The sequence below is a fragment of the Bos indicus genome, chromosome 17, assembly GCF_029378745.1.
Source record: "Bos indicus isolate NIAB-ARS_2022 breed Sahiwal x Tharparkar chromosome 17, NIAB-ARS_B.indTharparkar_mat_pri_1.0, whole genome shotgun sequence".
NCBI classification, from domain to species: domain Eukaryota; kingdom Metazoa; phylum Chordata; class Mammalia; order Artiodactyla; family Bovidae; genus Bos; species Bos indicus.
This window is the reverse complement of record NC_091776.1, coordinates 54,504,929-54,648,687: the sequence shown is the minus strand read 5'-3', so window position 1 is coordinate 54,648,687 and position 143,759 is coordinate 54,504,929. Positions and strand designations below refer to the sequence as shown.

At 43.5% G+C, this 143,759-nt stretch overlaps 3 protein-coding genes across 10 annotated transcripts; 2 read left to right on the top strand and 1 right to left on the bottom strand.

The window, feature by feature from the left end:
* Nucleotides 1-19,364: 19,364 nt before the first annotated feature.
* On the top strand, nt 19,365-38,418 carry PPP1CC (protein phosphatase 1 catalytic subunit gamma). The gene is made up of 8 exons (XM_019977457.2): nt 19,365-19,637; nt 29,820-29,951; nt 30,665-30,895; nt 34,493-34,597; nt 35,568-35,791; nt 36,000-36,134; nt 37,092-37,152; nt 38,027-38,418. Exons 1-8 carry the CDS (start codon nt 19,583-19,585, stop codon nt 38,095-38,097), a joined length of 1,014 nt encoding a protein of 337 aa, XP_019833016.1. The 5' UTR covers nt 19,365-19,582; the 3' UTR covers nt 38,098-38,418.
* Nucleotides 38,419-69,362: 30,944 nt separating this feature from the next.
* On the top strand, nt 69,363-102,555 carry HVCN1 (hydrogen voltage gated channel 1). Of its 4 annotated transcripts, none has more exons than XM_070769542.1 (8): nt 69,363-69,381; nt 70,206-70,288; nt 75,163-75,202; nt 89,751-90,032; nt 94,331-94,435; nt 97,992-98,223; nt 100,225-100,337; nt 100,689-102,555. In XM_070769542.1, exons 3-8 carry the CDS (start codon nt 75,182-75,184, stop codon nt 100,752-100,754), a joined length of 819 nt encoding a protein of 272 aa, XP_070625643.1. In that variant the 5' UTR covers nt 69,363-69,381; nt 70,206-70,288; nt 75,163-75,181; the 3' UTR covers nt 100,755-102,555. The 4 variants fall into 4 exon arrangements, with proteins under 4 accessions (XP_070625643.1, XP_019833015.1, XP_019833014.1 ...); XM_019977456.2 differs by lacking the exon at nt 69,363-69,381 and adding an exon at nt 69,561-69,652; XM_019977455.2 differs by lacking the exon at nt 69,363-69,381 and adding an exon at nt 69,712-69,858.
* On the bottom strand, nt 101,040-128,946 carry TCTN1 (tectonic family member 1). 5 transcript variants are annotated; one of them, XM_070769541.1, is made up of 17 exons: nt 128,665-128,803; nt 127,576-127,669; nt 124,790-124,910; nt 119,309-119,439; nt 118,080-118,225; nt 116,413-116,500; nt 114,473-114,582; nt 112,990-113,010; nt 108,701-108,844; nt 108,039-108,164; nt 107,557-107,642; nt 106,886-107,026; nt 105,712-105,750; nt 104,802-104,964; nt 102,600-102,725; nt 102,025-102,169; nt 101,040-101,131 (listed from the first exon to the last, which is right to left on the bottom strand). In XM_070769541.1, the coding sequence occupies exons 5-16, from the start codon at nt 118,161-118,163 to the stop codon at nt 102,026-102,028; spliced, it is 1,272 nt and encodes a 423-aa protein (XP_070625642.1). In that variant the 5' UTR covers nt 118,164-118,225; nt 119,309-119,439; nt 124,790-124,910; nt 127,576-127,669; nt 128,665-128,803; the 3' UTR covers nt 101,040-101,131; nt 102,025. The 5 variants fall into 5 exon arrangements, 4 of the variants coding, with proteins under 4 accessions (XP_070625642.1, XP_070625640.1, XP_070625641.1 ...); XM_070769539.1 differs by lacking the exon at nt 127,576-127,669 and having other exon boundaries at nt 128,665-128,942; XM_070769540.1 differs by lacking the exon at nt 127,576-127,669 and having other exon boundaries at nt 101,040-102,169; nt 128,665-128,942.
* Nucleotides 128,947-143,759: the final 14,813 nt, after the last annotated feature.

Genomic DNA, 143,759 nt, shown 5'->3' with positions numbered 1-143,759 from the left:
TTCACTGCTCTTACATTATATTGCACCAAAGTTCCTTTATCATTCTTCAGACTGTATAGTCACCATGACATTACCATTTACTGAACTCTTGCTTCTGTCAGAGAAATTTTCAGCCCTCTACATGAACATCTCCACCAAAGTAGGTGCCATCATTAACCCGATTTACAGAGAAAAAAATTGAGGTTAAAGAATGGTATTAGTGTGCTTATAAAAGAGACCCAACAGAGCTCCCTCACCCCTCCTGCCTTGTGAGGACACAGTGAGGAGACAGCTGTCTATGAAACAGGAAACAGTCTCTCAGCAGACACTCAATCTGTAGCACCTTAACCCTGGCCTTTCCAGCCTCCAAAACTGTGAGAACTACATGTTTGTGGTTTATAAGCCATCCAGTCTATGGCATGTTTGTCATAGCATCCCAAACAGACTGAGACATATGTGTCACTACCCATCAGAATATTCAAAGACAGAATTTAAAAGTAAAAAATAAAATTAAAAGTGCCAGGTGTTCCAAAGATTTTTCAAATGTCTTCACAATGCTTGCCATATCTTTTTAAAAATATTTATTTATTTATTTTGATTGCACTGGTCTTCGTTGCTGCGAGTGGGCTTTCCCTAGTTGCAAACGGCAGGGGCTACTCTTCACTGTGGGGCCCTGGGCTTCTTATTGTGGTAGCTTCTCTTACTGTGGAGCGTGGTCTCCAGGTGCTTCAGTGGTTGCGGTGTGCAGGCTCAGTAGGTGTAATGTGAGGGCTCAATAGTTGTGATGCATGAGCTTAGCTGTCCCGCGGCATGTGGAATCTTTCTAGACCGGGGATTGAACTCATGTCCCCTGCATTGGCAGGTGAATTCTTATCCACTGTGCCACCAGGGAAGTCCTATACTGTATCTTTATATCCTCTGTACTATTACACATTTAACATGTTTAATCAACTTGCAGTTTTAGTATTTAAAGTCTATTTTAAAAAGAAAATGTTCATAAATGGAAAACCAGTATCATTTGCCATAAATAGAAGATAACGATAAATATATATACTTAAATTCTAATGGGATCTTTTCACACTTAAAGGCTGGACTGAGGTCTAATTTCTCTTTATTAAAAAGAGATGACAGGGTTAGGACTATTAGAAATATCTGAGACTTTCTCCTTAAGATAATCATTGCTTCTAAATAAAATAGTAAATAATATTAAAATGTAAATAACTGCTCTAAACCAAGCGTTTTCAGACTGATCCATGGCCTGTCACATATTTTTGTAAATAAAGTTTTATTGGCACATGGCCACAACCATTCATTTATGTATCACTCCAGTACTCTTGCCTGGAAAATCCCATGGATGGAGGAGCCTGGTAGGCTGCAGTCCATGGGGTCGCTAAGAGTTGGACACGACTGAGCGACTTCCTTTCACTTTTCACTTTCATGCATTGGAGAAGGAAATGGCAACCCACTCCAGTGTTCTTGCCTGGAGAATCCCAGGGATGGCGGAGCCTGGTGGGCTGCCATCTATGGAGTCTCACAGAGTCAGACACAACTGAAGCGACTTAGCAGCAGCAGCAGCAGGATGCTTTCATGTTACTGTGGCAGAATTGAGTAATTGCAACAGAGATCATTTGGCCTATAGAGTCAAAAATATTTACTGTCTAGCCCTTTATGGAAAAAGTTTGCTGACCCCTGCTCTAAATCACATCACACTCGAATTCTTTGGTGTGGATTTTTATCACCTTTTAAGGGAAGCAACTCTTTGAAATAAAAAGCCCACAACAGTCTGAAAGGGCCAAATGCCATCCAGTCTGTGTTGAAGCAGGCTCTTTAGGTACAAAATCCTCCCAGCTTTCTAAAGGCAACAGCCAGAAACACCTTCGCTATTGAGAGAAGAGCTGTGGTCAGAGCCCCATGTTTCTCACTCTGAGCCAGAAGTGGCATCTTCCTACGGGTTTTGCTGAGTGATGGAATTATGTATGACTTTATCCTTTCCACATGTCTGTATTTTCTAAGTATTTGAAGCCGTATTAGTTTGCTTGGGCTTCCATAACAAAGTATGGTGGGTGAGACAACAGAAATTTATTTTCTCACGGTTCTGGAGGCCAGAAGTCCAAGATAAGATGTCAGTAGGGTTGGTTTCTTCTAAGATCTTGCTTCTTAGCCGTTATTGGCAGTCTTCTCCCTGTGTATTCTCCTAGTCTTCTCTCTGTGTGCGTCTGTGTCCAATTTTCTTTTTCTGAGGACTTGCCTCATGGTTCAGTGGCTATGACTCTGAGCTCCCAATTGCAGGGCGCCCAGGTTCAATCCCTGGGCAGGGAACTAGATTCCACATGCCACAACTGAAGATTCCTGCATGCTGCAACTAAGACTCGGCACAGCCAAATAAATAAATAAATAAATTTTTTAAATTGCCTTTTCTTATAAGGACCCTGGTCATAATAGATTAAGGCCTATCCCAATGACCTCATTTTACCTTAATTACCTCTTTAAGGACCCTATTTCCAAATACAGCCACACTGAGGTACTATGGGCTAGGACTTCAGCACATGGATTTTGGGAAACACGATTCAACCCATAGCACATATATTTGTTGTGTTATTTAAAAATGAGTAATAAATTGATAAATTTTTTAACAGGTAGACTAACAATCATGGCCAACAGTTTAGCCCGGGACTTTTAGTATATAAATAATGTATGTCCAAGCTCCAGGAGTTGGTGATGGATAGGGAAGCCTGGCGTGCTGCAGTCAGTGGGGTCGCAAAGAGTCGGACACAACTGAACAACTGAACTGAACCGAATATTTTAAAAATACAAACAGTGCAAAGGATGGCTTCTGCTGCTGCTGTTAAGTCACTTCAGTCGTGTCCGACTCTGTGTGACCCCATAGACGGCGGCAAGGGGATGTAGATACCTACTCCCACTCAATCTCACTCCCTGCTGTTGACAGTCTCTTGTATATCCTTCCAGAAACGTCTTCTATCTTCATGCTTCTTATTTGGCACAAACAGGATTATGTTTTATGTACTGCTCTGCAACTTGCATTTTCACACTGAATGATAAATAAACCATTGTCTTTTTTCAAAGCAGTGCATATGCCTTGCACTCCCAACCTCCATCTCAATGCCTGCTTCCAAAGAACTCAACTTGCAAACAAGTTACTTGGAAGCAAATCTCAGACAGCATGTCATTTCACCCATAAATATTTCAGTAACTACTACCAAAGATCAGGACTTTGTTTTTACTTTTAAACACAACCACAAACAAATAAAAATCAGAGTAAGAACAAAGCTGGAGGTTAGGGGAAGGAAGTTAATTATTCTTTTAATTTTTATTTCTCCTGATGATATTGTAACGCAAATTTGAAACTCTGGAAAACAGAATCAGTAAAGAGCCACTTGTTCCTTGGCTACATTCCTACCATCAAGACAAGCAAGATTTTTCAAGCCCTGAGAATTACTCTGCTGCTCTTCCTTCCTTGGTCTATAAAGCGATGAGGCCAGAGTGTTCTGACCTAGGGACTGCTTTCTTACCCTGCAGTGATAGACACTCTAGGGCCAGGAAGAGGCCTGCTCTGTCATGTGAGTTGCACAGAGACAACCACTGTTCCTCACTGTCCCCAGGTGCTGTCCGCTGGACCTCAGCTTATCTTGTGATGTGACGTAAATAGCAACTTTACAACACACTCCTCCTCAGAGTAGAGTGTTGTGTTAAGCACGTACCTGCATCATTTCATTGAATCCTGCCCTCAACTATTATCATCCCTATTTTGCATATATATTATTAATAGTGTTACCAAGTCCAAGCTTACACTGCTCTCCCCAGGACAGGCGAATACATCCAGATGAGTTGTTGGGGCAAAGAATAACAATTTTATTCAGAAAGCTAGCAGACCACAGAGATGGCGGACTAGTGGCCCAGAGAACCATCTTGCTAAGAGTTAGAATTCAGGCTTCTTTTATACTAAAATGGGAGGGGGCATGACTAGTTGCAAATTGATGCTGGAATCTTTTGTTCTTACAGCTGTACACTAGATCTGATCACAAAATTCCTATAAACCTCCAACCAGACAAATGTTATTCTCTGTTCTGCAACTTTTTATCTCTACTTGAATGGGAAACTTATATAGCTTTAAAGGTCAGAACCTTGAGAATGGGCTACATACTTCAGCCTGTAGGAAACATTCTTTTACAAAAGGTGCAGAGTCAGCATGACTAAGCACAAACCACAGAGCACAAAATTTAGAGCTAAAGGAATAGATTCAATATGGAGTCAGGTTTGTTCTCTGTTACAGTAGCTTTAATTTATGTCTATTTGACAAATTTTTACTGCGCATCTTGGACATGCCAGGCACTGGGTATATAGTGGCGAACCAAGCATAGACAAAGACATCATACGATGGCAGACAACTGAGAGTGGCGTGGAGAAAAATAGAACAGGGTTAAGGGGAGAAAGGGTGACGAAAGAGTTTGAGGCTGTTTTAGGTAGGTTGGTCAGGAAAGACCTCTGACAAGGTGATAGCTGAACAGAGACTTGAAAGGAGTGAGGGAGCAAATACCTGGGGTAAAGCATTCTAGCCAAGGAACAGTTTCAGGATGGGAACATGCTTGGGATGTTTGAGACATAGCAAGGAGGCCAGAGTGGTTGCCAGTGGCAAGGGGGAAGGTGAGACTAGAGGTGTGACGCAGGGCCTGGCAGCCGTGGTATGTCTCAGGCTTGTTCATATGAATTCCAAGAGCTGGCAAACCCTGTTTATCAGGGCTTTTTGTTTTTGCTTGTTTCAGAGCAGACACACCACTTTCCAGCGCCCTACTGTTTGTAGGCAACAGTCAGGGTTTCGATTTTATTCCAGGTTTAACAGGAAGCCATTAGAGGCTTCAGAACAGAGAGAGGCATGCTCATACTTCCGTTTCTAAGAGCTGGTTCACCTGCTGGGTGGAGAAGAGACAAGAGCAGAAATAGTTTTAAGTCTTTCAGGCCAGGGATGATGGTGGCTTGAACTTGAAAGGGTTGTATTTGGGATGCATTTGGATTTGCTGTAAATGAGGAACATGGAGTGTGAGCGAAAGAGGGACAGAAACAATGATGCACTGACTTGTATCGTGGCCTTTCTGTGCTCTGGTTATCCACAGCAGCTTAACAAAACACCCTGAAACTTGGTGACTTAAAACAACAGTGACTCCAATAAAAAGTTAAAAACAAGCAGAAAAACAATAACGATCCTTTACTTAGCTCACAAATCTGTGATTTGGGCAGAGCTCCATGGGAACAGCTCATCTCTGCTCAGGAGTGGAGAGAAGGGGCTGCTGGAAGAGAAGGGGGCTGGAAGGACTGCTTGATGCTGACTGATGGTGGATACTGGCTGTTAACTAGGATCTCACCTGGGGCAGCAGCCACAGCACCTACCTGGACCCTCAGCACGTGGCCTTAGCCTCCTCAGGCACAGTGGCAGGGTCCCAAGAGAAAGAGAGAGCCAGGAGTGCCATTCTACCGTTCCCCCCAGCTTTATCCAAATAGTACTGACCTGCACCACAGGCAAGTTTAAGGTGCACAATGCGAAGATGAGATGCATGTATATATCGTAAAATGATTACCACCATTAGGTGAACACCTCTATCCCCTCATGTAATTACTATTTTGTATGTGTATAGTGATGGCATTTAAGATCTACTATTTTGGGACTTCCCTGGTGGTCCAGTGGCTGGGACGCCACGCTCCCAAAGTGGAATGGGGTGGAGAGCCCCAGGCTCGATCCCTGGTCGGGGAACTGGATCCCACATGCCACAACTGAAGATCTTGCATGCTGCAACTAAGACCTGGAAGAGTCAAATAAATAAATAAAAATGGGGAAAAAATTTTTTTAAGATCTACTCTCCTAATAACTCATGTGTGATACAGTCTTGTGAATTAGTCACCATGCTATGCCTTAGATCTCCAGATATCATTTTTCTTATAGCTGGGAGTTTATAATCCTTGACCAATATCTCTCCATCTCTCCCACCTCCCTCCAGTCCCTAGCAACCATTCTGCTCTCTATCAGTTAGACTTTTGTAGATTTAGCATAAAAGTGAGAATATACAGGGTTTGTCTTTCTTTGTCTGACTTCAGGCCAGGAGAGAGTAGGATGGTATATATTACCTTTTGAGACCCAGCCTGGGAAGCCACATAGCATCACTTCTGCTATAGAGAGTCCCCCCAAACCCAAAGGGGAGGGAACCTAGATTTCATCTTTTAATAGGGGAGGGGTAGGGTTCTAGAAAAGTGAGTTGGACCAGAAATATTGTCATGGCCAACTTCAGAGAATACAACTCACTACCTTATGTTTCGGGTACCATGCTAAGCAGCCCACGTACATCATTTCATTCAATACTGCACCATCCTCACTTCACAAAACTGAGGCTTACCAATGTTACTTGCACCAGGCTACTCACCACTAAGGAGAAAGAGCTGGAGTCTGATTGCAGGTAACAGGGAAGCACTTGATGGAACAGACTTAGAAGTGGCAGAGAATAGCCTTTGGAGCTGAACCCAGAGAGCCGGCAACCGGCAGGGCAGAGCTGGCCACTCTGAGCCCACTCACAGCCCTTCTGTCCTTCCCAGGGTTAACCTTGCTTCCCAACTGGCTCTAAGGCCACAGCTCTACTGTAATGTCAGGGCTGTGAAGAGAAGATGAGATTTGAACACTCATGGGCAAATAAGACAATTTGCTGTGAATCGGGCCCTGGGAGCCTGATCTGGTTTGGTTCAGGAAGGCCTCTAAATCTGGATGGAGCTTCCCTGCTGGGCTGGGTAGGGGCCAGTGCGTGGGCAGATGGAAGGACTGGTGGAAGGCTCTTTCAGAAACCGTCAGTGTGTGTTTCAGAGCCTCAGCAAGGGAGCTGGAGGGCTGGGCGTTCCAGGCCATACAAATCTGAGATCCCAGAAGGCTTCCAAGCCAAGCCAGCAGCCTCTTTACCATAATCAATATTTCTGAGGAGAAAAGGCCAGCTCAGGGCAGAAACCAAGATGGGCCCTTGGGACCTCTGGTTTCTCTGCCCAGTAGCCCATCGTCACCTTCCACTGCAGGCAGCCTTCAGTGGTTTTCCAGAATGCTGCTGAGGAAGCAGGGACTTGGGGATGTGATACCAGAAAAACTGCCAGAATAACACAGTCAGGGCGGGGGGGAGAGGAATGTGTATGTGTGTGTGCACTGCATTTACTATTTTTTGTTTGTTTGTTTTGTGATTCCCTTTTTTTTAAATTAAAAGAGATAAATCTTTTTTTTTTTTTTTTTGGCCATGCTGCACAGCATGTGGGATCTTAGTTCCTTGACTAGGGATTGAACTCGTGCCCCTTGCATTGGAAGTATGAAATCTTAACCACTGGAACTCCAGGGAGTCTCTGTATATTTATTGTTTATTAAACCATCTCAGACATAATTATCAAAAATTTTCCAAAATCTTGAAACCACCCAAGTGCCTGCTAATAGGTGAATGGATAAACATATTGTTATCTATTCATACTGTGGATATTGCCCAGAAATAAAAAGGAATGGATTATCAACACACACAATATGTACCAGTCTTAAAAACATGATGTTGAGTGAACAAAACAAGACACATAAAGAACCTACTCTGTATGATCCTATTTATCTAAAACTCTAGAAACGATCACTGTAACCTATAATTGCAAACAGGAAATCAGTCATTGCCTGCAACTGGGGTTTAGGTGTGGAGGAAGATTAACTCCAAAAGGAGGAGGGACTTTTCTGGTGGTCCAATGGTTGAGACTCCACCTTCCAATGCAAGGGGCTCAAGATCCATCCCTGATCTGGAAACCAAGGTCCCACATGCCACAGTGTACCATCAAAATTTTTTGAAAAAAAAGGGGACGTCTTGGAGGAACTTTTGGGGGTGGTGGAAATGTTCTATATCTTATTGGGGAAAAGGCTACATGAGTATATATATTGATCAAAATTCATTAAACTGTAAACTTAAAATGGTTGTGTTTTATCATATACAAGGTGTACCTCAATGAAGCTGACTTTAAAGACTAATATAACAAACTCCCATATAACCACCTTCCAGTACAGGAAACAAAACATCGGAAAAAAAATTGCACCCCCTGTGTACCCCTCCCCAATCTCATCTTTTCTTTCTTCCTCCTCAATATGATGTGTTTCGTGAATGTCTTTATATTTTCACTACGTGGAAACATGTTTCTGAATGTTGTATGTTTCTTTCTCATGTGACTTTATACTTGTACTGCCTGGGGTATACTCCTAAACTGGTATATTTCAAAATCAATTTAAAGGGTCACAGCTAGCATTTCAATCCCATGGATGGAGGAGCCTGGTAGGCTGCAGTCCATGGGGTCGCTAAGAGTTGGACATGACTGAGCGACTTCACTTTCACTTTTCACTTTCATGCATTGGAGAAGGAAATGGCAACCCACTCCAGTGTTCTTGCCTGGAGAATCCCAGGGACGGGGGAGCCTGGTGGGCTGCTGTCTATGGGGTCGCACAGAGTTGGACATGACTGACACGACTTAGCAGCAGCAGCAGCAGCATTTCAATTGTAAGGATCAGTTCAGTTCAGTTCAGTCGCTCAGTCGTGTCCGACTCTGCGACCCCATGAATCACAGTACACCAGGCCTCCCTGTCCATCACCAACTCCCAGAGTTCACTCAAACTCATGTCCATCGAGTCGGTGATGCCATCCAGCCATCTTATCCTCTGTTGTCCCCTTCTCCTCCTGCCCCAAATCCCTCCCAGCATCAGGGTATTTTCCAATGAGTCAACTCTTCGCATGAGGTGGCCAAAGTATTGGAGTTTCAGCTTCAGCATCAGTCCTTCCAAAGAAATCCCAGGACTGATCTCCTTTAGAATGAACTGGTTGGATCTCCTTGCAGTCCAAGGGACTCTCAAGAGTCTTCTCCAACACCACAGTTCAAAAGCATCAATTCTTTGGCGCTCAGCTTTCTTCACAGTCCAACCCTCACATCCATACATGACCACTGGAAAAACCATAGCCTTGACTAGATGGACCTTTGTTGGCAAAGTAATGTCTCTGCTTTTCAATATGCTATCTAGGTTGGTCAAAACTTTCCTTCCAAAGAGTAAGTGTCTTTTAATTTCATGGCTCTAATCACCATTTGCAGTGATTTTGGAGCCCCCAAAAATAAAGTCTGACACTCTTTCCACTGATTCCCCATCTATTTGCCATGAAGTGATGGGACCAGATGCCATGATCTTAGTTTTCTGAATGTTGAGCTTTAAGCCAACTTTTTCACTCTCCTCTTTCACTTTCATCTAGAGGCTTTTGAGTTCCTCTTCACTTTCTGCCGTAAGGGTGGTGTCATCTGCATATCTGAGGTTATTGATATTTCTCCCAGCAATCTTGATTCCAGCTTGTGCTTCCTCCAGCCCAGCGTTTCTCATGATGTACTCTGCATATAAGTTAAATAAGCAGGGTGACAATATACAGCCTTGACGTACTCCTTATCCTATTTGGAACCAGTCTGTTGTTCCATGTCCAGTTCTAACTGTTGCTTCCTGACCTGCATATAGGTTTCTCAAGAGACAGGTCAGGTGGTCTGGTATTCCCATCTCTTTCAGAATTTTCCACAGTTTATTGTGATCCACACAGTCAAAGGCTTTGGCATAGTCAATAAAGCAGAAATAGATATTTTTCTGGAACTCTCTTGCTTTTTCGATGATCCAGCAGATGCTGGCAATTTGATCTCTGGTTCCTCTGCCTTTTCTAAAACCAGCTTAGACATCTGGAAGTTCACGGTTCACGTACTGCTAAAGCCTGGCTTGGAGAATTTTGAGCATTACTTTACTTGCATGTGAGATGGGTGCAATTGTGTGGTAGTTTGAGCATTTTTTGGCATTGCCTTTCTTTGGGATTGGAATGACAACTGACCTTTTCCAGTCCTGTGGCCACTGCTGAGTTTTCCAAATTTGCTGACCTATTGAGTGCAGCACTTTCACAGCATCATCTTTTGGGATTTGAAATAGCTCAACTGGAATTCTATCACCTCCACTAGATTTGTTCATAGTGATGCTTCCTAAGGCCCACTTGACTTCACATTCCAGGATGTCTGGCTCTAGGTGAGTGATCACACCATCATGATTATCTTGGTCGTGAAGATCTTTTTTGTACAGTTCTTCTGCATATTCTTGCCACCTCTTCTTAATATCTTTTGCTTCTGTTAGGTCCATACCATTTCTGTCCTTAATTGAGCCCATCTTCGCATGAAATGTTCCCTTGGTATCTCTAATTTTCTTGAAGAGACCTCTAGTCTTTCCCATTCTGTTGTTATAGGATAAGATTAAAAAATAATCAGAGCATATGACACTTAGTAAGATAAGTATGTCTTATGAAATTTTTGTAAAAGTTTTACATCTGTATATATGTGTACTGGGTTGAGACATAATGTATCTTTCCTACAGCACACAGAGAAGACAATGGCAACCCACTCCAGTACTCTTGGCAACCCACTCCAGTACTCTTGCCTGGAAAATCCCATGGATGGAGGAGCCTGGTAGGCTGCAGTCCATGCGGTCGGTACAAGTCGGACATGACTGAGCAACTTCACTTTCACTTTTCACTTTCATGCATTGGAGAAGGAAATGGCAACCCACTGCAGTGTTCTTGCCTGGAGCATCCCAGGGACGGCGGAGCCTGGTGGGCTGCCGTCTATGGGGTCGCACAGAGTCAGACACGACTTAAGTGACTTAGCAGCAGCAGCAGCTTACAGCACACTGTGACCTCCAAAAGTTTGAAAAACATTGTCCTAATATATAACATAATATTATATTTTTTGTCATTTTAACTTTTATGTAAATAGTATGGTAGAGTTCTAATTCTTCCCCAACTGGCATTTGTTTGCTTGACATTGGCTTCCAGATGTGTTCGTATTGATACATGTAGCTTAGGTTCCTTCATTTCCATCACTGCATAAACATGCCACAGGTTATTTTTCCGTTCTCCAATTACTGAATTTTTTTCTTTTGCCAAATGGAGCATTACCAAAAAATGCTGTCACTATCACCACCATTTCACTTTAAGAAGGACATTGTAATATAAATAAAATTGGAAAGTCCTACTCTCAGAGTCAAAGATGGTCTTTTTAATAGAATAAATCTGGCTTTATAAAAACGTGCTCGAGGGACTTCCCTAGTGATGCACTGGTCAGGATGTGGAGTTTCACTACTGAGGACCACAAGCCACACACAGCCAAAAAAAAAGCATTCGATTTGCCCCCTGGGGGGGTGCGTTTATTGTTATTTCCTTGTTGATTGTTAGTTTGTTCAGGAAATTGATAAAAACCCAATCACCTATACAAGCGCTGCTGGAGAGAGGGGGAGGAAGCAAGTAGAATGGAGAAAGGGTTCAGAGTCTCAACTCTAATGCTTTATTTCTTTTGTTACCTAAAAAAAAGTCCAAGTCATTCCTACTCTTGTTTCTCTTTTGAAACGAATCTTTTGCTTTTATTACTATAACACTGGGAGTCGCCTGGGAAGGGATAGGCAAGTGTGTTGCTTCAATTTTTTGAGGCCTTGTGAGATAAACAAGGCCATTAAAAAAAAAGTCTAAGTCAAATAGGCCAAATGTTAGCGTTTGTTAACTCTGGAGTGTGAACCAGATAATCTAAGCTTTGGTCTAAGCTTTCAATAGTTATTTAAAATGTTTCCATCATCAACAAATATCAGGAAATTTCCAGCAGAGTTAAGACAGCTAAAACACAGTTTGGTCTTCATCGCATAAAATCCAGAGCTGCCAGCTTGTCAATCCCTCTGTGATGTTGGTGAAGTCATTTAACTTTACTGAGTCTTGTGGCTCTCATCTGAAAAAAAAAAGGGGGGCCTTGGTCAACCCAAACGTCCATCAACGAATAAATGGATAAACGAAATGTGGTCTCTCCATACAATGGAGTTTAGTGCTGCTGCTGCTGCTGCTAAGTCGAGTATGATTCAGCCATAAAAAGAAATGAGGTACTGACACGTACTACAGTTTGATGAACATCAAAAACATGATGCTGAGTGAAAGAAGGCAGACAAAGAAGGTCTCGTGTATAATTCTATTTACATGAAATGTCCAGGATAGGCAAAGACAGAAAGATAGAGAACAGCTGGGTGGTGCCAGGAGCTTGGAGGAAGGAGGAACAGGGAGTGACTGCTAATAGGTACAGCGTTTCTTTTTGCAGTGATGAAAATGTTTTGGCCCTAGATAGGACTGTGATAGGTAACACAGTCCTAGGTAACACTGTGATTGTACTGAACACACCATGGAATTGTACACTGAAAAATGGTTAGTTTTATGTTATATGAGTTTCATTTCAATTCAAGAAAGCTTGTTCCTCCAAGAAGTATTGAAGATGAAATTTAAAAGGACACATGTGCAAAGCTCCTAGCACTGCGCCTCCATCATTGTTCAGAGCCATCTCTCCCGTGGTGGGTAAGGTGAGGCTGGGCTGATTAAGCTTGTATCACCTACTCAGTCAAGTTAGTGGCTTGCTCAAGGCCACACAATGAGTCATGTGTGGACTCTGCACTAGAACTTGACTTTTTCAACCTGTGAGTACTGAGCAAGTTGTCTCCATGCTGCTTCTCCTACTTTATACAAAAATGGCACTTTACTGTTTAGAAAATATTTTTCCCCATGTGGTTTTCTAACACCCCTGGCTTCAGAGGTTTAGTGTGGCAGAGTGCTTAAAGGGTATGGCCCCTGAGCTGGGCAAATCTGGGTTCAAAACCAGGTTCTGTCCATTCTTAGCTGTGTGTCTTTGGGCAGTCACCTCTCTGAATCTTGTTTTCCCCATCTATTTATGAAGAACACTGACTTACGCTCTGCATTAAGTGGCAATAAAGCTGGAAGATACATGGTTAAAGCAAGAGTTATGTCAATACCTAGCACATAGTAAACTCTGAATTGTTTAATTGCTAAGGTGTGTCCGACTCTTTTGGGGCCCCATGGACTGTAGCCCACCAGGCTCTTTTGTCCATGGAATTTCCCAGGAAAAAATACTAGAATAGGTTGTCAATTCCTTCACCAGGGGATCTTTTAGACCCAGGGATTGAAATTGTGTCTCCTGCATTAGCAGACGGATCCTTTACCGCTGAAATACCTAGGAAGCCCCAAACTCTATTAGTATTAGCAGCTGAGGGGCTACTCTGGAAAAGCATTTAACACATAGGATTAAAACTGATAGAAGGGGACTTCCCTGGTGGTCCCATGGTTAAGAATCTGCCTTGCAATACAGGGAACACAGGTTTGATTCCTCACTGGGGAACTAAGATCCCACATGCCGAGGAGCAATTAAGCCCACAAGCTACAACTAGGGAGTTCGTGTGCCACAGTGAAAGACCAGGAAAGAAATAACAAAGAACCCCACATGCCACAACTAAGACCCAACAAAGCCAAGTAACTAAATAAATATATATATATTTAAAACTGACAGAAGAGCAAAACAACTTCAAAGTCACTTTGCCACAGGCCCCAGATGCTGCAAAGCGGCGGTTCTCACCTAGGAGTGGGAGGGTGATGTTTGGCAGCGCCTGGAAACATTTTTGAATGTTACTGTTGGGGAGAGGGGGTGTGCTTCTGGCATCTGGTAGATAGAGGTCAGGTATGTCACTAAACATCCGAAATGCACAGGACAACCCCACAATAAAGAATGATTTGACCCGGAAGGTCAGCTATGTCCAGGCTGAGAGGCTCTACTCCAAAGTGACCTTCCTCTTACCAGACATAGTTCCAATCAACAGTGTCAGCCACCCTCCAAATACTGGGATAACTTGCTTCTTTCCCAATCCAGAGTGAGTCATTTTGTGAAGCTAAGGAACATTTAGCAAGGCGATAATCACCCTAATTTCTGTGTTGGGTAAGTCCAGATGGAAATATACTTGGAGCCTTCTCAGACACAGAAACATCCAACATCAACATGGACTCTATGAGGGCCAAGGATGGTTTGAAAGATTCATCTTAGTTTCCCTTTCTTTAAGGCTCTGAGAGCATCCCAAAGAATCTGCTCTCCTGATTCTGCATGAAGGGCCTGAAAAACAGAAATTGGCACACAGTAAGCCCTAAATAAATGTTAGTTATTATTATTATTATCATTATCATCATTGTCCTCATTATAACTATTATTTCCCCAGGTACAGGGGAAGGTACATTCCCATAACAGCCTTCTTTAAAAAAAAAAAAAAAAATTTATTTGGCTGCACCAGGACTTAGTTGCAGCACACAGGCCGGATCTTTAGTTGCGGCATGAGAATTCTCAGTTACAGTATGTGGGAACTAGTTCCCTGAACAGGGATTGAACCCAGGCCCCTGCATTGGGGGGCACAGAATCTTAGCCAATGAAACACAAGGGAAGTCCCTTACAACAATCTTCTGAGATTGGTGATATCATTCCCATTTTGTAGATGGGGAAACTGAGGCTCAGAGCAGTGAGTGATGCCACATTTTTCATCAGCCTTTTCCTTGATCTCAGAGCTTCTACTCCTATGTTGGGTAGGACACCAAAGGGATCTCTTAAAAATGAAATTAGACCTTATTTAGGAGAAGATGCTCTCTGGGTAATAATGTTACATGATATATTATGCTCTAACATTTCTTCATGATTTAAATATCTTGAAAAATTAAGAGCAAAGCCATGATATCAGAAACCAACACAACATTGTAAAGTAACTATACTCCAAAAAAATTTAATTTGAAAAAAAATGGGCAGTGGCCCAATTCCTGGAAATCTCCGCCCCTTCCCCAAAATAGTTGGAATAATCCTCCCACTCATTAGTCCATGAAATTGCCCAGCCCATAAAAACTAACCACACCATATTTGGGGGCCTTTTGCTCTCTGAGATGGCCCACACCCTGTACGTGAAGCATATTTCTCCCAAGTCTGTTCTTGCCATTTGAGATGGACCAAATTCTGTCTATGAAATGTGTACCTCTCTAAATAAATCCATTCCTTACCTTAAAAAAAAAAAAAAAGCCATGGTTTTGTAAGATGTTAGCATTAAAGGCAAACCAAGTGGAAAGGAATATGGAAAATCTTTGTACTATCTTTACAACTTCTTGGTAAATTTAGAATTATTTCAAAATTTAAAAAAACTAATCAGATCACGTTACTCCTTGACCCAAAACCTAGAGACCCCTCCTAACACTCTCCCTGTCACTCTGCACTCCAGCCACTCTGGTCTTCTTTCCATTCTTTCAACACTGGAAGATTGTTCCTGCCTCAGGGCCTTTGCACTTGCTGCTGAGAATACTCTTCCCCCATATGTAGTTCTTCCCATAACTTTCTCTTTCTTATCCTTTAAATTTTGACTCAAATCTCTAATCCTGAGTCCCTCTCCCATGTGATCACAGGACCATTTCTAATTCTCTCATAAAACTGGATTCTCTGAAATTATCTTCTACACTGGTTTCTCTGCTCCTCTCTGTCTCCTCCACTAAACTGGGACTTCCATGGGGACAGAGACTATGCTGCTTGGCTCACTGCTGCCTCTCCAGCTTCTCTCACAGAGTAAGGCCTCAGTAAACATTTTCCCCCTCCCCAAAAGTGGTGAAGAACTGCCTGCCAGTGCAGGAGACATAAGAGATGTGGGTTTGAGCCCTGGGTTGGGAAGATCCCTTGGAGGAGGGCATGGGAACCACTCCAGTATTCCTGCCTGGAGAATCCCATGGACAGAGGAGCCTGGAGGGCTACAGTCCATAGTCAGACACGACTGAAGTGATTGAACATGCATGCATGCGTGCAAAATAAACCGTGTCTGCTGGTAATACCATCAAAATAAAACTATGAATTTTGTCAAACGGCTTTCATGCATATTTTTTCCTATGGTTTCCTAATTTGTTCAAAATTTCCAGGATATCCAGGCAGGTCCAGATCTGCTGGCAAACTGCATCAACATTTCTTTGTATCACTTAACAATAATTCCAATGCTTAATAAATTGGGGGAAAGAATGAGGAAGAATTCACCCCCAACGTTCTAAAACAGAATCCTGAATTGTTGACCTAGTGTCAAATGTAGCTCATGGATATGCCTTGAAAATCTTACATAGTGTTTTAGACGAATTTGAGTTCAGGGCCAACTTTTAAAAATTGGAACATTTCACATCAAACTCCAGATGCCCAAGTTCTCCTGAAATCTCAGAGGACCTGGCCTCGATGGGCCCAAGTTTCCCACTGGGTCCCCAGGGTCCCCATGGACTAGAGCTGGGGTGTGTGGTCCTCAGTTTATCACAGTCCCTATCCACCCGGCTTGGGCTACCTAGGTGGTGCTCGTGGTAGAGAATCTACTTACTAATGCAGGAGATGCAAGAGATGCGGATTTGATTCCTGGGTCGGGAAGATGGATCAGGAAATGGCAACCCACTCCAGTATTCTTGCCTGGAAAATTCCATGGACAGAAGAGCCTGGCAGGCTACTGTCATGGGGCTGCAAAGTTGTGTCCTCAAGTCAGACACGACTGAGTGACTGAACACACACACATCCACATCCACCCAGCTTATTTCCTTCATGTTATCAGCCTAATCCCTTTGGGTACTAAGATTCCCCTCAAAGTCTAAAGTATCCTTAGGAATACTGTTAGTTTCGAATATTTTCACTATAGCCCCTCTCTTCAAGTCTTACATGGAAGTTTAATATCTAAAATAGATAATAGTGATTATAGTTCATTTTGATTGAGTGCTTACTGTGTGCTGCGGTTCTGCTTTGGTTGACTCAAGGGCTTGAGGACCCGAATTCTATCAGCTCTCCATCATTTTCAGCAGGCCCTTAGGAAACCTCTGTGGATCCAAGGAAGACAGTTCAAAAAGAACTTTTTTTTTTTTTTTTGGCCTTTCTGCATGGCATGCGGGAGCTTAGTTCTCCCATCACGGATAGAATCCGTGTCTCCTGCAGTGGATCCTCAAGAGTCTTAACCACTGGACCACCAGGGAAATCCCTTCAAAAGTATATTTTAATCCATGCTCCTCACTATAGGCAAACCACAGGAGGGAAGAGACACTCCACCAATTGGAACAGTAGCCTTTCTGGCCGTTGTTTGCTAGTCCCGAGTGTTGATAGTGGCAGGAAGAAAGCCAATAAGGGGATCTGTTCTTTCCTTCCAGAGTTATTTGCTGTTTTTTGGGAGCCCTTCAGGCCCGCTCTGTGAGCTCATGACACTCTCAGGCTCAGAACTAGCTAATTCTCTTAGACATGTTTCAGCAAATGTGGACTCTGGAGGGGAGTTGCCTGGCAGAGAATGGTGTGGAGACAGAGGCCCTCCCCATGTCCCAGTCCAGTCACAAGTTTTCCTCCAGCCCTGATGATGTCAGCAGATGTGAACACACCTGCTACTTTGTCTATGGAAATTTTACGGCACTCATCGTCCATAGAGACTCTTTTAGATCATTCCATTGAGTCCCACATTTATGTACCTAGTGTGTGCCAGTGTTGCACTAGGTCCTGGGGATTCGCAGTGGGAATTTATTAAATATGAACAAGGGCTTTGGTTTCTGACTGTGCCGCGTTCCAGCTCTAGCTCTGAAACTTACTAGCTGTGTGACTTTAAGCAAACAACCTCTCTGTGTCTCACTTCATCTGTAAAATGAGTGTGATAGGAATAGTACATAATTCCTAGGATTGCCTTGGTGATTCAAAGAGATAATTTTTGACACATACAAAGAAAAGGAGTGCAGTGCTTTGTTTTTCTCCTCTAGCATGCATCAGAAGATGATATTTTTTATTTGTGTTTTTGTTTTTGTCTGTCTGGCTTACTAGATGACTCTCCATGAGAAAAAAGCCTTGTCTTTCTTGTTCACCCCTTATTCTCCCTGGGGGAACAATGCCTGGCACAGAGGAGGTGCTCCATAAATGTTTGTCTGCTGAATGAATCGCTGTCTTTCTTATTCCTGCTTTAATTGCCATTCCGATGATGTGCCTTGGAGGAGCCCAGAGTCTCGTGGACTCCGGGGAGAGCCACCATGACCTTGACAGCCAGCTGTTCACAACGGTGCTGTGCATCAACTTCGAATGTCGCCAACTGGGCTCTGTGCCCTGGGCTGACAAACGACACTTGTTTGTCTTCTGGTGAACAGAGTTACAGCACGGGAGGGTAAGTTGGTGACTGAGGAAAGCTGAATGAGCAGCTGCGCCAAGCAGGGGTAACTCTGAACCTTAAAGCCTCCAAGCCAGCAGCAGGGAGGCCTCGGGTCTATGTGGAAGGAGCCTGGGCCCCACCACTTTTGGGCCCCCGGGGGATCACCGGTTTTGAGATTGGATGCCCGGGTGGCACAATGATCTCGATATTTCGTCTTGAGAGACAAAATTAATTTCTCTGGCGGGAGGGAACCGGCTTTGCAAACTGTAAAGCGCTGCAGGAAAAAAGCAGTTAAATGAAAAGGTCAGGATCCAAAAGAGCAGATGCGTTTGCTGAATGTAACTGCACTTTCAAACCCAGCTAAGACGATACGCAGCCCCCAGAGGTGGCACATTTTGGAGGAATCTCCTGGAGAGAGATTATTTGGGGAGACTGAGAAGCCAAGGGAAATTGACCAAAGTTTTCAGGGGTATCTACAGAACTGGGGACCCGACCGCAAAGCCAGCGGGTGCAAACTCGCTCTTCTCTTCCGGCCTCGAGCTCCGACGCGCGAAATCTGCGAATTCTCCTTTATCTGCTGCACACGCTCGCTCATCTTCGTTCTGGCCGGAATCAGGGTAAACCGTTCCGATGATTATATAACTTCGCGAGTTCAAGAAAGATAATCCAGAGAGAGATGATGAAATTTTTTTGAGGGTGGATTAAAAAGAATTTTTTCCCCAAATGTAAGTTACAGAGTGCACAAAAATGTGCATACAAATACCCATATTTCCACCACTAAGAAAGAATAACCTAACATTTTTATTTATCTGGGAGAGGACTTTTTAAATTAGCCATCAAATATATCTTTCCCTCCCCCGCTAAATTCTAGCAAATTTGAAGCCAAAGAGAGTCAACCTATTTCACTGTTCACCTCTACCACAGATTTCTCTTAAGGGGAAATTCCAGGACACCCAAATTCCCTCCGTGGGCTTTTCACATGGCCAGGTCTGCAAAACACTTAGCCGCAGTGAACAGTGTCCTGCGAAGCCCGCAACCCTCGAGTGCACAGCTGCATCTTCTCCCCCATCCCCAACTCCCGCGTTCAACTTTGCAACTCACGCTCCCGCCAGGGGGCCTATTTGCTCGGCCCGTTTGGCGGAAGGATTCCGCGCGCGATCGCATTTACCCTCAACGGTCTCCTCCCCATTCCCGCGTTCTGGCCCCGCCTCCTTCCCTCTCCCTGGCCCCGCCCCCTCCCGGGTGCCCTATGGCCCACAAAGAAGTCCCGGCCGGGCCGCTGCACTCCCCCGCGCGCATTCGTGCGCCGCCCGAGGCTGGCTAAGGAGTCGGCGGCCATTTTGTTCTTCTCGTGGTTCCAGTGGGGAGAGAAGGAGGAAGCAGGGAGCGGGGCGGTTGGGGGGAACCCACCGCGGCTTCTGCCACCGCCGCCACCACCATCTCTGTGCTCGTGGCGTGGGACAGGAGGTGTGAATCCCGGGCGCGAGCCGGCGGCGGCGCCGCTGCGGGAAGGTCGGCGGTGGGAAGGCGATGGCGGATATAGATAAACTCAACATCGACAGCATCATCCAACGGCTGCTGGAAGGTGAAGGGGGCGGCGGGCGGCTCCGGAGACTCGCGGGGGAGGGGGATTTGGGAGGCCTGTTGGGCTTGCTTCGCCGAGACGAGTGAGCCCCGCGAGTTCGCCCGCGGGCCGGGGACTGCCGCGGGATGGAGGTTGCCCGGGGTTCCGCACTTGGCCCAACCTGCGGACCCTCTTGCCTCCGCTCATTCATTGCTAGAGGGTGCAGCCTTTCTCCTGGCCGTAAAATTTGAAAACTCCGCTCCCCACCCCCACGTTTCCGGTACGTACCCCCGGCGCCCGGCACTCCGGACCAATCTTTGGAGAATATTGGGGGCCCCAGTCCAACCTACTGGACTGCTCGTTCCGAACTTCGTGGTTCTCAATATTTTGGAAAGCAATATGATGCGGATATGGATTTCACCAAGCTTGAGGGCTTCTTTCCTAGCCTGCTTATTTTTATTTTTTTGTGAGGCTTGGGGTCGAGGGCCCCGTTACTTGTTACTTGGTAACGAACGTTCATTCTCAGGGAGATGTTGGAACCCATATTCTCCTGCCCTCCCAGATATGCTTTTTAAGTTGTCTTTATCCCGGGGAAGTCTCCGCGCTCTTTTCTGAACGTGCCTCTGAATCGTGAAACGGCAGTGATGACAGTTTCGTTAGGATCTTTGCAGTGTGCCAAGCTCTGTTAAGCGCTTTGCGTTCACTGCATTTTGCTGTCTTTTAGTCGCATCCGACTTTCCGATCCTATGGACTTGAGCATGCCAGGCTTCCCTGTCCTTCACCATCTCCCGGAGCTTGCTTAAACTCATGTCCATTGAGTCGGTAATGCCATCCAACCGTCTTGTTCTCTGTCGTCCGCTTCTCCTGCTTTCAATCTTTCCCAGCATCAGGGTCTTTTCTAATGAATTGTCTCCAATACTTTGCATGCATCGCATAAATCATATTAGCCATCGCTTCTAAAGCGCTTACTGTGTGTAAGGCATTTTTTGGAGCTCTTTACATAGATTTCATGTAATACACGAGGTAGATGCCCTTTTTTTCCTGACTAAGACCCAGAAAAGTGTAGTCACTTAACCAGTTAGTGATAGTCAAGTTTCAAACCCAGGCAGCCAGGAACTCAACGTCATTCAAGTCACCCTGTGTGTGAAGGAAGGAGGTGTCCAGTGGTTGAGCAAAGGTTAAAATAAATCTTTAATTTTGACTGACCTAAAACTCCTGAGGTGTCCGGCGATTGATTTCTATTGATGTGGGAGAGGGATGAAGTTCGGATTTTAAGGAGAGACGCTGAAATAAAATCACCCACTACCCCCGAATTCTAGAGCACATCTATTAATAATAACATCTAATTCCGAACTTTGAAATAATTCAGATCCTTTTCTTGAGTGTTGGATAATGTAGATTTGGCTGAGTTTTAACTGCATTTTTGCTTTTATATTCTAAAATATTGTTGAACTGTAAATGCTCAGAGATGGAGTCTAGCGTAAACAGTTGGATAGCTCTGGTGTTAGAATTCGCAGATCTTTTAAGTCATGAGAATGAAACTTCATCTTAATCTGTGTGCAGATTTTTTCCTTTTATAGTGTCTCAAAAGAAAAACTCATTAAATGAGCCCCTGAAATGTCACTGCCATTTGTGGGTGAAAACCTTGTTTTTCATTCAGTATCTGGCATTTATTAGAAGAATCACACTTTTAATATTTGTTAATATAGATCTTTGGTTTATGTGAGACAGCAGTGGGTCAGAAACGGATTAAAACAATTTGCTATAAGAAAAGAACTTAAATTTTTCTCATTCAAAAATTGTAAATTCTGCATGTCTATGCAGGGACATGTGTGGCTTTATTTCTTTGAGAAAGCTGGAAAAAATGGAAGCTGTGGATTAGAAACAGAATTTTAAGATTAGTTAGGTCTTAATTGTGGGGTTGCCCATAACTTTTATATTCATATAACATCTTATTAATTTTAATCTTATTTTTTAAATTGTGCTAAGAAATTTGCGTTGATTAACCTGGATCATTTACAGTGAGATCAGTCATTTCTTAATAGTTTCTATACATGTTATGTTGCGCTGGAAAACCAGGTTTTTTTAACATTTCATTTTTTTTTCATTGAAATTAGTAAAGCAGTGCGTTTTCATTCCTCGGGAATAAACTAGCTGCTCAACATTCTTAATGTTGTTGTTTTTTTTTCTCATCAATGTTAGATTGTCAGAGAAACTATTGGAAATGATCTATTGAAGATATATATGTATATCTTTCCAGGGTAGAAGATGTTGATAAGTTGTGATTTTTTTTTTTTTTTAATGCCTCACAAAGTTTTTCCTCTAAAAATTTTCATTAAGATTTAAATATATCTGAAGATGGAGGGAATGTGAGTTTTATGACCTTTTTAGAAATTTTTTACATGTTCAGAATTGTCTCTTTTAAAGTGGAGCTATACAGCTAGTTGAGAAGTAGCTCAGTGATAGTACTAAAAAGACCATTCAAAGGTGAAGTCTTAGCTAACAAAACACCTTGCTTTAAGTTGTAGTCACTACAGCTTTGCAGTTATTTTCTACTCTAAACTTTTAGATTTTCTTTAAGGAGGCAACATTCTGCCACCCACCTGGGAAGGTCTGCCTTGCAGGTGATAAAACCTTGGGATTGTCACTCTTGTGTGTTATTCATGTTCACTTGCTTAAATGCACGGTAAAACTTTGGATTTAGAGAATAAATCAGCTGCTGATTTGTCTGATAGTCCTACTGTGTTGGAGAAAAGTGAGATTAGAGTGAGGTTAGTTTTGTAACTGATCTCCTGCAGAGAATGATTGATGGCTAGTAATTTTCTTGCAAAGCAGACAGTTGTAATTTCGCATCCTGCTTTGAGAGAAGCATCTCACCTCTGAAGATGGTGGTTGTCAAACTGCAGGACTGTGTCAGGCTCTGCACAATTGCTTGATTTGCATTAGTGATTTAAATGTGACTTCTGTCCTGGCCCTACGAATTTAATCCTCTAATTTGTAAAAATAGTCCCTGTGTTTAGTTTTTTGATGTGAAATGAAACATGTTCATATTGTAATGTTTAAAAAAGACAGTGGTCCCTGGTCCTGAAGATAATAAAGGACAAACATAATGGCACAAGAAAAAAATTCTTAATATATGCTGACCAAGGAAAACAAAAATAATCTTTCTTAATGAGTTTACACATCAGATCATTTTAACAATTAGACGCTTTTCTTGGGATTAATGATCATAGGGCATTTTGTTGATTAAGACAGTAATCATAAAGTTGTATGTTACTAGTACCCTTAACTTCCAAGAAGCCTGTATTATGAGGACCTCCCCTCCCCTCCCACATGTCAATTGTATGCTGCATTCTCTCCTACAAGTAAGAAGAGAAAGGTCTTAGAGCTATGATCTGCAGCTTGCACCAATCCTAAATTGCAGCTGGGGAAGGGTTACTCTGTGCCCACAGTGCCCCCTCGCCTGACAGTAGCAGGAGGAAGCAGTGAAATCTAACAGGATGGGGTGTGTCATTCTGTGGTGGTTGAGGGAATGTAAGCTGCGGGAGCAGGCAGGCTTTCCTCCTCCAAGCTGGGGGAATGGATGCCAGGCTGCACCATGCGTTAATAGCACATCCGCCGTAGAGGTTGGTGAGATTGTTCTGTATCTGTGAAGCTGCAGTCATGTGCCATTGCCATTCAGTCTGCCTGAGTAGGTGAGGGTTACTGATCTTGAAGCAGGGAGAGGATATACAGACTTGGTCATTTCACTCAATTTACTCTGAAGGGTGTTAGTGGACCTTGAAAACTGGAATGTGAAGGAGATAATATCCTGATACGAATCGCTGTGTAAATGAGGAAACTGGAAAGAACAATGTACAGAATTCTGTACATTTTTGTTTGTTGTTTAATTCAAGAACAATGTACAGAATTCTGGGGCAAATTTTTTGTTTTAGGATCAGACCACTGTATGCAAAGCATGTAAGAATAGATGATTTACTTAATGGTCTTGATGTTTTACCTGAAATCTCCAATTTCACCGCCCCCCCCCCCCCTGCAGCTTACTGGCATCCCTTATCTAGAGAAGATTGTCTGTTACCAATATTAAGGCTTACAAAAATGCCACTCAGCACAAATGTAGGGTCAGATGTCAAGTCTAATCAAGCGTAGGTGATAAGACTGTAGAGAGTTAAAGATTTTTCAATGAATTGTCTTCACTCTAGGTGTAGAAAACTCAAGGTTCTTCATTGAGAGCAGTAGACAGTGTTTTGCAGCTACATCCTGATTGTATATATGCCTTGAGAAAATTGATGTCACCTTTAAATGCCCAAAGTATCACACCAGCAGTTAGCAAAGTCGAGGTGGGGAAAGGGCGGCTTAGAAATTAAAATGGCTGAAAAGTGGATGTCTTCCTGCTGGTGACTTTGCACTGAAACTGAATGGTTCTTGATTAACTTTTTTGTGGCTTACAGTTTTTGTAGAAAAGACCTCAGTTGTTTGTGAGAAAGTTTTGATATTATAGAAACTCAGTGTTTTTTGTTTGTTTTGGTTTGAGGTTTTATTTTCCTAAATTTGTCAAATGTTGTGAGGTTATTGTCACTAAAATAAATATGATGTGGCATATTGTTAAGATTACCACCTTTTTAATAGGATTATCTTATTAGCAAAGTCTCTGTTGACATTTTTATACTGGTTGTGCCAATTTTAGGTTTTAAAACTTGATTATAATTGAGCTAAGGCTTTTTAGTGGGTATGCTATTCCTTTTCTATGACCTTCTTTCAACAATTAAGGGGCAAGAAGAATACATGCTTATCCCTCGTAAGTAACCCCAAAGTAGTCTTATTTCATAAGTAATCCCAAAGTAGTCTTAAGTTATTACAAGTTTTTATCAGTTTGTTTACTATAAAATTGCATGGGAGTTTTTATCATGTGCTCATGTGAGTGATTTGCCAGATAAATAAATGAAGATATAAGTTAGAACAGAACAGTCTTTGCTCGTAACAGCCCTAATGCAGTTTTCTGAATCTGCCATTTTAGCCAGATAAAAGCTTTTACTCAAAAGTTGCACATTTGGAAATGCCCTGGCCATCCACTGGTTAGGACTCCAAGCTGTCTCTGTCGAGGGCAATCTCTGGTCAGGGAACTAAGATCCTGCAGGCCTCAAAGTGCTGCAAAAAAAAAAAAAAAAGAGAAGTCACGTGCCTAAGACCTAAGTTGACCATTGTAATGGATCAGTCACTAATCTGTATATGTCCGCTCTGCCTGCTGATTTTATTTCTATACAGTACCTAGCACCTGGACTTGGTAGACACATTCTGCCTGGAAAATGAAATTCTCTTGGAATTTCATTTTGGAATATTTTGTATTTCATTGGCAATTGTTGAAATAACTTCATACATGCAGTTTGAACTACTACTTAGGAAGATACCATTAGGAGACAACCCATGAACTTCCAGCTTGGGTCGCTCTTGTTTACATCTCTCTCGTCATGCACAGCACAGTGAGGTTCAAGTAGGCAGTGCTGCTGCTGCTTGGTCACTGAGTCCTAGCTGACTGTTGTGACCCCATGGACTGGACTGCCAGGCTCCTCAGTCCATGGGATTTACCAGGCAAGGATACTGGAATGGGTTGCCATTTCCTTCTCCAGGGGATCGTCCCAATCCAGGGATCGAACCCAAGTCTCCTGTGTCTCCTGCTTGGCAGGTGTATTCTTTACCACTGAGCCACCTGGGCAGCCCTGAAATACATAGTGACTGATGTTTATTGAGCAGCACTGTACTGTTCGCATTTTTTCTTTGTAGCTAATAGTGATAAAATAGATATGCAAGCCTTTGTCTTTTTAATGGTGTTGAAGATGTCCCTAAGATAAACTTTTAGTTTTCAACTTTTATAGAGGGGGAGTTCTCGGTACAGAATGTATAATAATCTGCAGTTACCTAGTTTGTCTTATCTTCTAAATCCTGTACTAGAATGTAAACCTCCCAAGAAAAGGGACACAGTTCTTGTCTCTCCTGTTGCCAGAAGAGGATGCCCAGCATCTATCACTGGTTCTGGCAGGTAGTAAGTGCCCAGCAGCTATTTTGTTGAATATTTGTGTGAAGCATAGTAAAAATGAATGTTGATAGTCTTAACAAGTAGATTGCATCGTTTAATTTTTAATGCTTCCTGTTTGTAAGGATGCCTATGATTTTTTATACTCATCAAATTTTTCTTAAGCACCAATGACTGTATAGAGGTTTAGTAGTTTGTCCTATAAAATCTCTTTTGGTTTAGAAGTAGAATGAAAACAAATTCTTTCCTTTTTTTTTTTTTTTTTAACTTTTTCTTCTTTGTTATTGCTTATGAACTTATAAAATGGCAAAAACAGTTGTGTGCTGTTTACTTGCTTTCATTTGTTTTCTTACTAAGTTTCTAAGTTAATGCCATATATTTTAAACATATTTTCAAGATGAAGAACAAATTCTTAAATGGGAGAGTGATCTGATGGAAGCACCACTTCAGAGCTAGAGTCAGGGTGTGCTCCTTGCAGGCTCTATGACCTTGGACCAAGTCACTGAGCCTCTTCAGCCTGTAACACAGAGAAGTGACAGCACCTGACTTGTGGGATTGCTGTACTGAATGGCTCTGTGAATAAAGCCTCTTAGTGCAGCAGTACCCAGCACGTGGGAAGTGCTCCCTAGGTGTTAGCTACAGCTAGTACATGATTCTCCATGATGGACACTGAAAATAGTGAAGTAGACTTCTTATGCTGTCAGCTAATAGGCCATCTCTAAGAAATGCCTGCTGTGTTCACTCAGACTGCCAAAACCCATTTTGAAATCTTCATTTTCTGTTAGATAAAACTTTAAGAGTAATCCTAAATTTTCAAAACTAGAAAAATACTCTAGTAAAGCCTATAAGAATGATGCTGTTGCTTTGTCATTTGAAAACACAGACACGGTTTTTGTTCTTGTTTTTGGCTAATCAGTGTATAGTCTGGGGTGCATGCTAATTGTAATGCCACAAATGAACAGATTTTATTCAGACTTCATTCATGCAACAAATTTTGAGTACCTACCACATACTGGCTATGGGCATGTACACTGCAGGGCTAGTGTGTGGTCCTGAGGTTACATTCTACCAGGATGAATAGATGGAAGTGAACTGGCAGTTATAATACAGAGTGTGTGCTGGGCCGTGTTGGGAGAGCATTTCAGAAAGCATAAAGCCGGCTTGTTAAGGGGGGAGAAGATGGCTAAGGGGTTTTCCAGCGTGAGGTGATATCTAAGCAGTCTCGAAAGATGAGCAGGTATTTGCCAGTTGGTAGATGGTTTTGATGGAGTTTCTGTTTATATAGTTTTATTTATTGAGCTAATTGTTGGGAATTTAAGAAGCTTTGTGACTGTGTTTTTAATGAGCACTGTTCAGACATAAACTGAATCTTGATTTGTTCTGGAAAAACTGTATTTAATCCTCAGTCCACATCAGGAACACTTTTTAAATTGTTAGTGTTGCATGGAGCTCTGCCAGGTACTGTATGATGACCTAGAGGGGTAGGATGAAGATGGGAGGGTGGAAGGAGATAAGTGTATACCTGTTGCTGAGTCAAGGTATTATACAGCAGAAACTAGCACAACATTGTAAGGCAGTTAGCCAATTAAAAGTAAATTTTAAAAAATTGTTAGTATTGTTCTTTACTAATCTCTGTGCTCTGATCCTTCGGGGACAGTCATATTAAGAAAACTACAATTATCATGAACTGTGTCTAAAGGATGTAGTGGGAAGTCTCCAAACCAGTAAAATGTGTATTAGCAGCATTGATTTAATCTGATAGCATTCATATTAAAAGTATGGCTTGTGTTCCCTATAGGTATAAGTCTTCTAAAAGACTTAGAGTGGGCTGTCCCCTTACAAGTGTGGGCCTCGGCTGAAAAAGATTCCCTTTGAAACCAGAAGCGTTTAGGAGTCCCCTAGCCAAAAATAAAGTTTCCTGTTGGGCAGTATGCCCAACCTTCTGGCTGACTTGTGGTAAAATCACTGATGACTGGGGTTTTCTGGCCAGTAAAGCAATGATCCCACTGTCTTTTCACTGGGAGGGTTTCTTGAGTTCTCTCCTTATGTGTGTGTCTAGAAAGAAAAAATGACTTTGGTTCAGGAAAAAAGTTGGTTTTGTTTCACAAACAACTCAGTTGCTGTGGTATTGTGTATGTGTCTGTTAGTGTAGTCCCTCAAAAATTATTCTTACTGTGCTTTCCCTTGAGTTGATTCTTGTTTCTTAATATTTGATCAGCATGAGACTGGTGGTCTCTTAGTTCAGTTACATGTTTTGGAGTCCAAAGAGGTGATTTGCTTAAGACTATAAAACCAATACAGAAACCTGGCTTCTAGTTGCCAGTCCAATGCACTCAACGTTTTCTTTTTGCTGTACCCCCTAAGAGTTTGACTCTTTTCCCTTGTCATCCTTTCTTACGTATTGTCTTCCATTGAAAAAAATAACACCCTTCCATTTCTGCTCAGCTTGTTTCCTCAGAGAATTTCATTTCAGTGGCTATTCAGGCTGAAGGAGGGCTTCCCCTAAGAGTATTTTTCAAATTTGGGCACAGCCCTCTTTAATAGAAAAAAAAAAAATTCTCCGCAGATACCAGGGTTTTTTTAACTTGAAATTTTTATTACTCTGTAATGTTACTTAGATATTTACAGAACAAAGCTAGATAAAAACCAGTTAAACATATTGCTCTTGTTTAGCATTAGGCTAGATGATTTTGAATTTGAATATAAAGCCTTCAAAACTGATAAAGTTTAAATTAACATTGATTTAATCTGCTTATGACTTTATATTGGGTTTAATGGTAGAAAGATGTAGGCTTAGCTCTGTACTTAGTCTGGTTCTGTGTTTTTGCCTCAGTTCTAGTTCAGAGAATGCCTCCTTTCATGAATTCCTTGTACAAAACAAGTGTTAAGATTTTGATTGCAGTCTGATGGTAATCAGTCCCCATATTTAACCAGACCCTGGCACTTCATAAGGGGCTTCCCTGGTGCCTCCCTGGTGATTCAGATGGTAAAGAATCTACCTGCGATACAGGAGACACAGGTTTGATGCCTGGGTTGGGAAGATCCCCTGGAGAAGGGCATGGCAACCCACTCCAGTATTCTTGCCTGGAGAATCCCATGGATAGAGGAGTCTTGTGGGCTGCTGCAGTCCACGGGGTTGCTAAGAGTCAGACACGACTTAGAGACTGAACAGCAACAGCAGCCACTTCATAACTGTAAGATTAAGGTAAGTTTAGTAATGCAGTGCTACTTGTTATTTATTACCCTGGAAAAGGAAACGGCAACCCACTCAAGTATTCTTGCCTGGAAAATCCGTGGACAGAGGAAGGAGCCTGGCAGGCTGCAGTCCCTGGGCTCGCAAAAGGGTTGGGCACAACTTGACGACTAAACTACAGGCAGTGCAGTGCTGTTTGTTATATATTTAATAACTGTCTAATCTGTTGCAACTAGAGTCAAAACAATTTCATTTCTTACTGCTACCTACCTGCTGATAAATGAATTATTATAAGGCCAGAGGATATCTTATGCTTCACTTTGATAGTGAGTAGAACTCGAGTCTTCTGATGTGATGCATGCTGTGCCATGATCTCTTCCTCCTTTTTCTCAAGTTTTACCTGTTCCAGTTACTAGGAAACCTTTCTCACAGCATACGCTGACATCCTTTGCCATGTATAGACATGAGTGTATTCACAAATTCAGGCCTAGAAAGTTGCATAGCAAAATACCCACAACACGCATACATGGTGTTTTAATGAAAAACAGCACAGTAAATTTTTTTCATAAGATCTTGGACCATGGAGAGAGACCTTTGGTCCTCTGAAAAACACTGATTGGGAGGGAGAGATCCTGAGCATTTCCAATCTCATATTTTAAAACAAGGAATTGTTAGAACTGACTCAGTAACATGACAGTCTCTAAGACCTCCTGCTCTACAAATTCTAATTCATTTATAAGGCTGGAGAAGAGAAGATAACGGGAGGCAAAAAGAGCTGATCTGGTGAGTGGGCTGTAGGTGAACAAGGCCAATTGTTATTTTTATGTGTCCTGAAAATAAAGCCTAGTCAGAAAGTAGTTAAACCATGTTCTTGTCTCCTCTTTATTTAAAGCTTGTGCCTTTTCATATATGTTTAATTTTTATATGAAATCTTACTTTGACTTCACTTGACTAAATTGGGGTTTTTCTCCCCCTACAGTGAGAGGGTCCAAGCCTGGTAAGAATGTCCAGCTACAGGAGAATGAAATCAGAGGACTGTGCTTAAAGTCCCGAGAGATCTTTCTCAGTCAGCCTATCCTGCTAGAACTTGAAGCACCACTCAAGATATGTGGTAAGTTTTGGTGCACAGTTTCCTTTGGTTATGTGATTAATTGACTGAGTCAAGGGTATATATAGATGGTATATAGACGATATTATGTTAGCCAGTAGAATCATGTACTATTTATGAATAACCTAGAACTACATTATGTATTGTAGCTTTAGAATAAATACCTCTAATGGACCGAGTTTACTTAGATGTGCTTCAGATTTTCTTAAAATTATTTTGCTAAAGAAATACAAACATTGCAGAAGAAAGGAACGGAAACAGAGTGGAGAGCTAAGAAAAGGCCTGAACCTATATATAAGCTTAAAGCAAATACTCTTTGGCAGTATCTAGCAGGGAGATTGAAAGCCAGATGTATTGGTGGGTGTAGTGTGTGTGTGTGTGTGTGCCTTTGTCACATGGGGTCAGGGCTTGTTAAGAGTGCATCGCTTCTGCTGGCACGGTCCCTAGAGACTGAGCTGTTGGACATTTGATATTGATCAGCCAGCCTGAAAGGGAAACGGTCTTCCTTGGCAGGAAGGCCTGCCTAACCATTAATAATCCGTTCTGCAAAATAAATTATTAATTACTTGAGTTTTGTGTGTGATTGTGATATACACTTAAAATTTTCACTAAGCTCTGTTGGACTAAATAAATACTACACAACAGTGTAAATTAGTTATGTGGGTGGTTTGAACTATACGAATGAAGACACTGTGTAATAAAATTCTTGCTTCTAGGTGATATCCATGGGCAATACTATGATTTGCTTCGACTTTTTGAGTACGGTGGTTTCCCGCCAGAAAGCAATTACCTGTTTCTTGGGGACTATGTGGACAGGGGAAAACAATCACTGGAGACTATCTGCCTCTTGTTGGCTTACAAAATCAAATATCCCGAGAATTTTTTTCTTCTCAGAGGAAACCACGAATGTGCCAGCATCAATAGAATTTATGGATTTTATGATGAATGTAAGTACTTTCTACAGTAAGATTTACTTATATTGAGATATATGGTCGTAAACTGAACATGTTTCTGTTAGGATTTGTGAGAGTTTAGATGTAGTGTTGTCATTCTTCATGCTTACTATTTTGTTAACTAGTTTTTGTCCTGGCTGCTTTCTTGGGGTAAAAAACTTAACATTTGTTACAGTATGATAATGCCCTGGATTCTTGTATGATGTGATGATTAGATTAGGAAATAGTGATAACAGTGGTGATTTCTTTTAAGGTAATTGTTGTGAATAGTTGCAGATACTTTAATTTTTAGTACAACTCTGAGAACCTGTCCAAATAGATAGCTTTGTTTTTGATAACTTTATTGAGATAAAATTTCATCCATTTTAAGTGTACAGTTCAGTGAATTAAATTCATAGAATTACACAACCATCACACAGTCCTGTGTAAGCACTACGCTACTTTCTGTCTCTATAGGTTTGCCTTTTCTAGACGTTGCATATAAATGGAAACTTGGAATATACAAATAACTTTTGTAATTTGTAATGTAGTTCTTTTTCCTTTGGCACATCCAAACCCAAGAAAAACAGTACTCACTATCTGAAATTGTGTGCTGAAAGGAGAAAACAGGGCAGCAAGGGGACGCTAATTAAAAGTATTTGAATAATTTATATATTGTTTGACCCATTTTGAAGGTACACTTTGAATTGATAATTGACAGGAACAAGATTCCTAAAGCCTTGAAAATAATCAGTTTCAGTGGAGTTTTTATTGATGCTGCTGTTTAAGTAACTATAAATTAAAAACATTTTTTTTAATCCTTATCTGCATCTTCCTTTCGTATTGATCATTTCTGTGAGTGGGAGCGGTTAAGGAGTTGGAATTACTAGCACTTGCCAGTGTAATTATAACAAGTCTGGTTTTGTCTCTGTGGTCGTACCCTAGACTGTAATCATAACCTATAGTCTCTCAAGGTGTGTTACTCCATCTCGGTTTCACTTAGATGTGTTCATCTAGTTTATTTGTTGGAAGTACATTGCTAGAAAGGTTCCCTTCATAAACTTAGTCCTCGTACTCACAGCCTCTCCCTTGACTGTATGTATGTATGTAGTCCAAGACCCAGCTTGGACTACATAAGATAAGGTGGGAGAAAATGGACTATACTTCAGTAAAATTAAAAAAAGAATGAGGTGGGTGAAAAGGATATTTGATATTGACAGTGAGTCTTACCAGAGAGGGACTAGCAAGGCAGTCACTATTTAGGTAATGAAATGAGAGGCAGAGAATTTTGTAACATTGTGTTTTAGGAATTTGTTACAGGTACTACTATTTAGAGCATTTTCCTTTTTATATAGTGGTTAGCCAATATTTTGATGTTTTATTTGATAAAGTTCAAATTCACACAATCTCTTTGTTGTGATATACTTCCTAGTGTGTTAGCTACATCATTTTTGGTTTCTTTTTTATTAGAAGCCTTAATGATTTAGAAGGTTGGCATTGAATAGTATCAATTTTGACTCTTTGTCTTCAAGACTCGTGTAATGAATGACCTTGTACTCCAACTTTCCCCTCTCCCATCAGGGAGGTATAGTTTGCCACCCCGTCTGTGGGCCTGAAAGTATCCTGACATAGGTGGCTTTCAGTGGATGGTTTTCCAACTTAAGAAAACATTGATAATTTTGTTAAAATTGTACTGTATTGAAATTTTTTATTCAAATGTAGATTTCTATGAAGGAATTTTATTTTTTTTTAATTTTATTTTATTTTTAAACTTTACATAATTGTATTAGTTTTGCCAAATATCAAAATGAATCTGCCACAGGTATACATGTGTTCCCCATCCTGAACCCTCCTCCCTCCTCCCTCCCCATACCATCCCTCTGGGTCGTCCCAGTGCACTAGCCCCAAGCATCCAGTATCGTGCATCGAACCTGGACTGGCAACTCGTTTCTTACATGATATTCTACATGTTTCAATGTCACTCTCCCAAATCTTCCCACCCTCTCCCTCTCCCACAGAGTCCATAGACTGTTCTATACATCAGTGTCTCTTCTGCTGTCTCGTACACCGGGTTATTGTTACCATCTTTCTAAATTCCATATATATGCGTCAGTATACTGTATTTATGTTTTTCCTTCTGGCTTACTTCACTCTGTATAATAGGCTCCAGTTTCATCCACCTCATTAGAACTGATTCAAATGTATTCTTTTTAATGGCTGAGTAATACTCCATTGTGTATATGTACCACAGCTTTCTTATCCATTCATCTGCTGATGGACATCTAGGTTGCTTCCATGTCCTGGCTATTATAAACAGTGCTGCGATGAACATTGGGGTACACGTGTCTCTTTCCCTTCTGGTTTCCTCAGTGTGTATGCCCAGCAGTATGATTGCTGGATCATAAGGCAGTTCTGTTTCCAGTTTTTTAAGGAATCTCCACACTGTTCTCCATAGTGGCTGTACTAGTTTGCATTCCCACCAACAGTGTAAGAGGGTTCCCTTTTCTCCACACCCTCTCCAGCATTTATTATTTGTAGACTTTTGGATCGCAGCCATTCTGACTGGTGTGAAATGGTACCTCATAGTGGTTTTGATGTGCATTTCTCTGATAATGAGTGATGTTGAGCATCTTTTCATGTGTTTGTTAGCCATCTGTATGTCTTCTTTGGAGAAATGTCTATTTAGTTCTTTGGCCCATTTTTTGATTGGGTCGTTTATTTTTCTGGAGTTTCAATGGAATAAAATAGAAAGCTCAGAGATAAATCCACGCACATATGGACACCTTATCTTTGACAAAGGAGGCAAGAATATACAATGGATTATGAAGGAATTTTAAAACCACTGCTGAACGTGATAGACTTATTTCCTAAGTGTAGCAAGCACTCTGAGCTACCATTTCCTCCATTCCCCCTGCCCGTGTTATGACTGTAGTCCTGGAAAAGCTGAGGTATCTGTTGTTGGATAAAATGTGAATATGTGTTACACTTTTCTGATGCCAGAGCTGTCTGGTCTGTAGTAATAGGAAACTGCATTAGGGGTTCTGGCTCAGAATCTTGAGGATTTGGAAGCTTGAAGAGACCTTGGCAGTTATCCAGGAATCTTTCTGGAGCCAGATGCTCCTGGCGGTCTGAGGTGGCCTTAGGGGGGAAATGTACAGAGGAAAGAAAGCAGCAGCCCGGGACTAAGTTAATAAGATGCTTAGGCAACAGGAGGAAGAATCTTAATTTTTGATGAAGAAGCCGACAGAGTGAGTTGTGAGTTGTTCTAGGTTGCCTTTGGAAATAGGAACCCACCTATGGTTTGAGAGTGGACAGAAAAGACTATGTTGCAAACAGAGTTGGTGCTATCAAATAATTGTTGAGGCTTAATGATAATCCTTAATCAGTATATCTGGAATTCTGTTTTCAGACCTTGCATGGAATTTTAAAATAGTGCATATGAAACTATAAGTTGTTGCTTATAAATCACACATCCCTTAAATATTACATATATCTAATTCTCTCGTTTTTAATAAAAGCATAGTTTTTGAATATTGCCTTGGAGGACTTATCCTGAGAGTATGTACCTGCAGAACACCAGTCTCTTTTTTAACCATCCCCAAATTTTTCCAGGTAAAAGAAGATATAACATTAAACTATGGAAAACTTTCACAGACTGCTTTAACTGTTTACCGATAGCAGCCATCGTGGATGAGAAAATATTCTGCTGTCATGGAGGTATGTGGGCTGATTTTAATTTCACATAGATTTGGATTCTTCTAAAGAGTGTACACTTTGACATTGATGAATTAACATTCGGATGACTTCCTCTGTGAGGTGACTCTCCTGTACTGCTGTGTTACACCAGGAGTCCGCTCTGGCACATCCAGGATCATCCAGATACAAGTCCAAAGTATGCAGTTGATTTGTTACAGAGAATTCTAGGCTCTGTAACAGTTAGCCTTGAAAATAGAGTACAAAGTATTTTCGAATATAAAATAAACAATGAGCTATACCATAGATCCTCTAGGATACTGAAAATGTGAATATACTTTCCCTTGGACTGTTTTTGATCCTTTCCTTTCAGAAATGTCTCTGACATAGATGTTAAAAGTTTACTTTGCTTGGTGGTTTTACTTCATATGATATAATTAAAATAGTATCGGCAAAGAGGATATCTTTTCATCTGTGTCAGAAGTTAGACAACCATCAAAAAGCCAACTCAACTATATTTTAATAAAACTATTATCCTTGCCCTCCTTATGTACTTATATACTGGTTTTGGTAGAGTTGGACATGTGATTTTTAAAGTCAGATTGAGAGCCAGTTACATCTGAGCTGATTTGACATTACAGTCCTTGGCCAGTGCAGGTTTCCTAGAAAGCTTCACCTAAGTGTCTGCATCTTCTACTCCCAGTCACTACAAGTGGTCATTAGGGTGCTCTGAATGTTGAAGTAACTTTCCTTGTCCTGTTCAGGCACACACTGCCCCACAAATTAGTACATGTAACAAGTTCCAGTGGGCTTCCCACCCCCCTCCCCTTTTTAACAAAAGCTAATAAGTAAAAAAAGATAACCAAAGATTTCATGGAAGTTTTTGTAAGTCATTGAGTCTCTCTGTAGAGAAAGGGAAATAGTAAAGTGCTAACTTCCCTTTTAAAATTGTGTTTTCTTCCATTTTGTTTTTTTTTCCCCCCTCATTTAATAGGTTTATCACCAGATCTTCAATCTATGGAGCAGATTCGGCGAATTATGCGACCAACTGATGTACCAGATCAAGGTCTTCTTTGTGATCTTTTGTGGTCTGACCCCGATAAAGATGTCTTAGGCTGGGGTGAAAATGACAGAGGAGTGTCCTTCACATTTGGTGCAGAAGTGGTTGCAAAATTTCTCCATAAGCATGATTTGGATCTTATATGTAGAGCCCATCAGGTATTGATTTTGAATTTTACATGTACACTTAAGAGCATGTGTGTGAGCACAGATTCTCCTTGTTGATTTTGGTGGGTAGGTATTGCTTATTTATACAAAATGTCTCTGGAAGTGACCTATAGGATGTCAGGCTCAATGGGAAACTGAAGAGTGGTTTTACTCACCTAAAGTTTGCACCTGTTCACATTGAAAACGTTTTCTCTCCAAGGTGGTTGAAGATGGATACGAATTTTTTGCAAAGAGGCAGTTGGTCACTCTGTTTTCTGCGCCCAATTATTGTGGAGAGTTTGACAATGCAGGTGCCATGATGAGTGTGGACGAAACACTAATGTGTTCTTTTCAGGTAGAGGATGTTTTCAGCATTGTTTCCGTTTATTTCTGCATTTTATTGATTTTTAAAAAGTGCTAGTTTCTGCCTATATTCATTTATTTGGAGTAGACTGAAAAATTTTATTTTCCCTTAACTGGTGTTTGTTCTAGTTTAGTAATGAGTGAATTCCTTTTAAAAGAATGAAATGATCATAGAACTTTTGCCCCAATTATTGAATTTAACTGTTTTCATATTATTTGAATACATTAAAATCATGATACATTAAGTCTAAAGCTACAGTGTTAGTACCGTGTTCAGCTAAAATTAAATCACCACTTGTGCATGAAGGTAGTACTTACTCCACGTGCCAGATGTGCCGTGTGATTACCCAGCTCTCCCACCATGCCTCTGTTTTCTAAAAAACCTCTGTTGGTTGACCATGACATCATTTGGCCTTCACTTGGCACAAAAGAATCATTTACACGCAAAGTCTACTGCAATTTTTTTCTCAGTTACTATGATTAAACTTATACGACTTCAGGCTTACCCAATCATAAACAAAAACACAGCCACTAAAGTCAAGTCATCAGTTAACTGAATTAAAAGAAGTGTTCTTGATTTTTTTCTTTTAATTATCAGGGAGGTCTTGCAACCCCTAGAGATTATGACATGATCCCCTAGGGGTTTGAGAAACACTGTTCCAAAGAGCTTTACCCCCTGTGTCAGAGGGAATACCTAAAGGTGTGACTTCAAAAAACTGTCATTTTATCCAGAGGCGAAACAGTTTGTCCAGATCGTGTATCATAGTGGTTTATAAGAGTATTTATTACCAAAATGTTTGTCAGCTTGGTTTGTATTAATATGCCAGTGGAGCCTTCAAAGTTGTTGGGGCAATTTTAAACAGACTTTCTGAACAAAAGATTTGAGTGAAATGTAAGACTTGAGGTTAAGTGTATTTCCTAAAATGCATCGTTTTTTGAATCTTTGCAGATATTAAAGCCTGCAGAGAAAAAGAAGCCTAATGCCACGAGACCCGTCACACCTCCAAGGGGTATGATCACAAAGCAAGCAAAGAAATAGATGTCATTTTGATACTGCCTAGTTGGGACTTGTAACATATAGTACATAACCTTCATTTTTAAAACTGTAATGTGTACTGGTCAGCTTGCTCAAATAGTGTTTGTGGGGCTCCCCCTTCCATTTTTGACTTCATGAATGGTATTTGCTGGTTGTAACAGCAAATGAAAGATTCTCCACTCCCAAGGAAATGTTTTGTTTAGTTCCCTGTTCCTTTTACAAACAACATTAATAATGGTGTTAAAGCTGTACACTCAGGACAGTGTCCCCTGTCTAAGGGGTGAGTGTACAGCTGATCTTTTTTTAATTCAGTACAGCTAATGTAAATGGTCATTTTCTTTAGGCTATAAAGAGAGCCCTAGGGTGCTCAATCTGTACATGTTATTGTCATAAAATGCATACTGTTGGATACAAACCACTGTGAACTTTTTTGTTTCAAAGGGATTGCTTTTTTTTTTCTTTCATTGTCTTAATGTACAAACTAGTTTTTATAGCTATCAACATTAGGAGTAACTTTCAACTTTGCCAGCATCACTGGTATGTATATTTAATTAAAGCACACTTTCCCCTACGGTATACTTAAAATGACAATTAAAGCCATTATTTTAAATGTTTGTGACTTTTTTCCTGAAGCCAAAGTTTCTGTTGAAATATATATTGACACTCCCCTAAGTAAGTACAAGGTGGCATGGTTGTGTACACCTGTCACCTTTGTGGGGATTCAAAAACAGGTTTTTGAGTTTGAATAGCAGTTAGTAACATAGTGCTGTTTAAGCTATTAATGATTAAAGTTAATTACATTTTGTACAATTTCCATATAGTCTATTCATTAAGTAATCTTTTTACAGTTACATCAGGCCTGAACCCGTCCATTCAGAAAGCTTCAAATTATAGAAACAATACTGTTCTATACGAGTGACCGATTATGCATTCTTTGGCCTACATTCTTTATTCTGCGATGAAGTTGAGGCTTATAAGTCAAAACAAAGGAACTAACTTACTATCCACCAGTTTATACAGAACTCACAGTATCTATGACTTTTTTAAACTAAGATCTGTTAAAAAGAAATCTGTTTCAACAGATGACCGTGTACAATGCCATGTGGTGAAAATTAATTCAGACTTATTAAATGATGACTTGTTAAATCCTCTCAGTGTCAATTTATCAGCACAATACACACAGGAGAACTGTTGATGGCATATTGAATAGATTTTAATGAATAAATTACTCTGGAAACCACGCAGTTTCAATTTGGATTTTTCTTCCTTCAAATAGTCTGTTTTCCAAAGATGGATTGTAATATGGATGCTCATTCTTCAAATTCTTATTGGATATAACTGAGTTTCTGAAGTAGAGAGATGAGATTGAACTATTTAGGGATGTGTGGGACTTGGTGAGTTGTGTGACATCATCTGTATCCATATTTTTTGTCTGGGTTTATTTGAACTTGGCAATAAAATTCAAGAGCTACTTTTTAAATTAGTCTAAGTCAACCACCAGTGTTTTTATACACAAACCTTTGCTCTTTTCTCTCTTCCCTAACTCATATGAAACACAATGTTGTGTCCTACATTTTTCACACATGTGTTGAAGGCACATTCATTTCTCTGGTACATTAAAAGTGGATGGAGAGTGTGTCATTTGAAAAGCTCATTCTTCTATCAAAAACTGGTTGTCTCTTAGGGAGTTGGAAGAGGACCACCTAGTGGGGATTGTTTGAACCAACATTTGCTTGTGGGAGAAAAGAGCATAGTTTGTACTGCAAGCCCTGGCCCTGAGGCATCGGCCGTGCCCGTGCCCCGAGTGTGCTCCTGGGTGACCTTGTGACTTCTAGCTCCTTCCTGCTCTACATTTGTGACAAATTCAGAGTTTGCTTATTCTACTTAGGATATTCTCCCAGGTCTCTAATGGAAGAAGATGAACAAGTTGTATCAGTTTCATAAATCTTTAATCTGTGCCTTGGACATTATCAATTGTATCACTTCCAGGATCTCAGAATTCTATAAGATTGTAGAATTGAGCCATTTGTAACCCATTGGGCTTGGGTTATAAAGTGTGGAGTATAGTTCCTAGCTCAAAATTCTTCTGAAAAGAAGCACAGCACTGGTTGAGTAGAGAACAAAATCAACCTTTGGTTTTAGGACATGAGATCTTAGAAGAGACTCAAATAACTTGAACTTAATACGTGAAGACACAGCTTCATATTTTGCCTTGTAGATCCCAGTCTGCACCAGCCTTACTCTCTTATTTGTCCTTATCACCATGTGCAGCTCAGGGAACATCTGCCTTTATACATAGTCAAGGTCCTGGCTCCTCCTAGCTGTGTGATTTGACTGAGTGACTTAAATGCAGTGTCCCTAGCTATAAAAACAGGGACAATATCTAATATCTCTCTCTCATAGCGAATCACTGAATGAAGTAATGAGACCTGCTCAGAAGAATGCCTGACTCAGTATTCAGTAAATACTTACTATTTGTTACCTTATAATTAATCTCACTTGTTTCTCTTTGAATATCTCAATTGGCTGAGTTCTAAGAAGCATCTGCCTTTTATGTGTAGCCCTTGTTAAGACCTGATACTGAGCCATGGCTAGCTAAGCATTTCTGAGCAGTGATTGCATAGGATAGATATTTTCAGCAGATATGAAAGAATTAACTAGGAAATGAAGTTGTTGCAATTATTAGTGTAATTTTTCCATTCTAGTTTCAAGTGATGACAAAGTATTTTAGCTCTCAAGATGACACCATTACAGAAACATTCAGATACAAAGGTATTGCCATCCTTATTTAACATGATACACGTGTTATACATGGTATGATATATATCCAAATAGTTAACATGATACTATTGGAACTCATCACAGAAATTACTGATAGGTATCTTCTGTACTATACTTGCCCACATCAAACATATCATGTTTTTCAAGCCCCTTGATTAAAGACTAGAGGCTTTAAAAGTAACATACACACGTGGAGTATGAGACAGGGGAGCTGGGGACAAATGAATGCTACTTCATGAAGGCACAGGATTTAGACTGATGGGAAAGGAGAGAACCTACAGTTCCTAACGTGGAGCCATGATGAAAAGTTGAAAGAAAACGGGAAGTGAAGATGTAGATCAACCAGTACAACTACAGCAAGGTAGGCATCTTGATTCCCAAGTAAGACAAAAGAGCCATTGTAGGAAGGCGCTGCATGGAAAATGTTAGGTTTATTTTGGCAGAAACACCCTCCAGGTAAGAGATCTCATCATCATATCATGAATGTAGTAGAAGAGAAGATAAAACTGGTGGAGGGCAAAGAAGGTTTTGTTCATGTCTGGTTACAATAGAAGATATTAAAAAATGCTCCTTCAAAAATAGAGAAGGGGCCCCTAGGGCTCAGTGGTAAAGAATCTAGCTGCCAGTGCAGGGGACGTGGGTTCCATCCCTGGTCCGGGAAGATCCCACATTCCCTAGAGCAACTAAGCCTGGAAACTCCAGCTACTGAGCTCATGCTATAACTACTGAAGCTAACCCTAACCCTAACCTTGAGCCCATGCTCTGCCACAAGAGAAGCCCTCGCACCACCACTAGAGAAAAATGCTCACAGCAACGAAAACCCAGTACAGCCAGAAATAAATACAATTAAAAAAAAAATAAAACTCACTTAAAAAATCAAAGAGTTTTCAAGTTCCATATGCCAGCTTTGCACATCAGCTAGTTTGAATCCACAAGGGTGGTTCTTCATTTCTTTTTTTAAAGTTACGTTAGGAAAATATGAACAGGTACAGGCAAAAGCCAATTTTTGTTCATCTTCGCTGGATTAAGTATGTGAACTCCTGATGAGTGAAAATGAAGATGTACTATCAGTGCCTTCAGCCTCAGCCCAAGAAATTGATTTACTTAAAGTTTCTGCATCCATGAATTAGTACATAATTAACGATTGTGTGAACAGAAAGATGACTGCTACCCATTTGATCAGCAGTTAGCTCCCATCACCGAAACCCAGGCATGGCATTTGGATTTATTGCAGACACTTGAGCCATTTCAAGTACAGGTAAGCATTTTAGTTGTGGGAATTATGTGTGTTGCCAGTTATTTGAATTATATGTTACAGAATAAAACAAGTCAGTTAATTACAAGCACTTCTGTAACTAAAAAGTTATAACTAAGAAACTTAGCAATAATTATATAGGGAAATAGATTGTTACCTAGGTAAGGATGAACTTTATATTTGAGCTAACAGATCTATAAGGCATGCAAAATATTAGAAATTAATCAGTGTAGCAATCTTTTAAGTGCTTTTAAAATCTTACTGTTTTAGGGCACAGCACTCAATTTGGTTGTAGCACCAGCCAAACGACTTCCACCAGCTTCAGGTAGAAGTGAGCATCTGCTTAGTATTAAACAGATGTACAGATACTGACCATAGGAGCAGTAAAGCAGATGATGATGCTGAGTATCATTCCTGCCCAGTATCTACTTTGGAAAATTCCGACAATTCTAATAATTTAAAACTTAGATTTTCGGGGCATAAATTTCAAATTCATCCTTATGTCCCTAACAACCACTTCTCTAGTGGTGGTATTTGGCTGTGACCAACTACTGAATTTTAATAATCATTCAGCCAAGATGTATATTTGATGTAATTGTAGAAAAATTACTAAGCAGCCACTTTAAAAATATGCGTTCCTTTTTTTCTTCTAGCCACCCAATTAGCACATTATCAAAGACCGTGTTTCCCAGGGATGACCAGCCCACACACCAGTTGTTCAGGGCTGATGAACAAGAGAACAGTAACCAGTCATTGTGTTCTGGGACAGACTGGCTGCCTGACCTTTCCAGCAAAACCCTGGTGAGTTAGGTAGGTGCTGCAGGAGAGCGGGCGGGATTAGGGATGCTCTTGCTGAGGTTGGCAGAAGTTCACATGCCATCTGCTGGAGACGTGCTCATTCACCCCCGCCATGAGCATTTAGTGGAGTCAAATTCTATACCTTTTATTTACCAAAATAAGCCACTTTCCAGGTTTTTATGTCCCACCAACAAACACCATCTTCCTTCTTATGTTTAGGTTTAATCTTTCTGAGCAGAGTTGATTGCAACAGATCCTAGACTGAGTCCCCAGTCGGGAGGCTGTACAGTGTAAATAAGATGCACAGGTCCAGTGTGGTGTATCAGGGGTTGACTGGGTTTTTTGCTCACCAGCTTTGCTTAGGTTGATTTGAGGTCTGTTTCACGTTCCTCTTGCTGTTCCAGGACCACTGGGTATTTCTAACGATGGTGGACTAAGGAGAGGAAAGAAAACCAGTGATCCTAAGCTTTCCTGCAGTGCAGATTGCTTATTGGGTGCACATTTTGGTCACCATGATTTATTTTGATAAGGTTTTTTTAAAATCCATAATCTTGCTCAGGTTAACACAATTTCGTTTATATAGAGAGTTAAGAAAGGTGATCTGCATTCTCTTCCAACTCCAGGAAGCTAAGATTCCTGACACTGCTGTTCAAACTTTTTTTTGCCAGGTGGAGCCCTTCAAACAAAAACATCAAAGGCGGCATATGTAAAACGAATAAAAATCAGAAAGGCCCTGTTGGAAGCAGAGGCTTATCATTCTGCTTACAGGCCTGTAAGCATCAGTAGGGTGTCAGTATAACCTTCTACTGTTAGAGGCTTTCCAACTTTGTGATGCTGTGTCTAAGGTCTAATTAGCTAAGTAGGCTTTGGGTAGAGAGTCAGAAACAAGTTACCGCTTTCGGAGTGATTTAGCTGCCTTTCATTTCTTAGTGTTGCATCATGGGACATGGTAGATCAGGAAAGAATTCTGCAGATTCTAACGAAACATTGTTCAGGAGACCAGCGTATTTAATAGAGGATGTGCCAGTCCCCCCTTTTTGTATCTTGAGAGTGTGTGTGTGTCCCAATGTGTGTATATGATCGTTTCCTTGCTTTTCTTTATTATGCATGTCCCTGAACTGTGTGTTAAATTTTTGCCAGTTTTTGAACACTGTTCTTCTATAAATGGTTTCTTTTCAGCATATTTTGTTTTAGGGATTTATCCATGTTGACATGCTTGATTCCTGTTTTTGGAGAGATGCAGGGGATGGTTTCCCTCCTTGCTTTTTTTTCTGCCCTCCATTTTTTTCTGTTTGAAGTTTTATCCTTTATAATTTACTGTTACTGTTCTTTTAGTGGTGATTCTAACAAATTTAAATTACTAGTGTTGGTAGTTATCTTTGCTTTCTTCCCATTCTCCTTTGGGATTTAAGGCAAGATGTGTCTTAGACCTCATTTTTCCATTTAACCTCTCACCTTTTTCCATCTCTGACCCTTTGCTTTGCATTCTCAAAGATGGCTTCAGCTCTGTCTTGTAGTTTACTCATTTTCTCCTCAGCCATGCCTAATCTATCTAAAACATCCACTGAATTTTTTAATTACTGTACTTTTATTTCAAGTTTTGTTTTTGCTTTGATTTCAAAAATCTGCTTGGTTCTTTGTTGTCATTTACTCCCTCCCAATCTTTTGAACTTAAGTGTTATTTATCTAAATGTGGTAAACATGGTTATTTTACATTTCGTCTGATTATTCCAGTATCTGAAATCTTTGGGAGTTTCTCTGTTGTTCCTACTGGTCCTATTTCTGTGTGTTTTGTGATCTTTTACTTGGATTTGCCCATTTTACTTACCCATTTATCTTTATCTGTGGGGAGTCTCTGCAGGCTGAGTTGTTGGAGTTCCCCTAGAAAAGATAAAAGAGTTTGCCTCCCTGGGTAGACTGGGGCAGTAACAACATAGAATCTTTAAATTCCTCATTTGATGTTTTTCACATTATACAGGTATTATGAAATTAAGCTAATTATGAATTTGTAGGAAAGAGCTTTTTACTCTCCTCTACCCAAAGCTGATAGGCAAGCTTCTTCACCATTTTCTGCCTAGAAGGGTATTTCCTCTTTGTTTTTAATGCCATATACCCAGCTGTAATTGGGGTCTACTATAATTAGGTTGAATCAAGTGGGGATGCCTCCATAATTAATCAGTGTTAGAAAGTTCAGTTCAGTCGCTCAGTCATGTCCGACTCTTTGCGACCCTGTGAACTGCAGCATGCCAGGCCTCCCTGTCCATCACCAACTACTGGAGTTCACCCAAACCCATGTCCATTGAGTCGGTGATGCCATCCAACCAACTCATCCTTTGTCATCCCCTTCTCATGCCCTCAATCTTTCCCAGCATAGGATCTTTTCAAATGAGTCAGCTCTTCACATTAGGTGGCCAAAGTATTGGAGTTTCAGCTTCAACATCAGTCCTTCCAATGAACACCCAGGACTGGTCTCCTGGGTGACTGGTTGGATCTCCTTGCAGTCCAAGGGACTCTCAAGAGTCTTCTCCAACACCACAGTTCAAAAGCATCAATTCTTCAGCGCTCAGCTTTCTTTATGGTCCAACTCTCACATCCATACGTGATTACTGGAAAAACCATAGCTTTGACTAGATAGATTTTGGTTGACAAAGCAGTGTCTCTGCTTTTTAATATGCTGTCTAGGTTGGTCATAACTTTCCTTCCAAGGAGTAAGTGTCTTTTAATCTCATGGCTGCAGTCACTATCTGCAGTGATTTTGGAGCCCCCAAAAATAAAGTCAGCCACTGTTTCCACTATTTCCCTATCTATTTGCCATGAAGTGATGGGACCAGATGCCATGATCTTAGTTTTCTGAATGTTGAGCTTTAAGCCAACTTTTTCACTCTCCTCTTTCACTTTCATCAGCAGGCTTTTTAGTTCTTCTTCACTTTCTGCCATAAGGGTGGTATCATCTGCATATCTGAGGTTATTGATATTTCTCCCGGAAATCTTGATTCTAGTTTGTGCTTCATCCAGCCCAGCGTTTCTCATGATGTACTCTGCATAGAAGTTAAATAAGCAGGGTGACAATATACAGCCTTGACGTACTCCTTTTCCTATTTGGAACCAGTCTGTTGTTCCATGTCCAATTCTAACTGTTGCTTCCTGACCTGCATACAGGTTTCTCAAGAGGCAGATCAGGTGGTCTGGTATCCCCATCTCTTTCAGAATTTTCCACAGTTTATTGTGATCCACACAGTCAAGGCTTTGGCATAGTCAAAGCAGAAATAGATTTTTTCTGGAACACTCTTGCTTTTTCGATGATCCAGCAGATGTTGGCAATTTGATCTCGGGTTCCTCTGTCTTTTCTAAAACCAGCTTAGACATCTGGAAGTTCACAATTCACATATTGCTGAAGCCTGGCTTGGAGAATTTTGAGCATTATTTTACTAACGTGAGATGAGCACAACTGTGCGATAGTTTGAGCATTCTTTGGCATTGTCTTTCTTTAGGATTAGAATGAAAACTGACCTTTTCCAGTCCTGTGGCCACTGCTGAGTTTTCCAAATTTGCTGACATATTGCGTGCAGCACTTTCACAGCATCATCTTTTAGGATTTGAAATAGCTCAACTGGAATTCCATCACCTCCACTAGTTTTGTTTGTAGTGATGCTTCCTAAGGCCCACGTGACTTCACATTCCAGGATGTCTGGCTTGAGGTGAGTGATCATACCATCGTGATTATCTGAGTTGTGAAAATCTTTTTTGTACAGTTCTTCTATGTATTTTTGCCACCTCTTCTTAATATCTTCTGCTTCTGTTAGGTCCATACCATTTCTGTCACTTATTGAGCTCATCTTTGCATGAAATGTTCCCTTGGTATCTCTTAATTTTCTTGAAGAGATCTCTAGTCTTTCCCATTCTGTTGTTTTCCTCTATTTCTTTGCATTGATCACTGAGGAAGGCCTTCTTATCTCTCCTTGCTATTCTTTGGAACTCTGTATTCAGATGCTTATATCTTTCCTTTTCTCCTTTGCTTTTCACTTCTCTTCTTTTCACAGCTATTTGTAAGGTCTCCTCAGACAGCCATTTTGCCTTTTTGCATTTCTATTTTTGGGGATGGTCTTGATCCCTGTCTCCTGTACAATGTCATGAACCTCCGTCCATAGTTCATCAGGCACTCTGTCTATCAGATCTAGTCCCTTAAATCTATTTCTCACTTCCACTGTATAATCATAAGGGATTTGATTTAGGTCATACCTGAATGGTATAGTGGTTTTCCCCACTTTCTTCAATTAGATGCCTTTAAAAAAATGGGCGGGGGGCAGCCTTCTAATAGAACAGATTCCCTTCCTTAAGTAGATTCTGGGCTTTACCCCCTTCCCCAGCACCCCCAGAGTCATAAAAACTGAAGTGGAAGGGTTTTGGGGTGTTGAAGAAGCCTTTAAGACAGGCTTCCCAGGTGGCTCAGTGGTAAAGAAGCTGCCTGCCAGCACAGGAGACATGAGTTTGATACGTGGGTTGGGAAGATTCCGTGGAGTAGGAAATGGCAACCTGCTCCAATGTTCTTTCCTGGAAAGTTCGATGGACAAAGGAGTGTGGCAGGCTACAGTCCACGGGACACAACTGAGCACACACGCACTGCTGAAGACAAAGCCATGTTGCTGCCCACCTTCCTCCCAAAGTCCAAGGTTCCTATTTGCACTCTGTTTAGGTATCAGTCTGCTAATCTTTTTCCTGCCGGCCCTATAATTTATTGTTTTAACATCATTTTTACATTCCATTTAGCATTTTAGTTATTTTAATTAAGAAGGTCTTTCAGGTTCTTTCTCCATCCTTTGTTCTCTCCAAGTCCCTTAACTCATTTCTGTTTCAGTAGTTAATCTAATTAAGTTGAATCCCTGGCCTTGTTTTATGAATTCAAACATAAATATGTAAACCCAGAGACATAAGTAGTTGGGTGCCTGTCAGATATCTCTTTGATCCTGGATGCCACTTCAAGTGGGGTTTTTTACTTTAAATTGTTTGAAGTTACCTCCTGCAGATCCTTTTAAGATCAGAGTTTGATGTAGGAAATAATTTCCTGGGTTGGGTATATCACTGCTGTCTTAAAGACCCTTGTTGATTTGCTATGCCATTTTCCTTCTATCAGAATTCATTATACACTTGGATTCCACACCAGAAAGTGAAACGACTGTGGTGGAAAGACTATAAGGACTTAGGCCAAAGAAATTGAGCAGCAAGACCAGGCAGCAGAGGTTGGTCTCACTCCATGATTCCCTAATTCAGCCTAGGGGGGTTATTGACCCGGGTCTGTGAGTGCCCTGAAAGTCTATGCAGTAAGTTACTGTGAGTGTGTATGTGAATTTTTCTAAGGAAAGGATTTATAGCATCAAGTTTGCGTAATTTAGAGGGGGGTGAGTAGACCTGGGTTCTACCTCAGACTTCATTTGGCTTGAAGGTGGCCATTCTCATAATGACTAGTTGAATTCTGGAGTGTTTTTAAAATACAAAGATAATTCTCAGGCCTAGAATTTAATTCTCCCTCTTTTTTTTTTTTTAACTTCATGTTTTGAAATGGTATTTATGCACTCTTGTTAGTAATTATAAATACAAAGATAATTCTCAGGCCTAGAATTTAATTCTCCCTCTTTTTTTTTTAACTTCATGTTTTGAAACGGTATTTATGCACTCTTGTTAGTAATTATCTCGCTCATGGTTTCTTTGCCAAGACTAACAGAAATCCCACTGGTAGTAACTTTGGTATTTATGTTGAACACATTTGTGTTCATTTTGATGAAAAAACAGCAGAATCATACATCTTCCAGCCATAAGGGAACTTTCTGAGTTGTTAATAATTTCTTTACAATATAGATGGGTGAGATTCAATTTAGGCTGTCTATTCCTTCAGGAGTCATTTGTTGCAAAGAAGTAGAAAAACTAACTCAAAATTACAAGGTTCTCTGTAAACTGCTGCTCCAGCTAGTTCTTACGTAAATAGAGGTACCCATTTCTATAATGAATGTGTGGATATGTGTGGCCTTGAGCCAGTTAAACTAGCTCCCAAGTTTGCAGAAGCCCACATACGAAGCAGCTTGCAGCTCTTCCCCTTCCTGAGGGCTGGAGCGGCAGTGGTTAAAGAATGGACTCTGCAGCTGAGGGCCAAGATGGGAATCCTGGCTGTCACTGCCAATTGTGTGGTCTTGATCAGGTCATTTAACCTTAGTACCTCAACCTTTCCCTTGCTGAAAATGGGGATGATAACTTACATCAATGGTTGCTATGAAGATTTTAAGCAGTGATACTTGGGAAGAATTGAGACCCAGAGCCATATAGCTGTATAGTAACTATGAGGTGTTACTGTTATTACTGGGCTTCCTTGATGGCTCAGATGATAAAGAATCTGCCTGCAATGTAGGAGACCTGTGTTCAGTCCCTGGGTTGGAGAAGGGAAAGGCTACTCACTCCGGTATTCTGGCCTGGGGAATCCCATGGACAGAGGAGCCTAGCTGGCTACAGTCCATGGGGTCGCAAAGAATCGGAATGACTGAGCGACTAACACTTTAACTTTCAGTATTACCACTGGACTGTTCACTGCCACCAAACCAAGTAGCATTAAATGAAAGGTATAAAACAATTAAAACAAAAAATTCAGTCCACACCCCCTACCATCATAACCAAAAATGGAATTACTTTGCAAAATGCACTGTTGTGAAATTCTGTTCTATTGAAGATCCACAAGCTGTCTGTACATCACATGGAACCAACCAGTTTCACAGTCTCAGCAAAGCAAATACTAGTTAATTATTTTTTTAATATATGGAATGCATGTAAGACATTTTCCAAAATACTCTGAAATGTTAAAGTTAGACCTCACATTCTCCCCGACCCCTCGGCCACCCTCCCCAGGTGAACCTATTCCTGGTTTTTGTGCACTTTTCAGGAATATGCTTGCATATGCCAGCATGTATGGGTATGTATCTTACGCCATCTTTTTTTTTTATGTGAATGTTATTGGAACATTGTTTTCATTATGGTAGACTTTTTCATATTAGTATATTATACAGCCACCACATCACTTTGCCAGCAAAGGTTCATCTAGTCAAAGCTATGGTTTTTCCAGTAGTCATATATAGATTTGAGAGTTGAAACATAAAGAAGGCTAAGTGCCAAAGAATTAATGCTTTCGAATCGTGGTGCTGGAGAAGACTCTTTTTGAGAGTCCCTTGGACTGCAGGGAGATCAAACCAGTCAATCCTAAGGGAAATCAACCCTGAATATTCATTGGAAGGGCTGATGCTAAAGCTGAAGCTCCAGTACTTTGGCCACCTGATGCGAACAGCCGACTCGTTGAAAAAGACCCTGATTCTGGGAAGGATTGACAGGAATAGGAAAAGGGGGCAGCAGAGAATGAGATGGTTAGACAGCATCACAGACTCAGTGGACATGAATTTGAGCAAACTCCAGGAGACAGTGGGTGACAGAGAAGCCTGACGTTCTGCAGTCCGTGGGGTTGCATAAAGTCAGACGCAACTTATCGACTGAACAGCACAGCTACCACATTCTTTGAACTCAGCCCATGATTCTAATTTTTCAAAAAGCTTATTAAGAGAATATTCTTCCTCCCTTTGTTGAAAATAGAGACGTGTGAAATCAGAAATACAATAGTAAATTGTGGGGAGGAAAACCCTATCACAGTCAGACACAGAGACCCTGTTTTATGCCAAGAGAACTGACAATATTTACCTGGAAACATTTATTGTTTTTAACAAGCCACGTTCCCAGCTCTGGTTTGAAAGGTTGTTGCTGAGCTGTGGAAGACGCCGGGATTCTTGCCCTCTGGAGAAGAGGAATTCAATTCAATCCAGGGCCAGTGATGGGGCTTGGTGACTCAGAGCTTTTGTGTGATAAAAATTTTATTAAAGTATAAAAAAGATAGAGAAAGCTTCTGACATAGACATCAGAAGAGGGCAGAAAGAGTGCCCCCCTGCTACATAGCTGCTAATTAGAGAAAGGAAATGTCTCAAAACTCAAGAGTGGCACCAGGTCCCTCACCCACAACATGTATTTTGAGATAACATTGGCACAAGGTGAGTCATCCCGGCCATAAAGTGAATGACATGAACCTTGAAGAAAGGCAGATTTCCAAGCAAATACATAGTCTCATTAGCATAGCTTAAGAGAAAATTTGCATGAGTAAAACATACTGGTTTGTCAAGGCCTGTTCTGAGTCTTAGGCAAACTGACTTTGAAGAAAGTCAGAGTCTAGGGTAAATACACAGTTCATTAACATAGCTTAAGACAAATATTTCCATAAGAAAAATGCATTGGTTAGCTGAAGGTTTGAGAAAAGTTAAGTTCAGGTGGAACCAGGTGTTGGCAACACAGAATTTTAAAAGAAGCCTCCTTTTAATTTTGTATAGACAAGGGAAAGAAATCTGATATTTGATGTTTGTTTCCTCCTGCCACTTCAGTAGTACCTGAACCGTGAACTTCCAGATGTTGAAGCTGGATTTAGAAAAGGCAGAGGAACTGGTGAAGGAGGAAGCAGAACAGGCTCCATCTTAAAAGCAGACTCTGTCTTGGGCCGGACTGTGGACTTGGAGCTATGTGCCCAGTATCTATGGAAACGACACACCAACTGGAAAACCAGACCCCCTGGATGAAAGAGCCCAAAGGCTCGTACCTAGACTCTCCATCACCTAAAAGAATAGCCTAATTATCTGTGTAGCCGAATAGAATCATAAATTCTATTATGCTTGTTGGGCTATGACCACAGGCCTATTGATAATTGTCCACTGTTAACTACCTAGGCTTAAGGCATATGAATCATGGATTAACTTTGATTGTATCTTTCTTTTCCTTTGTTCAGACTAGTTTCAGGGAATTTGGGGAGGTGTGTTTGGGCATGTACACTTAGATTGTACAAGGTTTTCACAAAAACTGGTCGGGGTCCTTGGCTAAGAGGAGACTCTGCCTTGGGCCCGCCAGTGTAATAAACTGCACTCCACTATCTGCACTGTCCTTCTGAGTGAGTTTGTTTCCCGGAACGCATGGCTACAACACCAGAGATCAAATTGCCAACATCCACTGGATCATCAAAAAAGCAAGAGTTCCAGAAAAACATCTACTTGATGAGAAGAACCAACTCATTGAAAAAGACTCTGATGCTGGGAAAGATTGAAGGCAGGAGAAGGGGATGACAGAGGATGAGATGGTTGGATGGCATCATTGACGTGATGGACATGAGTTTGAGCAAGTTCCGGGAGTTGGTGATGGACAGGGAAGCCTGGCGTGCTGCAGTCCATGGAGTCGGACACGACTGAGTGACTGAACCAAACTGAACTGCCACTTAAGAGAGAGAAAAAAACGACTGACACTTACAGCCTATTTCCTCAGTTTGGAGACCCCTGGCCTTCCTGCCTGTTACCCTCTCAGGTTCCTCAAGAGCAGGTTGAGTGCCTTCTGAGTCAGTGCCGGAAGACTGAAACGAGCTCGGGGAGCCCCAGTATGGCTCTGGGATTGTGCCAGATGGAAGCAGTAGGGGCTGCACCCCAAAAAGCAGGTGAGGGCTGGGCGCCTCCAGATGTGGCAGCTCACCTCTAATGATAGGTCATTAATTCCTACCCTTGTGCCCATGAACCCTAGAGCGTCTTATTCAGATTTTCTTGTTGGTTTTATGTAGTGGATAATGGCCCTGCCTGTGGTTTAAAAGGTTTTTGTGTTTTCTTTTCTGAAGGTAAAAAAGAATAGACAGGGAAAGGTCTCCTAAGCCTCAGTTTTCCTTCTCACAAACAACGAATGTCCAATCCTGTATATTTGTAAGTTGATCATCATTTCCTTACACTAATTTTTAACACACTTCTATGTCTTGATTGATGTAAGTATATTAACCTATGGTGGTGGTTTAGTTGATAAGTCGTGTCCAACTCTTGCGACCCCATGGACTGTAGCATGCCAGGCTTCTCTGTCCATGGGATTCTCTAGGCAAGAATACTAGAGTGGGTTGCCATTTCCTGCTCCAAAGAATCTTCTCAATCTAGGAATTGAACCCAGGTCTCCTGCATTGCAGACAGATTCTTTACTGACTGAGCTACGAGGGAAGGCCATATTAACCTGTTCACTTCAGTTTAGTCGCTCAGTCGTGTCCGACTCTTTGCCACCCTGTGAATCACAGCACACCAGGCCTCCCTGTCCATCACCAACTCCCGGAGTTCACTCAGACTCAAGTCCATCGAGTCAGCGATGCCATCCAGCCATCTCATCCTCTGTCATCCCCTTCTCCTCCTGCTCCCAATCCCTCCCAGCATCAGAGTCTTTTCCAATGAGTCAACTCGTTGCATGAGGTGGCCAAAGTACTGGAGTTTCAGCTTTAGCATCATTTCTTCCAAAGAAATCCCAGGGCTGATCTCCTTCAGAAAGGACTGGTTGGATCTCCTTGCAGTCCAAGGGACTCTCAAGAGTCTTCTCCAACACCAAAGTTCAAAAGCATCAATTCTTCGGCGCTCAGCTTTCTTCATTCACAGTCCAACTCTCACATCCATACATGACCACTGGAAAAACCATAGCCTTGACTAGACAGACCTTTGCTGGCAAAGTAATGTCTCTGCTTTTCAATATGCTATCTAGATTGGTCATAACTTTCCTTCCAAGGAGTAAGCGTCTTTTAATTTCATGGCTGCAGTCACCATCTGCAGTGATTTTGGAGCCCCCAAAACTAAAGTCTGACACTGTTTCCACTGTTTCCCCATCTATTTCCCATGAAGTGATGTGACCAGATGCCATGATCTTCTTTTTCTGAATGTTGAGCTTTAAGCCAACTTTTTCACTCTCCTCTTTCACCTTCATCAAGAGGCTTTTTAGTTCCTTGTCACTTTCTGCCATAAGGGTGGTGTCATCTCCATATCTGAGGTTATTGATATCTCTCCCGGCAATCTTGATTCCAGCTTGTGCTTCTTCCAGCCCAGCATTTCTCATGATGTTGCATATAAGTTAACTCTGCATATAAGTTAAATAAGCAGGGTGACATTATACAGCCTTGACGTACTCCTTTTCCTATTTGGAACCAATCTGTTGTTCCATGTCCAGTTCTAACTGTTGCCTCCTGACCTGCATACAAATTTCTCAAGAGGCAAGTCAGGTGGTCTGGTATTCCCATCTCTTTCAGAATTTTCCACAGTTTATTGTGACCCACACAGTCAAAGGCTTTGGCATAGTCAATAAAGCAGAAATAGATGTTTTTCTGGAACTCTCTTGCTTTTTCAACGATCCAGTGGATGTTGGCAATTTGGTCTCTGGTTCCTCTGCCTTTTCTAAAACCAGCTTGAACATCTGGAAGTTCACAGTTCATGTATTGCTGAAGCCTGGCTTGGAGAATTTTGAGCATTACTTTACTAGCATGTGAGATGAGTGCAATTGTGTGGTAGTTTGAGCATTCTTTGGCATTGCCTTTCTTTGGGATTGGAATGAAAACTGACCTTTTCCAGTCCTGTGGCCACTGCTGAGTTTTCCAAATTTGCTGGCATATTGAGTGCAGCACTTCCACAGCATCTTTCAGGATTTTAAATAGCTCAACTGGAATGAATCTTCAAGATCATCTTATAGTATGTGTTCATATTGCTCCCTATTCTTTTTAGAGCTGTTTGTATATATGTGTTTTTTACTATGTTTATTTTAACCCACCCCTAGTGGATGGGCTCGGAGAAGGCAATGGCACCCTACTCCAGTATAGTTGCCTGAAAAATCCCATGGACGGAGGAGCCTGGCATGCTACAGTCCATGGGTCTCTAAGAGTCGGACACGACTGAAGTGACTTAGCAGCAGCAGTGGATGGGCTTTTAGGTTGTTTGCCCTTGTTTGCTGCTGTACTAATGCTAAATAAACATCCTTGTCCATACTGAGGTGTACACGTGTTCAGCTCAAGTGCTATCTGTTGAATAGATTCCGTGAAGTCAAAGTGTTCATCAGAAGGGGAGGTCGGTTTTTTCAATTTTTTGTTCTGAAAAAAATTTCAAATACATAAACAATTCGAAGAGTACTGAACCCCCATGTAGCTGTCACTCAGCCTCCACAGTCAACTTGGAGCCACGCTGTGTCATTTCAACTTTACCCCCCTAACATCATTTTGAAGTAAGTCCTAGGTACCATTATAAACATTTCAATTTGTACCTCTAAAAGCTGGCTTTTTATAAATGTTACTATAATATTGTTATACTTAATACCCAGTCAGCATTCAAATACACTGAAATCCATAATGATACTAAAACATCAGGAATTATAAACCATCTGTACTCTGACACTATCATTTCTTCTTCGTTAGAGTATGTCTCTTAGAGCAACTTGCCTTCCTCTGCTATTTGATTCGGAGAAGGCAATGGCACCCCACTCCAGTACTCTTGCCTAGAAAATCCCATGGACGGAGGAGCCTGGTAGGCTGCAGTCCATGGGGTCGAGAAGAGTCGGACACAACTGAGCGACTTCACTTTCACTTTTCACTTTCATGCATTGGAGGAGGAAATGGCAACCCACTCCAGTGTTCTTGCCTGGAGAATCCCAGGGACGGGGGAGCCTGGTGGGCTGCCGTCTATGGGGTCGCACAGAGTTGGACACGACTGAAGCGACTTAGCAGCAGCAGCAGCTATTTGATTACCCTGAGTTATAATTGTGTGCAGGAAAGTCAGGGTAAATGCTTGGCTCTTTACCTTTATTTACCTTTTGTTTTCTCGTTTTTAAATTTTTGGCTGCGCCTCATGGCATGCCAGACCTTGTTCCCCAACCAAGGATTGAACTAGTGTCGCCTGCAGTGGAAGAGAGAAATCTTAACTGCTGGACTGCCAGGAAAGTATTTACCCGTTTTCAGAATAAATGTGTTCCCTAGCATCCTCTAAAAGGTGACCAGAGTCAGGATTTGTCTTCTCTTGCTCTGTGTTAGTATCATTATGAACTTGTGGGCTTCAATCCATATTTTTGCAATTCATATTCTCAAAATTTACATTTCACCATCCTCAGCCAGTCAGAGCCTCTTTGAGTTTCCCTGCGTCCTTTTGTTTTTCCTGTGTCCTTTTGACATGCTGCTGCTGCTGCTGCTAAGTCGCTTCAGTCGTGTCCGACTCTGTGCAACCCCATGGACGGCAGCCCACCAGGCTCCCCTGTCCCTGGGATTCTCCAGGCAAGAACACTGGAGTGGGTTGCCATTTCCTCCTCCAATGCATGAAAGTGAAAAGTGAAAGTGAAGTCGCTGAGTCGTGTCCGACTCTTAGGGACCCCATGGACTGCAGCCCACCAGGCTCCTCCGTCCCTGGGATTTTCCAGGCAAGAGTACTGGAGTGGGGTGCCATTGCCTTCTCCACCTTTTGACATGAGTACTGTGGATTTCCTTGCCTTCTGCTCTGACGAGGTTCTATGTGCATTTTGAACTTTTTTATTTCTCCAGAGCCACGACTTTTCTTCAGTGGGAAATCGCCTTTATTTTCAAAGTTAGGGCTGGTGTGCATTGCCACTGAGTTTGTTTGTAGATTTCGTCAGTGAACAAGGCTAGGAAATTCTTATTTTTAAGAAAAACTAAGTCATTCATTCATGCTGATATTTCCAATCCAAGTTTAGGATTACATAGATTTTACTTCTGTGATAACATTTTGTCTGTTTCCTCTTATAACAAAAATATTAGTTCCCAGCAATGGTAACATGATTATTCACTTCAACCTATATTACATATAGTAGTTTCAGAATAATAATATGAATATTATTAACAATATGAGTACTAAGATAAGATCCGGCAAGTGTTTGGGTGATGCCCGTGGTTTGTTTGGTATAAAACCCAGTGCCTGTCCTCATGTCAGCCCTCATAGTGCCCCATACTGTGTGTGCCAGGCACCACAGAAGTCAGTCTTCCCACGCCCAAGGTAGGTACTCAGATCCCCATTTTATTGATGAATGAGGAAACTGACATACAGATTGTTAGTAAGGCAAAGGATGTGGGTTTGTGTGTGTGTGTGTGTTTTAATAAAGATCAGCCAGATACAGAGTAGGCAACATTTGTCAAGTGAATACATGTTACATAATTTTATCAGGGTTGCAAAAAGCTGTCACTTCATTAGTACCTTTCTTCATTCAGGGACTATAGCAGTTACTTTGCACTGGACCCTGGGAAGGCAGGAGTCCTGGCCTCAGGGAACTCACAGTCTGCTAGGGAGACAGGCGTTAAGCCAAGCACTGGCCAGTGTGGATCGGTGTGTGGTGGGGCTACCAGGCCTTTGCCTGCTCTAGGGGCTCAGGGACTTTGCTGAGGAAGTGTCATTGCAACAGACTTGAGCACAAGCAGGCACCGGCTACACCCAGATGGCAGGCCAGTGTTTCCACAGGAGGGAGAGCCTGGCGCAGGAGAGAAATCCAGGCAGGGCAGCAGGAGCAGAGCCAGAGGGATGCAGATGAGGCTCAGAGGAGCAGGGCCCAGGCTGGGCAGGGAAGGACTCCTTGGCCACAGGATTTTAATCCCAAGAGCAAGGGAAAACCAGTGAGGGTTTCTGAGCTTTGTGACTCAAGAAAAATACTTTATTCCTTAACCTGGTGATGAGGACATGGCTGTTTTCATAGTATCCTGTTTAATTTTTTAATGTCTGCGATGTTTTTTTTAACGAGGTATAATTTTGTGAAAATCACTCTCAGTACTGGGTGGGGAGAGCAGGTCTGAGAACAACAAGAGTGGAATTGGGAAGACTGCTGGAAGCAACAGGTGGTGGTGACATGGCCCAGGATAGCTACAGTGAGGACGAAAAAGAGGACAGATGCCAGGGAGGAGAATAAGGGGGAGAGAACTTCCGGGAGGTTACCAGGTTGGGGCAGGCAAGGGCGGCAAAGAGGAACCAAGACTCCTTGTGTAGCATGAGTAAAAAAGTCACGTGCCCCAAAGACAGAAATATTGATCAATGGAATAAAATAGAAAGCCCAGAGGTAAATCCACGCACATATGGACACCTTATCTTTGACAAAGGAGGCAAGAATATACAATGGATTAAAGACAATCTCTTTAACAAGTGGTGCTGGGAAATCTGATCAACCACTTGTAAAAGAATGAAACTAGACCACTTTCTAACGCCGTACACAAAAATAAACTCAAAATGGATTAAAGATCTCAACGTAAGACCAGAAACTATAAAACTCCTAGAGGAGAACATAGGCAAAACACTCTCCGACATACCTCACAGCAGGATCCTCTATGACCCACCTCCCAGAATATTGGAAATAAAAGCAAAAATAAACAAATGGGACCTAATTAACCTTAAAAGCTTCTGTACATCAAAGGAAACTATCAGCAAGGTGAAAAGACAGCCTTCAGAATGGGAGAAAATAATAGCAAATGAAGCAACCGACAAACAACTAATCTCAAAAATATACAAGCAACTCCTACAGCTCAACTCCAGAAAAATAAACGACCCAATCAAAAAATGGGCCAAAGAACTAAATAGACATTTCTCCAAAGAAGACATACAGATGGCTAACAAACACATGAAAAGATGCTCAACATCACTCATTATCAGAGAAATGCACATCAAAACCACTATGAGGTACCATTTCACACCAGTCAGAATGGCTGCGATCCAAAAGTCTACAAATAATAAATGCTGGAGAGGGTGTGGAGAAAAGGGAACCCTCTTACACTGTTGGTGGGAATGCAAACTAGTACAGCCACTATGGAGAACAGTGTGGAGATTCCTTAAAAAACTCGAAATAGAACTGCCTTATGATCTAGCAATCCCACTGCTGGGCATACACACTGAGGAAACCAGAAGGGAAAGAGACACGTGTACCCCAATGTTCATCGCAGCACTGTTTATAATAGCCAGGACATGGAAGCAACCTAGATGTCCATCAGCAGATGAATGGATAAGAAAGCTGTGGTACATATACACAATGGAGTATTACTCAGCCATTAAAAAGAATACATTTGAATCAGTTCTAATGAGGTGGATGAAACTGGAGCCTATTATACAGAGTGAAGTAAGCCAGAAGGAAAAACATAAATACAGTATACTAATGCATATATATGGAATTTAGAAAGATGGTAACAATAACCCGGTGTACGAGACAGCAAAAGAGACACTGATGTATAGAACAGTCTATGGACTCTGTGGGAGAGGGAGAGGGTGGGAAGATTTGGGAGAGTGGCATTGAAACATGTAAAATATCATGTAGGAAACGAGTTGCCAGTCCAGGTTCGATGCACGATGCTGGATGCTTGGGGCTGGTGCACTGGGACGGCCCAGAGGGATGGTATGGGGAGGGAGGAGGGAGGAGGGTTCGGGATGGGGAACACATGTATGCCTGTGGCGGATTCATTTTGATATTTGGCAAAACTAATACAATTATGTAAAGTTTAAAAATAAAATAAAATTAGAAAAAAAAAAAAAGTCACGTGCCCAGCATGTAAAAAGTTCTATTTTCATTCCAAAGACAGCAGGTAGGATGGAAAGGTGCTTACTAATGGGGTCTTTGGGACAGAGGAGCTGGTTTTAAATTCACCAGAGTGACTTAAGGCAGGTCAGTCAGCCACCCTGAGCCTCCATTCCTTTCCTTAAAGGTTGTCAGTAGTTGTGAGGGTTACATGGGGGTGCACACACAAAGCGTTCCCACGGCACTGTGCTGGGCACCCATGAAACAACCAGTCAGGGGAAGGGCTCTGTTTGGCTGTTCCTGGAAATCCAGACTTTTTTTTTTTTAGCTGCGCTGTGCAGCATCTGGGATCTTAGTTCCCCAAGAAGAAATTAAACCCCTGCCCCTTGCAGTAGGAGCAGAGTCCTAACTACTAGACTGCCAGGGAAGTCCTAAAGAAATTGAACATCCAGGTTGGTGGCAGGATCTTTGCTGGATCCTAGGTCACCTGCTTCAGCCATTGGTTCTCAGATGGGGGTGTCACGAGAACCCCCTGGAGTACTTGACAAAAGGCAGAATCCTGGGCCTTGCCTCCAGAGATTCTGATTTGGAAGTTGGAGCCCAGGAAAGTGCATCTTCAGTAAGTTCAGTGTCAGAGCGATGCAGATACTGGCGGTTCCTGGACCACACCTGCAGGAATTCTGCTGTGAGCCCTACTGCTTTCATAAAGCACACAGATACTCCCCAGCTTCTCCGAGCTGGTGATCCAAAGGGATCTGACATTTTCTTCCTCTATTAGTTAACACTGACAGGAATACCAGGCAGACTGGCTGTAGCAAAAAAGGAATGTTTTGGCTTGTGCAACTGACGTGACCAGGGTGGCTGTGAGCACACCTGGATGTAGGGCCTCACGTGAGATCAGGATGTGGCCTCCATTTTTCCATCAGATCCCTCTGACGTCCTTCTCTGTGTTGGCCTAGTCCCAGGCAGGCCTTCTCTACATGCCGGTCCAGGCATACCCACTCTTGCAAATAACCATCTCCGCAGGGGACTTCTCAGTGACAAGTGCCAGCCAGAGCCCGCTATGGAGGCCCAGTGACCTGGATAGTTCAGTTTCTCAAGCCACCTGGATTGAAATTGAGGTGGCAGACATGACCTGAAGGAGGGGGACAGTGCTGAGCAGGGACTCACTAGATGGCCACCACCCTACTCTGACCAGAAATACACCCCAGCACGAGATATCTCACAGGTAGGGAGCTCCCCATTGACTGAGATAGTCCAGCTGTAACCAGAGAGTAAGCACTTTGTGAAATGCTGCCCCAAGATTTCTTTCCTCTAGATCTCAGCTTTTACAATCTCCACCTTTCCCTTTTTCTCAACCGACCCAGCTTAAACCACTTCCCCCAAGAGGCCTGTCCGCCATCACCCTGTGGCCCTGCTTTCCTCTGTGTGACTGTAGCCACAGCTCCCTGAGACAGAGTGGGTTTGCGTCTTGTATGGCTAGGTGACCTAGGACAAGTGACTTCACCTGTCAGAGCCTTGTTTTTTCTCACGGATTACTGGCAGTTTCCCAGGTCCTCTCTTCAGCAACCATAGACTTTCCAGCTGGGCACAAAGTGCCCTGAGTAAGGACTACAGTTCCCAAGTTCCCTTGCAGCTGGGTGTCCTGGGACAAAGGTCTCCCCATGAGTTGCGAGCAGTGCCATGAAGCCGCTCTGACGAGATGGCTGGCACACAGCCATCTAGTGTCCCTTTCCTGTTTATCCTCCATCCTGCTGCCGTCTTTGACATGAGGAAGGTGGAGCAGCGAGCCGCGAGGTGTTTTGTGGAAAGGAGGCGCCTCCAGCCTTTGGTGCAAGAAATAACTTCTGGCTTGTTTACGGCACTGTTACTTCGGACTTTCTCTGACAGCAGAAGCTAATCCTGAGACATCAGAGCTCCTGCCTCGTGGGGTTGCTGTAGGGGTTAAAGGAGGAGTTGTGCCCACACAGAGTCTGACACATTCCAGTGAGGTGTTTACAGTTGCCTCCTGCACGGAGGGTGCACACCGAAGTAGAGACCTTCCCTCTCTCCCTCAGCTCCTGGCCTGGGTTCCTTGGATGCAAATGAGAGAAAGCAGCTCAGGCAGACTAAAGCAGGCGGGGAGCTTATTGGGAGACAGTGAAGCACCCACTGGAAGGAAGGGAAGACTGGAGTACACAGGCACCCACAACCCAGAGCTTCTCCACCGCAGACCCCGCCCTCTCTGTGAGCCATCTCTCTCTCCCCCATTGGCGCCACGTGGGTCACGTGCTCCCCTCTCGGCTAGATGAGAGGGACACTTGGAGCAGTTCCATCAGTCTGGACCCAACAGGTGAGTTAGTTCCCTCAACAGTAATGAACGCTGAGCAGCATCCAAAACCCAGCAAGTATCCAGGTATGGACAAGAGCTGGATGTTCTTGGCAATAAGTAACAGAACTCTTCACCCAAAGAGTAGTGAAATGTGTCATCTGTCAAAAGTGGAATGATGCACGTGGCTGTGGGCTGAGTAGATCGGGCGACTCAGCAGCAGCATCAGGGGCCTGGTGCATTCCACCCCCTCGCTCTGCTCTCAGAGTGCCCTACAGACCTTAGGTCTAGATCTGGACCAGAGGGAGGAGAGAGGCAGCAGGTTCCTCCGGCGATGCTCCTGGAAGAAGCAGGCTTCCCCCTCAGGGCTTTCTGGTGAGAGCATTGCATCAAATGCCCTTTCCTGAAACATACTGGCCAGGAAGGACAGCATCACCCAGATCGGTCTAGATGAATCTCCTGGGTGGAGGGAAGTTAGGAAGTCAGTCTGCCTCTAGACAAACGTGGGACCCATCCATCTGGTTAAACCTCCTCCAGCTGGCCAGGAGGGCTGAACCATGTGGTCCAGAGTGGTTTCCAGGAGTAACCAGCGTGTGGGACAAGACGATGCCATGTAGATCTTTTAGTTTCAGGTCCTGCTCACCAAAGTGAGAGTCAGAAAATATTTCCAGGGTCTTCCGTCCTCTTCTTCCTAGTGTTAAAAGTCTCTCCCACTTCAACAGACAGGGAAGATTCTACAGAACTGGAGAACCTGACCCCCGAACGTTGGCCCTCACCACTCCTGGCACAGGTGGAGAAGGAGGCCACTGAGAATCCTGTGTTTACAGCACGATTTGTGCTGCAGCTCTGCCTTTTCCCAGCTGGGTGGCCCTGTAACTTACAGTCTTCCCTGAGGAACGGGGACAAGGTGTTTAGCACATCTTCGCCTGCATACAATTCAGTTCAGTCGCTGAATTATGTCCGACTCTTTGTGATCCCATGAATGTGGAACTTCCTACATTCCAGGTTCCATGCTCAGCCAGGGATGCTCTGGCATGGGCCCTGCCAGCCCCTAGCTTTCTCTGCTTCCTTTCGTAAGCACCCATTCTTCCTTGAGGGGTTCTGTGCCTCTCCTCCGCTTCCCTTCCTCTACTCTCTTCAGCCCACTCCTATCAGCATCGACACCATTTACTCCTCCGTCTTCCTTCACACACTGTCCTCTTGGTTCCCAGGACCCCACACGCCCTGGGTTTTTCCTTTACCTCCCAGTTACTCTATCTGCCTTGTGGCTTCTTCCTCACCTGATCCATCTCTAGCTCAGTCCTGGACCTCTCTGTCTAGACTCAGGACGGGGAGATCTCAGCCTTGTCCATGGTTTTGAACACCAGCTGTATGTTGATGACCCCCTAAAAGAAAAACTCCACGTTTTTCTCTCAATACTTTGAACAGATGTGTGGGGTTTGCACACCAAGCAGTTCTGACACTAACAGCCTGGAGTTAGCACAGACCCCACAGGTTAAGGGCCCAGCCCCACAGGCCTTACCCTCTCTCCCTCCACCCTTCAAGACAACCATCACAAGTCCAGGCTGTCCCCTGTATTTCTGACTGACCAGCTATAAATCAGAGGTTCCTATGAGCCCCTCCTCATTTGATAATTTGCTAGAATGACATAGGACTCAGGAAAATGGTTTAGTCTATATTAGGGTTTACCGCAAATGGATACAAGTCAGGAGCAGGCAGATGGAAGAGATGCGTAACCAAGGCATTGGAGGATGGAACACACAGCTTCCACACCCTCTCCAGGCACTCCGTCCTCCCAGGACCTCCACAGGTTCACCAAGCTGGAAACTCCAAACCCCTTCAGTTAGGATTTTTAATGGAAGCTTCATCAGGTAGCCTAAATTGGCTAAATCATTGGTCACTGATGATTAATGGTCTCTAGCCTGTCTCCCCTTCCCAGGGGAGATGGACTAAAAGTTCCAACCTCTTAACCCCTTAGTCGGCTCCCGTTGGCAACAAGCCCCACATCCTTAGGGGCTTTCCAGAGTCACTTCGTTAACAAACTCAGGTGTGGTTTGAAGGGGCTCATTTTAAACAGCAAGAGATGCTCCTTTAACCTTAATTGCTGGAGCATTTCAGGAGCTGGAGACAAAGCCAAATGTAAGAAAAGATGCACCTGTTAGAAGAGTTTTAGGTGCCCTGGCCCGGAGCCCAGAGACAAAATCCAAAATACGTAGTTCTTCCATCACAAAATCACCTCTCAGATCTCTGCCAGGTCTCAGACCCAGATCTACTGCCCTCGCGACATGGCCAGTTTGACAGTTCAAACATCAAAAACAGCTAGGATGTCCTAGTTCCTTCTCTGTCTCAGGGGTGGCACCGCTGTGCTCAGGGGCTCCAGCCTTTTCCTCACCCTCCACATCCAGCCCCTCAGTTCCTCATCTGTTCTATCTCCCAGATGGGTCCCGAGCCCCTGCCCTTTTTTCCATCCCTCTTCCCAATATACTAGTCCAAGCCAGCATCTCTCACCTGTACTTTTTGCCTTCCCTGTAATCATCTTCACCCAGCAAGCAGAGTTATCTTTGTAAAATCAAACTGTATCAGTGGATGAAAAGATAAACAGACACTTCCCTGATGGTCCAGTGGCTCAGACTCTGAGCTCCTAATGCAGGGGGCCAGAGTCTGATCCCTAGTTGAGGAATTAGATCCTACATGCCACAACTAAGAGTTGGCACGCTGCAACTAAAGATTCCTCATGCTCTAACTTAAAAGATCTGCATGCTGCAACTAAGACCTGGCACGGCCAAGTAAATAAAATTTTTTTAAGTTTATCTTTAAAAAGAAAAGAGATGTGGTCTGTCCATGCAGTGGACTATTTAGGCATAAAAGGAATGAAGTGGTGGCATGTGCTACAACGTGGATGAACCTCAAAAACACCCTGAGCGAAGTAAGCCAGACACAGAAGGCCACACGTTGATTCCATTTATATGAAATGTCTAGAATAGGCAAATCCATAGAAACAGAAAGCAGATCAGCGGGTGTTTCTGGGCGGGTGGTCGGCAGTAACTGCTTAGTGGATGCATGATTTCTTTTTGAGATGATGAAACAGTTCTTGAACAGTGGTGAAGGTTGTACAGCATTATGAATATACTAAATGGTACTGATTGTACACTTCCAAATGGCTAAAATGGTAAAATTCATATGCGTGTGTGCTAAGTTGTTTCAGTCGTGTCCAGCTCTTTGTGACCCCATGGACTGTAGCCTGCAAGGCTCCTCTGTCCATGGGATTCTCCAGGCAAGAATATTAGAATGGGTTGCCATGCCCTTCTCCAGGGGATCTTCCTGACCCAGGGATTGAACCCTTGTCTCTTGCGTCTCCTGCATTGGCAGGTGGGTTCTTTACCACTAGTGCCACCTAGGAAGCCCAAAGTTATGTATATTTAACTACAATAAAGGTTAAAAAAAAAAAAAAAAGCTGTGACTCTTCCACTGCTTAGAACTCTCAGAGCTTCTTTTTCTCTACTAATGATTTTATATTTCATTAATTCATGAGTAAGCTACACAACAGCTTTTTTTTTTTTTAGTTTTATTTATTTATTTCTTTGGCTGTGTCAGGTCTTAGTTGCAGCATGCGGAATCTTTCATTGTGGCGCATGGGCTCTCTAGTTGTGGTTCTTGGGCTCAGTGCTTGTGCCCAAGAGGCTTAGTTCCCCGACCAGGGATCAGACCTGCAAGGCGGATTCTTAACCACTGGACCACCAGGGAGGTCCTTCCCATAGCTTCTTATACTTTGAACTCCAGCCTTCCCATTGGCGTCTGTCCTCTCTGACCTTCCTTCTCACCACTTTCTTTCCCTCCTGCCATGTTTCAGTAATTCTGACCGCCCTTTGGTTTTTCATCGAGCCAGGCTCTTTCCCAAGTCAGGCCCTTTGCACGTACCTCCACTTAGAAACTTGTCCCCTCTCTTTACAGTCAGCTTTCAATATTAACCTAAACATCACAGAGAGGCCTTCCCCAACTATCCAACCTTGCTGGCCTCATCTCTATTCCCACCACTATTCTCTACCATAATCTCCTGGTCATGTCTTTAATAATCCCATAGTTTTAGTCTGTGTGTGTCTCCATCTAGAGTAAGTTCAATGAGAGGAGGTGGAACCTATCTCATTCGCCTCTGTATTCTGTATCTAGCACATAGCTGACACACAGAAATCATTTGCTAAACTAATGAAAGATCACCCAGCTAACAAGGGAAAGGGTGGAGGCAGGATTTAAACCCAAGTCTCTTTGACACCAACTCCTATGTTCTTCTAACCTTTCACGTGATTCTGAACCATGAAAGTTTGAGCCAAGTACCACAGAAGGGGGTCAGAGATAGCCATGACCTTTTTATAAAAAAATTCTTTGGGGCTGCGCCTGGGTCTTTGTCGCTGCACGGGCTTTCTCCAATTGTGGCACACAGGGGCTACTCTTTAGCTGCAGTCCACAGGCTTATTATTGGCAGTGGCTTCTCTGTCGTGGAGCACCGGCTCTAGAACGTGCAGGCCGCAGTAGTTGCACACAGGCTTGGTTGCTCCCCAGCATGTGGAATTTTCCCGGATTAGGGATTGAACCAGTGTCCCCTGCGTTGGCAGGTAGATTCTTAACATCTGGACCGCCAGGGAAGTCCAGCCGTGACCTTCTAATGCAGCTACATCATCTTACATGGTACCTGCACCTGTCATACATAGGTCGGTATCCTGTGTGGCTGTCACCACTGTGGATGAGTCATATCTGCTGGAAAAGGAGACTCTTGACCCAGGCAGCAGGTATAACTCTGGGAAATCCAAACAGCCCCTACCCGGCCCTGGCAGATTCTCTCTCCTCCTTTCCATTTTTGTACCTTCTCCTTGAGCTTGGCTTTTCCCCTAGGAAGGGAAGTGGTCAGCTGCAGCAGCTGAAACACTGCCTGGAGGAACCAAAACCAAGAGATAGCCTTCTCTCTCCCTACTGGGAAGAACCAGAACTGGCACTGTCCCAGCTCTCCTGGGACAAGCTCTCCTGCACAAGCAGGCTAGACCCAAAGCTTAGAGCTTCCTCAAAATGCTCCATGAAGATCAAAAGGCATGATACCCAGAAAGCTCCTGGGGCAATGACTAACACATACTTGAGCAAGCTGGGCTTACTGCTTGATAATAAATGTGAAGGATGGGGGCGGGGGGCTCCCTTGTGAAAGAGAACCATGTCAGCATCGCCCAAACCAGAGAACACCTCCTTCCTTTAAGGCAGGAGTTTCTGATCTCTTTTGTAACCTGAGTCCTTCTCTCAGGGGAGTTTTTAAATGAGTAAAATAGAACACATCATATTACAAAGAACCCAGTTACCTTGAAATGCATGTATTTTTTCTAATGGTGATAATATATGAAATTCTTTGTTAGCACATTAAACTGTGAGAACTAAGAAGTAGTTTAAAAACTACTGTAATTTTGAAGTAGTGGTGAGTATAACTTTTTTTTGAGATATCTACAAATACTCTATTGTAATGTAGACACGTGTGAATTGACCGCAAAATCATGGGTGCTGCTACTATAACTTTGGTTTGTTACCTACATTCATAACTGAAGGAAGTGCTAAAACTAAGTTAGAGGTTAATGAAAATGAAGATGTAATCGTTTGCAAGATCACTGCAGATGGTGATTGCAGCCATGAAATTAAAAGACGGTTACTTCTTGGAAGGAAAGTTATGACCAACCTAGACAGCATGTTAAAAAGCAGAGACATCACTTTGTCAACAAAGGTCCGTCTAGTCAAGGCTATGATTTTTCCAGTGGTCATGTATGGATGTGAGGGTTGGACTATAAAGAAAGCTGAGCGCTGAAGAATTGATGCTTTTGAACTGTGGTGTTGGGAGAAGACTCTTGAGAGTCCCTTGGACTGCAAGGAGATCCAACCAGTCCATCCTAAAGGAGATCAGTTCTGGATGTTCATTGGAAGGACTGATGTTGAAGATGAAACTCCAATACTTTGACCACCTAATGCGAAGAGCCGACTCATTTGAAAAGACCCTGATGCTGGGAAAGATTGAAGGCAGGAGGAGAAGGGGACGACAGATGAGATGGTTGGATGGCATCACTGACTCAATAGACATGGGTTTGGATGGACTCTGGGAGTTGGTGATGGACAGGGAGGCCTGGCGTGCTGTGGTTCATGGGGTCACAAAGAGTCGGACACGAGCAACTAAACTGAACTGAATCTTTTGCTTATCTGTGTTTATGGACTTCTTAGATTCTTTCTGTGGACTGTAGGTGACTGTACTAAAGACTATTGGCCTCGCCTCCTCAACTACTTAGATAGGAACTCAAAGAGAACAGGGCTGCTCCTTCATCTAATATTATCTAGAAAAGGCCTGCCACACAATCGGTATCCAGTGCCAATCTGTTGAGTCTCATGGATTTTCCTGATAGACAGTCACATTGATTGCAAATACTCGGTTTTCTTTTTTTTTTTTTTTCGGTTTTCTCTTTTCAGTCTTTGTACCTCATGTTCCCTGTCCTATCACATTAGCTGGAATCTTCAGTACAATGCTGATTAGAAGCAGCGATGGACAGCCGTACTGTATTATGCTCAGTACTCATGTGTTAATTTATGCTATGGCGTAATTGGACTTCCCCGGTGACTCAGACGGTGAAGACTCTGCCTGCAATTCGGAAGACCTGGTTCACATAATGGAATGTAAAACACCTGCTATGTGCCAGACTCTCTGCTAAAGATGTTAACACAACTGAGATCTTCTCCTGTCCAGCAAGATGACCAAGTAGTCGAGGGATTCCAGTGAAGATAGCAGTATTGGGAACATTACTAAATCCTCCATACTTGCTGACCAGCTCCCTCAGGATCCTGATTCCTAAAAAAAGTATGGGAATAGGTCCCTGCTGGTGGCCCCAGCCTCCAGGACATAGGTCAGGTTAGCAGCTGCAGGCTTTTCCAGGTGGGTCAACAAGGCAACACGTGAGAACAGTAATAAGTGGAGCCTCCAGCAGGGGTCAGCCAGAGGGTCAAGCCAGGGGCAGCATTTGAGCCTGGTCTTGGTGGGGTCTGTAGAGACCACCAGCTGTCTGCTCTGGCTTAAAACGGTAGTCAGGACTAGTTGTTAAAGCCAACAAAAAGAGGATTGCAGCTTTGAGGTGGGAGGCACCTTAACCTGTTCCCTCACCCTCTTCCCTTCCCCGACCCTCAGGGAGTGAACACGGGGAAGGGGCTGGGAGGTACAGTCCCCACACCCTCTCCACTTGGTCTAGCTGGCCTTGGGGGTGGGAAGGGAGTTTCTAATATAAAGTGGAAGTTTAGAATGGGCCAGACTACACCCCAGGGACCAGGATGGCTCTCCTGTAGTAACAAAATGTAACTGAGAAGTCAGATCAGACTGAGCTGTTTTGAGAAAGCCTGCTCCCCACAGGAGACAGGATTGGGAAGAGCAGACTCAACAGAGGCTAATGGAAAGAGTATCTCTGTGCTAGGCAGCACACTGAATCCTCAGAACCTGTACAGATGCTACCTTACATGGCAAAAGGACGTGATTAAGTCAAAGATCTTGAGAATATTGATTGTTCAGGTGGGCCCAGTATAATCACAAAGGTCCTTTTAAGAGGGAGGGAAAGGGTCAGATGTAGAGAAGAGATGTGATGGTGAAAGCAGAGGTCAGGGTGATTAGCCAGCAGTCGAGGAATGCAAAGAAGCTGGAAAAGGCAAGGAATGGATCCCGCCCCAAACCCGGCTCAAGTTTTCAAAAGAAATACAACACAGCCCTGCCAACACCTTGACCGGCCTGGACCTCTGACCTCTAGTGCTTTCCTGTTTTAAGTGTTATTTTTGTGTTATGTTAAGCCACTAGCTTTTTAACTGTGGTATTGGAGAAGACTCTTGAGAGTCCTTTGGACTGCAGGGAGATCCAACCAGTCCATCCTAAAGGAGATCAGTCCTGGGTGTTCATTGGAAGGACTGATGCTGAAGCTGAAACTCCAATACTTTGGCCACCTCATGTGAAGAGTTGACTCATTGGAAAAGATCCTGATGCTGGGAGGAATTGGGGGCAAGAGGAGAAGGGGACGACAGAGGATGAGATGACTGGATGGCATCACCGACTCAATGGACATGGGTTTGGGTGAACTCCAGGAGTTGGTGATGGACAGGGAGGCCTGGCGTGCTGCGGTTCACGGGGTCGCAAAGAGTCGGACACGGTGAGCCACTGAAGTGAAGTGAAGTGAAGCCACTAGGTTTGTGGTAACTTGTTACAGTGGCCACAGAAACCTAGTAACAATACAACTCCAGGGAGGTGTGTAGAAGACAGATGCCTTCAGGTCTTGGATGTTTGGGACCAGTGATACTTTGGGGGAAGAGGGAGGCTAACGGAGTAACTGAGACCAGTGTGAACCATCCCAGAAAGAAGGTCTGGACAGAGTCCTGGGGAAGCCTGGGCGAGGGAGGGCCCGCAGAGGAGGAATGGTGCAGCTGAGCCAGGGGGTGAGCACTAGTCACAGAGCAAGGGTGCGCTCAGCCTCCAGGCCGGAAGGCTCCTCCCTCTTGTCAGTACCGGCACCCCCTCTTCACCTCCAGCCTCATCCACTCCCGGTCCAGGGGCTTCTGACAGCTTCGAAGTTGGCCACCGGCTTAGGGCATTCTGCCCACCTTCCACCCCCTGCCTACAGATACTGTGCAGGGGACACTCAGCTCACGCTTAAGTAATCAGGAATTGGGGAGGGGGGATTGGAGGGAGCGAACCGGAGCCAGCCGGGCTTCACCGAGTGTGTGGTGGGGAGAAGGTGGACCCGCGGGCAATACATCCCTGTCGGAGGAAGGAAGTGGCTCCCTCCTCCTGCCCCTCCCCTTAGGGTCTCCGGGGCCAGGATTCTCGTGATTCGCGATTGGCTCCCACGGGCGGGACCTTTGTCCGTCTGCGGGACTGCAGGAGGCCCAGGCCAGGCTCGGGCCTGAGGAGCGGGAGGGGGCCAGGTCGGGGGAGACCAGAGACGAGCGGGGAAACTGACAGCCAAGAACGAGGGCAAGGGGGCCGAGAGCCGGGCCGGAGCTCCCCGCCTGCCGCGGACTGAGTTAGAGGGCGGGCGGCAGGAGGGGGCGGGAGGAAGAAGCGGGCGGGGCGGCCCTGCAGACGCCGAGCTCGCAGTTGCTGCGGTGGCTGCGGGCAGGCCGGGCGCAGAGTAAGTGCTCCGGGGCTGGCCCGGGGCGCGCGGCCCTTTTTCGAGCCCTCCCAGCCCGAGCCGAGCCTGCCGGGGACCCCCCGCGGGATCCCAAGGGTCCCCGGTTGCCCGCGGTTCTAGCGTTTCCCAGCTCAGGGCAACGCGGGCGGGCAGTGATAACCCAGGGCCCCCCTGTAGAGGGGAAGGACAGGAGACAACGCGTGCACCTCACCTTGAAAACGAGGGTGTGGATGAAAGCTACCCTTTTGTATGGAGTGATTCCCTGGGCCAGGTGCCTTCACTTCCTCACATGCCATGAAGCAGCAGCAACAGGTGAGCTGGGTACCATCCTTGTCTCCCTCTTACAGGTGAAGATACCAAGACTCAAGGAGGCCAAGCCACTCGCCAGGGGGTCACACCGCCTGCAGAGGCAGAGCCGGAACTCACCCAGGTCGGTGTGAATACCTAAGTTCTCTTACTCATCAGGCCTGCCCTGCCTGGGTCCTACACCCTTGGGAGACGGCAGGGAGAGACCAGTGCTGGGAATACGGGAAGAGGCCAGGGTGAGCCTACCTGCTCATCACTGCAAAAAGAACTTTGTGGACAGCAAATCCTTCACCTGGGTAGGGGGTGCCAAAGAATAAGAACAGTGCTTTGGGGCCAGGTTAAACTCAGAGAGGAGGCATGGTGCAGCCCCCTGGTCCAGAAACTCCCAGGCCTGTACCAGCACCCGCACTGGGCACAGGGCTCTTGGCAGGTTTAGTGATGGGACTTTGATTTTCCATGCCTCAGTTTCCTTGTCTTTTTCCTTTGCTTATCCTTAACCTCGGGATTAAGCTTGGTACCTGCCTTGGAGCCTTGCTGAGGAGACTATATGAGATGGTTGGTGTGAAGGCCTAGCCCAGTGCCTGACTCAGGCCAGGCCCTGTCTCCACCCATCTCTGGCCATCTGAGAGCACTTCTCTGTCCTTCAACCTCAGGTCGCTCAGAGCTATCTGAGATCTGCAGTATTTTCGGCAGCCCCACCAGCAACTGAAAGCTTCTTGAGTAAGACCAAGGCTGGGGCCCGTGACACCTTCCTCTCTGACTTGGAAGGAAAGGCCAGCAGGGACAGGGTTTTGAAAATCTTCACGCTGAGGCTTGCACAATTCCAGAACTGCCCTGTAGCTCCTGATCCCACCCTCAGCCCCAGTTTAGCAAGGAGGAGGAAGGCCTAGGGTATTCTTACTCCAAAACCTGCTCTTTTCTTAATCCCCTCCATCTTGGCCAGCCGCAGGTCCTACGCCTCAGCATATTGTGAATCTGGTCACTCTTTTGCATCCCCACCTTGACTCACAGACTCTCAGCACTGTCTTCTGAAATCTCTGCACAGCCAGGCCTTGATTGATTCCTGACTCTTCTCCCATGCTCATTCCTCTGCTCACTGCAACCATACTGATGTCCTCTGCTTTCCTGGGACATATGAAAACCTCTCTCAGGGTCTGTGCACAGGCCCTTCCTTCTCCCGGTAACACTCATCCCTTCCATCTTCTTGTGATGTACTTCCTTGCAATTCAGAGACCACCATGAAAGTCACCTACTTGGAAGCCTTCCCTGCCCACCCCCACCTGCAGGAGCCACTCTTTGCCTGCCCTTTGTTGCATTACTGTTCTTCCTTCCAAGTGATGTTATCTTGCTTATGTGTTTCTTGGCTAAAATGTCAGTCTACCAGGGCCCAGACCTTTTTCTTGTCTCTTCACTTTGGATTCCCCAGAAGCCAGGGCCATGCCTTGCACTGAGTTGTCGTTGTTTAGTTGCTAAGTCGTGTTTGACTCTTTGTGACCCCATGGACTGTAGCCCACCAGGGTCCTCTGTCCATGGATTTCTCCAGGCAAGAATACTGGAGTGGGTTGCCATTCCTTTCTGCAGGGGATCCCTGACCCAGGGATCAAACCTGTGTCTCCTGCATTGGCAGGCAGATTCTTTACCACTGAGCCCCCTGGAAAGCCCCTTGCACTGAGTAAAAGTTCTGATGACTTTGTACAATTGCAGGCAGTGTGCACAACCATTACAGTTCTGCTTCTCATTGCTTAACAACCTTTCTACATTTCTACACAAACCTCAGAATTGTCATCACTGCCTTCTTCAGCTTTTCCCTACTATAGGACCTAGCCGCTATTTCCAGGTTCTAGCCATTATCCAACTTTGCTTAAAACAGTGTGATCCAAATTGCACTTTTTTTTTTCTTGCTTTCAAATTCCTTTTTAACTTTATTTTATATTGGAGTATAGCTACTAACAATGTTGTGATAATTTCAGGTTCAAATGATTTTTGAGTCACAGTCACCAAACTGGTGTGTTCCAGTCAAGGGCCATCCTAAAGACGTACACCACTTATTACCAGGTGGCTCTTTAGAAAAATTATCCCCAGCATTGTGTGCAAGTTTCCCTACAGTCCCATGAGCATGGGGCTTTTTTTTTTCTCATTTTTATTTTGTCTAGTATAATGGGGAGGTCATGGCACGTTTAAATTTTCCGTTGCTTGAATGAGTGAATCTGGGTGTTTTTCTATGCATGCGCTAGTTCTGTTTCCTGTCCTGTGGAGGAAGGAAATCTCCAGGGTACCTGAATTTTTCCCTTCACCTTCACTTGTGGTAGTGGTTCCACTTGAGCCCCATCTCTTGAGGGCAGGGTGAGGGCCCCCAGGGGCTGGAACAGGAACACACCCAGGTGAGCTGTGCTGGTTGCAGAGGCTGCTCTGCCAGTCAACCAGCAAGAAACTGAGAGTCCCTTGTGCCCTGAGCATGCTACCGTGGGGAGAGAAAGAACTCTTTTTTTATTTTATTTTTTTAAGTCTTCGTGATTTTTTTCAAAATTTTAATATTTTTTAAGTTATAAAAGTAGTACATGCCATATAGGTGCTTCCCTAGTGGCTCAGATGGTAAAGATTTGGCCTTCCAATGCTGGAGACCAGGGTTTGATCCCTGGGTTGGGAACATCCCTCGGAGAAGAAAGTGGCACCCCACTCCAGTGTTCTTGCCTGGAGAAACCCACGGACAGAGGAGCCTGGTGGGCTACAGTCCTTGGGGTTGCAGAGAGTCGGACACGACTGCGTGACACAACGTATAAGGTTATTCATTGAAACACGGGCAGCAAAAGATTGGGAAACACTCTAAATGTTGGTTGCTAGTGGGAACTACACACTCCCTCAGGGGAATCCCACGCAGTCACCCAAAGGCTGCATTTGCTCTAGAACATCCTGCGAAAGACAGTCTCTGGCTCACTGTGTTAGTCTCCTGTGGCCACTGTAACAAAGGGTCGAAAATCTGATGGCTTAAAAGAACAGAAATTTATTACCTTACAGTTCTAGGGGTCTCTCGCCCAAAATCAGTCACGGTATGGCGAGATCAAGGTCTTCGCAGAGCTCTGTTGCTTCTGGAGGCTCCTAGAGGGGAGTCTGTTTCCTTACCTTTACCAACTTCTAGAGGCTACCCTCACTTATTTTTTAAATTTTGAATTGAAAAGCTTTGCACTGTTTGCAGTGTTCGTGTCTGCTGTACAACAATACAAATCAGCTCTATGTATACACAAACCTGCCAATTTGATTCTTCTAGGTCATCACAGAGCCCCGAACTGAGCTCCCTGTGCTACACAGTACCTTCCCACAAGCTATCAATTATATCTAATTTTTTTTTTTTACTCATAACCCCATTCCCTCAATCTTCAACACAGCACAACATCAAATCTGACTCTAGTCCCTGCTTCTGTCATCACATCTCTTCTGGTTCCCTCACTCTACTTGTGAAGACCCTTCTAATCACACTGGGTCCACCTGGATAATGCCCCATCTTGATGTCTCATCACATTTGCAGAGTTCCTTTTGCCATGTAAATGGGCACATTCACAGGTTCTGGGAATTTGGACCATGCATCTTTGGGCAGGGCATCTTTCAGCCTCCCACACCCTAAAGGGAAATAAGCAAGATTCAGAGCAGTGTGAGAACTCACATTTAAAGGGAAAAAAAAAAAGAATAAATAAGACTGTGCTTGGGAAGACATAGAATACCTCCAAAGGCTACATGGGAAACTGATAGGAGAGGATGTTTCTGGAAAGACCAGGAATAGAAAGACTTATCATAGTATATCTTTTTGTGTCCAATTTTTTACTGTATATGTCACCTGCATTAAAAATAAACTTTAAGAAGTCACATATAGTCATTGTAAAAGTTCAGACCTTTCAGAAAGAAGCCAAGAGAGAGAAAATACCCACCACACCCTCAAATCTCCATCAGTAACCACTGTGCAGAATTCAGCTCTATCCTTAACAGATTTTTTTTTTAACGCATATATCATCTTTTCACATGGATGGGATCATATTATGCTATAAAGTGATGGGAGACTTGTTACATTCCTCACATCTTTCCTCATCCGCCTATGGACGTTTAACAGTACTGGATGTACCATAGATGTACCGTGACTGACTTGACCAGTGCCTCAGTGGTGAACATTTAGTTAGATTCCTTCCTGCTTTCCAGAGCAGTCTCAACACTAACATGTCTGCCTGGTTCCTAATTGGAGTTAAATGCACATCAAACTAAATTTTTTAAAAATTAAGTTTTAAAATTAAATGAGCAATTCAGTATCATTTAATGCATTCCTGATGTAGTACACCTACCACCTCCATCTAGTTCCAGAATATTCTCATCACCTCAAAGGGAATCTGTGTCCCCACTAGGCAGTCACTGTCCCTTTCCCCTCTCCCCCAGTTCTGGGCCAGCACCAGCCTGCCTTCTGTCTGTATAGATTTGCATATTCTGGATATTACACATCAGTGGAACCATGTAATGTGTGACTTTTGTGTCTGGCTTCTTAATATAATGTTTTAGAGGTGCATTCATGTTGTAGCATGTGTCAGTACTTCGAATCTTCTTTCTTTTTGATTAAGATATAATTGACATACAACATTAGTTTCAGGTGTACAACATAATGATTCGATAATTTGTATGTATTGCAAAAGTATTTCATTTCTTCTTATGGCTGGATAACATTCCATTGTATAGATATAACATCTTTTACTTATCCATACATATGATAACGGGCATGGATTGTTTCCATCTTTTGGCTGTGAATATTTATGTGCATGTATTTGAGTGCCTGTTTTCAGTTCTTTGAGTATATACTCAGGAGGTCATCCTTCCACATATGGCTTGAACTTTACTATTTACTGTTTTCAGACACTATTAACTTAAGCAAGTTAAAAATAATTTGTAAGAAAGTGTTGGAAAACGCATACTAAGGCAAATGCCGGCAGGATGACAGATCTGGACAAATGTTTTCTTATTTTCCAGATCCTGAGAAGACAGGAAAATGGCCACGTGGAATGAAAAGGTAAATTAATTCGGGTGGACTAGCAGAATTAATGGAGCTCCCAGCCTTGAGAAGATAATTGTTTGATGTTTCTAACAGGATGGAGGGAAAACACGTGTTCGGGGTGCTTGCACCATACCAAAGTGTTTAAAGTCAGAGGTGAAAGCTACGGGAGGAACCTCAAGATAGCCTCAAAATCAGAAACAAACTATTCAAAGCCCAGCTCTGCATTTTAATAACCCTCTATCCTTTGGTCACGCCCTTCACTTCCCTGAGCCTCAGTTTCCTTATCTGGAAAATGAGACCAAGTTACCACCCTTGTTCCTGAAGGTGCGTCCAGAGAAGTTGAGGAGACCATTGCTAGGCCAATACTGAGCTCATCAGGACTCCTCCTGACCACTTATTTTACAAGTAGAGACACTTGGGAATAGAGAAGGAAAGCTACTTGCTCCAGATCACACAGGAAGTGGCAGAAATGGGCTTCCAACCTAGCCTGATGGCAAAGCGAATGCTCTGCCTCCTGTATTGTGTGGCTGTCCAGAGTAGGACTAATAACTTCTGTCCTTGATATCTGAGGCGCAGGCTTGTTGGATTTGAAGAGACGTTGGTTGTTAAGGGTAGGGCAAGGTGGGAAGGACGGCTGAACGGTGAATTCCGTTTCAGCTGTTCTCTTGGAGTTTCTAGAGGCCTGGCCAGGTGGAGTTGTCAGGGCAGCGCCAGAGGCTCAGGGTAGCAGCAGAGTAATGGGGCAGAGGACCATGAGACAATGGTGGTGATCTTGCATTTTGTCAAATCGGTGGCCCCTTTAATTGTAAGAGTATTTCTGGTTTAAAGCTGTTTACAGTGTGGGAGGGGGAAGTGACCAATGGCCCTTACAACATGCTACCAATTCTGATTTCAGAAATGTTGAAATAAGGGGAAAATGTCCATCTTTGCATTAATGAAATTTGGTGGCATTTCCAGTAGAGGATGACAATCACCCTCCGTATTGTTGTGACAATTCCTGATAAGATACCGTAAGCTTAGTGCCTGCCACCCAGTAACAGGTGCTCCTTGAGTTCCAGGTATGATTACTATTCACAGAAAGGCAAATGGAATAGTTTCCTTCATTTATCGCTTCCTACTAAGCAAAACAAAAAAGCAAGCGGAAATTCTCAATGATGGTTATGCTGTGGTGAAACCGGCTCACTGCTGCATCTCACGAGGGGCTGGATCAACCCACACAACTGCTGGAAAAAACTTGACTGGGTGTATCAGGAGTCATGAAAATGGTCATAATCAAACCTGGTCGTCTCACTTACGGGAAAGGAAGCAACCCACAGAAAGGCAAAAGTATCATTTACAGCACAATTTAGAAATGCGTGTGTTTCTTAGTCCATAAGATGCTCTTGACTGTAAATGCACCATTATTTCATGTGCTGTGAGGAAGAAAAGGGCCGCCTGTTTCCTGTGATCTACTGTGACACAGCACTGACCCTGGGCAGTTGCAGGCCAGATTTCAGAAATGTTAACATGTGTAAAAATGTGGCCTTTGAATTGGTGATAAAGATGCTGAAAACGATCAATCAGAAAACACAATAATGAGAGCACTGACTTCTGTGGTTAAAAAACCTCGGCCATTAAAAAGGCATAAGTCTGATGCATATAAGTAGTGGGGGGAAAAAGATACAAAGTTGTGGGTAGCCTTTGATTATAATTGTAAAAGATTAGAGAGTGAGATGGATAGATAAGTAGATGATAAATTTGGTGTGTTGGAATTATGAATTTGTTTTTCCTCATGTTTTCACAATAGTAATACTAAAAGAAATAGATGTGGAGTGACGGTCTACTCACTGGGGTGAATGACAGCAGGTAAAACTTAGGGGTCCGGATGGGTCAGGAGGTCTGGCTGCAGGGACAGGTCTCAGGAGTGTGGGTAAAGACACAGAAACATCGGGGCAAGCAGTGTTGGAATGCAGAACTAGGGACACACCTCAGGGGGGCCCTGGGGGTGGGAGCCTGTCTTTCATCGCACAGAGGCCGAAACAAGGGGTGGTCCCGGCCGCATTGTGAGCAGCTAGGGGAGATTGGACCAGGGCCACTTCTAGCAAATAAGCCTCTTACTGGTTCTAAAACACATTCCTTTTAATAATTTACCCCAATGAAGTTAATTATGTTTTTTAAAAAATTGTTTTAATAGGATTGCATTTAGGAGCTATTTAATCATCCAGCCCCCTCTAGCTTTAGGGAGCAAAATAGCTCTGTTGTAGGAGAAACTGATGGGGTTTTTAGCCATGGTTCACTCCTGATCTGCTGTAGCCGGCTGTAATCAGAGGGGCCCTCAGCAGGCTCTGGACACCTGCCCTCCTGAGAGGCCCTCCCTGCCCCTGCCCACCTCTCTGAGCTTCCCTTTTCCTTTTTTGTAAAATGGGAACAGTGAGGATCAAACAAGATAGCGCCTGGAGAGCACGTAGCAGTGTGCCGTCCTAATACACAGGAGCTGCTGACGCCATCATGAGGATCAAGTGGGTTTTCAGCCCATCACCTGCCCTAGTCCTCAGCTCAGTCACCTGTCACCAGCCACATCTGGGCAACCTGGTTTCCGGGTGTGCTTAGAAATCCTTGTGGCCCTTTGGCACCTTTCTCATAAGGTGTTTGGAGGCACCAGGTTCATTCATGATGCTGGTTCTTGACCTTGACTGCACAATGGAGATCCCAACCACCCAGGCCACTCCCCAGCCAACTGAATCACAGTCTTGGGGCCTGGGAGCCAGGCACTGGGGTTTGTTTGTTTGTTTTTAAAGCATCCAAGTGGTTCCAATGTGCAGCAGATCTGAGAGTCATTGGTTAAACTGCAGCTGCACTGGCCTCCTTCCAAGGACTGAGCCACAGAGGGGCAAGAAAGAGGGGCGCCCTGAACTCTTGTTTATCTCGTCTTTTCCGCAGCTGAAGCATCACTAAGATGTTGGGGGATGGGGTGGCCCAGATGATTCAGTCATACTGGTGACAGGTCCTAATTTCTAGCTGGGTAACTATATATTTTTACTTCTATGCTTTCATTTCTTTCTATGCTTTCAAAACACAAATAGCAGCCTGACTTATGCTTCCCAGTTAACATGGCCAAATCACAGACTTGGGGCAGGACTGCCAGCTTTCCAACAGCTATCCTCTCCCTCCTCCAGGGAAACAGACAAAACATGTCCTACTGTAGCCATGTGTTTCAGACTCAACCCATTGGTGATTCCTGAAATCCATTAATGGGCTTCAATCAGCCTCCTAAGAAATAGAACAAAGTGGAGAACTTAAGTCTCTCACATAGTAACTTTAATGTTGTTTATAGAATGTATATATGTTAGCATGTCCTAAGTGGCAGGGTATAAAATGTGTTTCTTATTGAGTAACACCAGGCTGAACTCCTGACTCAGTGTTGGCCTTCTTCACAAGCTGAGTCCAGAGCAGTGTTCATAGAGGTTGTGGAGGAGGGAGGGGATTCTGGGCCAGGCAGCCTGGCTTGGAATCTGAGCTCTGCATCTCACTGGCTGTGTAACCTGGGGCAAGTTGCTTGGCCTCTCTGTTCTCAGTCTCCGCACCTGTAAATGAAGAGGATTCCGTCTCCACCTCATAGAGTTGTTGCTGTGTGTTGCCACGGGCTTCTGCACAGAGCTCAGAAAATGGCAGGTGCTTTGGCGATAGTTCCAATCTCTGCAGTTTGCACTACCTTAAATATTAACTCCCACATTGCCTCCGCAGCCTCATGATTGTCTTGCCAGGTCAACAGACTCTTCCATCAAGGCAGGAGTGATTCTGACCCACAGGGGATGGAGAGGAAAGTTGGAGAATGCATCTCTGGGGGCACCTGGGCTGCTGGTCAGGCTTCTCAGTCTGCAAGCAGCACCCACCCCCCACAATCTAGTCAGCCGTCGTGGTGGTTATTTTCATGAACCTCAAACTTCCTCCCCACCCTAGAGAAGGAAAAGCTGCTACGCTTATTTAAAGACTTCCCTGATTTTAAAAATAGGCATTCCTCAGAACACAAATCCCTGGGGACTAGGGGGTGGGGAGGTGGTGGTAAGAGAACGTGAGCTGCTGGGGTGCAGGAGTCCCCCAGGAGGAGAGATTTGCTCGAGGGATTCGTTCCACCCTCCAGGTATGTTTAGTGGGAACCTGCAGTCTTCCAGGCATGAGGGCTGTGGAGAATGTAGCATGAGCAGGAGCCCACCCAACCAGCTCCCTAATGAGGAGCTGGGGGAGGAAGCGACTCCATTATACAAATGGGTGCATCCGTCTCTATTGTGGGAGGTGTGGGCCATGCATGAGTGCAGCAGGGGAGGTACATGGTCAGCTTCCTGGAGCTGGGGTCCTTGAGAGAGGCCTCCTGCAGGACGCAAAGAAAAATGATAAGATGGCATTCCTGACAGAAAATCACACGTGCAAAGGGCCTGTGGTTGAAGGAACCTGTTGAGTATGGAGGGCTAATGGAGACCATGTGGCCAGACCAGAGACTGGTAACAGGTGAGATCAGATAAGCAGCCAGAGGTCATAGCCTGTGCAATGGCTGTATGTCTCTGGAAGGCACTTTGGTCTTTTTTTTTTTTTTTGCTCCTTACCATGCCACATAACTTGTGGGATCTTAGTTCCCTGACCAGGGATCGAACCCTGGGCCCTTAGCAGGGAAAGCAGAGAGTCCTGACCATTGGAGTATCAGGGAATTCCCTGTGTCTTTAAGATCAGTGGGAATCCCAAGGAGAGTTTGAAATGAGGGAGTATATTTGGGCCCCAAGATCACTCTAGGTTCACTGATTCACTGGGAGGGCTCATAGGACTCAGCACACAGTTCCACTCATGGCTAAGATTTTTACAAAGGAAAAGGAAAAAGGTATATGAGGTGAAGTCCAGGGGAGATTGGACACAAGCTTTCAGATTCCTCTCCCGTCAGAGTCACATCAGTTTAGTCGCTCAGTCATGTCCGACTGACTCTCTATAGGACTTGCTTAATTCCTCCAGCAGGAAGTTGTGACAACACATGTGAAATGTTATCTGCTGGGAGAGCTTGTTAAGAGACTCAGCACTCGAGGTTTTTATTTAAGAGATGGTCACATGGGTGCCTTCCAAACTCCGGAAGTTCCAGACTACCCTGAGGAAAGCAGGTATTCAACATAAACCGCAATGTCTTTTACAAAAACAGTGCAGGCACAGCGAGCTGTTCTCACCAGATGAGAACCCTCCTGAAATACAAGTTTCCAGATTCCAGCCAGGGGCTAGGCAGACTTTTCTAAGGCCACAGCCCCAGGCCTTTTCTGCACAGGGAGTGACATGATTGTGTTTCAAGGAGTGCTCTCAGGCTGTTGACAAGAGTGTAAAAGCGATGGGGAGAACAGTGAGGGGATGTACATCTTCCAAGTAAAATGTGCAGGCTGGGACAGGGAGGTGCCCCAGCAGGGAGGCTGAGGCAGAAGATGAGAGAAGTAGGTGGTGGATTCAAGGGTTGCTGCTGCTGCTGCTGCTGCTGCTGCTAAGTCGCTTCAGTTGTGTCCAACTCTGTGCGACCCCATAGACGGAAGCCCACCAGGCTCTCCTGTCTTTAGGATTCTCCAGGCAAGAACACTGGAGTGGGTTGCCATTTCCTTCTCCAATGCATGAAAGTGAAAAGTGAAAGTGAAGTTGCTCAGTTGTGTCTGAATCTTAGCGACCCCATGGACTGCAGCCTACCAGGCTCCTCCGCCCATGGGATTTTCGAGGCAAGAGTACTGGAGTGGGGTGCCGTTGCCTTCTCCAGGATTCAAGGGTTATTTAGATGCTAAAATGCACAGGGCTTAGTGATTAGGTCAGCTTTGTGGGAGAGGAGGGAAGGCAGGGATCGGGACAATGTCTCTGACCCTGCCTGGGTGGGTGTTAAGACCCCTGGACCCAGAAGGTAAGAGATGCAAGTCCATCGGCTGTCCACTGGTGGTGGTGATTGCCATGCGGCAAGTCCTCATTTTCCCCTACTGAGGGAGGAATGATTGCATCTCAGAACCTTGATTCCACTTCTTTCAATATTATCATTCTTGTTGCTTTAAAATCAGCTCTTCTGGCATGTTTTCCTCTCATTGACAGAGCGTCTCAGAAAGAACAAAGCTAGTAGAATTGAGTTCATATGTCAACTTTACTACTTATGTTTGTTTTCAAAAACTGTACACAAACAAGTTCTCAGTATAAGAAATTAAAACAACAAACAGGTAGATATTAGGTTGACCCACATAATTGTCCGTTTCTACCAATTTTGATCTGCAAAAATGGTAATTTTTTAAAAAGTCTTGTTTCAGTAGTTTTCTTGAATTATATCTTAAGCCATTCTGTTCCATCGTTTTGGTTCTCTTATTTAGGGATCCAGTTATGTATATATTGGATTTGTGTGTGTGTGTGTGTGTGTACATATATTTTTTAAAAATTCTTCCTCCCTTCTCCCTTCACCCAAATGCTTCATTCTCTGTAGGTTAGATCTGACTCCAAAAATGGCTATTTCTTATTGTTAAATCTAACAGGGAAAAAAAAAAGTTTCTCTTCACCTTCCAATCCAGTATCAACCCCTTTTGCTTCACAGAAGTAACGATTTGGTTTGGCTTGTTGATTTTGTTTTTAACAAACATGAAATTATACACTGTGGTCTGGTTAGGGTTAGAGTTAGTACCATGCCAATTTTCACTTGACCGTAGTGGAGAGAGACATTTCTGTGTCAGTCCCTGCAGCCACACTGATGTAGGGCATTCTTAACAGCGGAGTGGTGTTCCATAGGGTGGGTCTACCACAGCGTATTTAACCGTGGACCTTAAGGTTGTAACAGGACAGCAGTGAGTACATGTGTGAGTGTCTTTGTGCTTGTGCATGAGTCCCTTGTGTCAGGTCAAACAATACAGACATTTAAAGTTTTGTAGAAACTAGTTTAAGGCTGATCCTTCCTTTGCTCCCACACCTGGCACATTAGGGAGACTCAAATATCCTTTGAAAAGATGAAAGAAACTGCCTCATCGCCCTCCTAAGAAGGACGTACCCGTTTCCATGCCCACCAGGTGGTGCAGAGACATGCCTTCCTTCCTCCACCTCTGTCACCCTGCTACACCAGGTGACTCTGGGCAGTAGATCTCTCCTCCCTGAACCTCAGTTTCCCCTTCTTTAGAATGGAGAGACTGCCTCTCCCTGCCCAGCCAATTTCTCAGGATTATTGTTAGCATCCAGTGAGAGCAAGAGGAGGTGGAGGTGGCTGATATGCTGCAAACAAAAAGAAATAAATTTCTTCCAAGTGGTTTTGTTGACCTCCAAAGGAGCCTGCTTCATCCCAGGAGTGTGGGACCGGTGTGTGGCCCATGAATATAAAGGGGAAGAGAGAGCGCTTGATCTGTGGCACCCTTGAGCTGATTCAAGCACACCCGCTCTGTCTTAGCTTCCTGGGGTTGCCATAACAAATGACCACAAACCAGATGGCTTAAAACAACAAATTTATTCTCTCAGTCGTCAAGGTCAGAGTTCTAAAATCAGGGGGTTGGCCAGCTCAGTGAAGTAGCTCAGTTGTGTCCGACTCTTTGCGATCCCATGCACTAGTCTACCAAGCTTCTCTGTCCATGGGATTTTCCAGGCAAGAGTACTGGAGTGGGTTGCCATTTCCTTCTCCAGGGGATCTTCCTGACCCAGGGATTGAACCCAGGTCTCCTGCATTGCAGGCAGACGCTTTACCCTCTGAGCCACCAGGGAAAGGCCCTACAGAGAGAGGGTCGGCTCCATTTCTCCTAGCTTCTGGTGTGTGCGTGCTAAGTTGCTTCAGTTGTGTCCGACTCTGCAACCCTATGGACTGTAGCCCTTCAGCCGCCTCTGTCCGTGGGATTCTCCAGGCAAGAATACTGGAGTGGGTTGCCGTGCCCTCCTCCAGGGGATCTTCCTGACCCAGGGATTGAACCCGAGTCTCTTAGTCTCCTGCATTGGCAGGTGGGCTCTTTACCACTAGCGCCACCTGGGAAGCCTAGCTTCTGGTGGTTTCTGGCATTCCTTGGTTTGTAGATGCATCACTCCAGTCTCTGCCTCCATCCTCCCATGGCCTCCTCCTCTGAGTGTCCCCTCCTTTTCTTTTCTTTTTTTTAATATTTATTTATTTGGCTGTGCCGAGTCTTAGTTGCAGCATGTCAGCTCTTTAGCTGCAGCATATGGGGTCCAGTTCCCCAACCAGGGATCAGACGTGGGCCCGCTACACTGGGAGTGCAGAGTCTTAGCCACTGGACCACCAAGGAAGTCCCCCCTCTTCTTATAAGGACACCGGTCACTGGATTTAAGGTCCGTCCTAAATCCAGCATGGTTTTATGTCAAGATTTTTTTTTCTTTTTTTTTACTGCACTGTGTTCTTTGTGGGATCTTAGTTCCCTGACCAGGGATTGAAGCCCAGGCACTTGGCCATGAGAGCCGGGAGTCCTAACCACTGGGACCTCCAGGGAATTCCCAGCAAGATCTTGACATCTGCCAAGGCTTGTATTCCAAGCAAGGTGACATTCTGAGGTTTCAGGTAGACATGGATTTGGGACAGCCACGTTTCAACCCACTGCACCCTCCTAGCTGGCAGATCTCTGGTCACAGCCTGCCTGGCCTTTTCTCAGCCATGTCTTGTAACATGGGGGCCTCCAGGTCATACAGCCCAGCCCAAGGGCAGGTCGTGGCTCTGCCGTTTTCTGAGTGTGTGACTTTGGACATACCACCTTTTTCACCCAGACCCAAAATGATGACTTTGACCTCAGAGAGTTGTTAGGAATTAAAATGAAATAGTGCATTTAAGGAACTTACCAGCGTGCCGTTATAACAAATTATAAACAATCAGCAATAATAGATGTTGCTGCTATTGTGTCTTGTTTGGGGGTGGCAGTGTTGATTAATGGGGCTTCCCAGGTGGCGTTATTGGTAAAAAAACTCATTTGCCAGTGCAGGAGACATAAGAGACATGGGTTGGATTCCTGGATCAGGAGCATCCCCTGGAGGTGGTCATGGCAACCCACTCCAGTATTCTTGCCTGGAGAATCCCATGGACAGAGGAAGCTGGCAGGCTACAGTCCATAGGGTCACAAAGAGTCAGACGACAGCTGAAATGACTTAGCATGCATGCACACACGTGTTTATTAATAAGCAAATTAAGTCCCCAAAAGTAGGCTCTGAGAGGGAATGGGGAAATGGGGACTTAGCAGACATTCGGCCCTGGGAATCAGCAGTCAGATGAATTTCTTAAAAAGTACCTATTTCAGTGATTGCTGGATGACCATGAAATAGGGACTTTCCCCCTCCTACAGATGACAGCTTCAGAGTCTGAAAAACAGACATTCACAAGAAAACTTTCTTCTGCATCAATTGTAGATCTGTTTGTTTGTTTGTTTGTTTGTTTTTCCCCCTCTCTCCCAGGTAGTAATTTTTCTGGTGTAATACCTGTCATTTCTAAAGGAGAAGTAGGCAATTACCTTTGATGGGTAGCTCCTGCGGTTTTGTTGTTAAATCGTTTATTAAATACTGAGCCCCTCCCTGTGACTGAGGGAGGAACAACATCTGCCCTCCCGGGGTTCACAGACTAGTGCTGGAGTCAGACAACCTTGAGATGTCAGTGTTCGTTAGTGGCTTGATGGGCAAGTAGAGGAAGGACCCTCACCCAACATGTGGCAGTTAAGGAAGTCCTCCCAAGGGAGGTAAAATTGATTCTGTAAAACCTGAAGAAGAACTGGGGTGAGGCAGATGGTGGGTATTCCAGGTGGGGGGGGGGGGGGGGCGCGGGTCGTGTGACATTCTGGAAGCAAGAGAGAGTGGTTTATTCCAGAACCACAGTGTGTTTAGTGTAACTGGAGTGTGGTGGAGGCTGGGGAAGGAACCAAGAGAGCTTTGACCTTGTCCTGAAGGCAGCAGTTGGCAGGGGGTGAGGGTGGAGGGACTGAAAGCAATGGGAAGGAGGGGAGGGAGATAGGCAAGGGCAGGGACGCAGCCAGCCCAGCACCGGAGCAAGGTGACCTGGCCACCACTGGGTGGAGAAAGGGTCAGAGGTAAGAGGCCAAGTCAGGAGGTTGGTGCAAGTGTCCCAAAAAGAGGTTGAGAGTGGTAGGAGAGAGACGAAGAGAAGGTGCAGGAGGAATGGTGTTCAGGAGGTTAGATTGACAGGCCTGATGGAGAGAAGCCAAGAGTGATCTTTCATTCTGGACTTGAGCGGCAGGGCGGATGTGACTCTGTGACCTAGGCCAGTGTGGAAGCAGAAGCAGATTTGGGAGGGAAGAAAAAAAATTAGTTCAGTTTGGATCACAGCAGACTAATGACCTGACAGGAAATCAGACGGCAGACTGGAGACTGATTGGCACCTGAGCAGCCTTGAGAACACAGATGTGCAGAGACCACCAAAGAGGGGAGTCGCCCTGTGCCAGGGCAAGCTCAGGGTCAGGGACTTGAGAACTTGCGGTGGCGTGGGGGCAGGGACACGGTACAGGAAGAGCAGCCAGAGATGGGAGGAAAATCAAGAGGAGGCAAGACTGTTAAACAGAAAGTCCACACTGTGAGAGGAGACAGCCCAGTCCAGGTGGGAACCACAGTTGTGGGCTTTGATACTGAAAAGTGACCCCAGAGAGAGCGGGGCCAGAATACCCAGAATACACTGGGACGGCAAGGGTTAATGCAGGAGCAGTGGGGACAGTTCAGGGCCAGGGACTCCACTGGTCTAGATTCTCCAGATTGCACATGATAGAAGCAACTAAATCTAGCTTCAGCCAGAAAAGGAATCTTTCAGTCCATGTGACTAAACACATGGGGCTGCAGAGGCAGACAGTTTGGGCCCAGTAACCAGTGAACCGAGATATCCACAGGTGATGAAGAAGTCGGAGGAGTGGAGGTGGAGAGTGTTTGTTATTGAGGACTAATAATACCAGCGGGTGCTTACAGAGGGTCTGCTCCTGGCCAGGACTAAGGCTGGTGGTCCCCACAACTCGCTGAGTCAGTCCTTCCACCTGTCTGGGCAAGGTTGGGGGTGGGCGGGTGCCGAGAGCTGAGAGTCCAGGGTGGGTGGTGAAGTTGCCGAGGCTCACAATGTTTTCATGATCTTTGTCTTTTCTGGAACTTTGCTGTTTCTGGCATGACGGATTTTTGACTTAAAACTAGAGTTGTTTTCTGCTCTGCTGGGTGCCATATTTTCATTCCAAATTACTGAAAGTTGCTTCTTTACTGGATGCAAAGTTTCAAAAAAAGTTTTCTGTATAAAATATGAATGTGGTTTTTGTAGCACACCCTGAGGTTCCCACCATGCTGAGAATTAGTGCAAGAGGTTTCTATCTGCCAGATGAAGTGTTTTGGTGGAGGGCATCATGGCCACTAACCACCCAGAAAGATTCAGGTTGGCTGTGGGCCTGGTCCTTGGGCAACCTTGAGAACCCAGCAATTGGAGGCCCCAGGGCCCTCCACCAACAGGCACTTGATGGGCTTCTGCTCTAGGTCACGTGGTACTCTGGGGACTCAGAATCTTGGACCTGTATGTTTGTATTTTTCCATTAAATTTGGAGATTTTTTCCAGGTGTTATTTCTCCAAATATTTTCCCTCTCTTCTCTTTTTGGTACTCCAGGTACATGTATATTAGGAACTTAATGTCCCTGAAGCTCTGTTCTTTTTTTTTAGCCCTAGCTTTTTTTCTCTTCTTGCTTCCACTGGATAGTTTCATTTTTTTATCTTTAAGTTCCCTGATCTTTTCTTCTGCAGCATCTAATCAGCTGTTAAGCCCATCCAGTGATTTTTCATTTATGTGTTTTTCAATTCTAGAGTATCCATTTGGATTTTTTATAGTTTCCATTTTTCTTTTGAGATTCTCCATTTGTTCCCTCATTAAGTTCATGTTTTCCTTGAAATCCTTGAACATATTTATAATTAACTATTTTCAAACCTTTATTGGCCAATTTCATCATCTCCATCCCTTTTGAACTAATAAGCTGATGTTTTATTGGTTTATGACCACATTTTCCTGCTTATTTATCTGTCTGGTAATTTTTTATTATATGTTGGACATTATGAATGTTATGTTGTTGAGAGTATTTTGCTGTCTTCTTCAACAGAGTACTGAGTTTTGTTCCAAGAGGCAGTTAATTTACTTAGAAGCATGATCTTTTTAAAAGCCTTATTTTTAAGCTTGGTTGGGACAGGTCTAAGGTAGCCCTGACTGGAGGGCTAGATTAGGTCTATATATAAGGCGTGACTTTTCTAGAATTTCTACTAAACACTCAAGAGTATTCAACAAGATCTCTCTGCTCTCGTTGTTTGGAACTCACAGATCTCCCAACCCAGACCTGTGTAACTCTCTGGTACTTGTTCAGCTCACAGTTCCCTGAGAGTTTCTTTATGCTTTGTTTTTTCCTGAAAGTTATATTTTGCCCTGTTTCATGGAGTCTTGCTCTGCACATGTGAAGTTTAGGACTCGGCCTAAGTCCAATATTTGGAGTGTTTTCTCTCTGCACTGCTTCCTTTTCTCTGGTACCTTGCCATGCAAATTCCTGAGGAAGTAAAGTTCAATAATCCTGAACTATAATCTTTGTCTCCACAGTCCAAAACGTACCTCCAGGCAGAAGGCTAGAGTGATTGTGGGGCTCATCTTACTTGTTTCTCTTCTTTCAAGGATCACAGTAAATGTCATACGTTTTACCCAGTTGTAGAGTTATATTTTATCTAGTCTTATGGCAGGTACTCCAACTGGTATAGTTACTCTTACGGCAGTTGCTCTAACTGGTATGGTTGTTTATACCAGTTACTGTGTCATTGGTCAGAAGCAGAAATCTCTTTCTTTCGTATGTTTATGCTCACATTTTCACACATTCCAAAAATAATACCTGGTAGTATTTGGTAGCCATTGAGGTAGCAGGAAACTCAGAAAGTGGGATTTGAGAAGCCAGTGAAGGATGTTTTTGAAGAAAGGGAGTGATCTTTCTGTGTTCAGTACTGCTGAGGGGGTACACATGGATGTCATCAGTGATACACAGAGACGTGGTTCATTCATTTTAACTGCTGTATAAAATTCCATCACGTGAATAGAGAAAATTCACTTCTCTATCTCCTACCGTTTAGGTGAACATTTGCAGTGCACGTTCTTGAACATGTCACTGATTTGAGTACATGTGGGCGAGTCTCTCTTTGAAACCTATCTAGGGGTGGGATTACGAGATCATTAACTAGTGTAATTTCAATTTGACAAAACAGTACCAGATTGCTTGGAAAAATAGTGGTGCCAGTGCCGTTCCTACCTTCAGGGTTCAAGAGACCCCCACTGCCTCACACATTCACTGCTTGCTATTGTAGATTTTAAAATTCTTGCCAATCTGAGGAATGAAAAGGTGTGTGATTGTTACTTCAATTCACCTTTTCCTAAATATTAGTAAAGTTGAGTGTCTGGGCTATCTGGGTTTCCTCTCATGTGACCTGACTGGTAATATCCATTAACTAGTTTTCCATGGAGTTGTCTTTTGTGGGTAAGATTTCTTTCTATATTCTGGATACTAAAATCTTTGTCTATTAAATGCATTGCAAATATTTACTCCCAGTCTGTGACGTGTCTTACTTTGTACAGGTGTGTATGTGTGAGAGACAAACATTTTTAGGTTTGATGAATCAGGTCTATTGATTTATTTTGTGTTTTTTGTCTTATTTAAGCAGTCCTTCACAGTACTGAGGTCGTAAAGATACTTGTCTGTATTTTGTTTTTAGACTTTTAAATGCATTTATATAGATTAATACAAATGAAATTTGTTCTCTGTGTGGCGTGAGGTAGGATTTTTTTCCCCCCTTGTTGGAAAAGCCAAATGTCCTAACCTCACCAGTGTTTTCTCACTGATCTGGACTGCCATTGCCATCACATCCAGGTTCTCACAGTGAGCTGGGTCTGTTTGGGGCTCTCTTTTCCTGTTATTCTGATCATATTGCCTTTTCTCTTAGCCATACCTGGAAGTTTTCATTATTGAACTTTAGAAAAAGTCTGATGTCTGGGAGGGTAAGTTGGGTAAAGGAGTGGGAAGCTTATTTGCTTTTTCACTTTGAAGTCATCGGTCTTTTAAACAACTGTCTATAATTATTTAAAACAGCACTGGCTGAACTCAGGAAAAATCCACTTGCTGCCCAGACCTTTCTAGGACCGATCAGTGGCGAGGGTGGCTTCGCTTTTGTGTGAAACTCTGGGCACTTTTACTTCTGCCTTTGCCCTCTCCCTGGCCTACCAACTCTCACCTCTGGGTTTTTAGGTTGTGATGTCTCTGCACCTTGCTATTGGGTCTTCCGGTATTTACATGTGGGCCTGCGGTGGGTGTTTTGCGACTGGGAGGCAGTACCTCTTCTGTTGGTTACTGCCAACCAGACCACAGTGGCAGGCCCGACGGAGTCTGGGGTTTCCTGTTGCCTCACTGGCGCTGAGACCCTGGATTCCAAAAATAAATGCACGAAAAACCACTGTGACCTCACGGTCTGCGCTCGCAGGGTTCTCAAGCCGGACCGTCTTCACCCCGGGGCCCGGCCTAGCGGGGGCTCTGCTCTCCCGGAGACTGACGGACAGGCTGCCTGAGCGCTTGCTCTCTGTCCCCCTTTCTTCAGGCAGTCACCCGCAGGGCCAGGGTGGCTCCCGCCGAGAGGATGAGCAAGTTCTTGAAACACTTCACCGTCGTCGGGGACGACTACCACGCCTGGAACATCAACTACAAGAAGTGGGAAAATGAGGAGGAGGAGGAAGAAGAGCAGCCACCGCCCACTGAGGCCTCAGCCTCGGCCGAGGAGGGCAGAGCCACTGACCCCACCCCGGCCCCGGCCCCTGTGCCCAGGCCCCGCCTAGACTTCAGGACCACTTTGAGGAAGCTCTTCAGCGCCCACAGGTTTCAGGTAGGTGGGCAGAGGCCCAAAATGCCTTGGGTGGGGCAGAGCCATCAGCCCAGAGTCACAAGGTCAGGTGGGAGGGGGCCCATCTCTGTCACCAGTTCCTTCACTCCGCAGATACCTACCCAGCACGGATCGTGTGCAGGGCAGGTCCCCTGTTGTCAGGGGCAGAGTAAGTCCTAATTCAAAAGTCAATTATCACCTGATGAATCCATTAAACAAAATGTGCTCCGTCCCTACTCCGCTGCAGAAAGGAATGGAGCACTGATGCGTGCTGTAGTGTGGATGCCCCTTGACAACACGATCCTAAATGGAAGAAGTCAGACACAGAAGGCCACATGTCTCGCAATTCCATTCATGTGAAATGTCTCGAATGCATACATCCACAGAGACAACAGAGTAGAGGGAATGGAAGGGGGAATGACCGCTCAATGGATGTAGTTTCCGGTTGAGGTAACGAAAATGTTCTAGAACTAGATACCAGTGATGGTTGAACAACCTTGTGAATGTACTTAAGGCCTGTGAACTTTATGCCAACTGTAAAGGAGTGAAAATGTTAAGTTTTGCAATGTTAAATGTTAAGTTATGCAAAATTTACCCCCTACACACACAAAGGAAATGAAAGGATAAATTGAGGGGTGGGGGGAGTCTCTTCTTTTCTGAAGTGATGCTGAAAATATCTGCCTGGCATAACCAACCCGCCACCAATCTCTAGGTATGGTTATGGGGAGACCCTGAGAGGGAGACGCAGGCTTCAGAGAGTAGCAGAAGGAATAGGACTTCCTACAGGGCTCAGTGTCAGTCCCAACGTGAGTGGAGTCTGGCCAGCCCTGTCTGAACCCCATCCTGCCACCCCAGCGTGGGTGAGCAGGTATCTGGAAGCATGTTCTGAGACCCAGCACAAAGCGGGAGGCTCCTTGCCAGCCCAGTCTGTCAATTCCCAGAATGGAACTCTTTGGGGGCCCCTGCTGCAGGTTACCCCCCTTCAACCATGATAACCCAGCTCCTCCCTGGAGCTGATGTCCCTTCTGAAAGTAGAGTAGAGCAGTCCTTGCCTCTCCCATCACTGACTTTGTTCCAGAGTAAAAGAGAAGGAATTATTTTGGTCTTTTTTTTTTCCTACTCTCGTGTGACTTACAGAAACAAAGCAGGCAACCCAGCACTCCTGGCAGCTCAGCACTTTCCTCTGTAGATCTGACAGAAGAGGAAATGTGGTATTATGTTGTTGGGGTTGAAATCCCAAACCCTCAATTTCAAGAGCAGAAGGAAGGAGCCAGCTTCCTCCCAGCTGCAAGGGGAGGTCCCCCCTCTCCTGACTGGGCCCCCCAGGCCACGTGGCTCTGGGGAAAAGCATAGGAGAGGTGTTTATTCATTCACTCAACAGTCACTTCTTAGCTTCTGCTATGCACCAGGATCACGGCAGTGAGCGTGGTAGACACATCCCTGCCCTCACTTGCAGAGGATGGGTGCTCTGTAGAGAGGTGGGCATTCCAGAAATCAGACAGATGCTGGATACAAGTGGAGAGAAGCCCTCTGCAGGGAAGCAGAGCAGGGTGGCTCTGAGAGATCCTCAGGGTGGGGGAGACCCGATTGAGGATGTGAGGCAGAGCAGGTGATACTTCACCTGACACCACGAGGCTGGGCAGGAGTGAGGTCTGTGGATGGAAAGGGAGGAGCTTCCCAGGCAGAGGGGCCCTGTTTGCAAAGGGCCTGAGGGAGGAAAGAGGCTTCAGCTTTGCAGGAATTGAGAAGGGTCCATCGGGCTTGTATGTATCCAGTAGTGGGAACGGAGGCCCTGGAAGTCCACCCACCGGCAGTGGGCAGCCATCAGAGTCCAAGTGTGCGGTGGGGAGGCAGCGACATGAGCAGTTTGGAGAGGGGCCCAAGTGGAAGCAGAGAGGCTACCTCGGGGTAGGGAGTAAGGATTCAAGGGTTTGATCTGTGCAGATAGAATCCACATAAAAGAGATTCTGGAATGCCCTCTCTCTCCACCTGTTCCCATGGTTTGAGGTGACCAAGGTGACATGATATATAGTTGACTGTTGTCACTTCTCACAGGATGGCACAACCAACCAAAGGAGAGAACTTGGGGTGAGTCAGGCCTCCGTGGTAGCCACAGACAGGCAGGGGAGCATGGCCAGGAAGGCTGGGAGGAGCCTCACTTTTATCACCTGCTGACCGTGGCCAGGCCGTCTGCTGAGCACACCTCACACTTTATCTCACTCGATGCTGCCATTGTCAGTCAGGGTGGAAAAAGCAGCGAAGTCCCATCTCCCCCGGAAGGATGCTGAAGCTTGTTAGAGTTAACGCCAAGGCACGGCAGAGCTGAGAGCTGTGCCCAAGGTCCAGGCTAACGGGAGCTGGCTCAGGACTGGCCGCCCCACAGCCCGCTACACCCTGCACCCCTGGGTGCTGCTGCTAGGGGTGGCTGACTTCCAGTGAGGATTTGCAATTAACCCAGTTCCCTGAATTCTCAGCGTTTTCCCTTGTGACGTGGCTCCCCTCAGAACTCGTCCTGCCTTGTGAACTGGTGGATTTGGAGCCTTAGGGGTCCGTTCATAGAGGCCGGGGTTGGGACCCAGGCACTGGGGTTTCGTGACCTTGGGTCTGTCTCTCAATCACTTTTTAAAACTGAGGTGAAATTAATTAATTAAATCATTTTATGATCAAATGAATCATTGTAAAGTGGATAATTCAGTGGCATTTATCTAGTACATTCACGATGTTGTGCAGCCATCACCACTGTCTAGTTCCAGAACACTTCCATCACCCGCAAAGAGACCCAGTACCCATTAAACGTAACCCCCAGACCCCGACAAACCTTAATCTACTTTTCGCCTCTACCGGACATGTCATGTAAATGAAATCCTACAACGTATGTGATCTTTTGTGTTCAGCTTCTCTCACTTAGCATAATGTTTTCTGGGTCCATCCACACTGTAGCGTACGTCAGTGCTCCATTCCTTTTTACAGCTGAATATCCAGTGTGTTTTTAATATCTCCATCCCTTGCTTCTAGACTAAATGAGCTCTTACATCCCTTTAGCTCCAACATGAAACCAAGGAGGGAGGGAGCGAGGAAAGAAGGAAAGATGCCATCTGAGGCTTGAGTCTTCATTAAGCTACTGAATTCGGATTTGTGTGAATATTTCATTACAGAGCACTTTGCCATACAATTTTCAATAATAAACCACGTTATCAAATACTTTAGTGACATAATTGTTACAGGTTGAAATGGTCACAAAGTTTAATAGTCCATTCTTTATAGGCCTGAACTGGTTCAATTGCGACCTGAAACTGCAGAAACTGCCAAAATAACGGCAGACTAATTCTCAGAGGTCAAGGTCTGTCTGCCTGACAGTGTAAGAGGCAAGGCCCCCGGGGAAGTAAGTTGACAGTCCAGTATGTTCAAGGGAAGAAAGAGGTCACGCAAGGGTCAAGGGAAAAAAGAGGAACCCCCCCTTGGGGTTCCTCCTGTTGCTGCCATTTCCATCACTCCCACCTCATCCCTGTGGTCACCCCAGATGCCATCACCTCCACCCCACCTTCACTGTCCGATTCACCATCATCACTGCCTCCGTCGCCATGACCACCCCCACCGCCATCGGTGAGACCACCCACTCACTTCACCCTGGTCTCCCCCCAGCTCCCCGCTCCAGCAGGTCACAAATCCCACGAGATTGTCTTTCCCTCAGCAGCTCCTCTGTTTCCCAGGACACCCAGAACTCCCTGCCCCCTCCCCCCGCAGTGAGCACATGGGGTTGGGGTGGGCACCTCAGGTCTCCAGTCTGAAGCTGTTTGATGGGCACAGTGGATGTCACCCTAACCCAGCTGCCTGGAGGAGGCGTCCCTAGAGATCCTCCTGCAACTTGGCTGTCAGAGGCTGGATGTTTTATTTATTGAGCCTCTGTTCTGGGTGTACCCTGGCAAGAGCAATTCCCAGAACTAGAAACACAAAAGCTTTAAAAAACATTACTACTTATTTTTTGCCATCTAGGCATTAGCAGTTTGGTTCAAGAGATGCTGAGAAGCAGTGAACTTCCAAGTTAAGAGAAAGACCAGTGGTGACCAAGGGTCAGTCAGTGAGCTGCACGGAGGCTTTAGGAGGACAGGCACGGCCCTGGACTGGAAGGAGGGGCTCCAGTGAGAGGAGCCGGCCCCCAGCAGGCCTCCTGAGAGGGCGCTGGAGCTGCTGTGGGCAACTGGTCTCCCATCCTTGACACCCAGGTGTTAACAGCCCTTAGAGATGGAAGGAAGGTCCCTGTTCAGGTCTCATGGTTTCTTGCTTCTTCCGTCGGTCCACAGGTTATCATCATCTGCCTGGTCGTCCTGGATGCCCTCCTGGTGCTCGCAGAGCTCGTTTTGGACCTGAAGATCATCGAGCCCGACAAGAATAACTATGCCCCCAAGGTAGTGTGTCCACAGCCCTTTAACATGGTTCACTCTTGTTACCTGCACTGAGGGTGGGCAGAGGCGGGCAGCACCCGCAGAGAATCAACCAGGGCTTCTCTGAGAGTAGTTTGATGGGGTGCTTTCAGTCAAAGAATAGAGCACATGTTTTCTTTCTTGGTTGTAGATATGAGTTCCCTACAAGCAGGATACCTCAGGTCATTTGATGGCTTGCAGGCTTGCATCTTGAGCTGTCCAAGACACTGAGCTGGAGTCTGTCACTGATTCTCAAACCAAGAGAAGGATTCCTTCCCGTTCCCCAGAGGACGGGCTGTTTGTCCTCCTGTCAACATGCTGACGTGGTCCCTGTGCTGGAGCCACTGGGGGGACACGCCCACCATTCATTCCCTGATTCACAGTTACTGCCTGGCCCATCCCAGACAGTCATCCAGAGGGCAGTGGGTGCATTCTGTGACCCTATCACCAGTAACTGGGAGGAGGCCAGGGGCTAAAAAACATCTCCCCACACCCTTTGAAAAAAAATTCAGTGGACTGTGCATAAGTGTCTTTTCAACCAGCAAAAGGACAGGAAGAAAACATTAAACCGCCTTCCTACTCGTGGCCCCTTTGACCAAGGCAGTCGTTAATGTTCTCTTCTGTGACACTTGAGTCCTCCCATAGATGGATAATCTTTTCTCTCCCTCTACTGTTTAATAGCATCAGTAACTTACCACCTATGCTCAATGTCTTGTGCCTTTTTTCTTTACTTTTTATTATGAAAAATGGCAAACATACATTTTTCTGTATTTGCTTTCTTTATATACATACCCACAAACATGCCCATATATTTTTGACCATTTTAAAGTCAGACATCGTGACACTTCATCCCTGAGTACTTCAACAATGCCTAAGAATGAGGTTTTTCTCCTATAGAACCATAATAGCATTATTACACCTAAAAAAGTTATAATTCCATAATATCTAATAACCAGTTTTCATTCAAATTTCCTCGTTCATAGTGCTTTTTTTTGCAAACTAGATTTCTGACATTATATTTGAGCTCTTTTAAAGTTAAAGTCGCTCAGTTGTGTCCAACTTTTTGTGCCCAAGGACAATACAGTCCATGGAATTCTCCAGGCCAGAATACTGGAGTGGGTAGCCTTTCCCTTCTCCAGGGGATCTTCCCAACCCAGGGATCAAACCCAGGTCCCCTGCATTGCAGGTGGATTCTTTACCATCTGAACCACCCTGTTCCTTTATTCTGTTTCCCGTACAACACAGGTTAGGTCAAGAGGCTTAAAAAGCAAGAGTTCCTCAAGGGTGGGCTATTTTTATTTTTAAATCTCATGGCACCTTGGGCCAGGGACCCACTATTAGTCTGCTGGATCACCTGATTCAGGTTGTAAATGCTGAGCTGTTGCACTGTCCAGGGGCACTTTTCCCTTTGCAGTTGTATATAATCCACATGGTGACACTTCAACATCATACAAACTTCTTCCCCAGTTAGCATCCACTGATGATCATTGTGTGAGTCTGTGAACACACTGGCTTGCAAACCAGTGATTTCTAATCATACCTTTCCTTCTACATCGACTAGTCAGTATCCTTTTATCAGTTCAGTTCAGTTGCTCAGTGTTGTCTGACTCTGCAACCCCATGGACTGCAGCACGCCAGGCTTCCCTGTCCATCACCAACTCCCAGAGTTTACTCAAACTCTGTCCATTGAGTCAGTGATGCCATCCAACCATCTCATCCTCTGTGTCCCCTTCTCCTCCTGCCTTCAACCTTTCCCAGCATCAGGGCCTTTTCAAATGAGTTTCAGCTTCAGCATCAGTCCTTCCAGTGAACACTCAGGACTGATCTCCTTTAGGGTGGACTGGTTGGATCTCCTTGCAGTCCAAGAGACTCTCAAGAGTCTTCTCCAACACCACAGTTCAAAAGCATCAATTCTTTGGCACTCAGCTTTCTTTATAGTCCAACTCTCACATCCATACATGACTACTGGAAAAACCATAGCTTTGACTAGATAGACCTTTGTTGGCAAAGTAATGTCTCTGCTTTTTAATATATTGTCTATGTTGGTCATAGCTTTTCTTCCAAGGAGCAAGCGTCTTTTAATTTCATGGCCGCAGTCACCATCTGCAGTGATTTTGGAGCCCCCCAAAATAAGGTCTGCCACTATTTCCATTGTTTCCCCATCTATTTGCCACGCAGTGATGGGATCAGATGCCATGATCTTAGTTTTCTGAGTGTTGAGCTTTAAGCCAACTTTTTCACTCTCCTCTTTCACTTTCATCAAGAGGCTCTTTAGTTCTTCGCTTTCTGCCATAAGGGTGGTGTCATCTGCATATCTGAGGTTATTGATATTTCTCCTAGCAATCTTGATTCCAGCTTGTGCTTCATCCAGCCTGGCATTTCTCATGATGTACTCTGCATATAAGTTAAATAAGCAGGGTGACAAAACACAGCCTTGACGTACTCCTTTCCCGATTTGGAACCAGTCTGTTGTTCCATGTCAGGTTCTAACTGTTGCTTCTTGACCTGAATACAGATTTCTCAGGAGGCAGGTCAGGTGGTCTTGTATTCCCACCTCTTCAAGAATTTTCCACAGTTTGTTGTGATCCACACAGTCAAAGGCTTTAGCATAGTCAATAAAGCAGATGTTTTTCTGGAACTCTCATGCTTTTTTGATGATCCAGTGGATGTTGGCAATTTGATCTCGGGTTCCTCTGTCTTTTCTAAATCCAGCTTGAACATCTGGAAATTCACGGTCCGTGTTCTGTTGAAGCCTGGCTTGGAGAATTTGAGCATTACTTTACTAGCGTGTGAGATGAGTGCAATTATGCAGTAGTTTGAGCATTCTTTGGCATTGCCTTAGTGTGTATCACAAAAACACAGTCATTCTTTTCAGTGTTCAGTTTCAAATGGTCCCAGATTTGGTCACTGTGAGCCTCTTTGGGCCAGGATGATGTCTCAGCTCTCTTCATACTTTCCCTGCCCCAGAATGGAAATGGTTACTTTAGTGAAGACTAGTATTTATGAATCTAGATCTGGGAACTCTCTTCATTTATCACCCACCTTGGTGATCATTTCTAGTAAATACTTATGGGTCAGCCTTGGTCTTTTGAACAACTATGAAGTACTCCACAGGGAGGTACTGTAATGCTTTTAAAAGGACCCTGGTCTAATGAACATTTCTGTTGTTCTACAAATAATGAAGAAAATCGTCTGCTCTGCAAATGGTGCTGCAGTAAATATCCTTACTGTCTTTGTGCACATGTGAACTTAGCTGTATGATAAATGCCTAGCAGTGGAGCTGCTGGGCCAAAGGGGATGGTGGATGTTTTCAGTTCTGCCATTGCCCCATTGCCCTTCAGGGAGCAGTGTCTGTGCTGTTCCCAGCTACAGTCGGAGCCCAAAACCAGTGCCTGGTGCTGGCAGGAATGCGGGATTGGTGAAGGGAATGGATTCCCTCTGGTGACTGGGCAGGTTCATTCAAAGCTGGCTCATCTGTGTGAACCAGCTCAGCCCGTGATCAGCCTGCGTCTACTCTCATGTGTCTCCTTGTCCCCTTCAGGTGTTCCACTACATGAGCCTTGCCATCCTAACCTTTTTTATGATGGAGATTTTCTTTAAAATATTTGTCTTCCGCTTGGAGTTCTTTCACCACAAGTTTGAAATCCTGGACACCATCGTGGTGGTCATTTCCTTCATCCTCGACCTCGTCCTCCTGTTCCGGGAGCATCAATTCGAGGCTCTAGGACTGCTGATCCTGCTCCGGCTGTGGCGGGTGGCCCGGATCATCAATGGTATGTCCCCTGCGCTCCTGAGCCAGGAAGCTGGGGGTGGGAGGTGGGGGGTAGGACAGTGGGTAGAGCCTGGAAGGGGCGCAGAGCCCCCGGTCCTTCTCCTGGCAGCCAAGAGAAACATGAAATGGTCTGCTTTGGTGTCCCACTGCCGCCTCTGTGGTTACAGACTGACACCAGCACACGTGCTCTGAGAGGAAGGGCCCTTCTCCTTTCGGCTCTATTTTCATGATTAAAGATGTTAATTAAAAAGGGTGATAGACCAGTCCCTGATCTGTTGCCGAAGTACTTTTGTTTCTCGCGAGGTGTTTCCTGAAGAGTGTTTTATCAAACCCCATCCCACCCTGGGAGGGGAACCATCAGGGAGGGGAGCAAGGAAGCTGAGAAACACGGTACATTAGATTCTGCCAGCTTGGAGAAAATCACAACACGAGTGAGCACGATGAAGGCTCTGAGAACCGTAGCTGTTTTCCAAGTTGACACTTTGGGAGGAAGTAACACCCATCAGCCTGCTGTAGACTCTGGCTCTGGAGAACACGCTGGGGGAAACACCGCTTTCCCGGATTTTAGGCACAGGTCCTGTTCCTCACACACTCCCTGCTGGTGTGGGGAGCCTCTGTTTCAGAGCAGCTGTTTGTATTGTGATTTTATGTGGACTCAGTGACCGGTCAGTGGTTCAGCCGTCAGTGAACACCTGTCCGTGGACCTGCCGTGTCAGAATCACCCTCAGCGCTCTAAGTGGCGAGTCTGGTGCAGAGGAGCCCAGGCGGGGTGTCTGTTCGAGAAGCACTCCCAGGTGATCGGTGTCCAGCAGGTTGGGAATCTGTGGCCTAGGGCCCAAGCTGATGGGCTATGGGTGGTTGTCAGGAGACCAAGTGAGCAACAGTGAGGCCTGCTAGAGGCGGGCCCGTCCCCTGCCAGGCGCAGTGAGTCCCAAGGCTCCTTCTGTGTTGGGTGCCACCCGGCAGGGTAAGGGCCTGTGCAGCGGCTCTGTCGGGCACGTGGGCTTTGGAACCTGCTGGTTCAGACCTAGTGATTTAGAGTAAAGCCTATTAAGAACATTTATTTGGGTTCTGTCAAAGGAAATAAGCTTTTCAGATAATGTGGAAGATGTTAATGCCAGCTGATTTTTTTCGGACAGAAACATACTGTGTTCAAAGGTTATGTGAGGTACCTAGACTGTGACAGACTATAAATGACTCATGAACCAGCTACTACCCAGTACTCTTCACATCACACTATTGTGAGAAGTATTCATTTTGTCTAAAAAAAAATGGCTGCAAGGCGTAGGAGCACTTGCTACTGCCCATTATTACACTGCTGTCAGATTTCAGCGTGACAGAACATAGGCTAAACCAGACTCGGTGGGACAGCCAGGAACACTGTGAACCAGGAATGGCTGCTTCCAGACCTAGTGGGCACCACACACATGGGTGACGGTCCAGACTCGGTCACTCACACTTGGAAGGGGGCAGAATAGCCCCACTGCAGCACAGGCTTTGAGGCCTCATCCCCACTGTGGTGTGGGCATTGGGGAGCTCTGTCCCCGCTGTGGTGTGGGCATCGGGGAGCCCTGCCCCAAACAGGGTTCAGGTTAGTGCCTGACAATTAAACTGGCCACAGCCCTGGAGGCAGAAAGGGGGGAGAGTGACAGCCCCAAGCTTGAGCATTTCCAGACTTGTACTTAGTGCCTCCTGAGCAAGTGCTGCTAAGTAGCAGAAATGTTATGAACAAGGTCCCTTAAGGAGCTTAACCCTCATCTGGTCAGTGATTATTTTTAAGGATTTCTCACACCAGGCAAGCCGCAGAAGTATGTCTCAGCTAGGTACTGAGTAGCTCAGAAATGAAAAACCTGACCCTCCTAGTTATGATGCCTTTAAGCTATGATTGTTTTACTTGTCACTGCTCTTCCCAACTGTATACATTTATAAGGAATGCAGGGTTTTTTCCCAAGTGGTTAAATCAGAAACTGGTATCATGGAGACCCTCACCATTATTTTTCAGGGATAATTATCTCAGTTAAGACACGTTCAGAACGGCAACTGTTAAGGTTAAAACAGATAAACATACAACTGGCCACCAAGATCCAGCACCTTGAATTCAGCTGCTCTGAGAAGGTAAGAAGGCGCTTGGGAAAACACCCCGTTTACAGATTGTTCCCTCCCAGCCAGGCCTCTGCTCTCGTGGGGCCGTTAGCCCAGAGCCCCACTCCCCTGGGACAGGCCTTCCTTGTCCTTCCAGATTCAGCCCAGGCACTGCTCCGCCCTGCAGCTCCGCCAGGAACCCCCTCTTCCAGTGTCTCCTCTCCGCTGTCACTGCTGGGCCCAGACTGAGTGATTTCCATTAGAAGCGTGGTTTTCATTCAGCTCTGGGGCCCAGTATGTGCCTGGGGCTCACTGCATGACTGCCACGTGCCTGGGGAGGCTCAGAAGGTAAATTCGGTTATTTGTCTGCTTTTGTAATAACAGGAACAAGAAATTGAGAGACTTAACAAGCTATTGAGACAGCATGGACTTCTCGGGGAAGTGAACTAGATGCACGCCTTCTCCAGCTCAAAGGGAAGACCTGCCTCATGGGCTTGTGACAAGGAAGACAGCCGCCCCTCTGGGGCCATGTCGGGGAGAGATTTGGTTTGATGGCTTTGCCTCACTGCTGCCGGCTCGGATTCTGGGGGACACAGCCTTTTAGAGGCTCTATTTCTTCCTTGGTGTGACTGAGAATGTCCCACCCCACACTGTGTAACAAATGTATCATAAACTATATTTTCCTCACGTTGAACACTTTACTCTTGCTTGAAAATGAACAAGCTGGACAATTACTAGCCATATATAAAATTTAATCTCATCAAATGTACAGTTTTCACTTTTCACATGTATATTGAGGGATCAGTACATCCTTTCATATGAGCACTCTGAAAAACAAAAAAGAAAGCTATTTTAGCTATCAACACATTCTAGAAGTCTTTTACATGTCCAAGCTGTTCTAAATAGCTAACCACAATTTCCCCCTAGGAGGCCATTCTCAAGTACCCAGCCCCCTCCTCTGCATCCTCCAGCTTTTAGCTGGCTCCACCTAGTTCTGCCACCTGACAACATTTTCCTCAGTTACTGTACAATTAATGTATAAAATAAACTCTCTCCTTCCCTAGGGCCCTCCTACTAGATCCTTTCCCGCTTCAACTGCTTGGAATCACTTGGTGGCATCCCAGACCAGCCCACTAACTGGAGAGCAAGCTAGCTCCGGTGCCTGGCGCAGAAGTGGCAATTAGAGCCAAGACTCCACTGTAATTAACATGACATTTGGGGGAAGATCCCCTTGTGAGGCCTTGTCCTCTACTCGCATGATTTTAAACAATTTGCTATTTTTATACTCATTTCAGCAGGACCTGAAAAGGAAGAAAATCCGAACTAAAAATAATATTTTTAAAATAATTCTTTTTTTTTTTTTTTAAATAACTCACTTTTAAAGCAGGGGATGAATAAACTGGATAAACCCTCAATGCCTGCACTACCTGAAGGCCTGTCCTCGTGTCTTCTCAAAAGTGCAACTTAGTTTCCACATATGACCTATGTGTTGAGGGTACTGGAACTGGCTAAGACCAGACGATGCCCCCTTCTAATGTCAGACCAAGTAGAATGACATTCCAGAAGGGAGACAAGAGGAGGGAAGTGAGAGGAGAGGAAGTGTGCTGGTCTGGGGGCAATCTCAAGGGTTATAATAAAGTGGAATGTCTCCGAGGGACCGTGGGCCCCACACGTGCTGAATTTTGCAGATACGGTATAGTTTCCTTATTTAACGACTTACATCAAACAAATGGGAAGAAGAAATTAAAGGGCAGCCTGGCGTTGATGGTTGGCCGAGCTCTGAAGCCTGCCTCTGCAGGTGCAGACACATCCACAAAAGTAACCGCAGTGGAAATAAGAATCGTCCTTTCATTTCCTGAGTTGGTCTGTAATACAAAATCAGAATAATGCAAGCCCTGCCCTCCAGTGGGTTATCAGGATAACAAAGATGGGACAGCTTCCATGCCCTTCCTCACCCAATAGCTGTCATTCATGAATCTGATAGGTACATGGAGGGCTCATCAGTCACTAAGTCAGAGGAGAGGGACAGTTTTCACTCAGGTTGTCCCTCACACACTGATGTCATTCATAAGTCAATTCTGACAAGAATTTTAAAGATCAAATCTAAACAAGAATGCAAATGTGAACAAAACCATTTTGTTCAGTGGAGGTTTTTCCTCTAAGTAAATGGTGACTGCTAAATTGTTTTAAGAATTCAGATTGTTTAATTATTATTTTTTACAAAATAATAAATTTCACCTATCACAGTTGAGTTTTGTCTGGCCTTGTGTCTTGTATCTTTAAAATTAGGCCTACCTCAGGAAAGGAAGATGAAATTAGCCTTGCAGTTACATTGACTATTTTGGCCTGTGGGTTCAATAAGGATCCGTATTTAGTCCACTTCACTTCTACCGTCAAAGCCACTGGGAGCTGGCAGGAATCCTGTACAATAATATGCCATTAGTCAATTTGAGTATTATACAACCTTAAGTCAAACTTAATCTGCAGTTCAGAGTTTTAATTATAAAATGTTTCCCATATTACAAAATGTTCTGAACAAGAGAATGAATAGACTCTAGAAGTTCAGATAAAAACAGCTTAGAAGCAGCATGTATTTTAAAAGTACTCAATGCTCCAAAAAAATTTTAACACCTAAAGCATAATTTTTCCAGCCCTTCCTGTTTCTAAAGAGACCAGCCTTACCTGGGAGTTGTACCCCCAACTATGGAGCTTCCGGGGCCCTGACAGGTCTAACTGCACCCACCCATTTACATCTACCTCAGAGATTCTTTAGGAAAGCAGTTGGCATGGGGGGAGGAGGCAAGGGAATACAGTATTTTTAATAGTCAGGAATTAAACCTCACTGCATATCATGTTAAAATGTACTTAGAGGAAATTCTCGTCCTTTCTTTTCGCTTATCTGATTTCATTGGTTGGCAATTAAGATGTTACCTTGGGGTATACAGGTGCTGTCTTAAGTTTTCAAAGAAGTTAACTCTGACTCTCAGTCGAGGGCACTGGTGCCACAGTGGAGCTGCCCAGTTCAGGCCTGGACACTGCAAGCTGGGCCTGAGACCTCTGCCCCAGGAGCTTTGTTTGCTCAGCCCTAAGGGGAACATGGGTGAAGGGGGCCTTCCAGACCTCTTTCCTGTCTTTACAGTTTCTTCAGCTGGCAAATGTGATCATGTTAAAGCTGCCCGATGGGGAGATGGAATTCCACTGGAGTATTCTAATTTTTGTGTATGTATGTGTGAAATTTTTCCACAATGAAAAGTTTTTAAAAATACATTTCTTTGGGGCATGCAAAGCTAGCATACCTGCTAAATTTGGTGCCGGCTGAAAAGGCAAGGGTGGAATTCCTTGGCTTAGCACTGTCTCTTAAGAAATTTGCAGGCTCAAAAATCCTTGTGAATATCCTGTCATTAGGAGAAGATGCAACACGAAGCTGGTGTCAGCTGAGCCCAGCAGATGCCCTCGTGTCGGCTCTGCCTAGAAGGCTGGGATGAAACCCGCTCCAGGCCCTCTCAGCTCCTGACTGGCACAGACCCCGGCAGTGCTTGTGTCCATGCTGCTGCCTATCCCGCCACAACTTATGTCTTCCCTTCTAAGGGAGAAGTAACAACTGGACATCTTAACCCATCTGCAAGAAGCTAGGAGCAATCTGCCTGGTTCACAGAGGCGGCAGAGCTGAGCCAAGACTTAGCTGAACCGCAGGAACTGAGTAATCACGGATCTCTACTGGGGACTCAGTGGGGAGGGTGGGATCGGAGCTAGTGAACTAGTCCTCACCCCACTGTCCCCATGCTATAAATGTGCTAAGCAGATAATGAGAGACCTGAAGAAACAGTGACAAGAAAAAGCTGGGCAATTAAAGGATAAAGATGGAGAGCACGCCTCCGCTGACGGGGCCGGCCCACACTCTGACTGCTGAGACAAAAGAAAAAGGTGGGCAGAAGAACCACATGTGATCTGGAACCTATTTGTAGGATGTCAATTTCCATTAAACTCTTCTGGGAACTTTAGAATTGAAAGCTCTCATGGGTGGAGTGCTTTTATAGACCAGGGAACAATGGATGGGACAGCTCTGCAGATGGGAGGAAGTCTTACTGAAACAGAACACTTCATCTATCATATCATGATACCTAGAGAAGACCTTGCACAACACCAACAAGGAACAGGATGGTGACTGGTAGTGGTCCCCATTTATAGAGTGACCACTAGGCACGATTAATATTACCCGATTTTAACTCTCAACAAGCCCTGAGGGCAGTAATACAGCTATGAGGAAAAAGAGGCTCAAACCCGTAAAATCGCTGGCTGAATCACTGCTAACTAGGGGCAAAATCAGTATTCAAGATCCAGGCCCATATGACAACAAAGTCCAAACTCCCACCCACAGCCACCCACTCCCTCAACGGGTGCCCCCTGCCTCGCCACTGCCTCTGCCTCCCCACAGTGAGAGGGGCAGGTGCACGCCGGAGACCACTAGCAAGTGGCCTTCAGCTTCTCCCGAGTTACCTTCACATGGGACGTCTGGGTGATGAAATAGACGGGCACCCAGTCCAGCACATCCTGGGCCTGGGAATTTCCAAAAGGGGCCACGTAGTCTGGGAAGCCCTGACCCTTTAGCAGGCTCTTCATCTTCTGCGCCACCAGCCGACATGTGAGAGCTTTGGTCAGTCTTTTGGCAAGGAGAATGAGGTCAAATGAGGTGATTGTTCAAACCTACAGTTTTTTCTTTTCTTAATAAATGTCAAGGTCATGTTTAATTATGACATTTCTCTAGAACACACAAAGTACTAAAAATAAGAAACAAGGACATCTGTCTCAAGGTATTAGCCATCTTTATGTTACATCTGCCAAATACCTCACTTTAATACAGTGTTGCTGCTGCTACTGCTAAGTCGCTTCAGTCGTGTCCGACTCTGTGCGACCCCATAGATGGCAGCCCACCAGGCTCCCCCGTCCCTGGGATTCTCCAGGCAGGAACACTGGAGTGGGCTGCCATTTCCTTCTCCAATGCATGAAAGTGAAAAGTGAAAGTGAAGTCGCTCAGTCGTGTCTGACTCTTATCGACCCCATGGACTGCAGCCCACCAGGCTCCTCCGTCCATGGGATTTTCCAGGCAAGAGTACTGGAGTGGGGTGCCATTGCTTTCTCCGTAATACAGTGTTAGTACCCATAATATCTCTGATTATAGAATATTGTACCTGCAGTGTTTTTTATTTTTACATTCCTCAACAATACACATATTCTATTTTCTCACTCTCCAAAAAGGGGATTATTTGAAATTAAAGTGTCTCTCACTTTGTGAAATTTTGGTTAGCCAGGGAGATGAATCCAAAACAAAGTCTCCCAAACTATATTCCATGGAGAAGCTCTGTACAAGAAGGGTTCCATGGCCAAACATTTGAGAAATATTACTTACCCATGTCCCCATTGAAGTACACTGACATTACTGAAGACTCTGAGAAGTGCTTACTTAGTAAGGAATCATGTTTTGAACTTTAATTTGGTGTTTCCCAAAATATTAAACCACAGACTTACCCTTGCTGACATTATGGAAATGTATCCCACAGAACCTCCTTTCAGAAATGCTAATCTAACACGATCAGAATAATGTAAATGGTGAATTTTGGTCTAACCAAAATGATGATGTAGATACCCTGGGGAGATATAAGGATGGGAAGCAAGTGGCCTGTCGGGTAGGGGACCAAAAGAGAAAGCCAGATCCTCACCTCCCATAGTGGGAACTCAAATAAACAAAGTCGTAAGAAAATAAACAAGGATCTGCTGTACAGCAAAGGGAACTACATTCAGTGTGCTATAATAACCTATAATGGAAAAGAATCTGAAAAGAATATAACTGAATAACTTTGCTATACACCTGAAACATTATAAATCAACTTTATACCTAATAAAAAAAATAAAAAACAAAAGTCATAGAACCAAAAAAATGAAGAAGCAGCACTATATATGGGTTATTTAAAGATCTGGGGACCAATTTTCAAAAACTCAACCATAAGAGTTGAAAGTGATTGCCTCTGGGACTCTGGGATAGGGAAAATGAAGGTAAGAAGTGCTGTCTTAAAAAAAAAAAAAAAAAGTCCTGTCTTTAGAACAAGCCACACAGAGCTGTTCAACATGTTTGACAATAAAAAGATAAATAAAACATACAAAGCCTTGATATTTTTACTCTGCCATATCTGATAAGCAAAAAGGGTTTTAACAATTTCCCCTTGAATCATGACCACTAATAATATGCTAATGAGCTTATCAGCTGATGCAGAGGTTTGATTAAAATGGGAAGTGCTAGGTAACTAACAAGGACCTACTGTATAGCACAGGGAATTCTAATCAATACTCTGTAATGACCTATATGGGAAAATTAAAAAGAGGGGATATATGTATAATGACTCACTTTGCTGTATACCTGAAACTAACACAACATTGTAAATTAACTATACTCCAATAAAAATTATATATACATAAAGTGGGAGTACAGTGTGAGAACACAAGGAAAACAATGGGAAGAGTAAGAGTGTTTTTGTTTTTTTTGATCAATGAAAATAGGCTCCAACAGAAGCAAGTTACTCTCTTACCTGAGTTTACAGCCAGACTGCATGTTGTAACCAAATAATACTGGGGCCCGGATCCCCTCTGCTGCTAAGCAGTCTTGCTCAGTTGTACTACGAAGAAGAGTAAGTTGTCCATATCTATTTGTGGTCTGAATGATCCCAGACATTCACAGAAGGTTAAGGGAGTTGCCCGGTACTGAAGCAGCAGATTCTTAGGAGATGGTGTCACGTGTGTGACATGAGATTTGAGTGAGACCCAAATATCCCTTCTCTAGGCCGTGGGGATTTTGATAATTATTTCCCAGGAGAAGGAAAAATAGTTGTAACTGTTTTCCTTGATTAGGAGAGCCTCAGAAGAAAAATTCTCAAAAACTGGCCCTTCAAAATTAATTCCACATTTTCAAAACCACTAATTTAACAGTCTCGGTTTAAGTGTAAAATCAAATACCTCTAAACGTCTGTCAACCCTTCTGTCTGAAGGCTTTAACTGTAAGACACTGCCAGTCCCCTGGGCCACGCTGTCCCACCCCATCAGGCTCCACACAGCCCTGCCTGCTGTGCAGGCCAAGCCCTCCGAAGGCAGCTCTGGCCGAGACCAGCCTCTCCAGCCCTCAGGACCCTCAGCAATCAGGAGAAGTGCAGCCCACACGCATGGACAGGGAAATGAAGCTTTTCTACAGAGCCAAAAAGGATATCCCTTCTGCGGCTGAAATCCAGCAACTAACGGGAGCCCCACCACATAACCAGGGTTTCCACTGAGAGGAACTGGCTTTGCGTTTTGCTGAAAGACAGTGCAGAAATGCCCCCAAGCAATTCTCATTTTAATAAGGAAATGGCAGAGGGAAAATGAAATGGTTTTCATAATGAAATCTGGGATTACCAACCAATGAAAGAATTTCTCCCCCTACTCAGAACTATAAATATATCTGTGGAGTGTAGGAGTACATCATGCTGTATAAGAACAAGCTCACAGGGAGGAGAAGCTTATTCCCAAGTGGAAAAGACACAAGGACTCCGGCTGGATTTTGTGACAAGCTTCCACAGGCTACATGTGAGCCCTTTGTTCCGAACAAATGGTTGTAGTAATACTTCTAATTTGAGATTTTTTTCCCACTAATTCATGATTTCTTTATACTTGGCAATTATTGATACTTATATGAAAATTTATCAAGCTTACCTGAATAAAATAAATTTCAAACTTTTGCTGGAGTGGAACCATTGCACTGCTCACTGCTCCCAGAAGAAGAAAGAGATCAGCTTTTATTACCTCACCTGTATCTGTATATGTGAGGCTGTACGTCACCTAAAAACAAAAGGATACTTCAGATACATCTGTTCCCAATATGTTTCTGTAGCTGTATTAATAACTCACATTAAGAAAATATACATCTAGGAGGCTATCCCCTCCCACTTCTCATGCAGAGAGAGAAGCGTGTGTCTCCTGTCCAACCGGATTATGGGAGGTATTAGCTCAGCATAAGCCCCCACTGACAGGGGCATCTGAGCCTTTCTGTGCCCAATCACAGAAGGTACAAGTCAGCTGGCCTGAGCAGAATATAAGCAGCCTATCTCTGCAGATAAATGTGTTAAAACAACAGCAGTAGCAACAAATTATGATGTATGCTTATAAGTTACAAGGTTTGTGGAGAAAACCACATGTGATTACTTCAGGGACAAAGAAGTGACCTCTGATGAGACAGAATAAAGACAAGCAGGAGGCCAAGACAAGAAAAGCAATACCATCGGATGGGCCAGAGGGTGGCCAGTTACCCCTCAGGACCACACCTGGCTTGAGCAGGCCACAGACAGTGAACTTTCAAAGCCAAACTGGGTGCCTACCTCAAGAACGACGTTAGTGCAGATTTTAATATGCCCCGCCTCAACAACACCCTGCTTTGATACCCGCAGTATTTCCGTGTCTTCCAGTCGGGTTAGTGTTTTATTTAGAGACCGAATGACAATGGACTGAACCATGATAGGGACCTGCAAAGTAAAGTCCTGGGTTACCAAACATACACCTGAACAGAGGAAGTGAATGGGTAAAAATAGTGTAAAACTTGAAACACACCTCCACAGATACACTGCCAAGGAGGTAAAAGCAAGCTATAGAACAATACGCATACTAGAATTCCACACTTGCAAAAACACAAATATTTATTTATATGTAAATACAGGCACACATTCACATAGAAAATATCTGAGATGGATATAACCAAAATGTTAAGTGATTACCCCTGAAAACGTTCACACAAAAACATGCACACAAATGTTCACAGCAGCATTCATAATAGCCCCAAAATGAAAATAACCCAAATGTCCATCAACTGATGAATGAATAAATAAAAGGTGGTCTAGCCCTACAAAAGGATATTGTCCATAAAAAGAATCATCCATAAAAAGGAACGAAGCACTGACACATGCAACAAGGGAGATGAATCCTGAGAACACGGTGCTAAGTGAAAGAAGCCAGATACAAAGGACCACGTACTATATGATCCCATTTGCATGAAATGTCCAGAGTAGGCAAGTCCAGAGAGACAGAAAGTATATACAGTGGTTGCCAGGGGCTGGGGGAGAAGGCTGGGGTAGAATGAAGCATGATAGCTAATGAGCACAGGGTTTCTTTTTGGGGTGGTGAGAATGTTCTGGAATTAGATAATGGTGATGACTGCATAACCTTGCGAATATACCAAAACCCATTAAATTGTACACTTTAAATTGTAAGTTTTATGGTAAGTGAATTATATCCCAAACACACACACACACACCTCCCATGATGCCATCAAAGACACACGTACACTCTCACCTCCAACCACAGCTCCTACTGATAGATACACTTGCTCTCTACACGCACGTGCACATTCCTCACAGAGTCCCGGAATCCATCCTCCTAAACCCCCACCACGTCTCTGAATATGTGCTTGACCCAGTTTATACACAACTTCTACACACACCCTTATACACACAAGTACTCGTGGTGGGATCATGAGGAAGAAAAACACAAACAAATTTTTTTAAGCAGAATCAAGAAACCCTGGTTAGATCAACGCTACTAAAGGACATTTTTCACTTATGGCCATCGCCAGTGGAGTGATGGAGCACCAAGCAATCCTTTCAATGGCTTGAACCTCTAGATATTTTGGCCTCTTTGTATCATGAAACAAGTCTGACGTTTGCTCTAAATCTCTGCTCTTAGAAACCACTGTTTAGGAGGGAACTTGCATCTGTTTGTTTATATTGCTTTGAACTTTGCCCTCAACCATGTACTATGCTGATTATAATTCAAAATTACTAAGTATTTAAGCTGTCATTTTATAGGTAAACAAGTAGTTCTTATGTGTCTGTTCCCATGACCAAGAAGACCCACAACTCTCCCTTGATAGTCAAAGCTCTAATCCAAGAACATGATATTGTTCAAAAGCAAAGGTGAGCTGTCATGCGACAGAGCTGCAGGTTGGCAACTCCACTCACTACAAAGAAAGTCCTCTGCATAACAGGAGTTCCACGCTACCGGTTAATTAGCTATAGGGTAATTAGCTCTTAAGGAAGTCATCAAAAGATAACCCTGGATTCCTATATCTGAAATGCCCTGATTCAGCAATGATATACTGTGTTCCAAGCAAGCACACACCTTTCCATACCAGCCTCTGAAGAAGCCATCCCCGCGGTGTGTGGGTGTGACTGGCAGAAAGCGAAGGGCTCAGTTTAAATTAGCTTTGTAAAGACTGAGAGAGCAGTGTAAGCGCAAGAACTGCGCGAGGCTGTCACTGTGCATTCAGTCTCGAGAACAAAAATGGGAGGGCTGCTCTGGTTTCCTGAATGTCCTACTCAATCATATCCCATTCCCAAACTAACCACTGGCAAAGAACTAAAGCCCACTTAGCAACGAAACTACAGGGCCGTGACAATCTTTTGTTGATGGTTCAACAAATATTGACAATTCCAAGCAATCACAATGAGCTTCGATTAGTGGGAAGACTGGATCCAACTTTTATATTCCTGATCTTCTAACAGACTTTGGAAGCTGCATTTAAAAAAAAAATTTAGACACATCCCTGATATTAGGTGACGTCCTTCGGAGCTTTGATGCCACACAGATCTGAGCTGAAAGTCCCAGACTGCCGTGGCTTGACTGCATGGCCATAGGATATAAAGAAAGAATGTGTGCACAACTTCTAACCTGGGGCTTGGCACACAGTAGAGCTGGTCCAGTCATCGCTAAGAATAACGTCTCTGGAGCCAGATAGCGTGGCTTCTTATCCCAGCTCTGTACTCCCGTGCTGTGTGGCCTCGGGCAAACCAATTCATCTCTCTGTGACCCACGTGCCAGAGAGTGCCAACAACAGGACCTGCCTCCCAGGATCACTGGGACAACCAAAGGACTGCAGACACGCAGAACACCTGAAACAGCACCTGGCACACAGTATGTGCCTTTGAGTAAAGTCCCATTATTCCTCACAATAGGTCTTCCCTACTTGACTGAACCAATCCTTAGTCATTCAATTAACACCCAACCCATGAAGGGCCCAATACCTTCCACGCACGCCTTAGTACCAATGCTACATGGCGGACAGGGCAGCTGTCCCCACAGACAGTTCAACTTTGAATGGCACAATAAATGCACTTTTTAGGACTTCCCTGGCAGAATCCATCTGCCAATACAGGGGACATGGGTTCGATCCGTGGTCCTGGAAGATCCCACATGCCATGGGGCAACTAAGCCCAGGTACCGCAACCCTTGGGCCCATGCTGTAGAGCCCAGGAGCCGCAACAAGAAGCCACTGCAATGAGAAGCCCTCCGCACCGCAACTGGAGAGCAGCTCCTGCTTGCTGCAACTAGAGAAAGCCCAGGTAAGGCAATGAGGACTCGGCACAGCCAAAAATTTTAAAACACAAATAACTTTTTTTAAGTACTTTCTTAGTGATCAGAGGTATTTGAGAGCTAGTCTATTATATGACTCTCAAACTGGGTCCCTGGGAGCTGTAGTGTTCCTCACAAGGGGCCAGAAAGGAGAAAAGTGGGCAAGTTGGGCAGGTAAAGGGTTTCTGACCCACCTCTGCTCCTACCAGGGGCTTTGGATTCAATCGTATTACATACTAGGTAGGCTCTGCTTCAGATTTCACTTGAAGAAGCACTGTAACTAAAGTAAGTTTGAAAGCACCTTCACAGATGAGGAAATCCAGGACCACACACAGTAGTGTGGAGTCCAAGGTCAGACGACTATCCCTTTCCAAACGTCTACCTCACAAGTTTGTGTCCAGAGACGGAATGAACTCAGTCACAGCAGGTTCCGTGGTCTGCAGTGCTTCCTGCGCAACAGACGCCTTACCCAGAGCCGGGCCTCACATTATGTGCATTCTCTCCCTCCAGCCTTACGTCAAGCCTCTGGGGCAGACACTACCATCCACCCACTTGCGACTGGGGGGACTGAAGCAGGTGTCATATGAGAAAATAACAGCAAAGCTGACTTTTGAACCAAGGCCAGCCAAGGCTCTGGGAGCTGATGACAAGGTCAATGCCTTGGCCTCCTTGGGGACTGTGGTATTCACAGGGAGGAACAGGGTACAACCCCAAGAACAAGAACAACCCCACCATCTTTCTCTCTGACATAGCTGCAAAGAGACTGTAGCCTCCTGACCACGGCTCTCCAGGGCCATGGGCTGGGGCCATGGCTTTGACTAGAACCTACCTGCAACTCAACCCTGGAAACTATACTGACTGTGCTCATCTCCTACACAGGTGTGTACGTTCACTGGGCACAAGATTTCTTTCTATCTTCTACACTGGACAGACAGCATCCTGGGAGCTAGCCAGCCCTCCTGACAAGAGGCCAAGCAGATATCAAGGGATGCCCTGAAAGCACAGAGGCCAATCACGCCCCTTGTCAGTCAAGACACCTAGGCCATTTAAACATGAACAAGTGTGGACTACAAAAACTAAAGGAATTGGAAAGTCTAACCCTTTTGTGATAATAAAAGAATGATCTACTAAGGAGTTTCCCTATTTCATTTCTGCTTGCTTTCTGGCAAATGTTTTTGTTACTGGCAGTAAAGTACCCTTCCAGCTATAAGTGTATTCATTTCAAAGGGCTCTAAGGTAAGATGATGAGTCCATTAAGTATTCTTACCTCTATTCCTGAACCAGGCACCTAGATGAAAAAGAACAACAAATCTTGTTATGTGCAACAAAAAGAAGCACTGTTATTGCTTTTTCAGATGATGCATTAAAGGGCATATTCCTCTTATTAAAGACTTCTTAAAGAGAAAAACAATTTCCTTAATCAAGGCTTGCCACCCACATATTTTTGTATCTGTGTCATCATAAAAGAGGTAACTTTACATTTTCCTTCTATATTCACTTCCTTCAGACTGGGAGCTCAATAACACAGCCCAACAGAGCGTGTCTCGGGAAGCCTCCATGCTTCAGTGTAATTATCCAGTATTTTTCACATGGTCATCAGTGACATAACACTGTAGAGAAGACACAGCTCCCCTCCTTCTGGTCACTTGTGCTGTGCCTGTCCTCATGGGAAGGATACCATCGCCTGCCCAGGTGGCTCCACAGTCTCCTGGTCTTCCTGTCTCTAGCCCAAGCCCCCTGGAGGCCAAGCTCCTGACTCGCCAGCATGGCTGGAGCTCTCTTCCTGAAGGGCTCTGCCGCACTCCATTCCTGTCCCTACACCCCCAGTCCCACTTCTCCAACTACAAGAGGCCCTATTAGGCCAATGGGAGCTTGTGGGGAGGGGGTTGAGTAGACATGTCTGGGGGTGGGGGCTCTGGGATGAAAAGAGAATTGTGCCTGCATGCCTGGGGGACTGTTTACAGGACAACTGTGAGGGGCCACGTGCACTGGAAGAATTCACAGGCGTAGATGGCTGACTTCAAGGAAAGAAAGAGGGAAAGGGTGGGAAGAGGAAAAGCTAAAACTTGATTCTGAAAAGTGAAGTTCAGATGCCATGGAACCCCCCCCATCCCCTGCCACCATCACCACACTCCCCTCTCAGTAGAAGGAAATCAGAAGGGGATGGGGGCTTTCACAATAATCACATGATTTTTAATCACTGAAAAATGTCTTCTCCCCTTGCGACCCTCCATGTCACCCACCAAGTGGGCCAGTGGCCTCTCCCATCTATTCAGTTCAGGCTTCAGTCACCACAACCAGGAATAAAGGGCTGCTTCTCTTTCTCCAACAAACCTATTTCCTGTCCTTTCCTGGGTATTTATTTTATCTGCCAATCAGAAATATAACTTTTTGGTGCTAGTATGATCATTTCTGTGACAGACATTAGATGTTTTTATAATTCTGAAAGTTTTGGTTATTAATAAAGGCTTTTTTAATTCAGGAGACAGATATCAGTGGTTACCATCAAAATGAATGAATGCAAAAAAGAAAAAAATGAAAGCAAATTATGAGCTGACTATATAAAAATAAAAATTATTTTAAGTGATTATTTCAGTATCTTTGGTATCAGTACACCAAAGAACTGGAGAAGAAAAATTCTGAGTGTCAATCATGTACTGAAATGATTCTCTACTTGTCATATTTTAAAAGGGTACAAAGAACAGAAAATAAACCCAATGAATCGAGTTTTACCTCAAAATAATTCTTACCCTCAAAATTTTAGGGCTGCTGTAATAAGCCATGCTCAGGGTTTCCATTTCTTCACAATGTTCCAAATTTATCCTCCTGGTGCACTTAACAGCTTGGTTAACCAGAAATGCTGGAAATCATAACATTCCCAAGGAAAAAGGAAAAAAAAAAATTAAAAAGAAGAAAAATGTCTAAGAAATTGTAATCTAAGTAAAACTGCAAAGTTATGACATGTATACAATATGCTTCAGATAGAGTATAAAATGGAGAAGGCAATGGCACCCCACTCTAGTACTCTTGCCTGGAAAATCCCATGGATGGAGGAGCCTGGTAGGCTGCAGTCCATGGGGTCTCGAAGAGTCGGGCACGACTAAGCGACTTCACTTTCACTTTTCACTTTCATGCATTGGAGAAGGAAATGGCAACCCACTCCAGTGTTCTTGCCTGGAGAATCCCAGGGACGGGGGAGCCTGGTGGGCTGCTGTCTATGGGGTCGCACAGAGTCAGACATGACTGAAGCGACTTAGCAGCAGCAGCAGCAGAGTATAAAAAATTATTTTTCAAATATGTAATACAGTCACATGATTCAAAATTCAGAAAAAGATTTGAGGAGTTGTCTCCCTCTAACCCCTAACCCCCAGCAACCACCAGTCCCCTTCCCCAAAGACAGTCTGCATGAAGTTTCTTGTGTATATTTCTGGAAATATCCTATATTTTCAGAAAGTGTGTGTGTCTGTGTCTGTGTGTGTATACACACATACTCTTTTTAAAAGTATTTCTTTCCCCTTTTGGAAACAAACTCACAACATATATTCTGCCCTTTGTCTTTTTCACTGAGCAATGTATCTCGGAGTTCAGTCTGTCTTAGTATGAAGAGCTTCCTCCTCCTCTTTTTAGGGATAACTCGCATTCTATTACAGACACACCATAATCTATCCAACCAGTTCCCCACTAATGGAAGTTGTCTCCAGTTTTGCTCTAACAATGCTGCAATCTATCATTTTGCATGTGGGCCAGAGTTTCTGTAGGACCAACTTCTAGAAGTAGAGCAGCTAAGTTAAAAGGTATATTTGTCTGCAATTTTGATGTATGTTGCCCAAGTGCCCTTCACCAAGGCTGTACCAGTTTTCAGTCCCACCAGTGATATAGACAAGCGCCTACTTCTCCACAGCATTAAATTTCTTTACGCTTTGCAATCCATTAGGTGGAAACGGTATCTCAGTTTGGGTCTAAATTACACTGCTCCTACTGTGTGAGCAAGGTTAAGCCTCTTCAACAGAACACACTTCCCTTCATGTAGCAAGTGTTGCTTCCTTAGGCCACACGCTATCATCCACAGCTTAGCAGGCTTCTGCATAGTGAGGCTGGCTAAGGATGGGGGAGCCAGGCCTATTGCCTTCTGCTGCCAAGAGCGGTTACTCCACAGAGTCTATGATGCTCCTGAAGGAGAAGCAGGACCCATGGGAGGCAGCTGCATGGGTTGCATCCCTGCTTCACCACTGCCTGAGTAAGAAACTAAACTCATTTTCTCAGTTCCTCATCTCAAAAATGAAGATAACCCTCCCTGAGAGGACCATCGTGAGAATCAATGGGAAAAACACAAGCAAGCGCTTAACACCACACCCAGCACACAGTTAATCAGTGTTAGCTACTGACAAACTTTCGCTCCAGTGACAAAAGAACTTTCCAACAACCTCAAGAGTTAAACAACTGAGTGGGCTGATTGCAGGTAGTGAGTTCCCCATCACGACGAATGCTCAAGCAGTGACCACCGGTGGCAGAAAAGATTCTGGCACCGGGCAGGGGTGAGGCGGAGGGACTGAACTATACAATCTTTGAAGTGTTGTTCAACTCTAAGACTCTGTTTCTAGTTACAAAGTTTGTTTATTACGATTGCTATAAATTTAAACTAAGAGCGAACTCTGTTTGCAGAGAAAAAGAAAAATGCCCACTCTCTTACCTGCAGGGTTATTATCAGTGCAGAGAGATGATGTAAGGGGAGAAGGAAATCTCAAAAATGAATCTGAAGTCTGCAGAGGAACCCCATACTGCAAACAGAACAACCAACAGCTGTCAGGGTGCTACTCAGGCATCCGTTCAACACTCACTACACAGCTACTACGTGACCAGCAGCACTGCAGGGATGGTTAAAGAATAGATGCGGTCCCTGCCCGCAGGGAGCAAACATCTAGCTGCCCCACCCTTTTCCTTTTAAGGCTGTGTGTTTCTGTGTATGCATGTTACAGAATTTGCAGGCCTGTTTATTCTAGGCTATTCTACTTCCATCCCACTGGAAGGTTATCTAAGAGGCTGACACAGGTGCAGCAAGCGGGGAACAAGCCCTCTCCTTCACTAGAGCTGGGAGAATAAACTCCTGCAATCTTTCTGGAGGGCAAGCTGGTATTGGTATTTTAAATTTCCATTCATTCTGACCAAGTTAACCCATTTATAGGAACATACCTTATGGATTTAATCGGACAAAAAAATATCTATAAGAATGCTTACTGTGGATTATTTATAACAGCAAAAACTTGAAACGAATGTCTATTAGATAGTGGAATGGCTCCGTAATAAATAATGACACATCCCTGGAAGGAATACTCTGTATCAGTAAAATGCAGCTCCAACTCTGGCTCCTTCCTATACCCATGTTTCCCTCAACACTTCAATGGGGACTTCACTTAAAATGAAGCATCCTTCCCAGGGTTGTGTACAGTGACGTCTGAAGAGCTCTGCCCAGTGCCTGGCAGCTGGGAAATGCTCCAGAAATGGCCACTTTTATAGTGACGTGGGAAGATGCATAAAATTGATCATGAATAAAAAAGGAAATTTATAGCACAATGTGGATAACTAGAAATTTCATTTCTGCACAATATTATACGTATATTTTAGTAGATGCATTAAAAAACCGGGAACATACACCCATCTGTTAAGTGATTTTCAGTGTGCACTGTTTATTTGTTTTTGGCCAAGCCACATGGCTTACAGGCTCTTCTTCGCCCAACCAGGGACTGAACTTGGGCCATCTGCAGTGGAAACGTGGAGACCCAACCACTGGCCCCCCAGGGAACTTCCTTGCAGTGTGCTTTGGTTTTAACTGGACATGGGGGCCTTTCCATTTTTACTTCCGTGCTTCTATGCCTTCACCTTTTAGAACTAGCACAGGTTGTTTTATACTTCTCTTTTAAAAAGATGCTTCCAAAAATTATGACATTTAGTCAAAGTTAACACATATTTAAAGGCTTATGAAGGGATGGATAACAAATACCACACATCTTCCCAAAGTCTGTAAAACTACACACAACTCTGAGAAGAGGAGCCGGCCTCCAGCCTATCCACTCTGTTTCCAGCAGCATCTCTCAAGCACTTTGCTGCATCTTTTGAGGTAGAGAAGAAAACATTCTGCAGAGACAAATGAAAGCTTACCAGAAAATATATGCCTCAAAACTCTATGTTAGAATTCAACTACTCAATTTTAATTTTCATGATTTTTGATCTACAGGCACAAACATTGTTTCTTGGTTTATAATATCAATTCTGTGTCCCAGGGAAGCTAGCTTACTGGGAACATACTTATAAAAACAAGATATTTATGACAGGATGAGTGGATTTAAGTTCCTGGCTCACCTCATATTTTGCAGTTTGGGGAGCATCCAGTCTGGTTGAAACATCTGATTCTGCATTCAGTGAAAAACCATCAGGTGCTTTCATCAATTTATCAAAACTACTTTCATCAGTCACTTCTGGATTAATAAAGGATAATGCAGGTTTATCTGTTTTTAGAAAAAGTATTTTAAATCAGTATAAAATATGATATGTATAGCATATACAGTATACATAGTATTTAGGAAACAATCTTTAGTAGCAGTAAGGCTGCTGTGGAAACATTTAAATGTCTCTACATATTCACTTCCTCCAAGATTTCTGGAATCTTATTAAACAGACTCCCCAGGCATGGCCTCTTTCTCTACTATGGAAGCAAGAGTTTCTAAGGCCTGCAGGTAAACAGCACAACAGAAGCCAATACTAATCAATCTCTCTCTCCAGTCCACGGACTCATAAACTGCATAAACCTCTCAGGGGCAACTCTCTCCAGATGGCTAGGGGAATGAAAGATCCTGTTTCTACCGTCACACAGCCACCTCCGAAGCCCAGGAGATGATGCGCTCTGTGCGTGAGAGGTGGGAGGAGGAGGGAACAGGCTGGTTATGTTCACTGGGCCTGCTACAGTGACTGACCGGCCATTACTGCAGATTACAAACCACAGAGCATCCACCTAAATTTTTAAGTGCAAGGGCACAAAACCAAAATATAAAGACATTCGGAAAAGATGATAAAGTTTAATTGATAAAACCATGAATGTGTCTCTGATCTTGATAATGGTTTATACATTGGAACTAGACATCTAATTGAGCTAAATGCTCAGATAAAAATAAAGATCCTGTTTTCATGCAAATACCCTTAGTAAAAATAAAAGAGAAAAAAGGAAATTGAAACCAAAGCTGAACCTGACTCTCAACCATTAAATCAGGAGGAAATGCACGCACACACACACACAAATAAATCTAGATTCTTAGGCATGTCTACATTCTATAAACACCTTTGAAATAAAATAAGAGAAATAAAGCACGAGATTTCAAAAGACAACTACAAAAGCACAATTAAAGAAAACGCGCATAGCCACAGGTTTATCAAGTTACTTGCAGTTATCTGTGGAATGGTCTCAGGATAACCTCTAGCCAAACCATAGAATAACTGCTTTAAATCTAACTTGATGTGACATTTTTCCATAAAATAACTTTTAAAAGAAAAAATTTGCCAGAGTTTCACACAGTATATCAATATCAAATACTTACAGTTTGTAATATGAACACAGAAAACAGATGGGTTGATCTGGTCGACAAGTTTAAATACTCTCTGAGGTGGGTCTGCTGTAAAATTCAATGAATAGACAGCTGCTTTTTGACTACAAAAGTGACTATCACCCCTGAAAATTAAAAAAATAATAATAAGACAAAGTTTTAAGGCACAAGCACACAATCTTAGCAAGATTATTTTAGAACTGTCAGATGCTTGCACTGTACTAAGTTAACTACATGGAGGATATTTATGAAAGTGTGATGTGAGAATTGAATCCACTTTTATTTAGTTTATTCAGTGTTAAAATGTTCAGCATTTTAAACTTTTTCCTCTAACAGTGAAAATATTAAGACAACTAGAATAACCTTTAAGGAAATCTTGTCAAGTATGGAATACAGATGAGAAATGATTTTGATGTAAATGAACCTTGCATACTCTGATGGAATATTAAATTATATAAAATTTTGCAGAACTTCAGACTGTTCATAAGTACCCAGAATGGATCCAAAATTCCTGTCTTTAGAATAAAGCTGTCTTCATAAATGAATGTGAAAATGAGAAAAAGTAACATCATCTGTAAGTCTGGGGCTTGGAAACTGCGGTATAGTCAAGTCTTCAACCAATCCCAGACTTAACAAACCCTAATCAATTTGATATAGATACAGACATGGTTTAGGGAGATCCAACAAAAATGAGATCATATTACATACCACTTTAAGGCCTTTTCCCACTTAATATAGAGTGCCCAGTAGTTCCCATATCATCAAATGTTTTCATATTATTATATGGTTTCGCTGTATACCAATTTATTAAGCTACTCCCAATTTTTTTTAACCAATCCTCTACCGTTGACCTAGGCTGTTTATAATTTCTCCTGATTATATATAATGCTTTAGTGACACCCTTGTTCATACATTTGTATTAATGTCTCCAGTTATTTCCTTAGGCAATATTTCCTGAAATAGAATTGCTGGGTCAAAAGGTAGGTACAAAATTTGAGGCTTCTGAGACTTACTACCAGAGTGCCTTCCAGAAAGGCAAGATGCAACCTTACCAACATTGTAGTAACAAGAGCACCTATTTTGCTGTACTCTTGCCAAGACTGCATGTTATCAGTTTTTACCGTTTGCTAATTTCATGGGCAAAAGCCTATTATCTCATTGCTTTAATTTGAATTTTCTCTTTTACTAGTGAGGTTAAATATTTTTCCATAGGGTTATTGCTCACTGGTATTTCTTCATGAGTTGATTAATTTTTATGAGAAAGTTTGTCTTCTTGACTTCTAAGAACCCATATCAAGAATCCCTTCTGAGTGTTAGAAATACTTCTTCCTAGTTTGTTAATCGTTCAGTTTTATAGTGTTTTTTTTGTCACACAGAAGTTTTTTTTTTACGATCATCATTCCTCTTTTAATTGAGGTATGATTAACTGATTTTTTAAAATAATGAAGTTGTCAACCTTTTCTTTTATAGATTGCCTTTGGGTTTATCTTAAAAGACATTACCCAGGACTTTCCTGGCAGTCTAGCAGTTAAGACTCCCCACTTCCATTGCAGGAGGGATGCATTCAATCCCTGGTCAGGAAACTAAGATCCTACACGCTGTATAGTGTGGCCAAAAAGAAAAAAAGACATTTTCCTAACCCAAGATTAATAAATATTCACATATATTTTTTATTCATTAATTTTTTTAACATTTCACTCTTCTACCTGTTGGTAATTTACTTCAGTGTAACATTATGAAGCAGGAATCTAATGTTAGTTTTTCAATAATCATCCTGCATCATTTACTGAATGATCCAACCTTTACTCCACAGATGTGAAATACCATGTTTACAATAAATACCATGTTTACATTAAATACTTAAGTAGAAAAAAATACTTTAAGAAAACTGGCTGGTGTAAAATCAGTACACACAACTGATTTTTGGCCTTCCTATTCTCTTTCAATGACCTACTTATCCATAATGAATTAATACACATTATATTCAATATTATAGTGTTACAAATGCTTTAAACCTAGTAGTTTGCTCTTCTTATTCAATAACGTCTTGGCTGTTCTCATCTGTTTATTCTTCCAGATGAATTTTAGAATCATTTTGACACATTATCCCTCTCCCATCTGACTGGAATTACATTATAACAAATTGAAATGTATATGTAAGTAATGATTCTACCCATCCCACTACACAGATTATATCTCTCCATTTATTCAAATGTTTTATGTTTCATTATATCTTGAAGTTTTCTTCACATAAATTCTGAATAGTTAAGTTTAATTCTATGATGTTGTATTTCTTTTGGTGTTATGATTAGAATCCATTTCCACTGTATTTCTGGAATGGGTATTGCTGGGGGATTGAATTATTTTGTAACTGGCCTCTTTTCCAAATGCTCTGTATAGTTCTAATGGTAAATGAGTTGCTATCATGGGCATAAAGAGTATTTTGGAAAAACCATGAGTAGTATAAATAAGAAAAGATCCAGCACTGAAAATCTACGAGTCATACTGGGCCTTAAATGACGAGGAGGAGTCAGACAGAGAGGGAATGGGAAGCTAATCCAACTGCAAGAATGGCATTGGTCAAGGATGGGTACTGTACTGATGGTGTTTAGAAACAGAGTACCAAAGCTGCGTTGGACGAAGGATTCCAGATGGGGTTGCTAGGAAATAAGATGTGAGAGAAGCTGGGATGGATATGAATTCAGGTTATGGATTCCATAGGTAATGAGAGTTCTCGAAAGTTCGTTAGAAAGGGAGTGACAAGAGGAGGCGTGAGCTTATGAGGAGGAAGGGAGCAGGAACGGACAGACGTGAGGGCAATCATGGAGGAAGATTCAGCAGAATGGGACTCTTGACCCTCCCCTTCCAGTCAGCAGCGCTCTAATCCTGTGCAGTGAATCAGCACTGCATCCGTACATTTCTCTCTAGTCCCACCGGCACAGCCTTCTGGGTGAGAGCCTTCTTGGTTCCCTGCCACCAGGCCTGGCCCCTGGGAGCCACTGTCCATGCTGCTGCAGAATTTATTAAATTGGAGATCTGATCCCCTCACTCCCCAGCCTCCTGAAGAAGCCAGGAAAAATCCAAACCCCTCAGCATACACACAAGGCCCCTCAGGACTTGACCCCTGCCCTTCCCCACACTCCTCTGGCTCCAGCCTTCCTCAGCCATGCTGAGCTACCTGCAGTTAAGGCAGCAGGCTATACTCCTTCAGCCCCAGGAATCTGCCATGTGGCTCCCTCGGCCAGGAATGCCCTCCCTAATTCCATGCTGACCAACTTCACTTGTCCTTCAGGACTCAGCTCAGCTACTTTTCTAGAAAGACCTCCCTAGTCCAGCTGTCTGGGTTACAGGCCACTCTCTCAGTTCTCCTAGAGTTTGGTGCAGAAACTGCCATCCACTCGTTTGTCTCCCTTACTCAATGAGCTCTTTGAAGACAGGACCATGTCTCACTTGTCTTTAAATCCCTGGCACTGGCACACAAGAGGTGCTCAAGAAAGGTATGGTGAACTGTAAGAGACAGCTTAGCCGTGAGAAGGCAAGGAAAAGGCACAAGTCAGGGGAGCCTCTAGGTTTCTGACATGGGTTTCTGCCTGAAAGAACAATGGTAGAGAAAGTCAAAGGGCTACTCGAGGGTCAGTTATTCATTCATCCATTCAACTCACTTTTAATGAAGGCCGACTACATGGTAGGAGCTATCCTAGGCACTAGGGATAAATGACATATAAAAGAGATAATTCTTACTCTCAAGAAGCTTACATCTAATGAGGGGAAAAAGACACTAATCCACTAATCTTAATGATAAATTTATAATTTTTTGAATGGTAAGACTAGTTTATGACAGTTCAGTATATGTAAATAAACCTTCTATGAACTGGAATCTACATAACAAGAACACCCAATTAATTAGGACTATTAGTTTTCATTATTTCTATACTTCATATTTAGGAGAAGGCCACAAGCAAATCTAACTCAGAAAAACCCTGAAGTTCTTTCCTGAGAGCACTACGAATTCAGTTCTAATTTCTAAACCATGGTGCCACAAACTACACCAAATCTTGTAAATAAGTTTTACTGAAATGTAGTCACAGCCATTCATTACATGCCTGCTTTTGCTCAACAATGGCAGAGTGGAAAAGCTGAAACAGAGCCCACACAGCCTGCAGAGCTTCAAGTGTTTATTACATGGCCTTTTACAGAAAAAGTTGGCTGACCCCCATTCTAAATAGTCTATATCTAAAATTACAGTATTGGCTATTTTTTAAGAACTACATTCTAAATAATGATCGCAAATCAGAACAGATACCTCACTCTCAAGCTCCCGGAACTCACTAATGCAGGAAAATAGAATGATTTTCAACAAAGACTGAACCACAGTGTAGTTCAGGTAGCCAGAAAAATAATCTGACTACAACACCCCATGCTCTAGGCATTTTAACAACATCGGAAGTAGATAGGATTTCCCATTGGTCAATAAAATAGTTTCTCATGGGAAAAACACACTGTGCTTCCAAAAAGCATTCAACCTATCAAATTTCAACTGCTAAAATTTCGTACAAGACTGAATTTAAATTGGCTATCTCTGAATAATAAACTGGTCCCATCCTGAATAAATTAACTTCTTATAAGTGCTGTTATTTTATCAAAAAGCTTTGAAATCAGAATTACAAGAACCAGGTAACTGAGAAGAAACTGTTTATCTTGCAATCGACTGGGAATGTCATTTCCCATTATTCTCCTACACAATGTGAACTGTGAGAATTCCTGGTAGATTCATCTACTAGAAAGGTATAAACAAAGCTTTCCCTTCTAATTTTCGTTAGAAAATTATGTCCACAACAAAAGCTGTAAAATTAAACTGTACTTTTCACCCTAGGCTATACATGAGACTAATTCACAGATACAAAAATGTGACACCTTATTTGTTTACAAATCAAAATGAAACGTAATTCAATCTCTGAACACAGATTTCATTATAACCTTTGTGAAAAGTACACTCTCACTTCTTTTTTGCCTGCACCATCATCTGGCTGGATGCAAATAAGGGATAGATACTGTTCTACACAGGCTTCCCAGGTGGCTCAGTGGTAAAGAACCCATCCGCCGATGCAGGAGTTTGATCCCTGTGTCAGGAAGATGCCCTGGAGAAGTAAATGGCAACGCACTCCAGTGTTCTTGCCTGGGAAATCCCATAGAGAGGAGCCTGGCGGGCTATACAGTCCATGGGGTCACAAAAGAGCTGGACACGAGGGCTTCCCTGGTGGCTCAGTCAGTAAAGAGCTGGACACAACTTAGCGACTAAACAGCAAAAACTCTTCAATATATTGATTTCGACAGCACAGCTTCTGAATGATGCAGAATTCAGGAAATCAGCCTGAGTTGATTTGGGTTTTTTCAGCCTGGGGGAGTTTTTACTTTCTGTCCCCAAATTTCATAATCTTGGTCCAATTTTATCAAAACTTCATGTTACAAACTTACGTGACAACTGGAATTGAGCAGGCAGAAAAGACACTGAAATCCACGGAGCTGCAATCAGGATCACAACAGCAGTTGACGTCACACTGTGCTGGAGACAAGTCACAGACACACAGAGCAGCAACTACAGAAACGAGAGAGGTGGGGCGCAGAGCGTCACAATCTGCAGGCAGTGACTGCCCCCTGCCACTGCAAAGTACCAAAAATCCATCTCATACAAAGGTCCGTTTTATTCCCTATTGCACTTTGGGGGAAATCTGTGAAGTGAAATGAGTCAGTTTGAGCATGCCTCCATCTGAGATTTTCCCAAAGTGGCCAATCATCTGACTCACTTGGAAAGTTCTGTTTGCACTCTCCCTACAAAGACTCTGATTTGGTAAGCTAATTGTGAAACCCAGACACCTGGGCTTTTCAAACACTTTTCAGGTGATGCTGATAATTAAAATAGGTTTAAGAATCAACAGGGTAAATCACTTGCCCGACCATAAGAACCATGGGTTTAATATTGCAGATTTCTAAGCTCCTCTGGAGATTCCAATTCAGAGGAAGGGCCCACTTAAGGCTACTAAGAATCAAAATTCTCAATTTTGTTCCTCTCCTCAGATGTAACCTGCAGCTTTGAAGCTGAGTCCACGTTCACAGGCTATTGGCCAAGAATCAAGCTGGCTCAAGTTCCTTGTACTTGGGGTTCTAGAAATATCTTTGGTAATTCAGACAGTAAAAACATGGGAAGAGGTAGAAGCCCCACTTAGCAAGTTTTAATTTTTAATAATGATGACCATCTGGATTTTTAATTCCCTGTTTCAGGCTGTCAAACGGGGAGGTGTGGGGGTGAGGGGAAACTTAAATAGCAGAGCATGAGAATGATAAACACTGAACTCATGGTAGTTTAATAATTGCTGGAAGGAGGGAGATCAGTTCTTCAACCTTACCTGTAACGTTGTTTCTTTTTTTTGAAAAAGGATTTCATGCAAAAAAAAAATTTTAAAAAGGGATCTCAAGCAAATGCTGGTAGACAATCCATACAACATTCTTATTAGCATTTATGAATTATTTTATAATAAAAATGAGCTTTAGAAGGAATTCCCTGGCAGTCCAGTGATTTGGACTCGGTGCTCACTACCAAGGCAGTTCAATCCTGGGTCAGGGAACTCCAGACTCCAGTCTGCGTGGTGTGGCAAAAAAAAAAAAAACTTTAGAAAATATATACCTCAAAAAAGGTACAATAATAAATTCTGGGAAGATGAATGTCAGGAGAAGAGGAAATTTTTGTCAGTGAATACACAATCCATTCTTAGAGACACAAAAGTTTCCCCTCTAGAGTTTACATGTTTCTCTCTAGCCAAGAACTCCCTTGTGTCCTTAGAAAATTATAACACCTCTCATGTACACTAAATAATAAAGTGTTGAGTAAAAAATAAAGTGTTGAGATACCCTGCCTTATGTGTTTGAAACGAATCTTGATTTTACAAAACCTAAAACCCTTATAGGTCCCTAGTAGCTGTAAGACTACTAGGGACCAAGCAATAGTGTTTAATAACTCTACTTAGGAAAGAAAAAAGGGTCTCTATCCAAGATGTGAGTGTACTTAATCAGCCAACAAGTTATCTGCTGAGTACTCGCAGGGTCTGAGTAGCACTCAGCTGCTCTTCCAAGCCTTTTCACAGCTATAGGGTACTAATGAACAGAGCTCAGATTTGAGATGAAAGTTATCCTTTTCTTGTACCTGTAACCCATTCTGCAAAGGGTGGTCCAGTTCTCCACTCAGAGTCAGTCTCCTGCTACAACCTGTACCTAGGTTGTGACCTAAAATGAGGCAAGTAATTCATAAACCTAAAAAATGGCAATAACCCAGGAACTTCCCTGGTAGTCCAGCAGTTAAGACTCTACCTTCCAATGCAGGAGGCATGGGTTCTAAGCTCCTACATGCTGTGCAGTGCAGCCAAAAAAAAAAAGTTAAAGAAAATGTTAAAATGTATGTATTTTTGTGCACTAGGCGCAGTTGTGTAGCAGTTGAGTAATGCTGGTTAGCTGTTAAGGTGGCGTGTTGCAGTGCAGAGTGCTTGGCTGTTTCCTGTTTTCTCCTGATTGCTCCTGTGTAAAGATGCCTTGTCGTGCAGAAACAAATGGCTGTCCAGTTTATTAAAATGCCTGACAACTGCACTTCCAGTCACCCGGGCCTTGCATATAAATAATGGAGCATACAGTGAGCACATCTAGCGATGATAAATACACCTTTTTTTTTTTCTTCCTCTTCCCCCCCAAAATGGTAAATCTGATCATCTTCATGTACGAACTTAAAATATGGAAAATGTTAAGGAAGCAAACAAATGGTTTGTAATTTTGTAAGTACTTATAACATGGTGTATCTTTTTGCTCATGAATATTCTGTACTATAGCCATTGTTTCTGTAGTTTAATTAAAACGTTTTCTTGGTGTTAAAAAAAAATTTTTTTTTAAGTTAAAGTTAAACATTAAAAAGTTAAAAAAGAAAAAGTTAAAGAAAATCGTCATAACCTAACATCATAAAATTGTTAGGATTAGATGAGACACAACGCAGAAGAAATCCTTCGCACAGAGCTTGCTACATAGGAAGTAGTTAATGTCAGCTGTCATTTATTACCATTACTTGCACAGATCTAACCAGAGGCCCTTTAAAAAGACAAAGGAAAAGTGCAAATTTATCCTCTCATACTGGAAAAACAGTCCTGAACATATGACCTACTAATGATGGTTCAAGAATAGCTTCAATTTGGGGGATAAAGTGCATTAACAAATGAAATACTTACATGGATAATAGGCAACTCAGCCACAAAAATCTTCAGAGATTTTCAGATATTGAATACTCTGCTATATTTTGTCCCAAATTATCACTTAACTTCCCTGCTAAATCAAATCAACAATTTCAATATAAAACAAAGTTTTTGTATTAAAATAGCAAATATGTTTCTCTGTATTTTTTCTGACAGACTACACAATTTATAAAGGAAAAATAATGGTTCAGTAACTTAAGTTCTAGAGTTCAGAAGGTCAGCCAATGATGACTTTTTTATTTACTAATACTGAGCCTGACTCAATTTAAGAAAGATTTTTCTTAAGAAGGGATTAAAAAAAAAAAAAACCACTGCATATCTATTGGGGTTACAGAGGACTTAAAAGGGATTTTTTTGAGATCACAAACCCATTTGACAAACAACTTACTGCTATGAACCTTCACCCCAGAAAAACGCATATTCACAAAAGTTAGCACTCGATTTTAGAGTCAGATATCCCCTGAAGTCATCCATGTTAAATCAGATTACAAAAGTCACTAGCTGTGTAACTCAAGGATTAGATCATTTTCTAAGAAATATGCTAAATATGCTAATTATCCTTAAAGATGAATATTAAGAAGTGGGCATAACCCCTCACCCCATAACTCCCTACCTTCAACTCAACACAGGAGGACTTGACCTAGTCATTTTCTGTAAACTAGATTTTTTGCATCATAATTGAAAAGCTCAACGTATCCTATGCACTTAATTCCCACAATTGCCTAGAAACTTTCAATTTCAACTGAAAAGCTGCAAGCAAGTATTCATTCATTAACACCTTTGGCATTAGTGTCGTCCAGGACCACTGCAAGTACTTGTAAAGATTTTTATATTGTCACACTTGGCTCTCTGAGCTTCGGTTTTCTCATCTGTATGACAGTGATAATATAACACCTACCTCTAAGGGTTGTTGAGAGAATTAATACCTATCAAACACTTAACAATGACTGCACACTTTAAGTGGTCAATAAACGTTAACTATCGCTATTATTACCTCACCCGGGCTACCAACCCCCGCAGGTTGAACCACTGTAGATCCCCAGGAATTGGTACTTGGTTACCCACCGTCTGTGACCGGGGCGGGTCTGGGGCCGGAGAAGGGCCTGGAAGCCCTGGGGATCTCAGGGGGCTTAGAAGATATTACAGATCGGAGAGTCGTCGGGACCGGTTTGGTGGAGTTGAGGCCCTCCGTCGTTACCACCGGGGTGGTCCCGGCCTGGGCGCTCACGGAGGCCCAGCAGTCTAGGAGAACGAGCAGGAGCCGCGGAACGGCCCGCGGCCCCATTGCTCAGCCGCAAGCCGAGCGGCCAGTGGCTGAGTGGCTGGGAGGCTGGGAGACCGCGCGTTACCTAGCAACCGCGGCGGCTGGGCGCGGGGCATCACGGGAAGGGTCGCCCGAGGCCCGGAGAGAAGGGACAGGGGGCGGGGCCTGGGCGGGGCGGACGGGGCCTTGGGCGGGGCCTTGGGCGAGGCGGGCGGGGGCGGAAGGCAGGGCCTGAGCGAGGCGAGCCAAAAGAGGAGGGAACGAGGGGCGGGGACCTGTCCTCCTTGTGAATTCCTCACGTGGTTTCCAAGAGGACTGCAGTGCTTGTTTTAAAAATGTAGATTTCCAGGTTCCATCTCAGGGGATTCTGATTCAGTCCAAGGGCAGGGTTCAGGGAGCAATATTTTTAACAAATGCACAACCAGTGCGTTTGGGATAACACACACAACTAACACAACCAGTGCATTTGGGACAACTAACACAATCAGTGGAGGGACAGAAATCTTGGGACCCACTCTCCTAAAGCTACTAAATAGGGTTTTTTGAAGCACAGAGATCATATCACTATCCTTGAATTTTTCTCTATCTCATATGTGTCCACACTTGCTTTACCGATATGGTTTTAGTTCCCTTAGGATCTCTGAGTTACAGTTTTATGTCAGGAATGATGTCTACCTCTAAGGGTTGTATACCAGGAGGTCGCCAGATAACTTCTGGTCGCTGTGTTCTGATTGTGATAACGGAAACAGATGAACACTTAATAACTTTTTTACAGACAAAAAAATGACAAAAATTAAATAGAATGATTTATTGGCCTTAAAGGAAAAAAACAAAGGAAATCTACTTTATCTGTACAAAAGGACTTGAAGACCACAAGACTCAGGGAACTCCCTCAGTTCTAAACTGCTGTATTTATAGAAGTATTCCAGACCAGAGATGTTGGTTATTACACCTTTGATACTTCATCTCCTTACAATTCAGTGAATGTGAAAATACTTAAACATATCATGGTAATTACTCAAGAAACACATTTTCCAATTCAGAAGAATGCTAAAATAATATAAATACCTAGATTATTAAATTTATATATTAATAGCAAAGCTAAATCATCAAAATGACATCTTTAGTACCTTCCTATGACATTCCAGAGAAAGTATCTAAAATATAACTGGATCAAATGTGTAATACAGATATTTCCAATTCTTTCCTACAGAGTATTGCTTTAACAACTACTTGAAATTCTGAATTGATGCCTTTGAACTGTGGTGTTAGAGAAGACTCTTGAGAGTCCCTTGGACTGCAAGGAGATCCAAACAGTCCATCCTAAAGGAAATCAGTCCTGAATATTCATCGGAAGGACTGATGCTGAAAATGAAACTCCAATACTTTGGCCACCTGATGCAAAGAACTGAATCATCTGAAAAGACCCAGAGGCTGGGTAAGATTGAAGGCAGGACAAGAAGGGGACAGCAGAGGATGAGACGGTTGGATGGCATCACTGATTCAATGGACATGAGTTTGAGTAAGCTCTGGGAGTTGGTGAAGGACAGGAAGCCTGGCATGCTGCAGTCCATGGGGTTGCAAAGAGTCGGACATGACTAAGCGACTGAGCTGAACTGAACTGAAATTCTGAACCACTTTTAATAACTGATGTAAACTGATGTGATGCTTCTTTGTTTTTTCGGCCATGCCACTCGGCATGTGAGATCTTAGCTCCTTTGCCAGGAATCAAGCCCATGCCCTCTGCATTTGGAAGCAGAGTCTTAACTACTGGACCACAGGGAAGTCCCAACACTTGCCTTTAAAAAACAAACAAAAAATTATTTTCCAAATCTTCATCTTACAACTTCTGAATTCAGGATGACTTGTTTTTAAATCTTCTCTTGACTTCCAGGTCTCCACTTTCTTTTCTGTTCCTTAATATCTGTCAATCACATTGTCCTATTTTCTGCTTTGAATTTTTGGGCTGTTGGATTAAATTTTGATAAAGTGCCCTTCAGTTCTAACATTTTTGTGTGTATGGTTTGGGAAATGATCTCACCACCCCCTTTCAAACGAAAACACTCTATAGGTGGTCCAGAAGTAATTTTATGACATCTTACACAGTCAAAGTGAGGGTTGTGTCAACTCAGATCCATTTTGCAAACCTTGGAAACACTGAAACTTTTCATTTCACAGGTGACCCAATTCTGCCAGGTTTTTTTTTTTTTTTTTTTTTCATCTTTCAACCTAAAGGATCCTTTCTCCCTCCCTCCCTTCTCCCATGGTCTTGGCAGGTTCCCTCATTAAGATAGAAGGACACAAAGAAGGGCCAAGATCTATTTCCATATTTTGTCCCAAACTGTAGCATTTGGGTTGTGCGTAAATGTTTGTGATTTAAAATGTCCATCTGTTTCCCTAGAATTATTGGCATTCTCAATTCCTTATAGTCTGTGCCAATGTTGGGAGGATTGAAGACAATTTCAGCTTTTTGGAATTCTGCACTTGGAAGCTGCCACATATGAGAAGCCTGAAAAAACAAAGACAGGAGTAGCTCAATGGAAAAATAGCTGAGGCTAACTTCATATAGCAGTGATAACCTCTCTGTCTTGGTCTTTGGTGTGGTTTGGGGTGAATTTACTCACTATTTTTGCTGAAGTCATGGCTTCTAATCTGTCTAAAATTAAGTATCCATTTTTGCCTATATTAAGTATATCCACCCATCTTTATTCATCTGAGCCAAATATTTTACATATAGGGGTGCAGAATCATTAATCTTTATAAAAGGATTTCTTAGAACAACACAAGATCAAGGCTGTATGAGGGCAAAGGACTTATTCTATCGTTTTCGACTGAAGTGAACAGCTCAAGTAATTCATTTCTAAGTCAACATCCAGAAGAAAAGAAATCCCGCTTCTCTCCTCCTCCTGTTTCCCACGTGCCTTGTCAAGCACTAGATACTATTCTTATTCTTCAAATGTTTTCTGAAATATTATGGGGGCAGAAGGGCTGTTTGAGCAGGCTCCACATTCTTGAAAGGTCTCAAATGTACAAGTTTGACCTTTTCTGAAAATGAAATAATAAATACGGTCACAGACATACACTGACAAAAATGAAATAATTCTTTGTTTACCAGAGAACTGTAAACTTGCATCCTATTATTGGACCATACTGCAGTTTGAATAAACTAATTGGCTTTTTAAGAATATCTTTAAAAATTTTCAGATTGAAACATTTCAATCACAATAAAAACATTTCAATCACAATAAAACATTTTAATCACAAAAAAGACCACTATACACTGCACCAAGATCAGATTTGACATTTTCCCACATTTACTCCACATTTCTTTTTAGTAAGTTTTTTTTAAACTAATTAATTTTAATTGGGGGATAATTACATTACAGTATTGTGGTGGTTTTTGCCATACATCGACATGAATCAGCCACAGGTGCACATGTGTTCCCCCATCCTGAACTCTCCCACCTCCCTCCCCACACCATCCCTCTGGGTTGTCCCAGAGCACCGGTTTTGAGTGCCCTGCTTCAGCATAAAACTTGCACTGGTCATCTGTTTTACATATGGTAATATACATGTTTCAATGCTATTCTGTCAAATCATCCCACCCTCACCTTCTCCCACAAAGTCCTTTAGACAGTTTTATTGAGCAATAATTTATATGCAGTTTTTTATATACAGGTTTTTTTTTTTTATATATACAGGTTTTCTCATGCATCAATATACAGTTTTGGTTTACAGTTTTCTGATTTTTAACTAACACATACAGTCATGTAACAACAACCACACTTGAGAAAATGTTTGTATATGACATAAGGTAAGGGTCTAATTTCATTCTTTTGCATGTAGATATCCAGTTTTCCCAACACCATTTATTGAAGAGACTATCTTTTCCCCATTATATAGTCCTGGTACCATTGTTAAAAAATAATTTGGCCAGGGTTTCTTTCAATTCATTCCTTTCTGTTGCTAACAAGTATTTCATAATTGGGGCTTCCCGGTGGCTCAGATGGTAATTTTGTAACAAATCTGCCTGCAGTGCGGAAGACCTGGGTTCCATCTCTGGGTTGGGAGGATTCCCTGGAGGAAGGCATGGCAACCCACTCTAGTATTCTTGCCTAGAGAATTTCATGGAAAGAGTGAGATTCCTGGGTTGTCTGGTGAGTAGATATTTAATTTTATAAGAAACTGCCCAACTTTTTCCTAGAGTGACTGCATTCTGCATGCCCACGAGCAAAGTTTGAGATTTCCATTTACTCCCCAGGCTCCTGACAACTTGGTATGATCAGTTTTGTTTTCAATTCCATTTTTAGTTGTTCTAAGAATTATGTGGTGGTATCTCACTGAAGTTTTATTAGTTGACTTTTAATAAATACAATCATCTTGTAATGACACATTTACATGGTATTTTAACCATGGGGTGTAAAAAGAAATTGTTAAATATTAAACGAAGAACTGAATTCTTCATTCTTCTGTAAACAAAGAGCCTCAAAAACTGGAAGTGAACTGACCTCTTGGTACCACTTAGGGGCACTCCTCTCTCCTCCCCCACTTCTATTTCTGTTTCCATGTTGTAAACATGTTTTCATTGTCCTCCCCAGGATCTGTAGGTAGTTCCCTTTTCATCCACCCCTTTTTGGCAGCCTGTAAGTAAATTCTTCTTGAGCCCTGAACCTGCTTCATTTTGCTGCATCATGGGGTCAGGCATTTTCTGCTACAGCTTGTTTAAAGCTTTTACCTCATATTAACCCGAATTTGTTGGCAAGAACATGGAGACCAAAGAAAAGCAAATACAAGATTGGGTAAGTGTGTGTCAAAATCACCAACCTCATATTGTTAGAGTATGTTTTCCATGCCCCACATCAGAACCCGTGGCCTGACAAGTGTGCACATAGTTAGGAAGACAATTTAAAAATTGGAATGTCTTACAAATGTCAGAATTATTGTAGTCATAGTCATATGTGCTGTGCTAAGTCAGTTGTGTCTGAGTCTTTTCGATACCATGTGCTGTAGCCCGCCAGGCTCCTCTGTCCATGGGGATTCTCCAGGCAAGAATACTGGAGTAGGTTGCCATGCCCTCCTCCAGGGGATCTTTCCAACCCAGGGATCGAACCCAGGTCTGCCGAATTGCAGGAGAATTCTTTACTGTCTGAGCTACCAGGGAATCCCCAGAATACTGGAGTGGGTAGCCTACCCCTTCTCCAGGGGAACTTCCTGACCCAGGAATCAAACCGGGGTCTCCTGCATTGCAGGTGAATTCTTTACCATCTGAGTTACCAGGGAAGCCCAACTATAGTAGTCATAGTTATGAAAAATCTGTATGAAATTTAACCCTAAATTCAAACTCCCAGAATACCCATCTCTACATTATAGGCAGTTTATTTAGAGGGGAAGGAAAGATAGCTGGATGAGAAAAGATGAAGTTTAACTAGGTCAGTTTGGACAAAGACTCAAATTGATACCTCTTTTAGTATAGAGGGCTTCCCTGGTGGCTCAGACAGTAAAGAATTTGCCTGCATTGCAAAAGACTTGGGTTCAATCCCTGGGTCAGGAAGATTCCCCTAGAGAAGGAAACTGCAACCCACTCCAGTATTCTTGCCTGGAGAATTCCATGGACAGAGGAGCCTGGTGGGCTACAGTCCATGGGTTCGCAAAGATTTGGACATGACTGAGCAACAAACATCTTTAGTAGAGATCATTTGTGAATTCCTTAGAACAAATAATGAAAGTCCATCCAATGTAAATCCAGCTGCAGGTTCTCCCTCAGAGAGCAACTGCTTACCCTAGTGAGATAATAAAACATCAGTCATATTTTAATTTCTGTCTCCTTCTAACATGAATCAACCTAAAATTTTCCTCTTAAAATGTTCTCTGCAAGACCTAAGAAGCTGGTAATTATAACACTTTCTGGGGAAGAGGAGGAAAAGAGAGTTAATCTTCGATCTATTTTGCATGTATTGCTTTTCACTTAATAACTAAAATTTGGGGGGCCATGCTTCAAGGCTTGCAGGATCTTTGTTTCCCAACCGGGGACTGAACCCCAGGCCCCACCAGTGACAGCAATGACTCCTAACCACTGGACCACCAAGAAATTCCCAATAACTCATTTTCAAATTAAATGACCACAACAATAAAACAAATTTAAAAACATGTTCTCCCTCTTAATTACATCATCCCTATATTCCATTAGGGTAAGCATTTGGAAATAAGGCACAAATCCTTTCCTCCTGCCAGCCTTGCCCAGCACCTACTGCTCAGACTAGACTTGAAAGCACATTTTAAATCTTGTGAACATTTTTCAAGTCTAAAAAAAAATCAGACTCAAACGAATTGTGTCGTCTTCAGTCTGTGGGGTTGCAAAGAGTTGGACACGACTGGAGCAACTTCGCTTTCCATTGCTTTACTGTAAGAGCTGATTACTTTGAGGCATCAGTGAAAATACATTTCACTTTCCTTGAAATTTTTTAAAGGGATGGCACAGGGAAACCAGTTGGTCTGCCTCAGTGACGTCTGTTGGTCAACTGATCATAATGAATTGGAGACTGACCTCGGGTTTTGACATTTCAGGAAGAAATTCTTTCCAGGTCAGCCCAGGATTCTTGGAAAATAGCAAGCAGACTGTCCAATGATCAAGAGAAGTCCATTTACTGCTCTTACTTAATCTTCAAATTTCACCTCCTCCAAGAGGCCCTCCTACCTGACCCACCGAGGAGACAGACCTTCACAAATTTAGTAGCAAGACCAGGCTGTTATTCTTGTTCCATCCTTTATGAGCTGGGTGACCTTGAGCAAGCTAAATAACCTCTATGACAAAATCCATCATACTGATGTTTCCAATTGAAATCAAGACTAGAGGGCTTTTATTTAACTATATCCACTACACATATGTATTTTGTTTCTCCCATACCGTAGAAGTTAGTTCTCAAAAATTCCAACATAATTTATTATTTGCTTTGTTCCAAAATACATTTAGCATAGTGCTAAGTCTAAGAATAACAATACCAATACTACCATCAAATACATCATTCTTTTTTTATTCCGATTTTTTTAGCTGCACACTTTCATCTAATACCTCTGTTTTTAGTGGTTACCTCACCTCCATCCTTTTCTCTGACTGTGATCTCTGAAGCTAGAGCTATCATGTTTCAAATTTTCCAAAGAATAATCTTTGCTGGGATAGGAACAAGGAGTCACAAGAGGGAATCTGGGGTTAACAGCTCCTATTACATACATACAATTAATGACCTGCTTTCAGGGGAATTGCCTGGTTGTCCAGTGGTTAGGACTCTGCGCTTTCTCTACCAATGGCCTCATCTTACTCCTCACTGACTTTTTCCTCCATAAGATCTAGGGTTTCTCCACTCAGCTAAATCATCCATCTACTTTCTATCTTCCAGAAAGGATTTGACATCTCTCATGAGCAATCATCTATCTTCTCTCCTGTTGTCTGTAGGCTCACACTCTGGATTCCTTCTCTATCATTTTAGTAGTGTTTCAGGAGACAGCAGAGATATTTGCATGGGTTTCATTTGCCACGCTTCTACATGTTTTCTGTAAACATTTTCCACATCAGGCATAGAGAGGTAGTGCAGTGAAATGATTAGATGCACGCATTCTGAAGCCACGATCTTTAGGTTCAAATCCCTAGGTTTGCCAGCTTCTGTCTAACTTAGTCATACTTTCTGTGCTTAGATTCCTCGTTTATAAAATGGAGATAGTGGTGAAGTGAAAGTTGCTCAGTCGTGTCTGACTCTTTGCAACCCCTTGGACTATACAATCCATGGAATTCTCCAGGCCAGAATACTGGAGCGGGTAGCCTTTCCCTTCTCCAGGGGATCTTGCCAACGCAGGGATTGAACCCAGGTATCCTACATTGGGGGCAGATTCTTTACCAGCTGAGCCACAAGGGAAGCCCAAGAATACTGAAGTGGGTAGCCCATCCCTTCTCCAGTGGATCTTCCCAACTCAGGAATCGAATTGGGGTCTCTTGCAAGCAGGCAGAGTCTTTACCAAATGAGTTATCAGGGAAGCCCAGAGATAGTGGTACCTACTGCAAAACTGTGTGTGAGGGATGGCGCTGGGAACTTATTAAGCACTCCAAAGGCTTTAAATGTTATTAAAGAAAGGGTACAGGGTTCCATAAGCAGAAAGGGCAAAATGATATTGATTAATTCTGCCTTAAACCACAGGAGAAAAAATTGATTCTCTCTCCCTAGAAGTTGACAGTATTTTCCTCAGGATTTAGCAGTTCTGAATCTTGCAGTTTCAGTTTTTCCCTGCAGGTGGCAGCCTTCATCACCAAAACTTTGTTCCTCACATAGAGCTGACCCTGAGGTCTACCCTCTACCTTTAGTGGTTCATTGGATCTATCATTCAATCAACAAATATTTTATTGAGCACCTACCATGTGCCAGGAACCAGGGGAAAAGCAGTGATCAGGTACACACTATTGTTGCCTTTTCAAAACTTGCTGTTTGCAACAGCTGTAGAACTTAATTTCAAAGAAGCTGAGTGGACATCCCATGAAAACTTTCCATATAAATGTACTACTACTATGGGTACAACCTTAACTCTGAGACAGAGTGCTCTGTTGAACAAAATGACTCTGTAAAGGAGGTTTTCATAAACTCCACTATCAAAGAAATGGGTTGGGAGGCTAAAGGGCATTGAGATCAGTCATCAGTGCACAAAGAGGGTATTGGGGTGTTCAAGTGGGTGGATGGAAGAACTTAGGAATTACAGGCCAGAGATGACAACTCTCCTAATGTCCCCAATTTTTAAGCCAAACATCTTTTTTTAAAGAAAAATTAGCCATAATTTGCAAATAAGACCAAGGTAGGGCAGTGTAGTTCTTGCCATGTCATGGAGGACATTGTTTAACAAGCTCACCCCAGGATTAATTCTCTAGCAGGAGCTGGCAAACTTTTTCTGTAAAGGTCTAAGTTAGTAAATATTTTAGGCTTTGGGCTATATACTCTCTATCAACGACTCAGCTCTGTCATCATAGTACTGCAAAAGCAGCCTTACACAGTCATTTTGGTTCAGTCACTCAGTCGTGTCTGACTCTTTGTGACCCCATGGACTGCAGCACGCCAGGCTTCCCTGTCCCTCATCTACTCCCAGAGCTTACTCAAACTCATGTCCATTGAGTTGGTGATGCCATCCAACCATCTCATCCTCTGTCGTCCCCTTCTTGTCCTGCCTTCAATCTTTCCCAGCATCAGGGTCTTTTCAAATGAGTCAGTTCTTCTCATCAGGTGGCCAAAATATTGGAGTTTCAGCTTCAGCATCAGTCCTTCCAATGAATACTCAGGACTGATTTCCTTTAGGATGGACTGTTTGGATCTCCTTGCAGTACAAGGGACCTTCAAGAGTCTTCTCCAACATCACAGTTCAAAAGCATCAGTTTTTCGGTGCTCAATTTTCTTTATGGTCCAACTCTTACATCCATCAGATCAGATCAGATCAGTCGCTCAGTCATGTCCGACTCCTTGCGACCCCATGAATCGCAGCACGCCAGGCCTCCCTGTCCATCACCAACTCCCAGAGTTCACCCAAACTCACGTCCATCGAGTCAGTGATGCCATCCAGCCATCTCATCCTCTGTCGTCCCCTTCTCCTCCTGCCCCCAATCCCTCCCAGCATCAGAGTCTTTTCCAATGAGTCAACTCTTCGCATGAGGTGGCCAAAGTACTGGAGTTTCAGCTTTAGCATCATTCCTTCCAAAGAAATCCCAGGGCTGATCTCCTTCAGAATGGACTGGTTGGATCTCCTTGCAGTCCAAGGGACTCTCAAGAGTCTTCTCCAACACCACAGTTCAAAAGCATCAATTCTTCGGCGCTCAGCCTTCTTCACGGTCCAACTCTCACATCCATACATGACCACAGGAAAAACCATAGCCTTGACTAGATGGACCTTTGTTGGCAAAGTAATGTCTCTGCTTTTGAATATGCTTTCTAGGTTGGTCATAGCTTTTCTTCCAAGGAGCAAGCCTTACACAATAGGTAAGCAAATGAACGTGGTTGTGGTCCAACAAAACTTACTATAAATGCAAGCAACAGAGTCAGATTTGGCCCACTGGCCATATATGCAAACCAAGGAACGTAGCTTTGTTTTCTTAGCTATTTCCTTTTTATTAAAGGCTCAGATTTGTGTCTGTTTTAAATTCCAAAGTATTTCTTTCCAGTATGAAAAAGGACCAAATGTTACCCTGCAGAGATTAATCAGTTTATATTTAAGACTCCTCCTTCCTCAAATATCTACTTCCTCAAAATGCTCTCTGAACCAGCTTTACCATCTTCCTGTTTCCTCTTTAACAAGTTGAATAAATTTTTGACATGTGATTGCCCTCTATTTGAATGAGTCATGTTTCAACGCTGTTTGTTGTACTTTTGTTGTTCCCTAGTAATTAGCAATAAAACCTATTACCTAAGAGCGCTGTGTTACCATGGAGAGTAGCAAAGAAAGAAAGAATTTAGGAACTGCATCTCATCTTGTTGCCAAACTCAGAAGACAGAGGAGGGAAACCCCCTACAAATGGGAACAGAGTTTTTGAGCCTTTAGTGCTTGTGTGCTCAGTCGCTTAGCCAGGTCCGACTCTTTGCGACCTTATGGACTGTAACCCGCCAGGCTCCTCTGTCCATGGGATTATTTCAGGCAAGAACACTGGAGTGGGTTGCCATTTTCCTCCTCTGGGGAAATCTTCCCAACCCAGGGATGGAACCCGTGCCTCCTAGGAGTTTCTTGCATTGCAGGCGAATTCTTTACCTGAGGGTCTACCAGGGAAGCCCTTTTGAGCCTCTGGCAAAGAATAAAGAGCCAAGATAACTTCCTCCCAAATTCCTCTCCCCTCAGCCCAAATAAGGCTTAATTCCTCATACTTCCAAAAATGGACTATGGGAGGAATCCTTCTATCTTATCCAGTCTCAGAGTTGATCTCTGGGATTTCACTTCCACATATCAGTACTGAAGTTCTGGCCTCCTCAAATCGACATTTTTATTTTCTGTTTTTGTCCCTGAACCTTGAGGGAATCTTAATTCCCTGACCAGTGATCAGTCCTATGTCCCCCAAAAAAAGAAGCACACAGTCCTGCCTGTTGGACTGCCAGGGAGTTCCCTCAAATTGACTTTCTAAAACAGCCCCACACTGAGGTGTTACGGACTGAATGCTGCTGTCCCTCCAAATTTGTATGTTGCAGATGAACCTACTTGCAAAGCAGAAACAGACACACAGATATAGAGGACAAATGTATGGACACCAAGGTGGGAAAAGAGGGATAGGATGAATTGTGAGCTTGGGATTGCTGTCGAGATTGGGATTGATTGTTGTTTTAGTCACTAAATCGCGTCTGACTCTTTGCAATACCATGGACTGTAGCCTGCCGGGCTCCTCTGTCTATGGGATTTCCCAGGCAAGAGTACTGGAGTGAGTCGCCGTTTCCTTCTCCAGGGGATCTTCCCGACTCGGCAATCAAACCCACATCTCCTTCATTTGCAGGCAGATTTTATAAAATAGATAACTAATGAGAACCTACCATATAGCACAGGGAACTCTACTAAATGCTCTGTGGTGACAAAGAGGGGATATATGTATACATATAGCTGATTCACTTTGCTGTACAGCAGATCCTAACACAACATTGTAAAGCAACTAAACACCAATAAAATAAAAGAAATTCATATATTTAAGCCCTCACCCCCAGTGTGATTGTAATCAGTGGTAAGGCTTTGGGGATGTCATTAAAATTAAATGAGGTCATAATGATGAGCTCTAATCTGATAGGGCTGTCTTCCTTATAAGAAGAGTGTTGTGTGCCAGGTGAAGACACAGCGAGTGAGAAGGTAGCCAGCTGCCTGCAAGCCAGTAAGAGAGCTCTCATCAGAACCCAAGCATACTGGCACCCCGTTCTCAGGCATTTTTCTTCCAGAACTGAGAAAATAATTTGTTGTTTAAGCCACCCAGTCTATGGTATTTTGTTAATGGCAGCCTGGGCTAAGACATCTCCAAACTTATTCCAGACCAGGACGTTTGCATTTGCTTTGCCCTCTGCCTGGAATGGGCTTCCCTGGTGGCTCAGGTGGTAAAAAATCTGCCTGCCATACAGGAGACCCAGGTTCGATCCCTGGGTCAGGAAGATCCCCTGGAGAAGGCAACAGCAACCCGCTCCAGTATTCTTGCCTGGAGAATCCCGTGGACAGAGGAGCCCAGCTGGCTACAGTCCATAGGGTCACAAAGAGTCGGACATGACTGATCGACTAACACACACACCTGCCTGAATGCCCTTCCTCCAGAACTTTACATGGCTGGCTGTTCTTCTCAAATTTTCACTTAGGTCTCTTTCCTGCATTGGAAAGCAAAGTCTTAACCACTGGATCACTAGCGAAATCTCTTTAAGTATTTTTTTTTAATAGTGTCTTTTACTGTGCAGAAGCTCTAATCATTGCTGTAAAATGTTAATTGTGGTAAAATATGCATGACATAAAATTTAAGACAGCATTTTAAAAAGTGTACGGTTCAGTGCCATTAAGTACATTCACACTGTTGTGCAACCATTACAATCATCCATCACCAGAACTGTTTTCATCTTGCAAAACTGAAACTCTGTCCACATTAGACAAGAACTTTCTATTCCCTCTGCCCTCCAGCTCCAGGAAATCACCATTCTACTTTCTGTCTCTATAAATCTGACTCCTCTAGGTAGCTGCCTCATAAAAGCACAATCATATAGCATTTGTCTTTTTTTGGTTCTGGCTTATTTCACTTACCATAATGCCCTCAAAATTCATCCATGTTATAACATGGGTCAGGATTTCCTTCCTTCTTAAAAAAGAATAATATTCCACCATATGTATTATCAAATTTTGTTTATCAGTTCACCCATCAGGGGAAGCTTGGGTTGCTTCCAGCTTTTGACTATTGTGAATTATGTTGTTATGAACATAGGTATATAAATATCTGCTTGAATCCCAGCTTTCAATTCTTTCAGGTATATATATATATATACACAAAAGTGGAGTTGCCATATCACATGGTAATTCTGCTTCAATTGAGGAACTAGCATACTGATTTCCACAGAGTCTGAACCATTTTACATTCCCACCAACAGTGCACAAGAGTTCCAGTTTTCCCACAGCCTTGATAACATTTGTTATTTTCTGGGGTTTTTTTGTTTGTTTATTTGTTTTTTAAAATAGTAACCATGATAATGGAGAAGACTCTTGAGAGTCCCTTGGACCACAAGGTTATCAAACCAGTCAATCCTATAGGAAATCAATCCTGAATATTCATTGGAAGGACTGATGCTGAAGCTGAAGTTCCAATACTTTGGCCACCTGATGCGAAGAGTTAACTCATTAGAAAAGACCCTGATCGGTGCCCAAGAAGGCATCAAGCATAATGTATCCTTACAGGAATATTTGCATATCAGAATTAAACTGCTCGCCATCAAAGGCTGCTATCAGACTTCAAGAACAAAGACTAGACAGAACAAGTTCTATAAAATAAGCCAAAAAAAATCAACTCAGGACAAAAATCAAAGAGTGTTTCTGGGAATAAAAATAGATGACTTTTCAGAGTTAATGTCATAAACAGCGTCCTTAGCTCTGTATTGCCGTGTGTTTCTATACTTCTAACTTCAGTGCTGAGATGTCTTCAGCCATTTTGTTTTGTCAAGGGTTTTTTCTAGTTTGGTTTGGTTTGAGTTGGGGGGTGATTTTTTGCTTGTTTTCTAAACACAGCCGGTTCAATCACAGTTTTGCCTCTTACTAGTTTTGTGATCTTGAGCAAAAGCCTTGACTTTGAACTTTAACTTTCCCCTGACTCTACAAAAAAAAAAAAAGAAAAGACCCTGATGTTGGGAAAGATTGAGGGCAGGAGGAGAAGAGGACAACAGAGGGTGAGACGGTTGGATGGCATCACCGACTCGATGGACATGAAGGGAGACGGTGAAGGACAGGGAAGCCTGGTGTGCTGCAGTCCATGGGGTTGAAAGGAATCGGACACTACTGAGCAACTGAACAACAACAATCCATCTTAATGGTGAGAGGTGATATCTCTTTGTGGTTTTGATTTGCATTTCCCTGACAATTAGTGATGCCAAGCATCTTTTTCCTATGTTTGTTGGCCATTTGTATATATTCTTTGGAGAAATGTCTATTCAAGTCCTTTCTCTGTTTTTAAATCTTTTCTATTGTTCTTGAGTTATCCAAAAAGCAAGAGAGTTCCAGAAAAACATCTACTTCTGCTTTATTGACTATGCCAAAGCTTTTGATTGTGTGGACCACAACAAACTCTGGAAAATTCTTAAAGAGATGGGAATACCAGACCACCTGACTTGCCTCCTGAGAAATCTGTATGCAGGTCAGGAAGCAACAGTTAGAACTGGACATGGAACAACAGACTGGTTCCAAATAGGAAAAGGAGTATGTCAAGACTGTATATTGTCACTCTGCTTATTTAACTTATATGCAGAGAACATCATGAGAAACGCTGGGCTGGATGAAGCACAAGCTGGAATCAAGATTGCTGGGAGAAATATCAATAACCTCAGATATGCAGATGACACCACCCTTATGGCAGAAAGCAAAGAAGAACTAAAGAGCCTCTTGATGAAAGTGAAAGAGGAAAGTGAAAAAGTTGGCTTAAAACTCAACATTCAGAAAACTAAGAATCATGGCATGTGGCCCCAACACTTCATGGCAAATAGATGGGGAAACAGTGGAAACAGTGAGAGATTTTATTTTGGGGGGCTCCAAAATCACTGCAGATGGTGACTGCGGCCATGAAATTAAAAGACGCTCACTCCTTGGAAGAAAAGTTACGACCAACCTAGACAGCATATTCAAAAGCAGAGACATTACTTTGCCAACAAAGGTCCATCTAGTCAAAGCTATGGTTTTT

What these genes read in the sequence shown, in the direction of transcription:
- HVCN1 (XM_070769542.1), top strand. Translation starts at nt 75,182, where the DNA reads ATGGCCACGTGGAATGAAAAG. An exon ending in AGAATAACTATGCCCCCAAG is followed by an intron (nt 94,436 to 97,991) that starts GTAGTGTGTCCA and finishes TGTCCCCTTCAG; the next exon opens with GTGTTCCACTACATGAGCCT. An exon ending in AATTCAGCTGCTCTGAGAAG is followed by an intron (nt 100,338 to 100,688) that starts GTAAGAAGGCGC and finishes TTGTAATAACAG; the next exon opens with GAACAAGAAATTGAGAGACT.
- TCTN1 (XM_070769540.1), bottom strand. Translation starts at nt 128,884, where the DNA reads ATGGGGCCGCGGGCCGTTCCGCGGCTCCTGCTCGTTCTCCTAGACTGC. An exon ending in GGATTTCAGCCGCAGAAGGG is followed by an intron (nt 107,027 to 107,556) that starts ATATCCTTTTTG and finishes CCTTCTGTGAAT; the next exon opens with GTCTGGGATCATTCAGACCA. An exon ending in CAGTCTGGCTGTAAACTCAG is followed by an intron (nt 105,751 to 106,885) that starts GTAAGAGAGTAA and finishes AGCACTTCTCAG; the next exon opens with AGTCTTCAGTAATGTCAGTG.
- PPP1CC (XM_019977457.2), top strand. Translation starts at nt 19,583, where the DNA reads ATGGCGGATATAGATAAACTCAACATCGACAGCATCATCCAACGGCTG. An exon ending in CATCCAACGGCTGCTGGAAG is followed by an intron (nt 19,638 to 29,819) that starts GTGAAGGGGGCG and finishes CTCCCCCTACAG; the next exon opens with TGAGAGGGTCCAAGCCTGGT. An exon ending in TTATATGTAGAGCCCATCAG is followed by an intron (nt 35,792 to 35,999) that starts GTATTGATTTTG and finishes TTTCTCTCCAAG; the next exon opens with GTGGTTGAAGATGGATACGA.